This window comes from Desmodus rotundus, chromosome 4 (genome assembly GCF_022682495.2).
Source record: "Desmodus rotundus isolate HL8 chromosome 4, HLdesRot8A.1, whole genome shotgun sequence".
Taxonomy (NCBI): domain Eukaryota; kingdom Metazoa; phylum Chordata; class Mammalia; order Chiroptera; family Phyllostomidae; genus Desmodus; species Desmodus rotundus.
Genome location: NC_071390.1, coordinates 104,807,333 through 104,951,511, shown reverse-complemented (window position 1 = coordinate 104,951,511; position 144,179 = coordinate 104,807,333). Strand labels below are relative to the sequence as shown.

The 144,179-nt window shown below is 42.1% G+C and overlaps 1 protein-coding gene, 1 non-coding gene and 2 pseudogenes across 9 annotated transcripts; 3 read left to right on the top strand and 1 right to left on the bottom strand.

Moving 5' to 3' along the window:
* Window positions 1–45,463: 45,463 nt before the first annotated feature.
* Window positions 45,464–127,296, top strand: LARP4B (La ribonucleoprotein 4B). 8 transcript variants are annotated; one of them, XM_053922042.2, is made up of 19 exons: window positions 45,559–45,849; window positions 61,054–61,183; window positions 80,189–80,323; window positions 81,182–81,241; window positions 92,989–93,139; window positions 93,385–93,525; window positions 100,300–100,378; window positions 101,559–101,695; window positions 103,488–103,591; window positions 105,108–105,218; window positions 106,211–106,264; window positions 106,348–106,557; window positions 109,048–109,154; window positions 109,843–110,094; window positions 114,402–114,447; window positions 119,253–119,414; window positions 122,450–122,574; window positions 122,657–122,756; window positions 123,888–127,296. In XM_053922042.2, exons 2-19 carry the CDS (start codon window positions 61,106–61,108, stop codon window positions 124,158–124,160), a joined length of 2,325 nt encoding a protein of 774 aa, XP_053778017.1. In that variant the 5' UTR covers window positions 45,559–45,849; window positions 61,054–61,105; the 3' UTR covers window positions 124,161–127,296. The 8 variants fall into 8 exon arrangements, with proteins under 8 accessions (XP_053778012.1, XP_053778011.1, XP_053778014.1 ...); XM_053922043.2 differs by lacking the exon at window positions 109,843–110,094 and having other exon boundaries at window positions 45,558–45,849; XM_053922037.1 differs by lacking the exons at window positions 45,559–45,849; window positions 92,989–93,139; window positions 93,385–93,525; ... (11 more) ...; window positions 122,657–122,756; window positions 123,888–127,296 and adding exons at window positions 45,464–45,542; window positions 84,396–84,475; window positions 85,300–92,980.
* LOC112323152 (dynein light chain Tctex-type 1 pseudogene) lies at window positions 54,425–61,041 on the top strand (annotated as a pseudogene).
* Window positions 70,509–74,057, bottom strand: LOC112323163 (COMM domain-containing protein 6 pseudogene; annotated as a pseudogene).
* LOC112296481 (small nucleolar RNA SNORA21) lies at window positions 93,856–93,991 on the top strand. Its single transcript, XR_002973922.2, has one exon. It is a non-coding gene; the product is annotated as a small nucleolar RNA SNORA21 (small nucleolar RNA).
* Window positions 127,297–144,179: the final 16,883 nt, after the last annotated feature.

Below are 144,179 nucleotides of genomic sequence, written 5' to 3'. Positions count from 1 at the left end.
CTGCTCACAGCCTGTATCACGTAGCTCTTTCTCTAGGTGTTGTCATTGTGATTTGAGCATCCACAGTGCCCTGGAATGACAGCAGGGGGTTCACCTGCATCACTGCATTGTCTCCTCATCGGCGAGGTCCACAGGTGGGAGGAGGATGACCACAGGGATGACCCTGGAGGAACCAATAAGCATTTCTAGCCATTCTGGCCATTCTTTTTTTTTTTTTTTAACCCTCACCCAAGCATATGTTTATTGATTTTAGAAAGAGAGGAAGGGAGAATGGGGAGGGGCGGGGAGAGAGAGAGACATCGATCTGAGAGAGAAACAGAGATCCATTGCCTCTTTTACATGTCCTGACCAGGGATTGAACCTGCAACCTAGGTTTGTATCCTGACTGGGGATTAAACCGACAGCCTTTTTGGTGTATGGGATGATGCTCCAACCAACTGAGCCACCCAGCCAGGGTTATCCATTCTTATTTTGCCTGCCTCCTGGAGCAGGGAACTGACTCACTGTCCCGGGCAGACTCCTGCTTTCCACATTTCTGGGGCACTAACACAGTGTGGGGTGTGAGATTAGAGAGACGGGTGGCTCTTAAACCAGGTCCACGCCATCGGCATGCCCTGGCAAACACTGCAAATGAATATTCTCAGACCCACCCAGACACATTGCTTTACTTGGCCTATGAAGGCCAAAGGTAACCCTTTACCTGGTGTTTACAGTTCCTTTCCCCGAGTCAACTGCCAGCTCTGCCTGACCAGGGGCGATGGCTACGGCTGCTCGCCCTCAGCAGTCCTGCTCTTCCCTAGGTTTTGCTTCACCTCTGTTCTCAGGTGCCTGACAGAACAGGAAATATTCTCGAGGGGGGAAAGTCAGATGGATGTGGGTAAAGTACACTTCCTAGTTCGCTTACCTTATCTTCAGAACTGTGTTATCAGTTTCCATCTGCTTTTGTTCATCTCTGATGCCTTCAGACTATTGTTCTTAATATGTGATACAGAGTTTATGATTGTTACCAGCAGGGAAGTTGGTCCGATAAGGGCAATGCTGCCTGGCGTACCACAGATTTTCCCAAGTGTTTTCCTGTGTGTTCAGATTGTCAGATAAAGTGGGATAGAGATCAGAAATCCTTATAAACTGAGACAAAGTTATTTTCCCACTGTTGTTACAAAATAACTTTGGTCACTTCCACTTTTTAGTATCCCTAAATTGTGCAATAGAACAGTTGTAGTTTAGTTGACACATTCTATATTTAAAGAGCAATAAATCAGGGTAATTTCTTCCTCATTTACAGTCTCCCTTTGCCCTTATTTAATACATATGGCATTATATACAACTTGTTGATAGTTCACTTGAGAGGGACAAAAATAATTTTCATAAGCTTATGAAAAAAAGAAGAAAAAGGTACTTTTCCACACTTTGTTATTTGAACCAATATTTGAACTAATAGGATTCTTGAAATTTTCAATAAAATGAAAAGTAATTAAAATTGGAGAATGAATTTGTGTTCCAAAAGTTTACCCGAATAACTTTTCTAAAACAATATCTGGGCTTGAACAACTGCCACGGAGCCAGGCATGAACGCTGCGCGGGCAGCTTAGTGTGTGTGTGCGCGCACGTGCGCACTAATGCCACTTTAATTGGTTTGTAAACGCTGACAACTTCATCCGACACGTGGCACAGCGATCACCAGGGGACAGCTGAGCCAAGCCCAACACTGGCAGCGCCAGCACATCCTGTAATAAACCTTCGGTGTGACTTGGGAATGGCATTTGCAAGGTCTCCATTCTTCCTTCTCAATTTGTCTTTTTTTGTTTTGTCTATAATTCTTTCAGTTGTGCTTTCAGTCTTTACTTAACTCTCTTCTCTCTGGATGCTCAATGCAATCCTATAGTAACCACAATAGAAAACAAGGAAGAAAAAATGCATCCCCAACTTTGAGGACAGTCAAAGCTGGTACAGCTGTCTTTTCTCTCTTTGAAAACAAGTTCCATCAGTTATTCTAGGAGCCAGGGTAAAATGAACATTTCAGTTGTTTTCAGTGCAAAGTTCCCGATCACGACACAGAAGCTGTGATCATTGTTTTTAAAGGACCCCTGTGTGAACATGTAGAAGCCACTTAGACTCTCAGTCCTACGTCCACTTGTGAGCCAGGGGTTCCAACGATTCACAAAACCATGAAATCCGAGATGTGGAAGGGATGGAAGAGACACCTAGCCCAATTCATACCACCTGTCATGAGATTTTCCTGTAGAACACCCCAGAAGGATAGGTGCCAGCTCTCACCTGTGGCCAGAGCTCACAGTTTCTCATGTGAGTCCGTCCCATTGCTGGGCAGTGCCAATGCATACAAAGTGCTTTCTTGTGTTAACTAAAATACTCCTTCCAGAACCTTCTACCCATTGGTCCTTGCTTTGTCATTGAGCTATGCAAATATATAGTTATCAACCCATAAATAGAGATGTGCAAGAAATCGCCATTTCTGTAAGGCAGGCTTCTGGCAGTGGTGGTGGTGGTATTCCATCTCAGTGACGACGACGTTCCCAGTCATTAGCCAACAACCAGGGCCTCTGCAGAGCCAAACGTCAGGGCCATTCCTCCTTTAATCAGTCCGTGCTCATTACCACTGGAATGCCCATGGCCACTTAACTTCCTGTCCTACTGGGGCTGTTGTGGGGCATGCAGCCCCCGACCCACCTTCCAGGGGCAGCTTCACAGAAGGGGAGTCAGGTTGCCCAGTTCCATTCCCTAACTCCCAGAATATCTCTTTTTGTCCTAATAAAAGTATCACTCCTGTCTCTACCCTACCACTTGAAACCTTTAACTTCTCACAAGCTTTTGTAAAAGTCAGGAGGAACCCTTGCCATCAAACTTCCCTGCAAAGACCCCAGGCAATACAATTTAGGCTGGACCCTTACCTGCAATGGGGCGGGCTGGCAGGAAAGACAAATAGGGAAGGTGAATATGGGAAGACCAAATGCAAGTTTTAACAGCCACACCTAGTAAAAATGAATCATTTTCTTAATTTCCTTCCAAATATTTGAAAATATCTATGATGTTTGTTCAAAATCTTATCCAGTTCAGAAACTATCTCCATTTCAATTATTCACCATAAAACATAGTTTCCAGGTTTTTTATTTTTTTAATCCCCAGCCCACCCCATTATTGTTTGTCCAAATCTTCCTTAAAATATGGAGCTGAGACCTAAACACAGTGCCTGGGTGTGGTCTGACCTCAGCGGAGGATCACAGTGCCAGGACTGTCCTTGGTGTGGATAATGCACAAAGAGCTGAAGGTGACATCAGTTTTCTCCCCAGACACCATACTGTGGACCCATACTGAATTTGCAGTCAACACAGAATCGCATTCTCTTTAGCACCTTTCCCAGAGCATACTGCTGACTCAGGACCAGCTGTGTGTGTGTGTGGGGGGGGACTCGCCTCCTCTGCTGCCACAGTTTTTGAGGGAAGATGTCTCTTCCCCCCAATGCTTTTTCATCACTTCGGTTCATCAGCCACACTCTTCATGTGGTTCAGAGGAACTTCAGCTTGTTGAGAGAGCACCAACAAAGCCAATGTAACTCAAGTGCTGAGCTTTCAGGGGTGTCCCTTGACACCAGCCAGCCAGGAAGTGGAGGTCTCCGTCCCAAGTGTCTTCTCTCTATGTTTCCTTGATTAGAGGAACCTCATTAAAACCTTCTTTCTGCATCTGTAGTTAAGATGCCCACGTGGAGCAAAACCTTATCAGTGTAGGCTAATTGGAGGAAAGGCCAATGGAATTAGTGAAAAGTCAAGTACATTTGCTAACCAAAAATATGCTAATAAAGGGTTGCTGAGTAGAAAAAAATTCTTTGGAAACTATCTCGAGGCATTTCCTTCATTAGCATACAAATTGTATATCATGTCTGTAATGTTTAACCTCAACATGCTCTCAAGTAGAATGACTTGCTTTGGACAGCCCTTTTATTAACTTAAAGGTATACTATAGCTTGAGCTCTGGATGGTTATTGCAAATTATCAGGTTCCAATTTAATGAGGTTTTCATGCCATAAGGATTATAGGGTCTTGGAGACAGAACCTTAGTGGATATTGCCTGTAAATTTCCATCCATTGCTAAAAAGCCTCTGCTTGAATATTTCTCCTGAGCACAAGATATGAAATATATACACACACACACACACACACACACACACACACACACTACTACAGAATATCTGGACAGATAGAGACAGAGAAAGAGAGAGAGAAGTTGTTTTAATTGGGCCAAAATCCTCTGGTTAATTTCCAACTCCCTGTTTTAGATTTGCTTTCTGAAACAAATCATCTCTTGTGATAATTTTTTGTCACTGGCTAAATTCCGGTAACACTAGCCACCTGGATAGGGATAGGTAACTATCCTCCTGCCCCCTCCCACTCCCTAGCCCACTATACAATGGCCCCCCACCCATGCAGCACACAGCGCTCACAGAGCACGGCGGCAAGGTGAGCACCACTGAGCAACAGCTGACTACAGTTTTGATTCCCTGGCCTTGACCTAGTCTCTAGGCAGCCCTATTCCTTACTTTCCTTATCTGTATGACTCCTAAGTGTAGTACTGTATGCAAAATACCTAACACAGTCCTTGACAGATAGAGGAGATTGATAACTATTGGTTTTTTCTGCCTCATCCCTTTCCCAAACAACACAAAGGACAGAGGGACACCATCAGCCAAGATCCTGACATTCTGCTTCTCTATGAAAGAGCTTAAGGGAGAAGCAGTTGCAACCCAGAAATGATGACCCTGACTGACTGCGACCATCTTCATGGACATCATGGGCCCCCAGAGATCTCTGTTCACAGAATCTTAATCTTGGCTATACACTAAATCATGTGATGCCCAGGTCACACCTGGACCAATAAGTCCAGCTCACAAATATATCTCTGACTGTGTTCATAACGTTGCCTCCTTCTCCTTTTGTTCTAGGGTCTAGGAGCATCCATTGACTCCCGTCTTCTGTGCCAGATGTTAGCTATTTGCAGCTGGCTGCTGCTCACCACCAAACACAAACAAGCACTCACATTCACACCTCTCCCCCTCCCCCCAGCCATCGTCTTCTCAACGACTTGTATCCATGTAAACACTGTTCAGAAAAAAACCTGTGATTCCATTTCTTTTCTTCTACACTTTTCCTCCCTAAAGTGAACAACTGCCTCAGTCATGCTACTGTTTACCTTTCTATGCACTTATAATAAATCCACCCCACACTCTTGGCCCTGGACATATGAGCGGGGACACAAAAAACACCCTGAATTTATTTATAAAAAATTGTGTATTTATTCTTACATGTTTAAACTTCAGTCACCTTCAAAGTGCTCTCCATTGGATGCAATACACCTATCAAGACTTTTTCCACTGCTCAAACCAGTTTTTGAACTCGTCAATTTTGATGCCTTTTAGTGCTTCTGCAGTTTTTTGTCTCATCTCTTCTACCTTGGCAAAATGTTTCCCTTTGAGGACATTTTTTTTCAACCTGGGAAACAAAAATGTTGCATGGGATGAGATCAGGTGAATAGAGAGGGTGGGGCACAGGGGTCATGCTGTTTTTGGTCAAAAACTACTGAATACTCAGTGTGGTGTGGACAGGTATCCTTGTAAATCACCCATCATGAAATGAGCAAACATGTTGAGTCTTTAAAAAAAATTCACTGAAGCTGAACACAGCCTCACAACAACACCAGCTGGTACACTGATTCAGTGGGGCTCCTAGACCACTCACCTAGCAGAGGAAGCCTGTACTACAAGGGGCCTGCCTTCCAGAAAATAATTCCGTTTTTGGGGGGTCCCCTCATAAACCTCTCCCAGACATGCACATCATATCTGTACCGTTTGTCCCATCTCCTGGTGCTGAGCTCCCAAGGCTGTGGTCTTCCTCTCCAGTCTCTGCTGGGTTTGCTCAGGGTCCACCAAGGGACTCTGAGGACTTTTCCCCTCTTTCTTGTGTTGGATTTTCTCTCTGGACCCAGTGCCCTTTTGTTTCTTGTCTATCTATTCCCTCATTCAATAGGAACACATCTCTACTCGCTTCCCGAGAAAGGGACCCTGAATTTATGAGAGTCTAAGCTCTCCCTGTGACCAGGTCCAGTAAGTGGGCTGGATAAGGATTCTAGCGGGAGGTCGCTAAGGATAGGGGTCCTTGCTCCATCACCTCCCATAGTCCAGCATTATCTTCCCATTGTAGGTGGCATTTGTTCCCAATCCTACACGTGGCCACACTCTCCCCCTGTGACTGCGGCTCTCAGGACCATCCCTTACCCCCAAGTTCAGGAATGCTGTGACGGCATGCCTTGTGGAAGGTCTGGGTCATCCCTCAGTCCACAACTGTTCCCTCAAATGTTTTACCTACTCTCCAAACCACAAATATATCTTTGTTCTTGTGTCCTGCCTGCAGTATCTCCTCTCCTCTCTCTAGGATGCAAATCCCTAGTGTTTTTATGTTTCCCTGCATTGTGTCCCTTTCCTCTGAATGGCTTTCTGTTTATCCTGGTGTGAGTTCAACACTGGCCACTTTTCTCCAGAGTCGGGTGGGTGGGGCCCGTCCACACAGAGGAGTGATGGGGTGATGGTCATTGTGTATGTGTCCGCATGGCGTGGTGTAGTGGGAGGGTGTCACTGGGGTGCTTATATTAGAACCTACGGGGCTTGTCTCGAGGATTAATGAGACTCTAAAAAAGTGTGTCCACATCTTGTCTGGAAGGTGCTGTCCTGCAGCCACCAGTGTTACAAGACTCACATGAGGAAAGAAAAGGGGTGTGGGGTGGCCTCACCCCTCAATGTGTGGTCGCTCACTTAACCCATTCAGCAGAGACCTTCTCTTTGACCCCAGCAGGGACCAAGTCTTCTCCAGGCTGCAGTTGCCTTATAGTGAGTGATGGAGGGAGGGGCTTCTTTTCAAGTTTCCTATAAGCCTTTCATTTTTGGGCCCACCTTCTCCCCATTCACAGGTCCCTGCTACTTCCTATCTCTGACCCCAGGGGTAATTCAGGCACACAGGACCCTATTGGCTTCACTCTGTCCTCAGTGTGATGATTCACCCACTTTTCATATCCCACAGTCTTCCCACCCCTCCCTCCCCTTCCCGCTCCTTGTCCTTTCCCCTTTTTCTTCTTCCCTTCTTTCTCTGCCTCTATGAGCGTTTCAGGGAGATTTCAGGTGGGAACAAAGGAAAGCCCACACATTCAATTCACTAAGGCCCCCAAGCTCCTTTCTACTTTCTAAACAACAACACACCCCAAACACAGGGACAAATGAAAATAACAAATGCATCCACCAGGAAGCCTTTCTCCTTTACAGATGGAAGGGGCTGGAGTTTTTGCATTAATTCCTTCTGTTGGTCATTTTGTATAAGTCAATGGGCAGTTCTGAAAGACAGAGCTAGAATTTCATCTGTCACACTTCTGTAACATTTTATTACGTTAATAGTGGACATAACTGTCTCTTCCAAAAGAGTCATCCCTCAACACAGTAATGCTTCCTTATTTCCTTTTTACCTTTAGGATTCAGCCTCTTGTGGGTGCTTTACAAACGTGTACTGAACAGCCTGATGAATATACAGTGGCCTTATTGATTATTTGAATATTAAATAACTGATTTGTGTAGAAATGACACGTGTCTTCCTTTTTATTCTTTAGTTTGCTTTGCTTACATACAAATACCTGTACTTTGCTCGTTTCCTATCACCCGCTGCATTTTTGGTCTCTGTGGCTGGATTATCAGATATGCGAAGATGTGGACTATCTCGCAATTACAGAACCTGAAAAGGGAGGAGCATGCAGAGCATCTTTGATGTCATCGTTGAAGGCCTTGTGGCATGAGTCACGTGAAGAAGATGGAGGTATGAGGGAAAAAAGTCAGAGAGAAGACAGAGCCCAGACTGTGTCAGGCTCAGAATCAAGATGAGACCCGGCCTTTGACCTGCCACAGAAATCACTTGGCATCACTGTCTTCTGTCCCTACAAGACTCCCACTGAGTCAGAGAGAGAGTGAGCCTAGGTCTCCCACACTCCTTGGTCACAGCGTCTATGCAGCCCTGGCACTCCCACCAAGGCAAAACCAAGGAGGGGATGGTTCTCCCAAGGAGGCCAGCGGGTGTAGAACAAGGGCAATGGGTGATACTCAGTCACACAAAAGTCCACTCCACGTGCCTGGTGCCCTCCTCACTCCTGACCCCCCAGTAGTGTCTGTCTCAAAGGTTCAGTGCAGAAGGCAGGGACCAGGGAGGAAGGTCAGCTTGGCGTCCTTTTCTGGTGAGGACATCCACACCAAGTGCATGTTGGTCTTTCACAACCCTCATTTCCAGAGCTTCCTGTGCTCCTTCTCCCATCCTAGTTATTTATGCTTTCCACTCCTCTTCAAGATCTGAACTTTCTCAGGTTTTACTCTGACTGAGAGAAGCTGCTCTCTCCCCAGCTGTTGAGCTTTGGTCAGCATGGCCCAAATCACCTGTGCAGGAAATGCCATTGTTACCCAGTACTGCCTCCACTGGGCCTGGATACTGGAGTCACCTGGACTTGGACCTAGATCCCTGCATTTTGTGGCCCGTGACCTTTCACCTTGACTTGGCTTTTGACTTCTGTCACATCTGCTGAGCCAAGCCTCTGGTTCACTTCAGTGACAGTCAGTTTTTATTTAGCCCAAATCGATGATTTGCTGCAAAAATATTTGACATCCTGTTTTCTGGTTATTTCATAGTCCTTGGCTTGAATCCACAGATTTTGGGGCCTTGTGCCTTAGTCCATGACAAAAACACAGAATGTCATGAATGTTACTGAACTCGTATTTTAAAGAGCTAACCGAGTCCCTCTTGGCTTGCGGACAAGTTTATAAATGTGGGCACCCACATTTTTGTTTCCTTAGAGCTCCTTTTATGGGACATTCCATGTCCTCCCTACATTGCAGAAGGACGGAGACCATGATTCATCATTTTTATGTTTCCCATATTTTGTTCACATACCAGAGAACTACTGAATTCTCATACATCCAAGGGGCACCTGGAGAACCTATAAAACATGCAACCCTCAGGCCCCTTTGCAGGTAATTCTGCCCGTATGTCTGAGGCAGTCCTAGGGAATGTGCATTTTTATCAAACGCATGGTTGGGGGTTTTTTATGCATCACTTATCTGACATCACTCCACCAATCAATCAACAACATATCAAGAACCACTGGTTGCTAAATTCAGAATGTATTTCCTGTCTCTGTCTGCCTCGCTGATGTGCACACAACACCTCAGACCATACCCTCCTTATTGAATCTCACCAGCCACAATATTTGGCACATTGTAGATGCTCAAAAAGTACTTTCTGAATGACTGAAGTTTGAAGATTAAGGCTAAGGCATGTGGAAGAATCAGAGAACAAAGACTATAAATTAGGGCTGTATTTTCTGGTTTGTAGCACAAGTGCTGTTTCCTGCAGGGGGAAGATTAATGTGGAAAAACGCAGTCAGTATCACTTAGGGCACAGACAGAGAGACAACGTGGAGGCAGGTTCAACAGGAAAGACAGCTTGCCAGACAGCGCTCACTGCTTCTTGGAAGGAGTCTACCTTCTAGCCAGAGCGATCAGGCTGTTTCCTGGTGTTATCTCTACTCTCTTTCACATTTGCCAGCCCCTCCCCCCTACATCCCTAATGGCAAATGAATGCCCTTCTTTCTAATGTCCACCTCCCAAGACCAATTCTTAGCACAGATTCTTATCTGATCTATTCATGATACTGTTCTGGTTCTCCTCTGAGCAGCCTTATGCCTTCCCAGAAGCCCTCAGCAATGCAACTCTGTTCTTTCCTCTCCACCTCACTCATTGCTGGGTCAGCCCTGGAAGGCTCTGATTGGCCCTATTGGTTTCTGTCTGAGCTACAGGTGTAAAAATGCACTATTCGTGAAAGAAAAGTACTTGTGAAAGTCTGAAGTTGAGCTATGGTGTGACCACTTAGGAAATGGTTAACATCCAGTATGGATGGAGTGTGACATTTGAGGAGGGGAATGGGAATGGGTGAGTGTCAGAAAGAAAAGAAGCCAGATAAGAAAGGGCTTTGGGTGCCTGGACAGGACTTAGACATCACCCCCAACAGAGCAGAAGTGGTAAGCAGATTTGTGTGTTAACCTTGTCCCGCTCTGCTGAGGGACACTGCACTGGGGTACGGCAAGAATGAACACTGTCGTGACCAGGTAGGGGAGGAAAGTGGACTACTAACTAGTACAGTGTCCCGTGGAGATACACGGAGGGATTGAGTGGTCATCAGGAGCAGAACTGGTCACTAGCATCTCTCACAGACGCTGGTTACAAAAAAGGGGCAAATGGTTTGGGCACAAGGCAGTAGGGGAGAGGTGACAGGTAGTAAGGGAGAGGCAGAAACCAGTTCTGTTAACTTGAATGTGAACTTTTCTTCAGCCCTCTGGGATGTGCTGGGTAGGTAGTTGGGGACACAAAATTTAAGTTCAGGGCATATATACGTGAAGATTGGTTTGGGAATAATTGAAACACATGAAGATGGAAAGTCACCAAGTGAGAGCAGGCGGAGTGAGGGTGCACAGCTGCAGAAATCCGAGGCACATCAGGAGTTAGAAAAGGGAGGAAGAGGCCCCTACAACAGAAACAAAGAAGAGCTCCAGAGAAAGAAAAGGAGACCAGAAGCCCAGAGAAGACACTGCTCAGAAACGAGGCTGTGGCCCACTGAGGCAAAGGGTCAATCACTTAAGGCTGTTCTTTGGGAGGCTGTCAGTGACTCAGCAGGTGTAGTCTGTATAGACAGAGAGAGGCGTAGGCTAGCTGATGTTGGGCTAAGAGGATGACTAGGAGGAGGGGAGATGGGAGTGACAAGTATAGAAAATTCTTTCCCCAGTGTGATCAGCCTGACCCAGGAAGACCTTGCTTATTTCTAGGAAAGAAGAGGCACAGATGTAGAGTCTGTGTCAGGGAACAAAGGGAATTGTTGTGTGACGGCTTTTATTTTCTTTGTGCAGTTGAAGGCTGGTGGAGTTGGGGGAGCTCAGTGGTTCGAGGAAGAGGGAGGATGGCCTGAACCAGGATCATGGAGAATGGGGCAGGCGGGGAGTGACAGGCTGCAGAGCATGTTTGAGTGGACCCTAGAGTCTCTGAGGCTACCCGCTTCCATCAGCAAAACCCTCAGTAGCCCTGGAATGGGGCAGGGGTAGGAGATAGTGGGATTAGTCCTAGGCTGAGTTCTTCCCAAGCAGGGGCGATACAGAGCTTCAAGGGCAGGGGAGTAGAATACTCTGTAAGAAGAGCTAAAATAATGTAGCTTGCTATATGGCTTTGGTAGAGAGGGCATATGTTAGTTTTCTATCACTGCATAACAATTTACCTCTAACTTAGTGTTGAAAACAAAATCCATTCATTATCTCAGCTTTGGTAGGTCAGAATTCTAAGATTGGCTTAGCTGGGTCCTTCCCTCAGAGTCTCATAAAGCTGTAATCAAGCTGTTGGCAGAGCCTGTGGTCTCACCTAGAGCTCCGGATCCTCTTCTGAGCTCATTCAGGTTGTATGACTGAGGTCCCTGAGTTTTGCTGGCTGTTGGACCACTCTCGGCTCCTAGGAAAAACCTCTCTCCATAGGCATACACCTCTCTCCACTGGTTTGTGCTTTCTTTTTCTGAGGCCAGCCAGACAAAAAAAAACCAAAAAACCTCAGCTCTTAAAGAGCTCACCCAACAAGGTCGTGACCACCCAAGGTAGTCTTTCTTTTGATTAACTTGAAGACAACTGCTTTGGGGCCTTGATTACATCTATGAAATTGCTTTTACCATATGATGATATAGTATATATCACATTATATTCACAGGTTCCACCTACATGCAGTGGGAGAGGATTCTACAGGAGGAGGGTAAAGTCATCTATGTGTAAAGGAAGTCCAGATTTACATCTCAAGTTCTGACCTCTCACTGGGCTCTCTTATGGGCTGAATTGTGTCTGCTCAAATTCATCTGTTGAAGTCCTTACTCCCAATGTGACTGTGTCTGGAAACAGGGCATCTAAAAGAGGTACTTAAGGTTAAAGGAGGTCATAAGGGTAGGCCCTAGACACACCAGAAATCTCTCTCTCCGCTCACACAGAGGAAGCACCATATGAAGACGTAGTGAGTAGGTGATGTCTACAAGCCAGGAGAGAGGCCAGAAACCAGAAACCAGCCTTGGAAGCTTGGTCATGGACTTCCAGCTTCCAGAGCTAAGAAAATACATGCCTGGTGTCTAAGCTGCCATTCTGTGGCATCTTATGGCAGCTTGAGTACATTTACACAGACCAAACACACAAATCCCATAACCTCGGTGAGAACTGTGCTAGACACCGCACATTTCACACAACCAGAGCAGAATTCTTTATTTCTACTTCAAATCCATTCTTTCACCTGCTTTCCTGCTTTTCAGTAAATGCTATCATCAGCCAACCAGTTTCTCAAGCCAAAATTCCGAGCTTCATACTTGATTCTCCTCTTTCCTTTTGCCCTACAGTGAACCCATTAGCACATTCAGCGGCCTCTATCTTCAAAATATATCCTGAATCCATTCTCATTACACAAAATCCAATGGTGCCACCCTAAATTAATTTTATTTAACCAAGTTGCTGCAACAACCTCTTAAGGGCTATCCTGACTTACTCTATTGCCATCTACACACAATTCTCTACACAGCAACAAAGTGATCTTTACACAGCACATAAAATGACATCACCTTGCTGTTCAAAGTCTCTAGTAAGTTTCCACTCCACAGAGAATAAACACGAGCTCCCTGGACCCTCTTCCCATCTCCCACATCACCCTGTATGCTCCCTGGACCCACGAGCTCCATTCTGTTCTTCAACACAAGAGGATATCATACCATCCTCAGCAGTTCTGTTTTTGTTTTGTTCCCTGTACCTAGAATGCTCTGCCTCCAGAAATCTGCAACTCCTGCTCACTCTTATCAAGCAGGATGCAGCTCCTCAGAGAGTCCTCTCTTCATCAAGCCACCATATGGATATGCTACATCTCTTCATCACTTATCTAGAGCTGGCAGAATGATTATCCCCAGAGATGTCTGCCTCCTAATTCCTGCAACTCCTGAATATGTTATTGTACATTATTGTGAAGGGTAATTTAGGGAGCAAATGGATTAAGTTTGCTAACTAGCTGTTGTTAAAATAGATTATTCTGGATTACCTGGGTGGGCCCAATATGATCACAAGTGTCCTTAAAAGTGGAAGAGAGAGACAGGAGAGTCGGTCTCAGAGGGTTGGGACATGAGCAAGACTAAACCTGTCACTGCTGGTTGTGAAGAAGGAGGAAGGGGCCAGGAGTCAATGAATGTAACACAGCGGCCTCTATTAGCAGGAAAAAGTAAGAAAAGGAATTGTCCCCTAGGATCCTCTAGGAAGGACACCTTGATTTTAGCCCAGTGAGACTCATTTTGGGCTTCTGACCTCCAGAATTGTGAGACAATAAATTTGTGTTGTCTAAACCCCTAAGTTTGCAAGAATTTGTGACAGCAGTAATAGGAAAATAACACACACCCCACTTGGTTACCTCACAGCACTTATCAGTACCAAATAATTTTATTTATTCACCTGTATCATGTCTCTTGCTCTAGATATAAATCTGTGAGGATGAGGACCACACTACAGTGTCCCCAGGGCCTTGAACAGCAGTGAACAAAAGTGGGTGCTAAATAAAGTTCTCCTGGATAAGTAAAAACAAGAAGAGGCCAACAGAAATTTGAGGAGTTGGGGACAGGAGTTCCTGAGCATAAGTGAGAGTTAGGACTAGGTGTGACATAAGAAATGCAGAACAATGATCTAAATTATGGAGAGTGTTTCTCTCTCCTGGAGAAGCAGGAAGGTGGGCAGTTCAGGCTGCTGGGGCTGCCGTTCCAGGAAATCCTCAGGGACTCAGGTTGCCTTGATGGTCCTTCCATCACTACAGGGTGGCTTCATCCTCCTGGTCCAAGGTGGACTTCTAAAACAAGCTCTGGAAACCACCACAGAGCATGCCTCATTTTTGTGCCTTTGGTTACAACTGCGGGAAAGCCACTTTACAAGCGTTATACATGCAGTAAGTGCCACTTTTACAAACATACACATCATTAAAAGGTCTTTTATCCATGACTAAAGAGTGCTTAATTTTTGGTGGTAGGGATATAAGTTTTTATTTTTTCTGTTGGATTTTCTATATTTTCCATTTGAATGGTAATAAATGTATTGCTTTTGTAATAAGAAAAATCCAATAAAAATCATTTCAAGAAAAGAGAGGAAATGTGTTGATGTATGCCAGGGATCAAGAGGATTGATTTGTGGCTGAGAGAGGAAAGAGGGTAGGAGTATGTTACAGTTTGGAAAAGAAACATTTTTAGATTCACCAGAAGGACCAACTTCTACTTTTCCTGTGTCAAAATGTTTACAAACAGTCTGAAGGGTTTTTGGACTTGGGATTTTAGGCTTAATTGTGTTTTGATTTGGAATTTATTCTCTTCACTACATGAGACTCTCAAGAAGCAAAATGTGGACGACAGCTCAGGCTACTGATGAGGCAGAAGTAAATACCAGGATCTTGAAAATGTCAAGCTCTTCTGTCAATATTTGTCTACATCACAGGTGGCAAACACAAGGCCCGCGGGCTGAATCCAGCCCTCTACCTGGCAGCAGTGCTGAGCTCTCTCTTAACCGTGAAGGAGTAGTTATGTTTATACAGTCCTAAAGTTACATTCGGCCCTTGGAAGGCAACTGCGAGGCTGATGTGGCCCCCGGGGAAAATGAGTTTGACACCCCTGGTCTACATGGCGGTCTCGTTCTATCACCTTCCTTGATCCCTGTCCCCTGTAAAGAGCATTTTAAAGTTTTCTATTTACCCTCAATGTCTAACTCCAAGACATACACCCTAGGCCTGGAAGGAACTTTCCTGTTGGTTACAAGAGGTCACGGTTCTACCAGCAGCTCCAGAAGGCAGCATGGCTGCCTGCAGCCCACAGCCCACTATCAGTAGGAAAGCAGTCCAGTTGGAACCTGATTGATTCTTGTCATTTTAGGCTGAACAAAATGATATGTTAAAGATTTTCTGCTTTAGTCTATGCTCCTTAATGCCTCCTGGATGTAGGTATAGCCTTGAGCATGTAGACAGGAGCCCTGTCAGTACTACCTTGTAATGTAACTACATGGTTTGTAGTTTGTGATGCAAATCAAGTTCCTAGCTGCCATGGCACTTTGTTGTAGGGACTGGCTGGTGCATATGCAATTTCATTCATCTGTCAGGGCTCATGCGACCAGAAGTTTGGGAGAAGACAGTTGGTCTGAGTCAGCTCCTAGGGCAGCTATACCAAAAAGGATCTGGCTTGGTGGGTAGACCAGAAACATAACTTGGGCATCTTCTGCTGCAGAGCAGTTGTGTGACCCCCTTCTCTGTAGGGCTGCTGGCAGGCACCATATGTATGCAAAGCCTGAGAGGCATACTGTGGGGACCAGACTATGGAGGGAGAGATTTCTCAGGCAGCCAGAAACACACTGAGTCAGGCAGGATTAAGAGGGAGAAGTTAAGACCCGAGGTTCCAAACACCCTCACATATTTTCTTTCTTGCCAGGGTTTTCAAAGGATTATATTAAAAAAAAAAAAAACAGTGCAGTTTCAGTTATTTCAGTTAACAAGATAGTGTTTACTTTGCTTATTTCCTGCTACAACTTAAAGTAGAAAGAGTATTAAGCTCTTCAGGTTTTGCAGCACATCAGGCGGACTAGAAAAGCTCTCTTAAATCCATGGAGTAGGAAACATAAGCTGCATATCCTAGGCAACAGGTAAAGACACATGCTGCTTAGGCAGTAAAATATTTTATTGAAAAGGCAATGACCTAAGCCAAAGCTCTTATTTAATCATAAGAGTGGTATGCTCGGCACCTGCCTAATCTTCGATCACGTAGCCTGTGGTGTGGGACTCCCCAGCTGGCTACTCTACTGGCAGGCTGACCTAAGAGTAGAGATGTAGGTGATGCCAGCAAGATGGTGGACTAGGTGGTCTCATCCCTGGTAGATCTCTGCCCCTCTCCAAACCCCAATAATTTAACAACTACCCACAGATGATATTAGCTCTGAGAATGCTCTGGGGTACAACTAAGAAACTGCAGCAAAAACTGAGGATGACCACATAGAAAAGGCACAGAATCGCCCTGGCTGCTATGGCTCAGTGGATTGAGTGCTGGCCTGAGAACCAAAAGGGCCCAGTTTGGGGGGCAATGTGCAAGAGGCAACCAATAGATGTTTCTCTCCTTCTTTTGCCCTCCATTCTCCTCTCTTTAAAAATAAATAAAAATTTTTTTAAAAATTATTTTAAAAAAGAAAGAAAGGCACAGAAGCATTTTACCTATGTCACCAACCCCTAGACTGACACATCTCAGTGCCAAAAGGAAACCCCTCCACTGTGAGTTCCCCACATGGAAAAGGAGAGGAGGAAGACCACAGCAGCCTTTGCTACTGAGGACTCTACAGCCCTTGCACTGCCAAGGACCCCCCCAGTCTTGGTCGACATGAACTCCAGCTGTCAGAGATAACCAGAGCCCACACCACAGCTAACATCATAACTAGTGAAAAATAAACAAAGGTTTTCTTCTAAGATTCGATAAAAGACAAGGATGCCCACTCTTGCTACTTCTACTCAACACAGTACCAAAAATTTTAGCCAAAGCAATCAGACAAGAAAAAGGAATAAAAGGCATCCAACTAGAAAGGAAGAAGTAAAGTGGTCTGTATATAGGTGATATGATTATATAGGTAGAAAACCCTAAGACTTCATCAAAAAATTGTAAGAACCAATAAATGAATTTAGTAAAATGCATAATATAAAGTTAACAAACCCCACAAATAATCTGACTTTAAAATGGGCAAAGGATATGAATAGACATTTCACAAAAGTTGATAAACAAATGTCAACAGGTACATGAAAAAATGTTCAACATCAGTAATCATGAAGGAAATGAAAATCCACATCACAGTGAGATATCACCTCATACCTTCTAGGATGGCTTTTATCAAAAATACAAAAGAGAACAAGTGTTGGTGAGGATGTGAAGAAAAGGGAACACTTGTGCACTGTTGGTAGGAATGTAAATTGGTACAACATTATGGAAAAGAGTATGGAGGTTCCTAAAAAAATTAAAAGAAATACATTATAATCCAGCAATCCCATTTCTGGGTATATATCCAATGGAAAGAAAATCAATATGTTAGAGAGATATCCACACTTCCATGTTCACAATGGCCAAGATATGGAAATAACCTAAATGGCCTTTGATAAATAAATGGATAAAGAAAATGTAGTATGGTATATACATATGATAGAATGTTATTCGGCCTTAAAAAAGAAGGAATCTTCACATTTGCAACAATATGATGGACCCGGAGGAGATTATGCTGAGTGAAATAAGTCAGACAGAGAAAGACACATACAGCATGATCTCACTTACATATAGAATCTAAAAAAGTAGAACTTACAGTATCAGAGAATAGAATGGTGGTTGCCAGCAGCTAGAGGGGAGAGGAAATGGAGAGATGTTGGTTAAAGGGTACGAAGTTCCAGTTATGCAGGATGAATAAGTCCTGGAGATCCAATATACTGCAATGTAACTATAGTTAACAATACTGTATTGTGTACTTGAAATTTGCCCTAAGGGTGAATTTTAAATGTTTTCAACACACACACAAAATGGTAATTATGCGAGGTGATGGAGGTATTAATTAGGTTGACATGTGATCATTTTACAGTGTGTACACATATCAAACCATCACATTGTACACCTTAATACATATGTGTATAACTTTTATTTGAACAAAATAGGAGTGATTTAGGTAGGGGCAGGCATACTCTGCAGGGGTCTGCTAGACTGAAGTGGGATGTTCTTCTTCAGCTTCTGACATGCTGGGTTAGCAGTTATTTGCTGCCCTTTCGATTTCTGGCACATAGTAAATATTTAACTCACTCTGATAGCACTAAAACCACCATGACAATCAGTAGTGAACTTGTTCATATCCCACCAAAGTATTCTGGGAGCAGTTTCTTTAGCAGCTGAATTCTTCATCTTTGTTCTACTTTCACTTTGAACAGGTATAATCAATCCTTCACATATGAAAAACCAAAGGTAAAGGACTATTTCTCAATATGCAAAGTGACCGCAGATGACACCCATCAAATGAGCTGTCTGTGTTCTGGAGGGCAACAGCCCCTGAAACCAGTCATCTAGCCTCCGGGTTCCCCAAGGCCACAAGACCAGGATGCAGTCTCTGTAGGGCAGAGTGCTCCCGGCTCACCAGGACTTTGGGGTTCAGCAATGGGCAGTGAGCAGCTTCCCCTTGCAGGCTCCTTGGTCAAAGCCCATTTCATCTTCTCAGCCCCTGTCTCTCCTTTGCAAATACCTCCTGAGCTCTATAAAGCAGATTCCCATCCTTCCCTGGATCTTCTTGTTCAGTCCTTGCATGTTTTCCATGAGCTTTCAATATCCTGCCTCTTTAGGTGTTTCTGGTTAGCACTTTAGAAGCAGAAACCCCCTGTGCTGCCCCTGCGCTCTCACTGTATGTTCAGATTTCCTCAGATACATCCTGTGGATTATACGCTTGAGTCCATCCTGTTACTCAGCTGAGCCTTTGAATTTTGTAATTCATTTTAGTAAAAACAAACAATCATATTTTAAGCTTCCTACAACCTTTTCTTATACCGGTGTTCCCACTGGCAGTCTAGTCTTATTTTGTGGATATAATATTGTCCTGAATGTCTCTGAAGGCTCTATTAGGTTCACTTTTCTTACCGTTCTTGCCTATTTGTGAATTATCACCATCATATCTGGGCTGATTGTTCTAGTTCTACCTGTGGTCCTTCTGTCCTGATCTGCCTGGGGAGCCCCAGAGGTACCTGGAGGTCCATCCAGGTTTGCAAATGAAGAGTGAAGTTTATGAGTGTCTGGAGCTGGTGTGGGAGTTTCCTCAGTTGTGTGACTCTGTCGTATGTGCTATTTCCATTTTTCCTCATTACAGTCTCAAAGGGTAGTCTCATCTTTAGTCTTGAGGGTCACTTTACATTGATCTTTCAGATCAATAAAATGCAGAGAAAAACTATAAATAGACCAAAAAAAGTCCAAAGATAAAACAGGAGTTCAGTGTACTAATGAAGTACGTGTTTTTGGATCACAGGTGAGTCAGTGTTTACGTTTCAGTTCTGTATTCTTTCTGTCTGGGCTAACTCCATCTCTCTTTAGATGGAAATCTACCAAAAAAAAAAAAAGTCACAGCTTTATAGGTTGCTAAGTGTGAAGAAGGAAGAGACTCTTAATCACAATTTATGTAGCCTGTTCTGACTGCACTGCAAACTGGGCACCCTTGTGTCCTGGGGAGAGGGGAATGTGCTAACTGGAGTACTTGGCAGAAGAAAGACGGAAGGTTGTCCCGAAGGAGCTAACATTGGGGCCTTTAAATAGCAGTGTTGTTTGTCTACAGCTGCAAGAACACTAGAAGCAAATACCATGTGTTTTCTTCAAGAAGCTCCCACCGACAACAGACATATAAATGCATCTTCTCCATGTGGATATGCTGAAATGCTGCAGTTTACTATCATGCTATAATTAAGTGAAATGGCACTGCAGGAAGGGAAACCTAGAGTAGCTGTCACAAAAATCCCAGTAGCAATACTTTCAGCATTTGGTGAGTCATTATTCTCCCGAAATAAACACAGCCCAAGCTGAAAGACAGCTTGGTCATTTCATATAGAGCGCTTTTCAGTGGTGCTGAATACAGTCTCTGATAAACACAAGGGACCTACATTAGCCTTTGAGGCTTTCTACCTCTGAAGGTGGCTCAGGGGGTCCCCAGGTTACAAATAAGTCATAGTCCCAAAGCTAATCCATGTATGACATTTGGAATAAAGTCACCCATGGTATTTCGATTCCCAGCTGACTCATCAAACAAAACTGAGGGTGAACCCTATGTCTTTTGAAAGTATCACATATGCATAAATCATACCAAGCAGCTAACGAATAGTGATAATGAATTAGGACCAGTGAATTTGATAATAGTGGCTTTTGGGGCAAATAAACAAGAGTTCTTCTTTACTGAGTGATCTACGTCTGAGCAGCCCCCTGAGGCAGATGTCCTGATCCCCATGTTACAGATAAGTAAACTGAGGTTTGAAAGGGATAAGCAACCCAATCACAGTGGAGGTCACAGTGGAGGTAAATAACCAAGGCAGGAGAGGGTGACTGCCAAAACAGGCCCTCCTTATCACCCTTGCCACACGGCTGCATGTGAGAGTCTGTGGCGAGTCCCAGCCTGGCATTGGGGTCCTGCAGATGGGCTGTACTGCTCCAGAAATACAAGGGGCCATGGGAGAGAAGTTCCTGTCCTCCCTTGGGCAGAGCTGGGTTTTGTCACAGGATCTGACCCTGACCCTTCTTCTGTGCTTTTCTTTCACAGGACACTCATGGCCACTGTGCCAACTCCCTTCCACATTGGCCACACTTGTCCCCACCCCACAGTGGTCCGTTTCCCTCTCAATAACCATCTCCTTCCCCCAGCAGGAGTGGATTAAACCTTCCTAGAAGTGTGGCCATGTGTTAACCAGGTCTCTGGGCCTTTACAATTGCTGGCAGTGCACCCAGGTGAAGTGGAACAGGTACCAGGGGAGGAAGAGTTACTTAGAGTTATTTTGTTTGTGTTTTCTCAGAAACTACAGGTCCTTTGAACATTCCACATTGGTCCACAATGGGGCTGGATATGAAGCAGTGCAGGCACTACTCTTTAAGTTGGCTCTCAAGCCAGGGGCTGCCTATCAATGATCACAGAAGAGAGTGGATCCTGCCCTGTCCAGGAGCCGGACCAACAGGGCCACCTTGGAGGACACTGATTCCTCTCAGAGTCTAGTGAAATGTTGTTGTAGAGACCCCAGAATTTTTAAACCAAGCTGTGTGATATTGTTGTGAGCATCCCAATTCAAGGCAAATGTCTCCATTTTCTACTCATGGGTCTCAGCTCCACTTGGTGCTGCTGCTTCTTTGTTATCATCTACCCTCATCTCTGTAGATGCTGTAGATCTCTTAGTGGGTACATTGTGCTATGATGAAACAGTTTGCTTTCACTACCATGCAAACCTGTATGTGCCTTTTAGGCATAAAGTAAGAGTTTGAGGCATTTCAGAGCTAGGATATTCAGACCAACAAAGTAAATGACACATTCACATGGGATGTTTGCATACATGACTATTCAGAACCAATACCTGTGTGTCTCAATACACGGCAGCAGTAAGCCCACTGTGCACTAGATTCAGCGGAGTGCCATATGCATACAGATGGTGCCAATGGCCGCAGCAGCAGCAGAGCCCTTTTGTGACTCTAGTTGCTCTGCTGAGGGCCTGGAGCATCAGAGCCTGCCTCCAGCCCGTGTGTTGACTCAGAAACTTTCCACCAACCCTGCCAACCCCACCTCAGCCTTGTCCACATTCCACCGGGGCCGTGTATCCTACAGGCTATGGAGTGAGTGTCCCTAGTTATTCTGATAATAAATAAATGTCAGCATTTTGAAGATTAGAAATTTGGTGAAGAAGAGCATAGTACAGCTTTGAAAAAGGAGGATAATATTTTAAAATAAAAATGAAATGTACATTGTAATATAGTAAATATCAGGTTTTTTCAACTTTGAGGATTTCAGCATATGGAGAATTTTTCTGGTTAGGGCAAATGCACAAAGGAACATCTAGTGGTCATCAGTGAACCCCAGGGCTTTACCCTGTGCCTCCAGTTCTGTCTTGTTCCTAAGCAATCACATCAGTTTCAAAGGTTCCAAGACCCATATATTGAAAACTCCAACAGTTTTACATCAGTCTTCACTTTTCTTTTGACCTTCAGACCAACTTGACATCTGCACTTGGATGTCTCATACTTACTTATCTCCAACCAATGACATCCAAACAAAAATCTTGGTTTTGCTTCCCCCACCCCCTATAGTCTAGTTTCCTCTGGCTGAGTAAAACTAGTATCAGCGTGGTTACTCAGAAACCTGGGACTCTTGCTTGACTTCTGCCTCCTGTCCCATTCTTGCAATCCATCAGCAAGCCCTGCTTTCCACCTTTGTGATATAGTTAAAGCCATCCACCACTCTGGCTCTGTGGCCGCCGGCTTGGCTCAAGTCCATCTGGCCAGCTGCCACCTGCCTCCGGTTCTCAGCAGCAACAGTGTTGACATTTGGGGCTGGATGACACTTTGTCGTGGGGGCAGGGTGTGGGGAGAGCTGCCCTGTGCATTGTAGGGTGTTGAGCAGCATTCCTGGCCTCCACCCATTCAACGCCTGCAGCTCCCGCTCCACACGCTCCTTACCAATTGTGATGTACAAAACATCTCCAGGCATTGCCAAACATCTCCTGGGGCCCAACTCTTCACGGGTTGAAAACCAATGCTCTCTTCCAATGCATTTTCCTCCCAGAATAAATATGAAACAATGATATTTTAAAATACTAAGCAGATAACTTCACAGTCTTGATGTAAAATGCTCAATGATCCTTTATATAAATGGAATAAACTCCAAAATCTTTACCATGAGATGTTGAACGCCTTGTATGACCAGACACATCATACAGCCCCAATCTCCCCCTTCACTTACACCTTCCTGCCAAGGGATGAATATCTGTTTCCTCAAAATTCATGTGCTGAATCCTAACCCCCAAGGTAACGGTATTATGGGGTGGGGTTTTGGGGAGGTAACTAGGTCACAAGGGTGGAACTCTTATAATAAGATTAGTGTCCTTATAAAAGAGACTCTAGTGAGCTCCACTGCCCTTCCCTCCATGTGAGGGGACAGAGAGAAGATGCCATCTGTGAGCCAGGAACTGGGTTCTAAACGGATACCAAATCTGCTATTGCCTTGACCCTGGACTTTCACTCTCCAGACTGAGAAATGAATGTCTGTTGTCTAAGCCCCTAGTCTGTGTATTCTGTTGGGCAGCTTGGGCTGACTATGACCACTAGTGTAGCCTTCTTTCTCTCTTGGGACCCCACCCAGCCCTTTATCACTCAGGGCCTTTGAGCATGCTGCACCCTCTGCCTGGAACCCTTCAAGTCTCAGCCTGAATGTCACCACCTCAGGGAAGTCCATCCCTGGCCACCCAACCTGCACCCTATTGTTATTCTCCCCCAGTCCTTGTTTATTTCCTCCATCTGGACAAGCCCAAGCTCCCTGGCTTTCTCTGGGTGAAAAATGACAGGAAAGTCTATTTCAGAAGAGATGGCAACATACACAGAAGCCCTGAGGACCGGAGAAGATCTGCGGGTAGCAAGGAGTCAGTGAGGACACGAATGGAGGCAGGGGCAGTTCAGACTCTGCTGTGCACAAAGACTCAGAATGCAGTGCCAGAACCAATCACCTCCCCAAGCAGGACCAAGGGGCCCCATGTCCCCCTGCTCTGGTGTGGAAAATACACCTGTCCCCTTGAACTAAAATCAAAATATGACAAAATAAACCAGAATAAAGGAAATATTCCTGGGACAAGACAATGACTAAAGCTCCTTGTTTGCTCTGCTTTTGCTGAGTGGGTGTCATATGTTCACTGGGTCATGGGCCCCTTTGTGGTGGGGTCAAGGGAGGCCACAGACTAAGCCTTAACACAGGATTCACAATGTAGTTCCACGGAAGGACCAGTGGTTTGTCTGTGCAGCCCTGAATGACAAAAACTCATGGGCATCTTTGTAGGGAAAGTGTCCACCACTTCCCTCAGATTCTGAAAGAAGTCTGAGCCCCCATGGGCATGCTGGGACCCACCAAGGCAGGCACATCCTTGAGCATGAACATTCCCTGACCTCTAAATGTCACTCATGTGACAGGAGGATGAGGTCCCTCTGTGTTAAAGTGTATTCTTCAGATTCACACTCACTGAAACTGCAACCCAACAGACCAAAGAACTGCCAGTGGCAGCCATGTGCCCCCCAACGCAGCAGACCACGGAGGTCACAGTCACGGAGCCTGCATGTTGGTGTCACAGGCTCTGGGATAACTGTGGAGTTTACACCCTGTAGTTTCTGAAAGTCCCTTATGTCAACTTGCCAGAAGAACCAAATTCAAGTATTTTCTCTGAAGGTTAGAGAAGAAGTTAGAGAATATGAAACTGAAGATTATCCTGGACTTCAAGCAGTAGTATAGGAAGAGAGATGTCTTCAAGTCAAGAAGTGTAAGGGGTTTTAAGAAGGGAGGGACAGGAAATAAGGGTGTTTATTGCCCTCAGTATCCAGAATAGCAAGAATACTGAAGCAATCTAGCGGAACAGGGGAGAAGGCTTTACCCTGGGCTCCTGCAAAAAGCACACACTAAGAAAAACCCTGGAAATTATTCAGGCCGTGTATTTGCTGTCAGGTTTCCCAGTGATTTTCTGAGTAAAAACACTGTTAAACATTCTGGAATGTGGAAAGAATGGTGGCAGCAGCCCATTCATCTATCTTGCTGGAAAAATTTGACTTCCAGGAAGGAATCTCATAATAAACCTTCCTAATCGGATGTTCTGTTTTTACTTCTTTCCCAATTACCTTTAGAAGAGTTTGTGAAAACATTTACCACATACCAAACTTCTGATTTAAAAAGCTGGCTTCTCTTTGCAAAACTAAAAGTTGAAATCTGCCACCTTCCAAGCCGATGTGAGGGGAGGATGTCCCCTTTGCCCAAAGGAACAAATAGAGTCCAAGATAAGATACTATTTGTTATAAATCCTTGTCCTTCCTTACTTTGGTCTCCTTACCTATCTACATCCTGCATGTTGTTATCTAGAGAAGCAGTCCTCGTGCCATGCTCACCTGCAGCTCAAAGCCCTTCCTGAAATGCCCACTTATCTGCCACGTCCACGTGCTCCATTACCTATTCTAACACTTCTACCTTTCCTAGCTGACTTTCTGATGCATCAGGCACTGCCCTGGTCCCCACCATGCACACCCATATTCACTTGAGTGTAGACGTGCGCCTTCCTCTGTTTGCAGGAGGTACCTCACTTCTGGCACTTTGTCTTAGAACTTCCCACCTTCCTCCTTATTAGGCCCATCCCTTACTTTAAATCCAGATCACCACAATGACTTCAAATCTTTCTAAGTCCACTCTATGACAGTTATTCCCTTCTTTCCTCTTGTCAGTAAATTCATTGAATACATTTAGGAAACAAACACTTTTTTTATATGGGGACACTATTGGTGGTATAAAGCATGTAAGAAACTGTTTACGCCACTTAGAGATTAAAATTTGGTAAGGAAAATCAGACATTTTTGGATGACTACAATTCAAGGAGACAGAGATGAGCTTATTAATGATGCTTACAGACACTTAGAGGAATAAGGTGATTTCACCCATCACAACCCACACTAAGAGCACAGGGTCATGGGCCCTGGGGAAGGTAGGAGAGGGGAGGAAACCAGGGTCGAGAAGGAGGGTGCTGACCCTGAGGATCAGGCTGGCCCTGAATTCCAATAGGCAGTATTCAGACTTGAACTGGAGAGAAACTCACTTCCTGGAAAAATGCAGCAAGAAGATGGGTCACGGCAGCAAAAATAAACAGTGGATGATACTCAGAGTTGCAGGGAGGAACAAGCATAGTTCCAGGAATAGAAAGAAGGGAGAGAAAAGACTAGGGGGAAGGAAAGGAAGACTGGCAAAGGGTGTCAGGCCTTTAGCCAAATAGGCTAGGTTTCTGGGTAAGACTGATTTCAGCAGGAAGCTATGAGAGAAGCTGGCCCCAAGGCAAGTGAACGTGCAGGGGTGGAAGGCTGCAGCCCAGGAGCCCCTCACCCAGCCACTGAAAGATGCCAGTCCTGGGTCCAAACCTTGGACCTAATGGCTTTTTCTACAAGTACTTTCATTTGTGCTACTTTATTCACCGAAAAAGAATTGTAAGGTAAAGTAAGTACAACCCATTCAAAATTATATGCAATAGAAACAGCTGAATGTGAATGGTTGCTATATGGATGTCACTGATAGGATTCTTTCAGTATTTCAGCTTGTTTGAAATGTTCACATGAAGTGGTGGGGAGGCAACAAATCCCACCCCCTTTTTAAAGCACAACCATTCCTACTCCCTAACAGATTTGACCATATTAGAATAACTCAGGGACAAAGTTCCTGGAATTGGGGAGAAGAACATTCTAGTCAGAGGGAAGAGCCAGGTGAGGAATGAATGAGGAAAGCACTCTGCATGCTCAGGGTGTGGCAAGTAGACCAGGTGGCCTAATGATGGCCTGTGCACTACCTGTGTCTCATACACTCAACTGGGCAGTGAATAAACTCATGCAGAATCAGATGCCAGAAACCAAGAGTTTACTATCTATTCAGAGAGTGACCATGCACCCAATACTGTAAAGAAATGTGTAAAAAAAAATGCTAATAATGGTAGGAGGAGCTCCATGTGTACAAGACCCTTCATAAAGAGATGATAAGTGAGGAACACGTGAAGGATGTACAAGATTTGGATAATCTGAAAGGAGAAAGCAGAACTTTCTGAATATGTGTGTGGTCGTTTTGGAAGCATAAGTACAACTACTGACTATTTGCCTTTCTTCTTAATTATCTCCTCTTCTCTGAGCATTGGCAAGGGAGGTAGATATCAGGGTGAAGAAAAGCTGTCTGGAAGAACAAGTGGAAAGCTTACTGCTCTGTCCTCTTATTTCCGGTCCACCTCCAACTGCCCTCTCTGCTTATTAGACATGATAGGATGCCATAGTTACAGGCAGAGTTAACCTACTGAAATACTTCTTGGAAATACTACTGAAATACTGCTTGGTCTGGACCTTTGGTCTCAAAAAGGTGATATGTAAACAATAAGACCATAGTACAGACTGCTGCCTTTAAAAGTATCTCTTCTGATGGGCTTTAAAAATCCTCCAGAACTCCTTTCACAATATATGTTTTTAAGTGCTTGTTGAAGTAATAAACAAGCATTTGAGAACACATGTTTCTATGAAGAAACAACTAGGGACAATCACCCTAGTTTTTACAATCACCCTTTCTTACTTTCACCTACCTTTTCTGAGATAGCCTAATTTTTTTAACTCCACACTAATATAACCTCATATTTCCTATCATGGAAAAAAAATGTGAATCAGAAAATGTGAGTGTCAAGATTATTTTTGCTCCTTCCTAAATTATTAAGTGAACTTAGCTGAGTTCAACATTTGAGCCCATTTCTTTAACAGAAATAAAATTAAAAGATGAGACTAATCCTGCACCATTGATTTTACAACATTGATATGATGATCAAAGGAAATATGTATGCATAAACACTACGTCACTGTATGAAATGCAAAAATTTATTAAAGTTTCAGCATGTTAATATGCACCAACTTACATAATACCTTTTCTTTGAGTTTCTTTCACTGACATACCATCAAATCATGTATAGAAAACAGGTACTGAACTTCTGGCCAAGATGAAGGCGTAGGTAGACATACTGTGCCTTATCGCACAACCAAAAGAAGGACAACAAAAATTTAAAAACAAAAAACAACCAGATCTGACAGAAAATCAAACTGTATGGAAGTCCAACAACCAAGGAGTTAAGAAAGAAACATTCATCCAGACTGGTAGGAGGGGAGGAGATGGGCAGTCGGGCAGAGAGGACTCACAGCAAGGCAGCGGCTGGAGGACTGGGGTGGGTGAGGCGGCAGCTGGCAGACCCAGTGAGGCAGCAGCTGGTAGAGTGGGCAGTCCCACATTCGAATGTGGATAAACCAGGAGCAACAACTGGGGAGAGAGACAGACTGTGCAACCCAGGGCTCCAGTTCAGGGAAATAAAGCCACAAAGCTTCTGATTGAAAACACTGGTGGGGGTTGAGGTGGCAGCAGGAGAGACTCCCAGCCTCACAGGAGAGTTCGTTGGAGAGACCCACAGGGTCCTAGAACAGGCATAGGCCCACCCACTTGGGAATCAATACCAGAAGGGCCCAATTTGATTATGGGTAGGGGGAAAGTGACTGAAAACCGGCAGAGGCCAGAGCAAGTGCCATCGTTCCCTTTTGGACCCCTCCCCTACATACAGCTCACAATGCAGCGACACGGATTGCCCTGCCCTTCTGAACACCTAAGGCTCCGCCCCTTATACCTAATAGGCACACCAAAACAAACACAAAGGCCCAAATGAAAGAATGGATCAAAGCTCCAGAAAAATACAACTAAGTGACGAAGAGATAGCCAACCTATCAGATGCACAGTTCCAAACACTGGTAATCAGGATGCTCACAGAATTGGTTGAAAATGGTCACAAATTAAATGAACAAATGAAGGCTATGCTAAGTGAAATAAAGGAAAATGTACAGGGAATCAACAATGAAGGGAAGGAAACTGGGATTGAAACCAATGGTGTGGACCAGAAGGAAGAAAGAAACATTCAACCAGAAAAGAATGAAGAAAAAGAATTTTTTAAAATGAGGAGAGGCTTAGGAACCTCTGGGACATCTCCAAACGTTCCAACATCCGAATCATAGGGGGTAACAGAAAGAGAAGAGGAAGAGCAAGAAATTGAAAACTTAGAAAAAATAATGAAGGAGAACTTCTCCAATCTGGCTAAGGAAATAGGCTTCCAGGAAGTGAGGGAACTCAGGGAGTCCCAAAGAAGTTGAACCCAAGGAGGAACACACCAAAACACATCATAATTACATTACCCAAGATTAAACAGAAGGAGAGAATCTTAAAAGTAGCAAGAGAAAAGGAGACAATTACCTACAGAGGAGTTCCCATTAGACTGTCAGCTGATTTCTCAAAAGAGACTTTGCAGGCAAGAAGGGGCTGAAAAGAAATATTTGCAGTCATGAAAGGCAAGGACCTACAACCAAGATTACTCTATGCAGCAAAGCTCTCATTTAGAATGGAAGGGCAGATGAAGTGCTTCCCAGATAAGGTCAAGTTAAAGAAGTTCATCATCACCAAGCCCTTATTACATGAAATGTTAAAAGGCTTTATCTAAAAAAAAAGAAGATAAAAAATATGTACAGTAAAGTGACAACAAATTCACAGTTATTAACAACCACATCTAAAACAAAAACAAAAACAAAAATAAACTAAGCAAACAACTAGAATGGGAACAGAATCACAGAAATGGAGATCACATGGAGGGTTATCCGTAGGGAAGTGGGAGGGGGAGAGAGGGAGAAAAGGTACAGAGAATAAGTAGCATAAATGGTAGGTAGAAAATAGACAGGGGGAGGTTTAGAATAGTATAGGAAATGTAGAAGCCAAAGAACTTATATGTATGACCCATGGACATGAACGAAAGGGGAGGGGAATGTGGGTGGGAGGGGGTGTGCAGGGTGGAGGGGAATAAAGGGGGGGAAATGGGACAACTGTAATAGCATAATCAATAAAATATATTTTAAGCAGAACCAAGATGGCGGCATAGGTAGACACACTGCACCTCCTCGCACAACCAGAACTGACAGAAAATCGAATGGCAAGGAAGTCCGACACCAAGGAAATAAAAAATAAACATTCATCCAGACTGGTAGGAGGGGCAGAGAAGGGCAGCGGGGGTGGAGAGGACTGGAGTTGCCGTGGCGGGACCGAGACTGGTGGAGTGTGGATGAATGGGGCAGGCAGTCCCACCACTAGCAGACCCTGTGGCCCCACACTCGCACAGATAAACCGGGACAAATGGTGGGGAACGAAGCAGACCACGCAACCCCGGGCTCCAGCTAGGGGAAATAAAGCCTCAAACCTCTGATTGAAAACGCCCATGGGGGTTGGGGCGGCAGCAGGAGAGACTCTCAGCCTCACAGGAGAGGTCGTTGGAGAGACCCACAGGAGCCTAGAGTGTGCACAAGCCCACCCACTCGGGATCCAGCACCAGAGGGGCCCAGTTTGATTGTGGGTAGCGGAGTGAAAGATTGAGATCAGGTGGAGAGTGGAGTGGGCGCCATTGCTCCCTCTCGGCCCCTCCCCCACATCCAGTGTCACAGCACAGCGACCAGCATTACCCCGCCCTGGTGAACACCTAAGGCTCCGCCCCTTTAAGTAACAGACGCGACAAGACCAAAAAAAAAAAAAAAAAAAATGGCCCAAATGACAGAACACTTCAAAGCTCCAGAAAAAATACAACTAAGCGAGGAAGAGATAGCCAACCTATCGGATGCACAGTTCAAAACACTGGTTATCAAGACGCTCACAGAATTGGTTGAATTTGTTCGAAAACGAGATGAAACAATGAAGCCTATGCTAAGAGAAACAAAGGAAAATGTACAGGGAACCAATAGTGATGCGAAGGAAACTGGGACTCAAATCAACGGTGTGGACCAGAAGGAAGAAAGAAACATTCAACCAGAAAAGAATGAAGAAACGAGAATTCGGAAAAATGAGGAGAGGCTTGGGAACCTCCAGGACATCTTGAAACGTTCCAACATCCAAATTATAGGGGTGCCAAAAGGAGAAGAGGAAGAACAACAAATTGAAAACTTAATTGAACAAATAATGAAAGAGAATTTCCCTAATCTGGCAAAGGAAATAGACTTCCAGGAAGTCCAGGAAGCTCAGAGAGTCCCAAAGAAGCTGTACTCAAAGAGGAACACACCAAGGCACATCATAATTACATTACCTAAGATTAAAGAGAAGGAGAGAATCTTAGAAGCAGCAAGAGAAAAGGAGACAGTTACCTACAAAGGACTTCCCATTAGACTGTCAGCTGATTTCTCCAAAGAGACCTTACAGGCAAGAAGGGGCTGGCAAGAAGTATTTCAAGTCATGAAAGGCAAGGACCTACAACCAAGATTACTCTATGCAGCAAAGCTATCATTTAGAATGGAAGGGAAGAGAAAGTGCTTCTAAGATAAGGTCAAGTTAAAGAAGTTCATCATCACCAAGTCCTTATTATATGAAATGTTAAAGGGAGTTACCTAAGAAAAAGAAGATCAAAAATAGGAACAGTAAAAATGACAGCAAACTCACAGTTATTAATGACCACACCTAAAACAAAAACAAGAGCAAACTAGAACAGGAACAGAACCATAGAGATGGAGATCACATGGAGGGTTGTCAATAGGGGAGGGGGGGGGAAGGTACAGAGAATAAGTAGCATAGATGATAGGTGGAAAATAGACAGGGGGAGGGTAAGAATAGTGTAGGAAATGTAGAAGCCAAAGATCTTATAAGTATGACCCATGGACATGAACTATAGGGGGGGAATGTGGGAGGGAGGGGGTGGCAGGATGGAGTGGAGTGAGAGGGGGAATGGGACAACTGTAATAGCATAATCAATAAATATATTAAAATATATTTTTTAAAAAAAGAAAGCAAGTACTTGCCCCAAAATATTAAAATCTCCAGGCCCAGATGATTTCACTGCAGTATGCTATGAAACATTTAAAGAATTAACTACAATTCTACATAATCTCTTCTATGAAACAGAACAGGAGAAAACACTTCTTCATTTATTTCATGAAGCTAGTATGACTCTGATACTAAAACCAAACATAGTACCCAAAAAGAAACCTACAGATCAACATCCTCATAAATGTAGATATACAACTTTGGAACAAAATAGCAAATAGAATTCAGCATATATAAAAAGAATTCTATTCCATGGCCATGTTTATTCCACGGGTAGAAGGCTGACTTACTATTCAACTATTAATTAATGTAATCTACCACATTAACAGGTTAAAGAAGAAAAAGCATATCAACTGATGCAGGAAAAGCATTTAATAAAATTAACACACATCCATGATAAAAAGAAAACAGAGAACTCTCAGAAAAATAGGAATAAAGTGGATCTTTCTCAACATAATTAAACACATGGACCTATAGCTAACAGTGTATTTACTGGTAAAGATAGTGCTTTCCCCCTTAGACCAGGAACAAGGCAAGGAGGTCTGCTTTCACTATTCTTTTCAACATGGTGCTGGAAGTGCTATCCAGTGCAATAAACAAAGAAAAGGAAATAGTAAATAAAAGAAAGAAAACTGTCATTTGCAGATGACACAATTCTCTACATAGAAAATCCCAAGTCATCAACAAAAAAACTTCTAGAATGAGTTCAGCAGGATCACAGGATACACAGTAAACATACAAAATTAACTTTACAGTATTTGTATATAGACACCAAATTTAAAAATACAATGTAATTTACAATCCCTGAAGAAATAAAATACTTAGGTGTAAATAAAATACATCATGTTTACAAAATGCCAATGAGAGATATCAAAAGGATTGAAATACCTGGCTGGTGTAGTTCAGTGGATTGAGCATAAGCCTGCGAACCGAACGTTTGCTGGTTCGATTCCCAGTCAGGGCACATGCCTGGGTTGTGGGCCAGGTCCCCAGGAGGGGGTGTGTAAGAGGCAACCACACATTGATGTTTCTCTCCCTCTCTTTCTCCTTCCCTTCCCCCTCTCTAAAAAATGAATAAATAAAATCTTTTTTTAAGAAAAAGATAAAAATAAATGGAGAAATGTAGGGAGTTCATGGATTGGAAGGCTAAACATAGTAAAGATCCAATTCTCTCCACATCGATATAATACAGATATACAGATTCAATATAGTTCTTGTTGAAATGCTAGGAAGATATTTTATAGACATAGAAAATCTTAGGATATATACAGAAAGAGAAAAGATCTAGAATAGCTAAACCAATTTTGAAAAAGAAGAATAAAGTGAAGAAATCAGTCTACCTCATTTCAAGATGGATCACAGACTTAAATGTAAAACAGAAAGCCATAAAACTTTTAGAAAAAACCCAGAAAATATTTGAGTCTATGGCTAAACAAAGATTTCTTAGATATCACACTATCAATATGACACATAAAAGAATAAACTAATACATTGGTTTTCATCAAAATAAAACCTTTTGTATGGTTTTATAAAAAAATATGTTTGGAAGATGGAAAGACAAACTACAAAATGGGAGAAAATGTTAAAAAACACATTTCCAACAAAGGACTAGTATCTCAACTATATTAAGAACTTTCAAAATTCAACTCAACAATAAAAAACAAACAATCCAAGTAGAAAATGGATAAAATATCTGAAAAGACATTTCACCAAAGAGGATATACAGATAGCAAATAAGCACATGAAAATATGTTCAGCATAATGACACTCCACATAATGAGCCATCAGGGAAATGCAAATTAAAACAACAGTGAGCTGGCAGAGATGGAGGCATAGGTAGATATGCTTTGTTGCTTCCTCACACAACCAAAAGAAGGACAACAACAAATTTAAAAACAAAAAACAACCATAACTACCACAAAATTGAACTGTATGGAAGTCCAACAACCAAGAAGGTAAAGAAGAAACATACATCCACACTGGTAGGAGGGGCAGACATGAGTAGCCGGGTTGGACAAGTGCACTGCAAGGCTTTGGCTGGTGGACCAGGCACTCGAGGCAGTGGCTGGTGGACCAGATGGTCCCACCAGCATTCAGATAAGCCGGGAGGAACAACTGGGGAGCAAGATAGACCAGGCAACCCAGGGTTCCAGCATGGGGAAATAAAGCCTCAAAACCTCTGACTGTAAAAATCTGTGGGGGTTACAGTGGCAGGAGAAATTCCCAGCCTCACAAGGGAGTTTGTTGCAGATGCACAGGGTCCTAGAACATACATAAACTCACCCCTCTGGGGATCAGCACCAAAGGGCCCAATTTGCCTGTGGGTAGCATGAGAAATGACTGAAAGCAGGGTGAGAGCCAGGCAAGTGGCATTGTTCCCTCTCTGTCGTCCCCCCCTCCCCCATAGCACCATAACACAGTGAAGTGGGTTGTCCCACCCTGGTGAATACCTAAGGCACCTGATAATGTAACAGGCACACTAAGACAAAGAAATATGGCCCAAATGAGAGAACAGATCAAAACTCCAGAAAAAAATACTAAATCTTGAGGAGAGAGCCAACCTATTAGATGCAGAGTTCAAAACACTGGTAATCAGGATGCTCACAGAAATGATTGAACACACATGCAAAATAGAGGAAGCAGTTGAAGACTATGCAAAGTGAAATAAAGAAAAATATACAGGGAATCAACAGTGAAAGGAAGGAAACCTGGACTCAAATACATGATTTGGAACAGAAGGAAGAAATAAAGTCAACTAGAACAAAATGAAGAAATAAGAATTCAAAGTAAGAGGAGACGCTTAGGAAACTCCAGGACAATTTTAAACATTCCAACATCCAAATCATAGGGGTGCCAAAAGGAGAAGAGGAAGAGGAAGAAATTGAAAACTTATTTGAAAAAATAATGAAAGAAAACTTCCCCAATCTGGCAAGGAAATAGACTTCCAGGAAATTCAGGAAGCTGAGAGAGTCCCCAAAAAATTAGACCCAAGGAGGAACACACCAAGACACATCATAACAACATTAACCAAGATGAAAGATAAGGAGAGAATCTTAAAAGCAGCAAGAGAAAAGGAGACAGTTACCTACAAAGGAGTTCCCATTAGACTATCAGCTGATTTCTCAAAAGAAACCTTACAGGCAAGAAGGGGCTGGAAAGAAGTATTCAAAGTCATGAAAAGCAAGGACCTACATCCCAGGTTACTCTATCCAGCAAAGCTTTCATTAAGAATGGAAGGGCAGATGAAGTGCTTCCCAGATAAGGTAAAGCTAAAGGAGTTCATCATAACCAAGCCCGTATTATGAAATGTTAAAGGGAGTTATCTAAGAAAAAGAAGATAAAAATTATGAACAGTAAGATGACAACAAACTCACTACTATCAACAACTGAACCTGAAAAAAAAAACCCAAAACCCCCAAAACAAACTAAGGAAACAACTAGAAGATGAACAGAATCACAGAAATGGAGATCACATGGAGGGTTATCAGTAGGTAGGGGGGTGGGGAGGGAGAGAATGGGGGGAAATATACAGAGAATAAGAAGCATAATTGGTAGGCACAATATAGACAGGAGGAAGTTAAGAATAGTATAGGAAATGGAGAATCCAAAGAAATTATATGTACAATCCAGGGACATGAAGTAAATGAGGGTGGGGGGAATACTGGAGGGTGGGGGGATGCAGGGCAGAAGGGGATAGAGAGGAGAAAAAAATTAGGATAACTATAATAGCATAATGAATAAAATATACTTTAAAAAACAAAAACAAAAAGATTATTTCAACCTTTTTCTGCACAAAATATCTCTTGTGCACAATTACTTTTTTTGTATAACGTTGATTATTTGAAATAAATTAAAAAGCTGAAAAAGGGGAACAAACTATGGATACACACGCACAACCTGAGTGACTCTCAAGAGAATTGTGCTGAAGAAGCCACAAGGTTACAGACTCTATGACTTTGCTTATAGAACATTCCTGAAAAGACGAACTTCTGGAAATGGTGAAGAGATCAGTGGTTACCAGGACTAAGGCAGAAGCAGGTGTTCTACACCTTCAGTGGGTTGTCAGTGTCAGAGAGATGGTTGTGGTGTTGCACTTCCACTCTGCACTATGCCACCAGCATGGGAAACTGGGAGATGTAACCTGTGAGCCTCTGTATTATTTCTTACAAATGTACAGGAAGCTACAATTACTTCAAAATTAAAAGTTTAATTTAAAAACGCAGAAGGTTGCCTTCTGTATTCGGAGTTGTGTTTTCCACACTGGGTTATTGCGCACAGTGTGTGCAGAGGAGAAAAGTGCCTGTTGAAGCCACGTGCTGGCTGGCCCCTGCCCTCGTGATGTCTTCTTGTCCCACTCAAGTCCACTATCGTGTCAACTTTTAAACCACTTGGTTTGGTTTACTAATTTTTAAAAATCGTGTAATTAACTTCATCATTGGGAGAGTCTAAAATTTAAAGAAGAAACCGCTATTCATCAGTTGGTCGAGAAATCTGAGACTTCTTAACTTCCTCTTCCAGGACCAGAGAATGTGTCCTTCTCGGCTCTGAGAAGTTCGAAACCCCCTTCCCTCATTCCACTGTCACACTGTGCATCACTGACCGTGGCAGAGGTCGGTGGCCTCTGAGCTGAAACGTGTGGGTCACTCACTGCCCAGAAAGTCCACAACACCTCTGCCATTCGGGCTACTGGACAGAACTGAGTCATATTTTTTCCACGCCTGAAAGAAGCAGAACAAACCATTTTTTGTTTGTTTGTTTGTTTGTTGGTTGGTTGGTTGGTTGGTTGGTTGGCAAGGTCTGCTGGTTTTGTGGTGAAATGCTGGCCCTTGCTTCCCTTTCACCCCGGAGTAGGCTCACTTCTAGAGCTCAAAAAATGAAGTATCTGAGTCAAAGTGATGGCAGTTCTTATTCCCAGTTCGCTTCGACCCAGGTCCTCATCCCCAAACGTTTTCAAAAAAAGAAAAAGAATATCTTTTAGGGTTTTTGGTGGTCTAATACATCTGCTCTGTTAGGTCATAGTATAATTTCTAGTTCAATCATCTGATTCAACAAATTGAGGAGATTTTACCCGCTGCTCCTATAGTAAAGCAGCATCCAACCTACTGCTTTACCATAGGAGTAATCTATCTTTCCCCGCTCTTCCCCAGAGGGCTCAAAATGGTGAGAAGCAGCTAAGAATGACCTGTGTCACTGCATTTCCAAGCCACTTGAACCACAGAGACCCAACTGTGCAGCATTCGCCGGGGGCACTACACAAACTGCTTAGCTACTCAGAAGCTCAAGGCAGCCAGATCTCCCGTCAAGATGGGCAGAGATGGTCCTGGACATGAAGGCCTTTGAGCCTAAGGCTAGGGAGGAGCAAAGTGGGCACAGTCATTCAGATGCAGACAACTAGGAAAGGCCATGTGACGACAAAGTGAGAAGGCAGCTGTCCGAGCCGAATCTGCTGGAACCTTCATCTTGGACTTCTAGTGTCTAGAACTGTGAGAAAATAATTCTGTTATCTAAACTATCCTTTCTGTGGTATTAGTTATGGTAGCCAGATATACTGGTAAATTATATTACTTAGAAAATTAGACACATTTTAACCTACTTTGCATTCCTTGGATAACTTCAATGTAGTCATGAGATATTTATCTTTTTTATATATTGCTTATGTGTTCAGTAGAAACCTGGGAAACATTTGTGGAATTGTGTTAGAAGGAATATCATTTGCGAATCAGGCAAATTTAATGACATGGGCTGATCTTGCTACAGAAGATGGAAGTATATACTATTATAAGGTCCTGTTACTATACATAAAGAGGTATACTAACACTTGAACTTATGCTGATGAGTTAATGATGCATGCTATAAACTCAAGGGAACCATTTAAATAACAAAGTTACAACTAATAAGCCAACAAAGGAGATAAATTATCATAAAACATACTCAGTTACTCCAAAAGAAGGTAGAAAAAGAGGAAAAGGGTAGCAAAGACAAATGGGATAAACAGGGCATTCCATGTTATTATTTTAAACCTAAACATGTTAATTCTCACATTAAATATAAGTGAACTAAACACAATAAAAAGGCCCAACTATATGGTGCCTACTAGAAACCCACTTAAATATAAAGTCACAAATAGGTTAAAAGTAAAGCTTGTTCATAGAGGTTAACAAATGAAAAATGAAAAGAAAGGCCCAAGTCAAATTTCTAGAGAGAAAAAAATTCAGTTTCTGAGGTAAAACATACACTGGATGGGATTAATGGCAGGTTAGACAGTGCAGAAGAAAAGGTAAATGAAGTTAAAGACACACCAATGATCCAAAATGACACTCAGGGAGAAAAAAGGACCAAAATAGTATGAACAATGTTTTAATCTATTTTTGTATGCAAAAGGTCAGTGAACTTTATGACAAGGCAAAAGAAAGTATACAAACTCAAGTACAAAGAGAACAAAAGCTAATAAAAGCTTTTATTAAGAGGGGGGGGGAAATCCCAAATTGAGGAAATGAGGCCCAAAGAACTTGAATAATTTGCTAAAAATTAGAGAGAGAAATGAGGCCCCCAGGCCCTAGACCCTGCATGGACTCCCATCAGTTTCCATAATGAATTAGAGGACAGATGTTAGAGGAAATGTTTATTTTCCTAACCTTTTAAGATTATTCTAATAACTGAAGAAACTACCATATTAATTGCCCTAAAAATTATAAGAAAAGTAATTTGCTCACCTTAATACATCCTTCTGGACAAATGTGTATTTATTTGTAAAGATAACAATTATAAATACAGCCACACTGGGCATTAGGGCTTTAATGTATAAATGTGGGGTGGACACAAACACTCAGTCCATAACAGACAGCAATGCTAAAGTTTCTTTAAATTATGTTCATAATATAATAATATAAAACATAAATTATAACCATAATTCATAATCTATGCTTACTAATATAGCACATGAAAAATTGGAAACATTTAAAAATCCATAAACATAAGATCAACCAATATTTACTGAGTTTCAAATTTTGTTCAATATTGTCAACAATTTGCTGCCCACGAACCATGCATACAACTAGGACTATCATGTGTTCACTGAGGCTTAAAAGCATCTAATTCTCTAACCAACCTTCAGACACTAGCTTTTAACAAATTGTTTATGGGCTGATTTTAATCAGAAGTCAAAGATAAGCACCAGAAGCAGAAACTGGAACAGAACGAAGCACTTTGAGATAAGACGCAGGGACTGAGTCAGGTGCAGGTCAGCCCAGAAGGTGGACTGTGGAGGCGGGGCAGGGCGGAGTCAGCACCACTCGAGAGGCCAGGAATAAAAATCCAAAGCACAGGGCTCGGCAGGAAGAGAAACTCATTTTCCTCTGAATAAAAATGATAGGTACCTGTCCATCGAACTGGGAAGGGGCCAGAGTGGAAGTTGAGATTCAAATCCACTTCTGCTCAATCTAAGACCCACGCTCCCCTCCCCACATTTTCTAAGGGTCTTAAAATCAGGCCCGTGATGCCGAACAAGATTTCCACCTTCTCCTTGTTGTGAAAACTAACCAACTACCTACCAAAGCAGTATGATGGGACAAGCTGATATAATCGTATTAATTAGATTATTTAGATTTCCCTACTGACAGTGAGGCAAACGTCGATCACTACATATTCCCATCTTGGGGTGAGTTTGGAAGTTTTAGTCTTTAGTGACATGGTGTTAAGTGAGTAAATAACTAGCGCCTCCAATGTGCAGAAGCTTCCTGAGAATCCTAAAGCAAGACAGCTGTGTCAGTGGAGAAGTCGGACTTCAGAATTCCTGTCCTTTGGTTCATTTTTTTCTAATTCACATTTGTTACATACCAGAAGGACTGATTTTGGGTCATGCTATTAACATTCTTCCTTGTTTTCTGAGGCCTTGGAGACAGATGAGCTTATGTTCTCACCCTCACCCCACATTTCCTCTCTCCTCCCTGCCCCATTCTCCTACTCGGGATACCCTCTTCCTTCATCAGAAATGTTGAGGGGCCATCTTCTTCTAGGACGCCAGCCACACACAGCCCCATGACACTGGGTGCCAGGCATTTGCAGGTGTTAGGGACAACAGTGCCCCTGGTATCCCAGGGCTTACAAGTAGGCAAGAAGATCAGAAAAAACTACAATTACTATTCAAATGGTGTTGCCCTCCCATTGCTCTCCTGGTCTCCTGCAGCATCTTATGTACTGATTCTCAAAGCCCATTACCCTCACTGCCCACTTCTCCTGCATAACTTTGTTAGTAAAAGGAAAAAAAAAGAGAGACTTTATAATGTCAATCTTAGCTCAACAAATCAACTCTCATTAAAAAGAAAATCTGACAGAAATCATTCCTGTTCAGAATTAAGGCTAAAAACTGGCTTCTGATACACACTTATGTACATTCAATATGCTCTCCTGGGAAAGGCACCAACGTATGTCTCACCATTAGACAAGAGTTACAGCATGAGGGAGGCTGGCTGAGCCCAACCTTCAGAATAATACACAACAAGCAAAGCTCCAGTTTACCATTTCAAAAAGGAATTAAGTACTCGAATGGCTCAGCTGGTTAGTTCCCGTGCAAGAGTATCACACAAGGCTCAGTTGAGAAGCAGCTTGGGCTGCATGTGATCTCACCTGAAGGTTGTGCTAGAGCTGGAAGACCCACTTCCTAGGGGCCCCCATGCCTTTGGTAGGAGCCTGGACCCATCTAGAGCTGCTGGGGTGTCCTTATGACATGTCAGCAGGCTTCCCTCAACGTGATCACCCAAGAGAGGGGACCATGGTTCCAAAAATATCATTAGATCATGAAATTAAAATAACTTCCCGTATTTATGATGATCATAGGGGTTCCCTAGTCATTCAAAGCTGAATATCAGTAATACTCCCACTATTAGATATGGTAGCCCCCTGCCTTCTACACTTTGCAGAGGCTGTTCCACCTGAAGCAGAACCAACTTCCAGGCAAAGTCTCTTTTGACCTCTGGTTTGAGTGTGTGCAAATATGATATTTGCAAAAGAGGATCTTGTTAAAATAAATTATTTGGGAGAAACTGGGACCTAGGAAAATGGATCTGACCCAGAGAGAATAAAAGGGTGTAGGCAGAAGCATGTGGAAATCTGGTCCTGGGAAAAATGAGGGGGTCAGGCTCCTAGGAGGGTCGAGAAGTCTGATCCAAGTAGTCCCCTCCCTTTCTGTACCTTTATCTTTCTGTTTCCCCTACTATGCTCTCCTATTTTCCTTAACATAATTATGCTCCCCCAGTCCATTTCTAAGCTGTTTCCATCAGATGCTTCTCATAATAAACCTGAATCTAAACTGGCCAAGAGAAAATAGATATGACTAACACACATACCTGAATGTTCTCAAGCACACTAATTAACACAAGAAATATAAATTAAGGCAAAATATATATTATGCAATACTGGATTACTATAACACCAGCTGAAACTGCAATCACTTGGAAGGAATAGCAATGTCATGGGGTATTGGGACTCTCCACATTCATCCATTCTCAGATGGAGGCCGGAGAAGGACTTCCATCAACAAGATATGTGACAACCTTAGTTGGGAGAGAAAAGTGGGCTGAGACCCTTAAAATCTGTAAAAGCAACTTAGCAGTAAAGGGGCCATCTCCAACATTCATTTTCTCCCAAGCACATTCCTCACAGCCACTTTTACAGACCTGTCACTTCTCCAACCTGCTAGGCAACCTCATTTTCAGCAAAAGACCTGACCTGAAAGTCCAGGGTCTGAGCTCCCTTCACCTTAGAGGAATAGGTTTCTGCTACTTTGCCACAACTAACCTGACTACCTGAGCCACTGATTTTGTCTATTTAAGATCTTAAGGCCCAACTTTCTGCCCAACATTCAATACTTGTAGTACTTAGATCAACCTCTAGTTTCACCTGAACTAAACAACTTCTAAGTGCAATTTTATCTTTTCAAAGTCTTCTAATTGCCTACAGGATGCAGTCAAATCTCCTTGATTTGGTGCTGACAGTCACAACCTGGGGCTAGCCTGCACTTCTTGTTTCTCATATTGCCTCTCGCTACCTCCCATCGTGCATTCTCTGATATTACTCCAGTTTTCTCACTGTTCACCATAAAAGCCAAGCTCACACTGTCTTCTTAGTCCAGAAACTGATCGGTCATTGAAGTTGCTACACTGCAAGCTAAGAGCCCTCCCTACCCCTGGCGACCAGAGAACTTAGTTTCAGAGTAACACATTTGTCTTCTTATTTAGTATTTTGTTATACATTGTCTCATTCACAGTATCTCATCTCCCCCCAAACATTGTAATATCTTTGAGAACACAGCCTACATCATATGTAGCATTTTTTTTGTACACTTACAAAAATAAGCATTTTGTTGCATACCCCTTAGCAAATAATTTCATGCTCAAAATCAAAACAGGGACTTTACAGTGGTTCGCTGAATAGTCCTGTTTTGGGGGGTGTTAGAGGAGTATACCGAGAAGAGCCACATCCACCTACATTGCAGCAAACACACTAGGATGTGGTAACAGGATCAAGACCTCAAGACGGAAAGAATTCTAATTTCAAGTAGACTTAAAATAACTCCTATCTTCATTCAGAAACATTACATAACCAGAGCTGAACCCATAGAACACACTAATGTCTTCAAGGATAATTGAAGCTGTTCTTTTCTGAGCACAAATGTCACAGTCTGACTGGATTTTATCAGAGAGCAATAGATTAAGTCTGGTTAAGGCTTTATATAGAAAGCTATTTGTTTTCCACTTTGCTATGTTGAGCAATGTATAGCAAAAAAAATTTCCACTGAGTGAAATGTGAGGTTTCCACAAAGGGACTTCCATTCTGCTGACAGAAAATGGAAAACATTATGGTATAGTGGGAAATGCACCCTATCTGGGGTTCTAGCCTGGCTTTCTACTCACTGGCTTGGGAATCTTGGGCAGATTGTTTTATATCTCTGAGGTTCACTTTCCTAATATATAAAATGGAAATGATGATAACTTATATGTGTCATTTACCCATATTTATATTTATATTTCTTAGTATGAACTCATGTACTCTTTTTAAAATAGTGTTCCAATATTTACTGTCATTATCCATTTCAATATTTTCACCTAATTTTGACTAAGCCCATTCCTTATTGTATTTCTATTTGGGTGGCTTTTGAAGGCCAGAGATCCTCCAGATTACAAGTCCCCTCTTACGTCATCATGAAGTCTTGAATCACTATCAAGTTCAAACATTTGAAGTGGCTCACAAGACCCTTGGGGTTCTTTCCTTGCTTACCCCTCTGAGCTGTGCTGTGCCCACCCCCCTTCTCATCAACTTCACTTTATGCTTTGCCATGTTCAAACCCTTCCGTTCTCTGGCCAGGACTGGCCTCTCCCTCCCTGCTGGGAGGTTTGCTGGCATTCCCTCCACTCCTGTCTCTCTGGCCTTGGCTTAGTTACCACTTTCCCTAATTCCTTGCCAAGCTGGCTTCAGCACCTGCCATGTGTTGGCTACCTGGGCACTCTGTGCACACTCCATAGTCATCCTCATTCTTCATTATCCCTCACTGCTCCCCTTCCTTCTGGTCTGTGCTGCTGTGTGTCTCCCCAGCACTTAGCACAGCTCCCTGCTGTGCTTGGGACTTGCTGAGTGTTGAATTCATGGGGAAATGGATAGTTCTAGATCATTAGGAATATAGTTTGAGTGCTACATATGAGTTTGCTAACATATAGGTAAACTAATTTCTAATGATGATACACACACGGACAAAAGGTGTTTTTTTTTTTAACAGGAAATGAAAGAATGTTCTTATATTAGCTGAAATTTAGGCTTTTACTAAGAGAATAATATTTTGCTTTTTTCATTGGTCAAGTCAACAGACATTTTTAAGGAGGTCCTATACTCTCACCTTCCAGATGGTGCTAGATATCACACTTACTGGTTGGTCTCTTCCCTTGTTCTGCAAACAGTCATGTAAATACTGTTATAACAGTTTTAAAAGAGCTATGAACAGACTACTAAGAGTGCCCAGAAGGGAAACGGACGGACGATGTAAAAGGAAAAGATTTATGGTTGACATTTGAGCTGAAGCTTCAGAAATTAGCCAGATTTTACCAGAAGTGGAAGTAGAGGAAGGACGCTTCCAGCAGAGGGGAAAGCACCGATGAAGGACTCTAAAGGATCACAGGAATGCTCAGGAATTTTCGAAAAGACACCCTATGGTCAACTTCAGGAGCAGCAAACATCTGGGAACCCATGATCCTGTTTTGCTCTGGTCTTCAACAGGACTCGCCACACACTATGGCTATTGTCAGTTGATATGCCTTTCAGTAACCGGTAAGGTCCCATAGTGTAAATCCTCTGTGTTATTCCCATTTGCACCCAGTAACTACAGCACTTACTTTGAAATGCTTGTTACTTGAGTGTGATCGAAAGGTTAGGGTGTCTGACCCTAGGACTGAAAAGGAGATGGACAGGACAGGCCAAAGCAGGCTAGAGCCTTCTCGTCCACGGAACACAATGTGGACTTTGCCTTTCGGGGCACACAACAGGTCTCGACTCACGGGTGGATGGTGAGGAAGCTTTGAAAGGAAATCTCTGTTGGCATGATGAGTGATGGGGTGAGGAGACCTGGAAGCAGAAACCAGCCTCCATGCTATGAAAACAATTGGGAGAGAAGGAGATCCACCCTTAGGGGGAGAAATAAAGACGTTTTAGATAGGATAGATGGGTAGGAGTTGTAACTGCTTGATGTAGTTTGATCAGTTTATGTTAAAATGGTTTTTTAAACTTGATCTTATCTTTTAAAGTAGAAATGCCATAAAAGTGTGTTTTATGTTATAACCGCACATCTCAAGGTGAAAACGGATGTTTCATTTGAAACACAGGTCAAAAAAAAAAAATCATAGGGGAACATAGGCTGACACTGTGTCAGCCCAGTGTCAATTGTTCAGGAAGGATCACATGACATGGACAGAAAGTAAGAGATACCATTAAATCTAATGCATACGCCGATCATTTAGGTTTTTAGTCTTTTTCGTAATTGAGAAACTTGTCCATATAGCAAAATGGCAAAAGTCTAATTTACCACCTTTGGGGAATTCCTGATATTTCACAGGTAGACCATATATATCACTGGGCCCAGGGATGATGTCAACGGCCCAGAGTAGAGGCCTTGGTTTGAAAGGTTACAAGCAGTCGTAAGTATAAATGAGGCACCTGAGAAGAGCTATGCAACATATCCAGCAGGTAGGTTCTCTTGAAAAGTGAGTTTCAACGCTGTTTTTTTTTTATCTCTCCCTCTAAAATACGTACATGATTTCAGTACGTACCTTAGTTAGATACAAAGTTAGAAGAAATCTTAGTCTTACGTGATTATTCTCCTTAAGGACAGTGTTATGAATGTCATTATTTAACTTACACGTTAAGTCTTAGAGACACGATGTGACAACATTATCACAAAGCAGGAGGCACCCACATTGAGGGCAATACTGTGACCCTCCCGATAGGTACATGTAAGTCTGGAATGCAGAATACAATAGGAGGAACACATAAGAAGTACAGGTGCACCGTAAGTCTGGACAGAGTGACCCAGAAAACCTTTATAACAGGGGCTAAATCCTGCAATTTGGCCTGATTCATATATATGTCTATACCATCAATAATCAACAAGGGCAGGTGTACAGGGAGTCGGGCCCCAAGCTTAAGGAGGTGTACGTGCTTTCCTTTTGTTTCTTTCTCCCCACAAAATGAGTCAGAGGTGGGTGACATATTGTCGCGTTTGGGAAGATACCCGAATCTTCAGCACTCTCCCTGAAATCTTTTGAGAAAGTTGCTGTCCGGCCGAGGAGCGAGAGAGTGAAGGTACCTACGGCCCGACCGCCTTCCCCTCAGCACGCTCACGGGGCTCCCAGACCTCCACCGACTCGCAGACCGCCAGGGCAAGTCTAGGGGAGGAGGGGCGCGGGGGCGCGGTCCCGCGGCGATAAGGCCAAGGTTTGCGGTCTCCCCGACCACAACTACTCAGCTGGGGACCGCGGGGCGGGGTCGGGAAATGTGCAAGGGGCGGGGCCCGGCTGCGTGCGCACCCGTGCCTATCACAGGCGCCGGGGCAAGTGGGGTGCGTGCGCGGAGTGGCCGGGAGGAGGGGCGGGTTGAACCACGCGCGCGGCCAATTGGACCGCCGCGCTTCCCTGACGAGAGGCTCTCCTGGGTTCGAAGCACCAGTCGGGGGCCCAGCGGGAGAGTTCGCGAGCGCGCGGGTGCGCGGGAGCGCGGGCGCGCGGGGCGGGATTTCCGCTGAGTCCCGGAAGCGGGAGCTGTGTGTTCTCATGCGAACGGGAAGGAGCGTTGGGGCGCCGGAGTCGCGAGGTTGAGGCATTTTTGGGCCCGAAACGGGAAGTAGCTGCCGCCGCCCGCCGCCAGCCCGCGCCGCGCCGTCCCCCGCCGCTCGCCCGGGCCGGCCGCGCCCCTGCTCCCGCCCCTCCCTCACGGCCCGTCCGCGTGTGGCGCGGTCACCGGGCACCGGGGCTGCGGCGGTCGGCGGCCGGGCGGCGGCGGCGCTGACAGGTGAGCGCGGCGGCCGTGCAGGTCCCGGGCCCCATCTCTTCCTCCGCTCCACCTCTCCGCGACCCGCCGTCTCGGACCCGCGCCGCGCCCGCCTGTCACGGGCCGCCATCTTCCCGGAGGACGCGGCTGGCAGGGCGGCGGGCAGGACCGGGCCGGACAGAGCTGGGTGGCGGGCAGGGCGGCGGCGGCTTGCAGGGCCAGAGTCCAGGCTGGGGTCGGCGTCTGTGCAGGGTCCGGCAGGGCAGGGGTCTGGGTAGGGCTGGGGTCCAGGTAGACCAGGGCCGGGGGCCGTCAGGGCTAGGGCTGGGCAGGGGCAGGGCCGGGGTCGCGGCTCAGGGGCCCGGCAAGTACGGAGTCACAGCCCACGGTCCGGGCAGGGCTGAGGCCCCAGCAGGAGCAGGGTACGGAGTCCGAGCAGGAGAGGGCAGGGTCCGGGCCCTGCTGCGGGTCTGACCCGCACTGCGACGGCCTCGCCCTGCCCTCCGCCCCGGAGCCCGGGGCCGCCGGCCTGCTGGGCCGGGAGGGGACGGGGTCATTCGGACCAGGAAGTGGGGATCCTGTTGCTTGGTGTGTGTTTGGGAAGCTTCCATTCTCTTGATAGGCCTGAGCAGAGGCAGACTCTGAAAGAATTACCAGAAAAAAAAAAAAATTCAAATCTGAGTATGTCCCGTGTTGGATGTAGGGCCAGGAGACGGTCGAGAGAAAAGGACAGGCCAGGAATCTCTTACCCACCTGCTTCTCGGTCATGTCCAATCAGAACGTAAACTTAAGAGTTAAGACTTCAATGTAACTTTGTATTGCAATCCTTCGTGCACTTAATATTACTCCCCCCCTTTTCTTTTGTAAAATGGTGTTTAATTTGGGCTGACCTGAAACTTGAAATTATCTGTAGGGTGGGTCTTATGCTTTAGGGAGCCCCTCCCTGCAATGTCCTAATCTTAAGTGAAGTTTGAAGTTTCACCTAACTGAAGGAACGGAAGGATTTCCCTGGACTGTGCAGGGAATTTAGTTTTTAAATGTGAGGGTTTGTAGAAAAGAATGCCAACTTGAAGGCGAATGTGGTAAAGTAAGCCTACAAGTTATTTTCCCTTTTAAAGGTTTTTAAAAATCTTTTGATATTTAGCTGGTCTCCTAAGTTGTATTAAGTATTTAAAACGCACTTGAAATAGGTGCTAAGTTGTAGTTTGCAAAGACCAAGAGGTGGGGTGGGGTAAGAGTGATGTTCACTTCTCTGTGGTGGTCAGATAGTATGTGCAATCTGCAATTTCCACGCTTCCCCACCTGCCTGGCTCCCTCTAATTTACAGCCCGGGTAATTTACAGAAGTTGAAATGGTTGTGACTCTTCCACTTCTCTCTGTGTTTAATATACTGAAAGGCAGTTTTATAATCAAGCTGTAAGAAATCGCTTGACTGAAGTTTGCTTGAGTTGCTTAAAGTGAAATAATTTCTGGAAGGTAAATTATTTTACCTTCCAGATTAGCAGTTTATTCAACCATAAATTTGATTTGTGTACTTCCTTTGAAACTTAGTTTGGTTAGGAATAAGTTTCATCCTGTATTTTGAAAAGTTAATGTGAGATGACTTATTTACATGAAATAATGGCATGGCTTCTTATTTATTAGAAATTATCCTCTTGGTGCTTCACTTTCTTCATCTCTAAAAGGGAGATGGATAATATCAGCCTCATATGGCTGTTGTAATGTGTTGATGTTGGCTGTTTTTACTATTTTTTAAAATTACTGAGATCCTTATTAAGACTTTCTTAAGTGGTGCTTATTATTATTGTCAATATTCTTTCTGTGATTGTCAGTTTTAAGTTATTAACAGAGTTTTTTTTTTTTCATCACATGTATCTGGGCAGAGAAATCAGGTTCTGAGGATAGAATGTATATTTGGAGAAAGTCATACTATGTTTGAGTAGGAGCCAGAGAGAAAATAGATAATATAGGTACAAAAGTTTCTAGCACTCACTTTAACATGTTTTATAGAAGCATAGCTGAAATTAAATGGCAGTGCATTAAGGGAAAAATTTGATTTTGTGTATTGTTCCTAGGGATTGCGTTTTTTAAGCTAAATTGAGATTTGCGATTTTATTGAACTTAATATGAATTCCACAAATGAGCACAAATCTTGACAAATACATAGTTAAACTCTGTGGAAACAAAAAGTTTACTTTGTAACTTGTTTTTATGAAGCAATTGAAACATTCTAAAATATTTAACTGCAAATTGGCAACATCAAGTTGTTAACGGTAGTAACATTGTCTGCAAGTAGCCCTGCTAGTCTATATGGATTTGCAACAATATTTACAATTTTTTGTAGTGATAAACCCTGGTTGATGTTACTAACCAAGAAGTGGCTGAGAAACTCCTTTCACTCTTATTTTGGTGTCATGCTGGAGTTGATACTTTTTGTATAATAACTAGGATTATAATCTGGGCCTAATTTTAGTGACATGTTATCTTTATGATGCTCCCTTGAGATTGCAGAAAGTGTATAGATAAGTTAGTTTAAATCCATTTGCTGTTGTCCTAATGTTTAAGGCACAAGTTTTAAATATACTTTCATTAACACATGCTTGTACTCTTGCAGAGTTCTCCTGTTTAAGTACTTCTTTTTTTCAGCTTGGTAATGCAAGAAAATCTCGAGTATATTCTTGTAATTCTTCCTGTAAGGGTATCGACTTAACCTTTTGCTAATAGATAGAAGAAAACAAACAGTGATGTTGTGTTTATGAAAAATACATTCTTAAAAAACACACTGCTGCAGGGGTTTTGTTGGTTGTGCTCTTTTGTAAAACTATTCCTGTAAAGAGTTCTCCTTTTTCTGTAAAAGCTAATTTTAGACTATGCAGTGAATGAGGCATGGCCTTCTGAAAGGGTTAAACTCAACAGAGCTGATGTTAGTTTAGTTTAATTCAGTTAAAACTTTTTGCTCCTAATTGTTGCTCTGGCCGATGTCTTTGGAGCTACTCTACTTCTAAGTTACTGTGATTAGAAAATGAATTTCTTTATTGGCATCTGGAATTGTAAGGTAAAAAGCCATTAGGCTCTCTCATTAAAAGAAAGATGATAATTCCAACTTGGACATTTTTTTTCCCCTAGCGTTCTCATGATTTATTTTTCCTGAGTGTAACATGTCTTCCTTAGGAACAGGGAAAATTAACTTAAGTTTCCTTCCCTCTTCAACTCTTCAAGCCCCTATACCTTTTATCCCTTCAGTGTCTTTATAAACACTGTCTTTTCATAATTTTTATGGTGAAGCTATTGGGGCTCCTGTTTAATCATGACGGGTTACAGGTGAACAAAACCACCACTTTAGTTTTTCTGTCAGGGTCTGGTTCCTTCTTTCGTATCAGCCCTACATCCCTGGTAGTGAGACCCGGGCCACAGAGTGCATTGTGTAAAATGGAGGACATTTGATATTTACTTGAATTTGAAAGCATGCTACTTAATTTTGGGAGGGGGGGATTGATAATCAAGACAGACAATCTTCAATGAAAATGTTCTTTATGAAATCTGATATGCAAAAGTTTTGGATTGTAAACTGATGAATTATGATGGTGTTTATTTGCATGATAAAGATAAAATGCTCTCTTTTATTTACATACACCATATTACTCGACTACAGCCAGAGGTTCCTTTAAAAGGTATATCCTGTTAGGTTAAAAACTCCTTAGTGACTGTCCCCTGCCTAAATAAGAATTGCCCAGGCCCCTTAGCACAGCAGGCCTGGCCCCATGGGGCCTTTCATCTCTGCGTTGCTGGTAGGGCCACCTTGGTCAACATACGCTGACCACTGCCTCCTGCCCACCCCCCACACCTCCAAAACCCATCACGGTGTTGCCTTTGGTCTCCATAGTTTCTTTGCCTGAAACTGAATATCTTCCTTTAACCTATCTTTATAAAGGTATTTCAGGAGTCCTCTAGGAATCCTTTTCTTCATTTCTAAGGTGGTGCTGAGTGCTTCCCCACTTCTATAGTATCCTAGGCATGGCACCTAATTAATTAATGGAAGTTCCTTGTGGGTAAGATCCTATTATGTATGTAATCGCTTTGCTCGGCCCAGAGCCAGGTACACTCTGTTTAGTAAACTTTGTTCAACTAGAGGGAATAAGGCATATCTGAAGATACCTCCCACCTCAGTTTTAGAGAAATTATTTGCAGATCATGCATTTGCATACTTTAGTAAACAAACATGAAGATCTTCACTAGACAAGGGTGCTGTAGAAGATGCATAAAAATCATATTTATAAAATGTAACTGACTTGATAGCTGCATGTAGTGCATACAGTACTGTTTCAGGTAGAGTAATTTATGTGATCTAGATTACACTTTTTCAGTCTTTAAAAATGTGCCCCCTTTTAATAAATATTTCTTTAAGATTAAAACAAATTTTATTAACCAAAAACAAAGCAATTACAATAGTGAAAATGTAGTTTTAAACTTAAGTGGATCCCCTCTTGAGAAGCATTGCCCCAGGGCTTTATAGGAGGAGGGCCACTGACAAAAGAAAGGATTCATTCCTTCCTTGGGCAGATATTTTTTATCCTACACTAGCAATGCAGTAATGAATGGTACCAGAACTTTTTCCCTAAGGCTGTGGTCTAGAAGTAATTAGTAAAGTGAATTGTTTTACTTAAAGGAAGGTAAACTGGCATGTGGATTCTCAGAGCTTCTGTACATGAAACTTCTTGTTCACTTTCAACTCCACACTTCCTTGAGCCAGCCCTATTGTATGACAGGCACATTTATTGTAGCATATCCTGTGGCAGGCACCCCTCATCTCCCTTCCCTGTTTTATTTTTCTGTGTAGCACTTGTTACATTATAACATGCCATGTAATTTCCGTATTTTATGTATAATCTGTCTTCTCATACTTAATTGTAAATTTTGAGGGCAGGGGTTTCTGTCTTATTTAGTGATAGGAAACCAGATCTTAGAATGGTACATAATATGAACTAAATAATTTACGGATAAATCTCCGGGTTATAATGATGAACAAAAGGGATATATTGCCCACCTTTTAGGAGCATGCTGTCCACTGAGGCAGGTAGATAGTGAAACAATTGGATACCAGAGTAGACTGTGTTGAGATCATCCAGTAAGGCCTTTAGGGATCTGGAGCCTTCTTTCCCCAAGGAAGGGTGGGGTAAGGGAGAAGAGAGAGCCTTCTAAGCAAAGAGGATAAGTGTGCAAACACTCAGAGCTGAGGAGGGGCAGAGCAATTTGGAGGAACTAATTTGAGTGATGCCGAGCCAGGGGGAAGGTAGCTAGGAGAGGTGGCAGCTACATCCTGCTGGGTCTGGGAGGTCCTGGCATAGGCCAGAATTTTGCTCTCTCTATATCTCAAGAACAGTTGGAGGGTTTTAAACCAGAATTGCTTTTTCAAAGTGATCATTCTGCATACTCTGGTTTCTCTTCAGACCGTATAAATCTTTCGCCTTTTAAAGTGATCATTCTGCTTTGTGGAGAGTGGCATGGAGGGGGAAGAATGGGCACACGCAGGCAAGTATTACCTGGCCCCAAGGTGGAGAGCCCTCTTGTTTCCACTGTGTTTATTATCACAGTGGAAAAGGCCAAGCGCTGCTTGGTTTGGGGAATAGCTTGCTCAGAACCCCTTTCGTTTGTATTACATGTAATAATGTATGTTAAAAAAATACTTTAAAATTATGCCTTAAATTTGCTAGCATTTTTCAGTTTTTTAAAGTATATTGTTATTTCACCTTTTATTAAGGCAGACTAATTAACAAGATTCCTTTTTTGGAAACATCTTTGAAAAATGAGAACATTCTGTTTTCGGGATTCAGAAAGCTTTGTTTTATTGTCAAAACTCAGGATACAGAGATAAAAACTCAGTGACCAATTTGATATAGGTTTACAAGTTGCATTAAACATTTCCTTGTAAAATATTTGTTTTCTGAAATTATCAAGTCCTTTAAAATCTGTTCTTTAAAGACTATACTTTCTGAACACGATTTTTCTTTCTCTTTGTTGATTACATTATAGTATCTCTTTCGTTGTTGAGATTTTACCATCTGTATAATTTCTGCCTTATCATACACACATAATCTCCACACAAACCCTATATAGTACTGTAATCCATTACTGCATAGCTTATCACAATTTTGTGTAGTCAGAGGATACCTAGAACCTTTAAAAGTAGACTTGAAGTCCCAGTGGAAAGTTACCTTTTAAAAATCCAGATATTGGGAAGTCAAAAGCATTTTCTCGAGTTTTTAGTAAGTACATAAAAACATTCAAACCATTGATGGTATATACTGGCTGTCACTTAGTGCGGAAGCTTAATTTGAAAACCATTTTGGATGAAACTTTCCCTGCCATTATTGTAAGGTCCATGTTCCTTTTTTATTAATATCTTTAACAAAGATACTAATTTTTATGATACTTGTTATCAGACTAGAATCTGTTTCTGGTTTCCTTTCAGCGTGTCATTTGGAGTATAGACCATTGTACCAATGAGTAACTGATGAATCAGCAATATTTGCTTCTTCACACCTTAGGTATGTAGGAAGGGGAAGGGTGATCAGTGAAGACCAAACATGAACAAGGCGGTTGACAAGTTGCTCTCTGTACCTTCGTCTTTTGTGGCTCCTCCTGTTTCTTTTATGCTTTGGAAGGAGAAAACAGTTGGCCAAGTAAAACTGCAGGGCATTCAGGCACATAGTATTTAAGTCTCTGTGACTTGCGGAATTCCAGTCACAGAGTGAAATGGTTGCTGGCAGAGAGTGCTTTGAAACCCTAAATGACCATCAGTTTTAGTATTGAAGTCATGCACGCAACACTCTGGGCATACTGTTCCTTCAAGTCCCGAATGTTGAGAGTGCATTTGCTTGTCATTGTAGAGGTTTTTAATTGTAACTAGGTATAAGTTTTTATGAAATCACAATATTACAGCTCAAGATAAAAACATAGACGAGGTGTATTCCAAAAGTCATTGTATTGCCACAAATTGTATTTATTATTAGATAATTTTATGAGCAGGCAAATAAAAGCTGGATTATCAACTCCCACTTTGCATTTTGCTGTGTGGAGGTGAGATTAGGGAAGTTTATTGGTAATTTGTAAAGAGTATGTTTATCAAATGTTTAATAATAATTAACAGTACTTTTAATCAGTTTTAATCCAGTAGCGTGGAGTATTTTGTTTTTATCAGTATCATTGTCCTCTGCCTGGAATTATAGGACTGAGAGGGAAATCTTTAATTCTTTTTGACTAGTCATGTAGTGTTTAGTGTGAATAAAAAAAACATGTTGAAGTAGGACAGTCATTTTCTGAGACTTTGTGTTTTGGTCTATATTATTTTAATTTTTTTAAGACTTTATTTATTTTTAGAGAGAGGAGAAGGGAGGGAGAAAGAGGGAGAGAAACATTAATGTGTGGGTGCCACTCAACATACCTCCAACTGGAGACCTGGCCTACAACCCAGGCATGTGCCCTGACTGGGAATCGAACCAGTGACCTTTGGATTTGCAAACCGGTGCTCAATCCACTGAGCCACACCAGCCAGGGCTGGTCTGTATTTTTTTTATAACTGAGATTTGATAACTAGTTTCTGAAAATAACAGCCAGAAAATACTGTAACATTGCAGTAACAGTCTTAAGATTTTAGAACTCTAAAGACTCAGAAACTAAAGCCCACAGAGGTAAAATTAATTAGAAATACAGCTAGTTAGTTGGTGGCAGAGTAAAGATTATAATGGTGTCTTCTCTAAGTTCAGTTTTCCATTGCACTATAATTATGGATACTTCTCCAGGTACAGTCCTAACAATGATATTTCAAAATAAAAATTGAAATTGGAGAAAGCGTTAACTTTACATATATGCTGTAGGTTTTAGGTAGGCATTATTTTAAAGCAAATTCTTAAAGCAACTCTTAAACTGTGCTTTTTAAAACATTGAAATAAAGTATTTACTTCAGGAAAATTAAGGGTTTTGTTTGTCATTTTAGATAACTTAACCTATTAGCTTTAGTCCAATTAGGAAGGTGCTAATAGGTCTTCCAGTTTGTCTCATATATTCAGACTGTAGTTTACATGTTTTCTTTGACAAATAGTCTAAGACATTTATATAAATTCAGTGGTTTCCTTCCTGAAGCATTCAGACAGTTGTAGACCTTCATGTCCATGCTGCTGGCTCAGGGCTCAGTGTTGAGGCCATGGCGATGTTAGCACCTCTATCCTTACCATACCTGTTACCTTCCTGTAAAGAGAGAAGTGACTTGCTGTGAGCACTGTGTCACCTCCCTTAGTAAAGTTTGCTATCCTCAACAGTCATTACTTAATAGCTGCTGATTTCAGATTTAACAGCCTGCAGTTCTACAGAATTGAGGAATGAGTAAAGATTGCCGTAGTTTCCCCCCCCAAAAAACTATATTTGGTGATAATTCAGAGGATCCAAAGCCCTTGTTTTTTTAAATTCTCAACCAAGGATATGTTTTTATTGACTTTAGAAAGAGAGAGAAAGACAGAAACATCACTGTGAGAAAGAAACATCCGTTGGTTGCCTCCTGCACGCATCCTGACCGGGATCGAACCTGCAATCTAGGTATGTGCCCTGACTGGGAATCAAACCAGCAACCATTTCATATATGGAACAATGCTCCAACAAACTGAGCCACCCAGCCAGGGCCAAAGCCCTTGCTTTTTTCCCCCGCATTTGTTTTTCAGAACATCTATTTTGCTATTTGGGAAATAGACTTGGAGACAGTTCGCCACATGAGGAAAGAGCAGAAAATGGCATCTGTCTAGCTTCTTGCTTTTAAATCCACTACAGATTGCAGCATTGAAAATGCGTATGTGTCCTGTATAGTACTTTAGGTCCAAATAACTTAATAGAGGTGAGGGCTAGCCACACAGCATAGCTACGCATCAGATATGCTGGCTTTGACTAGAAAGTTTTTTTTATTTAAGAATATATTTTTTAGAGAGAGGTGAAGGAAGACAGAAAGAGGGAGAGAAACATTGATATGCAAGAGAAATATGATCAGTTGCCTCTCACATGCCCCCTACTGGGGACCTGGCCCACAACCCTGGCGTGTGCCGTGATTGGGAATCGAACTGGCGACCTTTTGGTTTGCAGGCCGGCGCTCCATCCACTGAGCCACACCAGTCAGGGTTAGAAGTTTTAATAATAGTTTTTATAGTTAAAATGTTGAAGTCAGGGGTATCCTACACCTTAAGGCTGAACAGTAATTCAGGGTTATTGGACCTGATTCTGATAGTTTGCTCAGAACTTGTATTGTGATGTTATTTGGTACATAGTTTGGTGAACTATAATCCTAATTGGTGTAGGAGTTGTGATCCAGTTATTTATAAAGTGGACATGAATTATGCCCTTAAAATATCAAGCTGAGATTTTCAAAAGTTGTATATATTTTTGAATTTATTATTCTAGAACTTAAATTCATTTTTTAAATGTAGTATCACTTTTGTAAGGAACACTTCATGTTAGGGAGTGTTCATTGTATTTTGATAGTAACTGTTTTGCACTGTCATCTTGGACAAGTGAAAGCATATTCAGAATGTTGTCACTTCCAATATTTAAGGATTGGGGTTGGATTCGGTGCTTGGACACAGTGGCTTCCTGAGTACAGTGTGGTATTGTCCAGGTCTGACATCTGGCTCTCTAGTAACAGTAATAACTTCATTTTTAATTTTGTTTTTATATTTAATTAATTAATTTGTTAAAGATTTTATTTATATACTTATTTAGAAAGGGGAAGGGAGGGAGAGAGAAACATCAGTGTGTGGTTGCCTCTCGTGTGCCCCCTACTGGGGACCTGACCTGCAATCCAGGCTTGTGCTTTGACTGGGAATCGAAACTTCGACCCTTTGGTTCACAGGCCTGTGCTCAATCCACTGAGCCACACCAGCCAGGGCTATAATTTTAATTTTTTAAAATGATTTTAGAGGAGGTGTGGGGAGAGAGAGAGAAAGAGAAACATTGATGTAAGAAAAACATCGCTCGACTACCACTTTTATGTCCCCCAACTGGGCATCGAACCCACCAACCTAAGGTATGTGCTGTGACCGGGAATTGAACCCTCATCCTTCTGGTGTACGGGACGATGTTCCAACCAACTGAACCATCTGGCTAGGATGTGAATGCATTTTTTAAAAAGCACATGCTCTGTGCTATACATGCCCTAAAAATGTTTACAGTAGGTAAAATGGGCGTACCTAGCATCACCACCTGAAAAGTGGGGAGTTTGGGTTAACTTCCTCCTGACTCTCAGCCTGTTGTTCATAGGTGGAGAGGGGGAATGTCCTTATGCTTCTGAGTCTGTTTTTAACATTTCTGTATGTGTCTTTTTCTAGTGGAAGGGCTCATAGTTTTCAGCAGATTTCAAAAGGATCTTTGACCTCTTCCTTCGATACAAATAACAATTTTAGTGTGTTTGCCACTTAGAAACCTCTTCAGTGATTTGTTATTTTGGTAATGTAATCTTTTTTTGTAACTCTTACTTTGTATTTAATTGTTGTGTGTTTAGATCCCAAGTGCACAATTACACATTCATACATGTACACATATACAAAATCTAGAGAATATCTAAAATAAGATGAAAATGAATTCAAGTAATTTTAATTTTACCTGAGCCTAAAAATACTGCCTTTTCCCCTATTACCACATCATTTGGAATATGTAGCAAAAGAGGCTTTCACCTGGATTTATCTCATTCTCTGAGCTTTATATTTTAAATACCAGGAATTTCTTCCCACAGGTTTATTATACAAAAGATGAAACTACTGAATATGTATTTCCTGAGATTCTGTTCTCTTAGGTGCATGTCAGGAATACAGCGGTTGAGAAGGTAGACATAGTCCTACCCTCCAGTACTGGAACAACATGACTCATTTGATATGCTGTGTCACTGGGTATAAAGGGTTTTCGACTCAGGCTCTGTGATGATGGGCGGACATGTCAGCTGGCCTTGCTTCTTTTCAGTGTAAGCTGAGAAGTGGGAGAGGAGTCTTATGCTCAGGAGGGTGGTTACATAGAAGAATTGGGGTTAGGGAAGACTTGAAAAGTTGGGGTAGTAATTCAGAGATAATAGTTATTGGAACTGCTTAGACAATACAGATAGGGAGATAACAAGCTTATCTGACAGGAATAGATTAGAAATGTATTTGTAGGTTTCTGTTTTGGGGCAGCTGGGTACACGATAATCTGTCTTTCCTTGAGATCAAGGGATCAATACTCAGTTTTTGCTTGTTTGTTTTAAATGGGTGGGAGTGGGTGATTTGTGGAGTCTGTAGGTCAAAATAATTTTTGCAAGAATTTTGCTTATTTGCACTGAAATCGAGTATATTGTATTAACTGAAGCCCTGGAAAGCTGAGAGTAGAAGAGCTGAACCTGAGGCATAGTAAGGAAGGTAGGAGCTCCAGGTGTGATGCTTTTTCTGGTGAGACTTTATCTGTGGGCAGTGAAGTGCTGGGGCTAGCTGACCACTCTCTACTTTGTCTCTTTCTCTCTTCCTACCAGTTGAATTGTGCTTACAAAGTCAGTTCTGCCTGTCCCTAAACTTGTGTAGGGCTGTTGTACTCATTAGTACAATTATGTGATTAAATTAATATAAACTGATTAAAATAGTGCAAAAACAGTTACTCATAGGAAGAGTAATTTGATAACTTTGGAGTGTCTCGATAACAAGAAAATCACTAAGAAGACTGTAATTAAATTAGGTGTATGGATAAGACAACTATGAAAAATTGGGGAATGAGGGTGACAGAGGCTATATGCAGGAGGAAAGATGGAAGACCACTGGGGGGCCCAAGAGACTTTTTTTTTGTTAATGAAGGGATCACACTGTAAAAGAGGCCACAGAAACTGCAACTGGTGGTAACGCCTTGTCAGCACAGCAAAGTGAATCAGTGGTCACAAACTGTCACAAATGCAGTAGAGCATACTTTAGGCCAACTCACCAACCTGGGAAAAACGTTTAAATATACTGACCTTTGTAATTATGCAGAAGAATGGAGTGGGATTACACCCAGGAAATTCTTGCTTCTAGGACAAGTCTGCTAATAGGGAGCAAGACCACGTACTGCATTAGCAGTTCCTGTGGCCTAGGTATGTGACCTCTTTTTACAGCCTGCCGTCTTTCTCCTTTTGTCTCAACATTTCTTTTCTACCTTCTAGCTACCAGTTGTGAATTCAGTGCACACCTTTCTCATTCTCTTTGTGGTCTTTTTAGTATATTTTATTGATTGTGCCATTACAGTTGTCCCACTTTTTGCCCTCCTCTGTCCCCCTCTACCTTGCACCCTCTTCCATCCAGCATTCCCCCACCTTAGTTCATGTCCATGGGTCATACATATAAGTTCTTTGGCTTCTACATTTCCTATACTATTCTTACCCTCCCCCTGTCTGTTTTGTACCTACCATTTGTGCTTCTTATTCCCTGTACCTTTTACCCTGTTCTGCCCCCTCCCCACTGATAACCCTCCATGTGATCTCCATTTCTGTGATTCTGTTCCTCTTCTAGTTGTTTCCTTAGTTTTTGTTTTTGTTTTTTTAGGTTTGGTTGTTGATAGCTGTGAGTTTGTTGTCATTTTACTTTTCATAGTTTTTATCTTTTTCTTAGATAAGTCCCTTTAACATTTCATATAATAAGAGCTTGGTGATGATGAACTCCTTGAACTTGACCTTATCTGGGAAGCACTTCATCTGCCCTTCCATTCTTAATGAAAGCTTTGCTGAATAGAGTAATCTGGGATGTAGGTCCTTGCTTTTCATGACTTTGAATACTTCTTTCCAGCCCCTTCTTGCCTGTGAGGTTTCTTTTGAGAAATCAGCTGATAGTCTAATGGGAACTCCTTTGTAGGTAACTGTCTCCTTTTCTCTTGCTGCTTTTAAGATTCTCTCCTCTTTAATCTTGGGTAATATTGTTACTATGTGCCTTGGTGTACGCTTCCTTGGGTCCAACTTCTTTGGGCCTCTCTGAGCTTCCTGGAAGTGTATTTCCTTAGCCAGATTGGAGAAGTTCTCCTTTATTATTTTTTTCAATTAGGTTTTCAGTTTCTTTCTCTTCCTCTTCTCCTTCTGGCACCTCTGTGATTCAGATGTTGGAATGTTTAAAGTTGTCCCAGAGGTTCCTAAGCCTCTCCTCATTCTTTTCAATTCTTATTTCTGCATTCTGTTCTGGTTGAATGTTTATTTCTTCCTTGTGTTCCAAACTGTTGATATGAGTCCCAGTTTCCTTCCTGTCACTGTTGGTTCCCTGTATATTTTCCTTTAATTCACTTTTCGTAGCCTTTACTCTTTCCTCTATTTTGTGACCATACTTAACCATTTTTGTAAGCAGCCTGATTACCACTGTTTTGAACTATGCATGTAATAGATTGGCTATCTCTTAATTGCTTAGTTGTATTTTTTCTGGAGCTTTGATCTGTTCTTCCCTTTGGGCCATAGTTTTTTGTCTCAGTGTACCTGTTATGTAGAAAGGGGCAGAGTCTTAGGTATTCACCAGGGTTGGCAACCAGGATAGGGCAACCCAGGTCACTGCATTATGGCGCTATATGTGGGAGAGGGGTCGGAGAGGGGCTTGCTCTGCTCTTGGCTGGCTTTCAGTCACTTCCTCCCCTATAAACAAGCAAATTGGACCCTTCTGGTACTGATTGGTGGGTGGATGGTTTTGTGTACATTCTAGGACCCTGTGGGTCTCTCCAATGAACTCTTCTTGTGAGCCTGGGAATTTTTTGGTTTTAGAGAGAAAGGAAAGGAGGAGAAAGGGAGAGAAACAGTGATCGGTTTCATCTCTCAAGCATGGGAACCTGGCATACAACCCATGCATGTACCCTGGCTGGGAATTGAACTGGCAGCCTTTCAGTCTACAGGCTGGTGGAGCTCAGTCCACTGAGCCACACCAGCCAGGGCATGAGGCATATTTTATCATCACTTATAAAGCTGTTCAATGGCTTTGGATTTTTAAGGAAGGTGGTTTACATGTTGATTAATAAGATCTTAGGAGCTCTGTGGGCTTTGGTCAGTACAGGAGGAAGACAGGTTGGGCATTTCACAACCATGTGTTGCTTCAAACAGCAGTTTACTTTGTTAGAACTCTGCAGACCCTTTGCAATTTCTCCATGACTTGCTGAATTTCATTGTCCTTTATTTGAGGGAACATTACACATTCTTGCTGTTTGATTAACATAGATCAGAAGTACTTTTTCCCAACAGCAAAGTTCTTACTTCAATTTACTTGAAAACTTTATCTTGGTAGTACTTTAAGAAATTGCTTTGTTATAGGATGCGGTAAAATATTCTATCAGTATCAATTGTGCTGTTATCTGTCTGTCTGTTGATCTATCTAATCTATCTATGTATTTAGAGGGAAAAGGAGGAAGAAAGAGAGGGAGAGAAATATCAATGTGGGAGAGAAACATCAATTGGTTGCCTCTTGTATGTGCCCCGACCAGGGACCGAACCCGCAACCCTGGCATGTGCCTTGACTGGGAATTGAACTACTGACCTTTTGCCTTGCAGGATAATGCCCAACCAACTGAGCCACACCAGTCAGGGTGGATTTTTGGTTTTTTGTTTTTTACTAAATTAATTTATGTATACTTCTGGGACTTCACAGTTTTACCACCTCTACTTCTGGTTCTTCAGTGCCCTCTCAGGGATAAGCATGTCCCAATCTCAGCAGCACAGGGTTAAAGCAGCTCTAAGTTGCTTTCCAGCTCTGACATTGTCATTCTTTAAACTGTTGAGGTCTAAGTAGGTTTGCCACTGCCCTATCTTATTCTTTAAGTATTAGGTACTTTCAGTTGAAAATCTGTAGTTATGTGGCAATAAATTGTAAAGTGTAGTAGAATGTGACCAGCAGTCCTTGAAGAAAAGAGGAATTCCTTAGAAGGTTGACGTACATGAGACTGAGACGTTCCATTGAAGAGCTGAACAAGACACTATCCAGAATTCGTTTTTTTTTTTTAATTCCTCACTTGGGGACATTTTTTTCACTGTTCTTAGAGGCAACAGGGAGGTGGGGAGAGAAACATCAATTAGTTGCCCTCATATGCACCCCAAGTGGGGATTGAACCTGTAATCTTTTGGTCTACATATAGGACGATGCTCCGACCCACTGAGCCACATTGGCCAGAGCCAGAGCTCATTTTTGAAGAGGATTTCAGGTCTCTTAAGACTTTTGTGGTACTGATTCTGACTTTTCCTTGATACAGGTGAATATTAATGGTAGATTTGGCCATCAGCATTTTTTGTTTTCAAACGTGAATGAGAGAAAGTGAAGCCCCTGAACGAGGCAGTTTTGCTCTTTGTCTAAAAGGTGATACTACTTCTGAGATATCAGCAGTAAGTTGTTTTTTTCCCTACTCTGGACTCTAGATACATTTTGTTCGCCATTGAGGGAGGTTAGTGTGTGAGGCTAATGAAAGAGAACCAGAGAAGTTCAGTGGAAAGTGTCTACAGCAAACGAGAATACTTGGAGGTGGGAGTGAGGGGACCTGAATAAGGCAAGAAAAATGGGACTCTCAGCACAGTATGCTGCAAATCTGGCGTGGCAGGTGTTATTATTTTCAAATGGGAAGTAGTTTTAAATGAACAGAGTGTTGATAGATGAATGGGTATTAGAATGTATCCTAAACAGACTGGACAGAAGACACTTAGCTTTTCACCTATGGAATTGAAAATTTTTGTTAAAATTATTTCTTACATTTTACTCCTCCCATTTTAGGTTAAATGAATTAGATGTGCTACATTGTATCCCTCATAAAGAGCAAGAAATTATACTTTGAGGGCAGAAAGGCTGTGTCTCTAAGGATGTGATTCCCTACATCAACTTTACACTTAGTTTTACAGAATAACCATTACAACCACAAGCAACATAAGAGATAGGATTTTTAATCTTCATGTTGTTACACATAACATTTTATTTAGGCTTCTTTATAACCAAGTATTGGAGTGGTTGTTTGGAGTTCTCAGAGATTTAATAGATGAAATACTTCTTTCCTAGCAGAGGGTTAATGAGATGATCTAAACTCTTGGTTTTGTTTGGGATTTTAATAAGAATCCTAACTAAAATGATCTTTCTAAATAATTGTCTTCTCTGAGGCAAGATAACACATCATAAACCAATTATAAGGCTTAAAGCTGGAAAACACCTTTTTCTTTCTTTTTTTTTGAGTAGAATTTCTAGGTAAGTTCTGAATTAAAAGTGATTAGTGGAAAATCATATTTGGCCAACAAGTAAGTTTTTCATCTTGTGTCTGATTTATACCCTCTCTAGGAGCAGAACCAGATCAAGGTGTAAAAATAAATCCCCTTTACCCACTACTATCTTTTTCAATAGAAGCACAGGTGAACATCTATAAAAGGCATTTTAAAAAAGATAATCTTGAAGTTCATTGGCAGCATCTGCTTAGGAGTATTTCCATACTGGGTGCCAGTTAAATGTGTAATTAAACAACTACTCTACTGAGATTGAATTCCTTTCTTCCATTTGTCAGTGTCTTTGAGTGACACATTTACTGTGGAACGAGTCAATAGAAAGAAAGGACTATCGTAAAGATACTGAATCTTAAAAAAAAACAAAACACAAAGAGCTAGATGATATCTATTAGAAACAGCCATCTGTTGCTGTATAAATAAACCCCCAGTTGTAGCTTACAAATTCAGTTGAGTATACAGGTGACTCTTGAACAAGGTTTGAACTATATGAGTCTACTTATGTGTAGAATTTTTCAATAAATACAGTCAGCCCTTTACATCATCAGGTTTAAACATCCTTGGATCGAAAATAGTATTTTCACATTCCCAACAGCCACAGCCACTGATGGAAAATACTGTTTTTAATTCGTGGTTGAGTTTGCAGGTGTGAAGGGCTGACTGTACAGTTAAGAATTACACTTCAGTTTAAGAACCCAAGTGTCTGTGCTCCTCACCCCAGCATTGTTCAAGGCTCAGCTTGTGTAATCTGTGGAAGGTACAACACCTAAGATACAAATTATTCTGCTGTAATACAGGAACATGTAGTTTAGATATCTTACTAATGCCAACAGCTGTGAGATACACAGTATAATCCAACCAGCAGCACAAGGCATATGAACAAGGAACTATAATTCCTATTATGGTATTTTATTTTCTTATGCTCCTTTAGCGATGGGCATATGGTGTTCAGTAAAGAAAGTTAACAAATATCCTTCCAATCCCAAAATACTATCATTGTGCTTTAATGATTTGATTTTGCTTCTTTGATCATTTTTGTTTTTTCTAATGGGTTTATTTTGTTTCAAAGGTTTGGAAGGTAAATTGCTTTTTACCAAGTTATCTTTAGACATTGAAAGTAACAAATTTTGACTTTTCTAATTGATTCTCAAAGTGGATCATGCAGTACTTAGTTAGGGCAGTCTATAAAGTTTCTAAGCTCATTTTCCATCTTTAGTCAAATTGTGTTTACTTATCTAGTTGACTGTTCATTTACTGTCTTTTTTGTTTGTTTGTTTTTATTTTTCTAAAATGATCCTAGTAGTTATACTGGAGTTCTTATACTGTGTAGTGGTGTCTTATACTATCCATCTCTTCCATTTCTTTTGCTCATGCTCTCTTCTGTAACTCAGAAATCTAATTGTGATCTTTTCTCATTCAGAGACAAATTGTGTTTCCACATCACCCTTACGTACAAAGAGAAAGAATTTTATGCTCTTTAGTGATATCTTTTCAAATTCTCAAACTATGAGTCTATCACTGTTATTTGAAAATCCACTGAAGTACATACTAGGTATATATATGAAAATAAAGCTCCTAAACTCTAATAACCTCTAATAGTTTATAGTCCTGTATTACAGGGATACATTGTTCTGAGCAGTGCAGTGATTTTGTTGTGCAAACATGGAGTACAATGTATAGCCTACTACATACCTAAACTGTATGACATAGCTTATTATACTATACTGAAAAAGGTAGGCAATTGTAACCCAATGATAAGTGTGTCTATATAAAATAGAAAAGGTTCAGTGAAAAATACAGCATAAAATATAACAGTGTGCGTGTGCTTGAGTTAGACTGAGGGACAAGCTGTGGAGGTAAGCACCCTTGGAAGGAGAATAGATGTCAGGAGGAGTGAGGGAAGGAAGAGAAGGGGAGAAAAAGGAGCTCAAAGACCAGAAGAGACCTAGAGGGATAAAGCTTGGGATGAGAAATAATAAAAGGGAGAGGGAGAGGGGTAGAAAGTGTGTTGGAGGGAGAGGGGAGAGAAGGAGCGGGAGAGAGAAAGGAGAGTTGGACTGGGAGGAAAGGGAATAACTGAGGGAAGGGAAGTGAGCATGTGCACCGCAGTGTGTATGTTCAGGAGCGAGTGTGGGAGGGCTCCTGGGTTCCTCTTCTCCCCACTCCTCTCCCCTCACTCCCTTGACACCTCTGGGCCCCAGCCAGTGGGTGGGCACGGGATGAGTAGGCACTATGCTGAGCTTCCTTGTCTAGATAAACATTTTGAAACTTTACCAAAGTGGCTGTGCCACTTTACATTCCCACCAGCAATGTAAGAAGGTTCCAATTTCTGTACATTGTTGCCAATACTTGTTACTATTGTGTTTTTGATTGTAGCAATCCCAATGACTGTGAAGTGGTGTCTTGTGTTTTGATTTACATTTCCCCTATGACAATGAGCATCTTTTCATGTGCTTATCTACCATTTTTAACTTGTCTCTTATACTGAGTTTGAGGAATTCTTTATTCTAGATAAAGGATCTGTCACAAATAACATCCCTTTTTTGTTATAAAGTCATAAGCATGTATATTCTGTAACTTAACAATATCACACTCAAGTATACTATATGACATTTTAGGTGAAATGTTCAAACTAAAACTATAAATTACTCTACCCATGTTATTACTCTACCAAGCACACTCAAGCAGACCTTACTTCTGCTGGACTCTGTATGCTCCTTATCAGATATATAATTTGTAGATATTTTCTCTCTATTGCTTATTTTTTCACTTTCTTGATGGTGTACTTTGAAGCACAAAAGTTACTAATTTTGATGAAGACCAATTTATTTTTTTTCTTTTGCTACTTGAGTTTTTGGAGTCCCAAGAAACAGTTGCTTGATTTAAGCTCTTGAAGATTAACTCCAATGTTTTGAGCTTTGTAGTTTTAGCTTATATATATATATATATATATATATATATATATATATATATATATATATAATTTTTATATGTATATAAAAATTATTTTTATTGGTTTTGCTATTACATTTGTCCTAGTATTTCCCCCTTTGTCCCCATGCACCCAGTATCCCCCACTCCCTCAAGCCATCCCCACACCATTGTTCATGTCCATGGGTCATGTATGTTAAGTTCTTTGGCTACTCCATTTCTTATACTGTACTTTACATCCCCATGGCTATTCTGTAACTACCTATTTGTGCTTCTTAATCACCTCATGTCTTCACCCATTACCCCCCACCCCCTCCCATCTGGCAATCATCAAAACACTCCATATCCATGATTCTGTCTCTGTTCTTCTTGTTGCTTACTTTGTTTTTTTAGATTCAATTGTTGATAGAGATGTATTCATTGCCATTTTATTGTTCATAGTTGTAACTTTCTTCTTTTTCTTAAATAAGTCCCTTTAACATTTCGTATAACAATGGTTTGTGGTGATGAAGGAAGCACTTTATCTGCCCTTCAATTCTAAATGACAGCTTTGCTAGGTAGAGCAATCTTGGCTGTAGGTCCCTGCTTTTCATGACTTTGAATATTTCTTGTCAATCCCTTCTAGCCTGCAAAGTTTCTTTTGAGAAATCAGCTGACAGTCTTCTGGGACTTCCCTTGTAGGTAAGGGAAGTAACCCTTGCAGTGACTTTTCTCTTACTGCATTTAATATTCTCTCTTTATCTTACCTATGGCATTTTGATTATGATGTGTCTTGGAGAGGGCCTCTTTGCACCCATCTTGTTTGGGATGCTCTGTGCTTCCTGGACTTGTAAGTATGTTTCCTTCACCAAATTGGGGACGTTTTCTTTCACCTTTTTTCAGATAGATTTACAATTTCTTGGTCTTTTCTCTTCTTCTGGCATCCCTATCATGTGAATGTTGGACCTTTTGAAGTTGTCCCAAAGGCTGCTTATATTATACTTATTTTTTTGGATTCTTTTTTCTTCTTGTTCTGATTGGTTGTTCTTTGGTTTTGGGGTTTTTTTTGTTTGTTTGTTTTTGGGGGGGGGTTCTCTTCCTTATGTTCCAAATCATTGATGTGATTCTTGGTTTCATCCACTCTACTGTTGTTTCCCTATAAATTGTTTTTTATTTCGATTAGTGAATCCTTTGTTTCTGACTGGATATTTTTTATAATGTTGAGGTCCTCACTAAGTTCCATGAGCATCCTTATAACCAGTGTTTTGAACTCTGCATCTGATAGATTGCTTATCTCCCTTTTGTTTAGTTCTTTTCCTGGAGCTTTGATCTGTTCCTTCTTTTGGGCCATGTATCTTTGTCTCCTCATTTTGGCAGCCTCCCTGTGTTTGTTTCTATGTGTTAGGTAGAGCTGCTATGACTCCCTGTCTTGGCGTAGTCTGGCCTAACATGGTAGATGTCCTGTAGCGTCCAGTGGCACAACCTCCCCTATCACCCAAGCTGGGTACTTGAGGTACGCCTTCTGTGTGGTCTGACTATACCCTCCTTTTGTAGTTGAGCCTTGATTACTTTTGGCAGGTCGATGAGAGGGATTTACCCAGGCCAGTCAGCTACAAGAACTGGTTGTGACCACTGACCACCAGGCTCCACCCTCTGTGGAGGATCAGCCATGGAGGGGCAGGGGGTTGGTGCTCTGATGTAGTCTGTAGTTGTCCACTGGGTGTGCAGGCTCTGGGATATCCTGAGTGGTGCAGGCCAAGGTCAGCCCCAACTTGTGTTCTGCCTGGGGCCACCTTGCATGAGCCATAAAGCAATCTGAGATGATTGCTCCTTATGCTGGGTTTGGAGATTCCCAGGCAAAGCCAAACTGTGAATCTAGGCTGGCTACTGCTAGTGCCGGGCCTGGGGCCACTTAGCAAGAGTTATGGGGGCTGGGGGGCTCACTGAGGCCAGCTGTTGCTTTTTTGATAGGGTTTAGGAAGCTGTGAAGCAAAAGTCAAGACCAGCCATTCATATGGACAAGGTAACAGTTTGGGTGGCCCGGTAACATGGGTGGGACAGAATCTCAGGCGATCTGCAGGGTGGGACAAACAGTGTTAGCCAGATTGATGGAGTCTCAGATATGGCACCAGCCGGTGGCTCTGTTGATCTATGGCTCTGTGTGGAGAGAGCCCAGAAAGGGACAATGGCCTCTGTTCACCTCTCTGAGAGAAAACTGTCACCCAGCTTTTACATTGATGCCAGACACTTCAGTTTCTCCCTGTATGCCACTGGTGCCTTTCAAGCTGCTACCCCAGTGCTGGCACTCAGAGGGAGTGAATCTGAGTAAGTCCATGTGTGGGTTCTCTAAGTGGAACTGCTTGGGACTCCACCATTTTTCTGCACTGACTCATCCCTGCCGGTTTTGCAGCCAGAAGTTATGGGGACTTACCTTCCTGGCACTGGAACCCTAGGCTGGGGAGCCTGGTGTGTGGCTGGGACTCCTCGCTACTGAAATATCTCTCCTGAATTTTTATCCACTACATTTGGATGTGGGACCAGCCCGTTCTCCATCTGCGCCCCTCCTATCAGTCTGGATGGATGTGGTTTCTTTAATTCCGTAGTTGTCAGACTTCCATTCAACTTGATTTTTGATGAGTGATGGTTGTTGTGTATTTCAGTTGTAATTTTGATGTGAGCGTGTGATGAGGCAAGTCATGTTCACCTTAAGCCGCTATCTAGACTGGAAGATCTACTCTATTTTGGTGTTTGGATCCATTTTGAGTTAATTTTTCTATGATGTGAGTGCAGCCTCATTCTTTTGCATGTTGTGGCACCATTTGTTTGAAAAGAGTATTCTTCCCCCATCAAATGGTCTTGGCAGCTTTTGAAAATTAATTGACCATAAAGGTGAGGGTTTATTTCTGGATTCTCAGTTCTATTCCATTGATCTGTGTGTTTGTGCCATTACCACACCATTGATTGCTGTAGTTTTGTGGTGGTTTTGAAATTAGAAGCTAGACTCTTCCAACTTTGTTCTTTCAATACTGTTTTAGCTATTCTGGGTACCCTGTGCGTCCATGAGTCTTTTGGATTAATTTCCATCAGTTTTTGCAAAGAGGGCAGGTGGGATTTTTCTAGGGATTGCGTTGACTCTGTAGATTGCTTTGGGGAGGGAGTGTTGCCGTTACAAGAGCAGCATGTTTTCCCATATGTGAACATGAGACGTCTTCTGTCCATGAACACCAGGTTTCTGTCCAACAGAACCACTTTTCTTACAGCAGTGGTTCTCAAATATTTTGATTTCAGGACCTCTTACACTTTTCATCATTGAAGATCTCTATCTCTAAAAGTTAAGGCTAACAAATTTTAAAAATATCTTTTTCTTTTATTATAATAAAAAACCCATTACATATAAATGGCATTGCTTATGAAAAGATAGCAATCCTTTCCAAAACAAACAGTAATTTAATGGGGAGAGTGGCATTGTTTTATATTTTTGTAAATCTCCTTAATGTCTGATTTAATAGAATCTCAGCTGGATTCTCATCTGCCTCTGCATTTGTTCTCTTACAGTGTGCTATTTTGATTGAAATATGAGAAGGAAATCTGGCTTCACACAAATGCATAGTTGGGAAAGTGAGGAGAATTTTAAATGTCTTTTTATATAACTTTGAATATTGTTTGATACTACACTAAAACTCTACCGCACTTTTGTGAGGAGACAATGAGAATGAAATAGGCAAGTGAAAGTCATTTTAACTCTGTGGGCCCACAGAAACAGTCTCTGGGATCCCCAACAGCCCAAGCCACACTTTGAGGTCCACTGTCTTAAAGAACAAAACGGAATAGTGCAGTTTCACAACAAATGGCATGATGACTGAATAACAGGTTGTTGTTGTTTTTCTTAAGATTTATTTATTTATTTTTAGAGAGGGGAAGGGATTGAGAAAAAGAGGGAGAGAAACATCAATGTGTGATTGCCTCTTGTCTGCCCCTACTGGGGCCTGCCTGCAACTCAGGCGTGTGCCCTGACTGGGAATCGAACCAGTGATCCTTTCTTTGGTTCGGAGGCTGATACTCAGTCCACTGAGCCACATCAGCCAGGGCTGAATGACAGGTTTATTATGTGTATTGACAAACAGTTAGGAAGGGATTTGGATGCATTTCCTCCTGGGTTAGTACTTGCTCTTTTCTATGAAAGACACCGCTAGACCTAGAGGGTAAACGGAATCAACAAGCTGGATGAGTTTTATTAACTATTTGTGATTGTAAAAATAGTACGTTATTTTAAAAATCGAGACTACAGGAATGCAACCAAGTAAAACACTGTTTTTTGAGTTTTCACACTTACACATTGTTAGTTATCTGGTGTATTTCCTTCAAGTTTCATTTTTTTTCTTTTTCTTTTTTTTAATATATTTATTGATTATGCTATTACAGTTGTCCCATTCCCCCCCCCACTCCACTCCATCCTGCCCAGCCCCTCCCTCCCACATTCCCCCCTATAGTTCATGTCCATGGGTCATACTTATAAGTTCTTTGGCTTCTACATTTCCTACACTATTCTTACCCTCCCCCTGTCTATTTTCCACCTATCATCTATGCTACTTATTCTCTGTACCTTTCCCTCCCTCTCCCTCTCCCACTCCCCTATTGACACCCCTCCATGTGATCTCCATCTCTATGGTTCTGTTCCTGTTCTAGTTGTTTGCCTAGTTTGCTCTTGTTTTTGTTTTAGGTGTGGTCGTTAATAACTGTGAGTTTGCTGTCATTTTTACTGTTCCTATTTTTGATCTTCTTTTTCTTAGGTAACTCCCTTTAACATTTCATATAATAAGGGCTTGGTGATGATGAACTTCTTTAACTTGACCTTATCTGAGAAGCACTTTCTCTTCCCTTCCATTCTAAATGATAGCTTTGCTGGATACAGTAATCTTGGATGTAGGTCCTTGCGTTTAATCTTGGGTGGTAATGTAATTATGATGTGCTTTGGTGTGTTCCTCCTTGGGTCCAGCTTCTTTGGGACTCTCTGAGCTTCCTGGACTTCCTGGAAGTCTATTTCCTTTGCCAGATTAGGGAAGTTCTCCTTCATTATTTGTTCAAATAAGTTTTCAATTTTTTGTTCTTCCTCTTCTCCTTCTGGCACCCCTATAATTTGGATGTTGGAACGTTTCGAGATGTCCTGGAGGTTTCTGTGCCTCTCCTCATTTTTCCAAGTTCTTGTTTCTTCATTCTTTTCTGATTGGATGTTTGTTTCTTCCTTCTGGTCCACACCATTGATTTGAGTCCCAGTTTCCTTCGCATCACTATTGGTTCCCTGTACATTTTCCTTTGTTTCTATTTGCATAGGCTTCATTTTTTCATCTACTTTTCGAACAGATTCAACCAATTCTGTGAGCATATTGATAACCAGTGCTTTGAACTGTGCATCCGATAGGTTGGCTATCTCTTTGTCGCTTAGTTGTATTTTTTCTGGAGCTTTGAAGTGTTCTGTCATTTGGGCCTTTTTTTTTTTTTTTTGTCTTGGCTTGTCTGTTACTTTAAGGGGCGGAGCCTTAGGTGTTCACCGGGGCGGGGTAACGCTGGTCGCTGTGCAGTGACGCTATACGTGGGGGAGGGGCTGAGAGGGAGCAATGGCGCCCGCCTTACTCCCCTCCGGATTTCAGTCTTTCACTCCGCTACCTACAATCAAACTGGGCCCCTCTGGTGCTGGTTCCCCAGTGGGTGGGCTTGTGCACACTCTAGCGGTGTGCACAAAAACTGAAGGTCTCTCCAACGACCTCTCCCGTGAGACTGGGAGTCTCTCCTGCTGCTGCCCCAACCCCCATGGGCGCTTACAATCAGAGGTTTGAGGCTTTATTTCCCGGAGCTGGAGCCCTGGGTTGCGTGGTCTGTTTCGCTCCCTGCCGTTCGCCTGGTTTATCTGTGTGCGAATGTGGGGCCCCGGGGTGCTACCCACTGCTCTGCCTGCCCCGCTCTCCTCCACTCTGAGTCTGGCCCTCTCGGTTTATCTGCACAAATGTAGGGTTGCAGGGTCTGCTAGTGCTCGGATTGCCTGCCCCGTTTGTCCCACACTCCGCCAGTCTCAGTCCCGCCATGGCCACGTGAGTCCTCTCCACCCCGGTGCCCGTCTCCGCCCCTCCTACCGGTCTGGATGAATGTTTATTTTGTATTTCCTTGGTGTTGGACCCCCTTGCCGTTCGATTTTCTGTCAGTTCTGGTTGTGCGAGGAGGCGCAGTGTGTCTACCTGCGCCGCCATCTTGGTTCTCCTCATTTTTTTTTTAATATTCAGTTTTAGTTATGTGAATTTTTAAAACAGTTGTAATTATATTGTCTACCATTTTATATCCAGCTTTTAAAATTTTATATTATTTTTGTGAATATTTTAAATAATTTAATGTAAATGCATTAGTTTCTGCTTTTTTGTAGTTTTTCTTTTTGTGTGTGCTAGAGCTGCTGTGAACATTGTTTATAAAATGGTTTACATAGTTTTGTATTATTTCATTGGTAGAGATTTCAAATAGATGTAAATGTACAAAATTTTAGATGTATATTGATACCATATCCTAGTGAGATTTAATTTTTTATTATGGAAGATTTTAACAAAAAAAAGGAGAGAAACTAGTACAGGAATCCTCAACGTACCCATCATTTAATTTCAGCTATTGTCAACTTGCTGCATTCTTGTATTTTTGTTTTTTCTCTTTCCTTAAATTTACAAAGAATTATTAGCATATTTTAAAGCAAATTCCAGATGTATAATTTTATCTGTAGTCTTTTAGTTTGTATCTCTTGGAGGTAATACCATTTAAAACAAACAGCCATAGCATCTTGATTGCACTCAATGAAATTGATAATCATTCCATATAATATCCTTTATTACCTAGGCAACATTCCATTTTTCTAGTCAAAGACTTCATTTTAATTTATTTGATTTTGAATGCAGATACAGTTCTCATTACATAAGGTTATTTTGATTAAATCTTGTATTTTGTAGCAATACAAATATCCCATTTTTTCATGTCTTACATTTGCTATAGAAATGAGGTCATCTGACTTGTAGCACGCCCTACATTTTGGATTTAGCTAATGTCTTTCTGTTGGTATTATTTAACATGATTTGTCCCAGAATTTCCTTTAAGTCGGGAGTCAGATCTAGAGGTTTGATTAAGTAAGGCTTTGTTGTCGTTGTTGTTGTTGTTGTTGTCGTTGGAAGAATACTTGATAGATGGTGCTCTTTCACAACATCAAGAAGAATGTAATACTTCATTTGACTTTTAGTGAAAAGATTGAAAAGTAGCTTCAGTCAATGTCCATCTGATCCAACCGTTATAAAGTTCCTTGTCAGCTCCTCACTTAATTTTAGCAGATGTTAATGATCACTGTCTTGGTTATTTCATTAGATGTTGCAATGTTTTGATTTTCTAATTCTCTCATTCACTCTCTCCTTATTAATTGTGGTTCCTGTATAGGGAGCAACTTGCCCTGATCAGCTATTTGGTTATGCTGAAATAGTCATCCAGGAAAGGCAGGCCAATCATTGTTTCCCTTTAGTAATTGTTAGAAAAATGATTTGGTATGCATAACAGCCTCCAGAGGTGACCAGTGTGGTGGTGGTGCTTTGAACCATCATGGATTTTTATGTTTGTCCATTGATGCTTTCTCATCCCCGTATTGTCCATCTATTATTATCAGGAGTCCTCCTTCCTTTATTGTTGCTCCTGTGACATGACCACAGGAGTCTTTCTTTGATAGCTTCCTTGCTTTCATAGTAAGGTGTCCCAAGCGTTCATCTCAAATCGAGCAACATTCTACAAAATAATTAACCAGAACTCTTGTAAAGTGTAAAGTGTAGAGGAAAGATGAGGGAATATGGAGGAGCTGTCACAATATGCAGTGTGGGAGGCCAAATTGGATCCTGGAGTACAAAGAGGACATTAGTAAAAAAAAATGGTGAAAGCCAAAGAAAGACAAATCTGTAGCTTAGTTAAAAAGTTATATATCCTGTTGCCAAACACCCCCCAAAAAAACAGATTACATGTATTCTACTCAGCTTATTTAAGTTTGTATCTCTTACCCTGATAATCTGAGTACTTAAAATTAATGTAATTTGTACTTTATCCTATGATACTACGTATAATATATAAAATAAATTAGTTTCAAGATAATACCAATATTTACCCCAAGGAACAAGCCAGTTGAGTGCTTTTTAAAATTTCTTGGTGAATTTTTAGGCTCTTGTGTTCAAATACCATCTTTTTTTCCCAGCTGTTTGTCTGACTTATGTTTTTATTGAGATGTAATTCACATACCACTGAGTTCACCGTTTGAAGTGTCAAATCAGTGGCTTTTAGTATATTCACAAACTTGTGCTTTGATTACCACTTATCTAATTCCTGTTTGTTTGATTCTTTTATTATTTAATAATGGAAAAGCAAAAATGTTATTTTGTTGCAGAAAGTGGAGTCCTTGATTTTCAGAAGGATGGTGGTATTTTCTTAACCAAGTAATCAGTTTTCACACAGTTTCAGTAATAGCAGCAATTTCCTTGAACTGTCTGTGGAAATTCTGAAACTGTGGAATTGTCATTTCAAAAGACTTGTTCTTTATGTGGCCTGAATGATCTGCCACTTTTTGCATTACTGCAACATAAGGTTACTTAAGTGACCTGCAACTGTCTGACTTCACAGCTATATCCAGTTTCTATTGAATATCTAGAAGCTCGTTGGTGACCTTGGCCTTAGCTTCCCATAGTGACTCCATAGACCTCTCCATAGCAAGTGTCCAGGTCTTGTACCACTGACTCAGGTGGATGCTTCCTGGGCCACCTTGCAAATATTGTCTTAAAATCACTTAGAATAATTCTCTAAATAGTTATACCACTAACTTGATATTTGGTAAAATTTGAGATTGATTTATTGCTTTGAGTGTTTTATGAAACAGATATTTCTGGTATATGTGAAAGGAATTATTTAGAAACAGAGCTAAGAGAACTATACTCTCCCAAGAATTTAATAGGGTTGATAAAACTTTTTCAGTGTAGCTTTGACACTGAGATGAAGAATGTACTGCTAGGATAGAGTCCACCAAATGGGAGGAGGGCCCTTTGCTTTGTCTCTGCTTTTTCTTGTAAAGAGCGGTGAAATAAAGTCAGCGAAATAACCCCTCTTCTATTCATTAAGGCCATGTTGAGGCTGTCTCTGAACACTCATGGTTCCAGACTACTGGGTCTTAGGCCAGAAAGTACTTTGGTTTGGCGGTAGGTTTTCCCTCTTGCGTGTCTCTCTTTACAACCTAGAGACCTGCTTTTTAGCCATATCAGGAGCAATAAATTATAGTTTGTCTTAAAATAGTTTTGGTTTCTTGAACAAGTTATTGTTACTTATTGGAGGGGTTCTCAGTACTTGCATCATCATCATATTTTAAATCTTATTCTAGATTCAGACATTTGATAGGAAGGTCTGATTTTAATGCTTTGTATCTGTTGTACTGCTTAAAGGATGTGCCTATTAATAACCCCTTCTATTGGCAAACTTGGTAGTGTAGTAGTTGGACTTTTGAAAACCTGTGTGCATGTCAGGTCAGCAGTTAACAGCCATAGTGGCATGATGTGAAGATTATTTGTTTATGGATAGCATGCATGGGTCAGGTCAGGACCACTGCTTTTGTTGGGCCGAGATGCTACCTTGCTTACCTTGTATTAAAGAACAAACATACCAAAGTAGACAGTCCCATATCATGAATCCCATACCCTTCTCCAGGAGGAACAATGGTGAATCCCCACATCTCTGCCACACATACTACTTTGAGGAAAAATCTAGACATTAGGTTATTCCCCAGTAAATATTTCAACACACTTCTCTAAAAGACAGGGTCTCTTTATTTTTTTTCAAATTTTTTTTAGATTTTATTTATTTACTTTTAGAGAGAAGGAAAGGGAGTGAGGAAGACAATGAGAGAAACATGCGAGAGATATATCGACCGGTTGCCTCTCACATGCCCTTAACTGGGGACCTGGCCCACAACCAGGCATGTGCCCTGAATGAAATTCAAACCAACAACCTTTCGATTTGCAGGCTGGTGCTCAATCCACTAAACCACACCAGCCAGAGCAGGGTCTCTTCATTAAACATAATCATAACATCATAATCAAATCTAAGAAAATACAGTAATTCTTGTAATAACAGAAAATATCCCATCAGGATTATATCCCTGATTGTTTTTTTAAGTATATTTTATTGATTATACTATTACAGTGGCTCCATTCCTTTTTCTTCCCTTTATCCTCCTCCACCCAGTACCCCCATTCCCTCCAGCACTATTCCCCCTTAGTTCATGTCCATGGGTCATATATATAAGGTCTTTAGTTTCTCCATTCCTATACTATTCTTACCCTCCCTGTCTATTTTATACCTACTAATTGTGCTTTTTTCTTTTTTAAAATAATTTATTGATTATACTATTACAGGTGTCCCACTTTTTTTCTCCCCTCTATTACCCTCTACCCTGCAACCCTCCTCCCACCAGCATTCCTCCCTTTAGTTCATGACCATGGGTTGTACATATAAGTTCTTTGGCTTGTCCATTTCCTATACTTTTCTGACTTCCCCCTTTCTATTAGTACCTACCATTTTTGCTTCTTATTTCCTGTACCTATTCCCCCATTCACTCCACTCCTCCTCCCCGATGATAACCCCCCATGTGATCTCCATTTCTGTGATTCTGTTCTTCTTCTAGTTGTTTCCTTAGTTTGTTTTTGATATTGTTTTTTGGTTCAGTTGTTGATAGTTGTGAGTTTGTTGTCATTTTACTGTTCATAGTTTTGATCGTCTTCTTTTTCTTAGATAAGTCCCTTAAACAATTCATATAATAAGGGCTTGGTGATGATAAACTCCTTCAACTTGACCTTATCTGGGAAGCACTTCGTCTGCCCTTCCATTGTAAATGATAGCTTTGCTGGAGAGAGTACTCTTGAATGGAAGTCCTTGCCTTTCATGACTTGGAATACTTCTTTCCAGTCCCTTCTTGCCTGCAAGGTTTCTTTTGAGAAATCAACTGATTGTCTTAGGGCAACTCTTTTCTAGGTAACTGTCTCCTTTTTCTTGCTGCTTTTAAGATTCTATCCTTCTCTTAATCTTGGGTGGTGATGTTATGATGTGCTTTGATGTACGCTTCCTTGGGTCCAACTTCTTTGGCACTCTGAGCTTCCTGTACTTCCTGGAAGTGTATTTCCTTAGCCAGATTGGGGAAGTTCTCCTTCATTATTTTTTCAAATAGGTTTTCAATTTCTTGCTCTTCCTCTTCTTCTGGCACCTCTATGATTCAGATGTTGGAATGTTTAAAGTTGTCCCAGAGGTTCCTAAGCCTCTCCTCATTTTTTTGAATTCTTGTTTCTTCATTCTGTTCTGGTTGAATGTTTATTTCTTCCTTGTGTTCCAAATCGTTGATCTGAGTCCCGGTTTCCTTCCTGTCACTGTTGATTCCTTGTATATTTTTCTTTATTTCACTTTGCACAGCCTTCACTTTTTCCTCTGTTTTGTGACCATGCTCAACCATTTTTGTGAGTATCCTGATTTACCAGTGTTTTGAACTCTGCATCTATTAGATTGATTGCCTATCTCTTCATCACTTATTTCTATATTTGGAGCTTTGATCTGTTCTTTCATTTGAGAGATATATTTTCGTGCACCTGTTACATAGTAAGGGGCGGAGCCTTAGGTATTCACCAGTGGGGTGCGACCCTGGTCACTGCTTTGTGGTGCTGTATGTAGGGGAGGGGTCTAAGAGGGAACAGTGCCACTTACTCTGCTTTTGGCCAGCTCTCAGTTACTTCCCCTGATACCCACAAGCAAATTGATTTCTGGGTGGGTGGGCTTGTGTATGTTCTAAGACCCTGTGGGTCTCTAACAAACTCTCCTGTGAGGCTGGAGGTTTCTCCTGCCTCCATAACCCCCACAAGTTTTTACAGCCAGAAGTTTTGAGGCTTTAGTTTCCCATGCTGGAACCCTGGGTTGCGCAGTCTGTCTTGCTCCCCAGTTGTTCCTCCCAGTTTTTTCTCATGCAAATGTGGGACTGCACGGTCCACTGGCTACCGACATGCCTGCCCAGTCTGTCAGCCACCATCTTGCCATGTGTCCTCTCTGCTGCAGCTGCTAGTCTCTGCCCCTCTTACCAGTCTGGGTGTATGTTTCTTCTTTAACTCCTTGGTTGTTGGACTTCAATACAGTTCAATTTTCTGGCAGTTCTGGTTATTTTTTGTTTTTGAATTTGCTGTTGTTCTTTTGGTTGTGCAAGGTGGCAAAGTATATCTCACCTCTACCTCCATCTTGGCTTGAAGTCCCAATTATGCTTCACTTTTCCCCCATTCTCTCTGTTCCTCCTCCCCGCTGATAACTTTCCATGTTATCTCCATTTCTGTGATTTTGTTCCTGTTCTGATTGTTTGCTTAGTTTGTTTTGGTTTTGTTTCTAAGTTGTTGATGGTTGTGAGTTTGTTTTCATTTTACTGTTCATAGTTTTGATCATCTTCTTTTTCTTAGATAAGTCCCATTAACATTTCATATAATAAGGGCTTGGTGATGATGAACTCCCTTAATTTGACCTTATCTGGAAAGTACTTTAGCTGCCCTTCCATTCTAAATGAAAGCTTTGCTGGATAGAGAAATCTTGGATGTAGGTCCTTGCTTTTGATGACTTGGAATACTTCTTTCCAGCCCCTTCTTGTCTGCAAGGTTTCTTTTGAGAATTCAGCTGATAGTCTAATGGGAACTCCTTTGTAGGTAACTGTCTCCTTTTTCTTGCTACTTTTAAGATTCTCTCCTTCTCTTTAGTCTTGGGTAATGTTGTTATGATGTTCCTTGGTGTGCTCCTCCTTGGGTCTAACTTCTTTGGGCCTCTCTGAGCCTCCTGGACTTGCATGTCTCTTTCCTTAGCCAGTTTGAGGAAGTTCTCCTTCTCTATGTTTTCAAATAAGTTTTCAACTTCTTACTCTTCCTCTTAGTCTTCTGACATCCCTATGATTCAGATGTTGGAACATTTAAAGTTGTCCTGGAGGTTCCTAAGCCTCTCCTCATTTTTTTGAATTCTTGTTTCTTCATTCTGTTCTGGTTGAATGTTTATTTCTTCCTTCTGTCCAAATCATTGGCTCATGTCCCATTTTCCTTCCCTTCACTGTTGGTTCCCTGTATACTTTTCTTTATTTCACTTTATATAGACTTCATTTCTGCCTTTATTTTTTGGCCATACTCATTCCTGTGAGCATCCTTATTACCAGTGTTTTGAACTCTGCATCTGATAGGTTGGCTATCCCCTTGTCACTTAGTTCTTTTTCTGGAGTTTTGTTCTGTTCTTTCATGTTCTTTGGGCCATGTTTCTTTGTTTCGCTCACCTAATAAGTTGTGAGGGGTGGAGCCTTTGTATTCACTAGATCGGGGCAACCCACTTCACTTGTGTGGAGCTGTATGTGGGGGAGGGGTTAGAGGGGGAACAGTGCCAGGTGGTTTCTCCTGTTGCCACAACCCCCACAGATTTTTACAGCCAGAGGTTCTGAGTCTTTCTTTTGTCCACACTGGAATCTTGGGTTGTGAGGTCTGTCTCATTCTCCAGTTGTTTCTCTTGGTTTATCCTCATTGCAAATGTGGGACCGCCTGGTCTACCAGCTGCTGCCTTGCCGCACATCCTCTCCACCCTAGCTGCCCACCTCCACTCTTCCTACCAGTCTGCCTGAATGTTTCTTTAACTCCTTGGTTGTCGGGCTTCCATACAGTTCGATTTTCTGGCAGTTCTGGTTGTTTTTTGTTTTTCACTTGGTTGTTGTCCTTGTTTTGGCTGTGTGAGGAGATGATGCATATTTACTTGTGCCTCCATCTTGGCCAGAACTTTTCATCCCCTCTTGCTTTTTGTTTTAATAAATAAATCCATAGTTTGGTTAATGTCATCCTTGTCTCCTTTTATGTGGAAGAAAGCAGGCTGCTTGTCCAGTAATAGTCGACTTTGCAAGGACTTTTCTAGTTCTTTTTTTCCCTTTCTGCTATGATGTATTGTGTTCAAGCAAATACTTTTTTCCTTCGAGAATCTTAAAAGTGTAGAAGTTAATAGTAGTAAAAGCATCTACAGTACCACCTTCTGTGACTTGTCATTCTGGGTGCCAATCTACATCTTTATTTGTGAGAATTGATGCCAGTTTCTAGTTTGACATAGTAGTCATTTATCCTACATTTTAGGATGAAAGTGACCTCTTGTAACTGATTTAATATGTCTTCTGCATTTCATCTGTATGCATAAGAAGAATGGTTTACATTTCCAAATCTATCTTCCAGCATTTAAGGGATTTTTTTTGTATGTGTGATTGATGATACTCATCGCAACTGGATGAGATTGCCTTTGATCATCAGATTATTTCATTAACCAGAGTTTTGAGCAGTAATCATAAGCAGGTTATTGAGAATAAGGAACACCATCACAGAAACAAAAGGCTACATCATTAACCAGGGATATAAAAGTTAGCTTTTGAATTTCTTTATCAAGTACTCAGAACAGCCTAAAAAGATAACATGTGTTAAGTCAAGGTCTTTATCTTGTGAAGCCGTGTAGCCTGAAGTCAGACCTGGGTGTCCAGGAATCCTGGTTCTGACATTCATAATGGGAAGTCATGAAAACTCTTCATCCTTTTGGAACCAGAGTTGTTTTGTAAGCCATGTGGGAAAATCAGAGGAGGTATTATGTGTGAAGTTAAGCAAATACTTTGTAGCAAAGGCCCCTTTGCAGTCCTGTGGTTCAGAATTATGAAGGGGTTCTTTTTAACTCACTATTGTTTATTTCTTCTGACAACTTGTCTTGGAACAAAGGAAATTAATGACGCTGTTCAAAAACACTATATATATGTTTGGGGTGGGGGGAATTCAACGAATTCCAAGTTGGAGTTCTATTAATTTTGTAATTTTCTGTTTTTAAAATAAAAGTTACAGGCGTGCATGAGTTTAGTTGCTAAGTCTTAGAACATTATCATGGTCACCAAATTATTGTGAAGAAGAAACTTATATTTTAAAAAAGCCAAGTTATTTCTTAGGTAAGTAAGGTGCAACTTAATGGGCAGATTTCTCCAAACTACTTAAACTCCAGAGGGATAAACATATGTACTGGACAACTTTAGGATTTTAAGACCTCTTAGTAATTTCATTTTAAGAATCAATTCTGTTCTGCACTTCAAGTTAGAATTTACTGTTCTTTTTAACTTTACAGCATCCTACAGTTAACGTTAAACTTCTCCTAGTGGAGCCACAAAGTAAACAGCTCATGACTTCTGATCAGGACGCTAAGGTCGTGGCTGAACCGCAGGGCCAGCGAGTCCAGGAAGGGAAAGACAGCGATCATCTGGTGAGTGCATGCCCCAGGCCAGGATGGCCATGTGTGTCTCCCTTTTCTCCAATAACAGATTTTACATGGATTTAATATGTAAATCAAAACAGTAACACCAGCATGTCTTATGACCTAAATATAGGTGTTACATTCTGAATAAATGTATGAGTAACTTAGTAAAGGCAACTTAAGCACTAGGAAATAGAGAAAACAAATAGCAATTAATAGGTCTAGATACTTAAATCTTTGGGTTTTTAAAAATTTATTTATTGATTTTAGAGGAGAGGAAGGGAGAGAAAGAGAGAAAGAGAAATATCAATTTGTTGTTCCACTTATTTATGTGTTTATCAGTTGCTTCTTGTATGTGCCCTTACCTGGAATCGAACCTGCAATCTTGGCATATCGGGATGTTGCTCTAACCAAATGAGCTATCCAGCCAGGGCAAAGCCTTAGATTTTAAATCACCAGGAAAACAGTGATTTAGAAATACTTTTATAACATAGCCATTACAATGGTATATTGTGAAAGAATTAATTAGGATTGTAATATAAACTTTTTTTGACGGCCTTCATTTATTGTAAGATTTTATCATGTCAAGTAGTAATATTTAAAGTTTCTGAATGGCTTTGGGAAAAGTAGAATTTAGAAATTTTTCCCCATTGAAACTACGAGGAATTTTACTTACTGTGTTCAGTCAGAATTTCAACATACTTTAAATTTTAAGGCTCCTATATTGCTCTGAATATCTCAGTGAATTTCCTTTGTTATATAAAAATGTGCTTTATCAGTGGGTTTTGTTGTGCTCAGTTACTGTGGTTTGAAAATATATTTCTTTACATTGTAGTGTTGGTATATTTGATGTTTTTAATTTTACAGATGAATGGTCCCATACCTCAAACCACTTCTCAGACAAGCTCCATCCCAGCTTTGAGTCAGGTAATTCAGTCCTGAGATATGAGGGGAATCAAAAAAACCCCAGGAATTTATTTATGAAAAATTGTGTATTTATTCTTACATGTTTAATCTGCAGTCACCTTCAAAGTACTCTCAATTTGATGTAATACACCTATCAAGATTTTTTTTTATGCTGCTCAAAAGAGATTTTTGAACTCGTTGATTTTGATGCCTTTTAGTGCTCCTGCCGTTTTTTGTTTCACCTCTTCCATCTTGGCAAAATGTTTCCCTTTGAGGACTTTCTCCATTGGGGAAACAAAAAATGTCACGCAGGGCAAGATCAGATGAATGGGGAGGGTGAGGCACATGGTAATGCCACTTTTGGTCAAAAACTGCTGAGTACTCAGGTGTGGGGCAGGCAGGTGTGCTCATAAATCACCCATCATGAAATGGGCAAATGCACTGAAAGTCTTCCAAAAAAATTCACTGAAGTCGAACACAACCTCTCACAACAATGCCAGCTGGTACACTAATAGAGGTGGGTTTCTAAAACACTCACCCAGTGGGGGAAGTCTATGCTACAAGGGGCCTGTCCTCCAGAAGATAATTCCATGTTTTGGGGGTCCTCCCTCATATTTCACACTGGAGGCTCACAGATATTTCCTTATAACAAATATTTATTGTGAAATAACTAGCAAATGTTGATGTTTCCCAAAAGGGGTAGCGAAGACCCAGCTGGGTACAGTAGATGTCAGTACTGTATATTCTCTTCTGGCTGCTGTGTGCATTATGTGTATGGGTCTACTGTGCCTTGTGTATTAATTTGATGTCATGATATTCATTATAATGTTTTTAATAGTTCACTGATAATCTATTGTATAGATGTGATTAGCTTTACATATTGATGTCCTGTGTTTTTTTAAAACATAAAAGTCATAGTAAGGTTGTACTATAAGAAAAGTAGTTCACATTGTAGCTGTGATTAATGAAAGATTGTGGAAATGGACATCTATTGTTTTTTAAATCCTGCTTTGCACCATTTGCATCTGCATAGATCAGGTACATTTGGACCAATTCCAGATTTAGCTTGGTAATCTTGTAAATGATCTTAATACATCTTATACAGAATTGAACAAATAATTCTTTTATTAAAAGTAAAAAATTTAAAAGTAATCTCACAGAATTTATAGTAAACCTCCTCTATTTCTCCAAATTATAAGTAGTTTGTGTAGAAATTAGAGATTAGATTGTTTATCTTCTTTTAATACGGAAAACTTAAAAAATAGAGGACCAACCCCATCTAAACTATTGTATTTCATTGTTGTTATTCTATGATGTGTGTGGGATTGTTTTTGCATGTTATATTTTGCATTGATTTTTTAAAAAGTGAATTTTGTAATATTTTAAGTAATTGAAAATCCAAATGTAAGTTTTCTAGTGGTGTAAGAGGGAAATTATACAGAAATCATTGAGGGATTTAAAATTTTTTTTCTTCCTTTTTTTTTTTAAGAACAAATCTCCTTCCTCCCCATGGTTGATTTGAAGTATAACATAATATTCAGATGTCTTTAAAACCTGTCACTGGACATAAAACCAGATTTTGGATTCTGTGGGGGGGGGGGGGTTTGCTTATTTTTTTTTTTAAATTACTTCGTGGGTGAGAATTGTTGAAATAAGACCTATCTAGAAGAGAATTCAATATTTCATTCCTGTGGTGAAATAATTTGCAACTAGTACTAATTACACTGCTTTCTTTGTTATTTTTAAGAGTTAATGGCCATAACAGAATATCATGTGGTGAGTTCTTTGTCGAGCCCTGCTACTCAGCACCCCTGTCATTCCTTGTGCAGATCACATCTGTGACACCAGGTCTTATAAATTGGGCGTATACTATTTACCAGTTTTGCAGTGTGGTACACACTTTAGTTTTTCATAGGATCATTAAATACTTAAGTTGGAAGGTATCATAAGAGACCATCTTGGCTCCCAACATGTGTGTCCTTTAAAACATTATAACAAACTTAAGCATCTTTACAGAAAATAAAAGTCCTATTAAAGAGTACACCCATTTTTAAAGAGTTGTGATTAGTAGATACATATTTCACCTCATTTTTTCCCACATAGCATGAGTTCATTTACGTATCTCTGTGTACTTGGCCTGCAGTTCTTTCTTTATGTCAATAAGCCTTCATTTCTTTAGCCATTTGTATTTTGGGGGCGTTTACATTTTTTTTTCTTGCTATTATCAATGGCATTGCTCTGACCATTTTTCTAAATGGCATTACTTATGGCACACTAAATGTGCAGACCTCTTACTTTGTGTTGTGTCTCTGAGTATTGACGCTCAGTAGTCTGCAGTTATGATCAGCAATGAGTATGCTTAGCAGTCTGATTTAGGAACCAGTCTTCTTATTTAGTTTTACCCCCAGAGTTGGACGCAGTATGAGTCAGAGGAGAATCACCATAGTGGTGGCCAAATAAATGTGTAATTCAGGAGCAGATTTGCATTTATTTGGTGGTAATATCAATCATATTGATCATACTGCCCTCTGTTCTCTTCCCCCCTCCCAAAATTTTTGAGTAGTAACTACAATCCTAGCCAATTAGTGAGCATCAAAAAGTGATCCTTACTAGGGGAACTGAGACCTGAGGATGCTTAAGTAATTTCCTCAATATTACTCAACTAGAACTTGGCAGAACCAGGGTCTGAACCTAGGCAACCTGGCTTCAAAATCCAAAACTTAAGATAAGATACTTCCTCTTTGGCATCTGATATTTCATTTAAAAGCAGAAACAAGTAGAAAGAAATACCAAAAACAAAACCCAGCTCTTGTCAGCCATTTGGCAACTATTTGCAATATCTAAGTGGTTGAAATTAATGTGGGGTAAAGCTGGAGGATTTTAGGCGGGGAATAGTATGAGATATTGTAGGAAAATTATTTTGACCTCATAATATTAAGAAAATGGATTATAGTGAGTCAAGAATGGAAGCAAAGAAACCAAATTTAAAAACTATTATGTTGTGAGGGTGAGAAATGGTGGTGGCTTAGACTAAGAATGAATGGCCTTCAAATTTATTTTGGAGGTAGATTCAACCAAACTACTCTATGGATTGGATATTGGAGATGTTGGGTGGGGTAAAGATAAATAAGGTTAGTTGAGCAATTTGATGGATAATGGTTTCGTTTATTTTAAGATGGAAAAAACTGGAGAAGTAAAGGTGTGTGGAGGGAAAATCTACCTGGCAGAAATTCAAGCGAACAATGAAGTGGGCAGGTGAGGCCAGTTGGACTGCAGTAGAGAAGTTGGAGCCTGAGATGTAAATTTGAAATAAACAAATAGATGTTTCACTATTTTTTATATGGAAAAGATTATTAAAACTATTTTATATATATGTTTTGCTATTTTGTTACATCTTTTTCTCCTCTCTACAAACATACTTCAAAAAAAGTTATGTATTTACTTCTTCAAATAAAGTAAATCCTAGACAACATGCCATTCATAAACATTTCAACATCCATCTCTGACAGACACCATTACAATTCTGTACCTAGCACTTTTATTTCTGAATACCCACAGTTGTTATTTCTTACAGAAATTTAGTTATAAGTACCTCTAGCTTTTAAAGAGCAAATTTTTATTTTTGTTTTCCTTTGTGTACTAAACAAGCTACCTTCTTTGGTTGCCTTCATCTTATGAAATGCAGTTCAGAGAATGCTGAAACACTAGAAAAAGCAGAGGTCTGAACTCCCTTTTTCAGGCTGGGATAATTTAATTATTTTTTAATTGAGTTTATGAGAGTAAGAAGAATAATTTGAAAATTTTTGTTGCTTTTAAGAGTCTTTGGGTTACAAATGTTGTTTGGGTTTTAGTGTGTGGAGTAAGTAGGATTGTATTAGGCAGGGGCTGTTGTAATTAGGATTTTGGATTTGAGTGGCAGGGACATGTGACTGCTGTGCAAGGGGCTATTTTTGGTGTCTGGGTGTTGGCATCTCATCAGAAACCATGGAGAGTTAGTGTGAGGCACACTTGTGGAGTTAGACAGCAACAGGCATTGTGATGTGAGTGTTTGAACTTTTGAACATGGGCTGTTGTTTCAGCAAAGAATTAAGTGGTGACAATGACAATGAGAAAACTGGCCTGTTACAAAAATCTGTGGAGGAGAAGGAACCGGAGAACAAGATAAGTAATACTTTATCTGCATTATTTGATACGTTGGAAGGTGAGGAGCTGTACAATGTTGAACATGGAGCCAGCAGGGCAGCTGCTCAGACTGATATGTGGCCAAGGGTATTTGTGAGATCTGGGCACAAACGGGCTCACAGGCCGAGACAGTTGATCAATTCTATTTCTTCTTTAATGTGTAAGTTTCTAGCTAGGTATGAAAATTTGGATAAGACTGACAAGAATTCAGGTACTGCTGCAATTGAGCAGGCCTGTGAGACTGTCTGCAAGGCTGTGTGTGTGGACACCGATAGCACCTGGGGTTTCTCTGCAGGTGTTGGCTCTGAAGAGGACGAGTGTCTTTCACATGTCCCGGGGCCTTCTGACCAGGGCGTTCAGGAAGGAGCCCTTGTAAATAACCGTCTGTGCCACCACTTCGTCACTTGTAAAAGCTCTGTTTTAGAGAAAGAAATTGCAGTAAATGTTCACATGAGTTGTGATAGTGAGAATAATGCTTTAGGTGCGTTTGATAGGGAGATGAAAGGTGCAAACCCCATTTGTGTGGATCACAAACAATGCTGGAATTCAAGAGAGAACGAGTTTTACAGTGTCTCTGTTGTAGATCCTGGCAGCCTGGACAGTAAGGACAAGCTGTGTGCACGCAGCTGTGGAGCAGCTGCAACAGAAGAGTGCCACTCAGCTGTCACTTTTGAGGAGGTTTGCAGAAGGGCCTGCCCTCCAGATAATGCTGCCCAAGGTCTGGGGGACTTAGAGGCATCACAGGAGGAGCTGTCCTCTCATGGCCTGCCGGGTTCTACTGAAGTGAAGGAAGTCTCTAATGAGAAAACTAAGCCTAGTTCTGAACTTTTGACTAACAGTGACCCATCATGTAAAGTAAGCACTGGTGACATGCAGGCTAAATCTTTAAGGGCAAACACTTACACTGGCTTCTCTAAAGATTACACAGAAAGTGGTGCCTCACTTAATGTTGGCCGAATACCTGAATCAAGTACTAACATAGACACTGACTCACTAGAATGCACGTGTGCCATCCCTGAAGAAGGAAAGAGCCATCGCTCAGCATTAGTCAGTCCAATGGGTGACTCACATGTTAATCTAATTAGTGACACTTCCAGTGTTGAACAAAATGGTGAATCTGGGGCTGGAAAAGCTAGTGTGGATCAGAGTTTAACCTCTGAAAAAGTAAGAGAAAAGAACTTTATAAAATCTGTGAAAGACAGTGATTGTTCCAATTTAGATATTAACAGATCGGACAACTCAAAAAGATGTATCACTTTAGTGAACTTTGGAAATGAGTGTCTTCCTGTTCACCCTAATTTCCAAGAAGCAGCTCCTAACAGATGTGATGATCCCAGACCTGAACACCTGGGGCCAGCGACGATGGAGAGGCAGTACAGTGGTGATCGCAACCTAAGAACTAGGAGCACCCAGCTTGTGAGTGAAGGAGAATTGGCTTTGCAGCCTGAAAATAGTTCATCTTATCAAGATGAGGATCATGGTACAAGGGTTTTTGAAAGGAGATCTTCAAGTCAAGAAGATGTGTGTGCAGATACTGGGGCCAGCATAGCCCAGGCTCAGATCTGTGATTTAACTTGTGCAGTGCGAACAACAAACGTGGAGGGCTTATATCAAAGAACAAACACCTCAGACCTCAGGAGTTCGCAGGAAATGCCCCTGAATGGTGAGACTCCTGATGGCCCCAGATGTGTTCAGAGTAACTTTATGTCTTCTGCATTTGTTTTCACCTGCAATGAAGAAGAGAGTGAAACAGGCCTGAATCATAAAACAGAAGATGAACTGTGTGTGAAGAGTTCAGGGAGTGGCCCTCACAAACTAGAAAATGATGAAAAACAACCACCAAATGCTAATCAGGGAGACACAAGTACAAATGATACAGAAAATATCAAGTTAGACTCTAAAACAATGTTTCACTGGGAAACAAATACACTAAAATGCAAGGTAGTGCCCGGTCAGGATGTACTGGCTTGCATTAGTTCTAGTATAGCAACCCCCCCTGATTTTGAAACAAATCAAATAGAAAACCTTGAAACTTGCAGAGTAAATAACTGCAGACATGAAGATCTTCATCTTGTACCATCTGCAAGTTCAGGTACGCAGATATCAGGAGCAGAGGAGACCAGCTCTTTAAACTGTGGTGAAGGTCCAGGACAGGAGCAGCTTTCCTGCACATCCACTGAAGTCTCTGATGCCTTGGGTACTAGTGCAGTGACAGGGCACAAACCAAAACTCATAGGGGAAAAGGTGGAAGAGGGACTTTACAGGGAGAGAGGCAACAGTGACTCCAGCAGCAGCTACTGCAGAAGTCCATGTGGGACAAGCACACGTGCACAAAGAAATGCCACAGCTGCAGTTAATAGACCTGCATTAAACAGTGAAGTGGTTTTTGTGGGAAGTTCAAGGGCAAATTTTGGACAAATGGAGTTATGTGACATTCTTGCTGGTTATTCTTGCTTGACTGGTGTGGATCCTACCCAAGTGGACATACATACAGCTATTCCTAATGATGTACTGCAGGCAGTTCCTGTCAACCCAGGTGACAGCAAAGAAATAATAGTACCAAGTAGTGAGGACCATGTTTTATCATTCTCAGAAGACACTGTAAATATATTTGAAAATCCCTTAAAGGGGGATTTGCAGAGCTTCCCAGAGGAAGTGTACTCCCAGTTTTTGAGTGAACTTTCCTATTACCCTGTAGGAGGGTTGGCAAATCAAATGTTTTCTGAAAGCCTGGCAGATGGTTGTAGATATCCAGTGGGCTGTCTGTGGACTAACACAGTTGTGAAAGGTGCACTAGAAGATGAACAAATACTTAGTGGGGACCTGCACAGTCAGCCACAAGACTTGGAGATCTCTTCCTTTTGGATGGAAAAGCTCCCTTATCAGCTACCAGTGGCAGAAGATGGTATTATTTGGGGATGGCAAAATAGAGGTGCACAGTTAGTAAGTATGTTTTATCAGTTTTTATTATTGTGCTGTGATATACTGATCTTTCATTTTGATTGCTTTTAACTTAAAATTAACAAAGATTTATTCTAAACAATGGGCAGTTGTTTGAATCTTTATGTTAAGCTGTTGGTTATATTTTTGTATTGGAGACTATGAATTCAATTCAGTGTTTGGTGTGTTATAGTCAGACTTTGTGTCAACTCTTGCTAGCACTAAACCTGTACTGCTGGTGGTCAGATGCAGCTTTGTGCAGATCATCGTTTGTTTGTGGACTTTGCATGTATGTACTTGGGAAGGCTGACATGCCCAGTCCTGTCCTTCCTCATCACCAACCTCTTGCTGGAACAAGCATTTGACTAATTGGATGTTTAAAGTTGTTTCTAAAAGGTTACACTTGCAGTGTGTACATGAATTAAATCTGTGCTTTCTGCTACTTTGTATGGTAACTGTTTAAGTCAGGTAAAATTTGCTACTTTTAATTTGCTCTGGAATCTTGCTCTGTCTCCTTTCTGTCAGAAACATCTGCAGAGCTCTTCAGACCACGGTGCTCAGGCTCTGCTCATTTGGAAGAACCTTCATAGATGATTCTGCAATGGGTAGCTAATTTGGGCACCTTTCTAGAAATTCTGTACTAATGCAAAATCAATAAATGGAAAGTTAGTCTTGCTTTTAAAGCAGTCCTTTTGGTCATGTATGATTGAAAGGGCGTACTTGTAACAAAATCTCATTTATGTAAACAATAGTTTATTATTAGTGATTTTTGTTGCATTAGGCAATAAAAATGTTTGGTAATAGTAAGGCAGTGTAATGTTAAGGAGTGTAAATGTTAATTAATGCCTATTATATGGAAATAAACAAGCAGAAATTAAGTCCTATAATTTAGGTAATTATCCATTAACCTTTTTTTTCCTTTTCATGCCCACATTTGGGAGTTTTACCAGAGTTACATTCCAGTTAGTTTTGTTTCTTAAAGAATTATCGAGGCAAACACTATAAAACTAGGCCTTTAAATCATATGCATGTAATCATTTACATAAATGGGCATAATTAACAATTGGCTGCTAATTTCAGTGTTGGAACATTAATGTAGAGGGCACGTGGGTCCTGTTGCTCTCCTGCTCTTCTGCCTCTGAGGCACACGTGCACCATTCCGAATCAGCTTTTCCATTATGAGGTACACCCAAAGAGCACTCTCATTTAACATACTACATTTAAGGATAGTTAATTGTTTTTCAGAACTACAGTTGTCACAGTGTTTGTACAGACATTTTTTAAATAGTGATCTTACATATAGCAGTTGTTACTCCATTTTACAAATCAAGAACCAGAGGTACAGAGACTGCGTGACTCTAATGCCAGTGAATTGCTTTGAATTATTAAGCTTACTTAGTGTCAAATCCAGGAAATCTGAGCTAATTTGAAATAAATGTGCACGTTTTTCTTTCCCCTTATTTTCTTACCTATTTTATGTTCTCCACCTGCCTTTCCCTTCCTCTGATAACTAGTTTCTCTGGTTTCTACTTGGTAACTTGTCAATGGGACCATTCTGTCTCATGTTGAGAAAAAAACAAATGTATGAACTGCTAGGTTATTTTTTTAATGGAGCATTGTGTTTAGTGGGTAGAAGAATTTTTTTAGTGTCAGTTTTGGGGATGCTGTACTCTCCAAGGAGTAACATTGGTCATTTCTGTGAAATTGCTTCAAAACATGGTTTTTAAGGTCACCTCACTTCTGGTTCTAGTGATCATTGCTTAGCCATGATTTTCAGTGGAAAAATAAGACTCAGGTGGCTAAGACTTAGTTGGCCAAGCAGGTGAAACTTAAGTTGTTGGTAGTGACTTGGCGTTGCATATAATTGTAAGAGAATAACTACATTTCAAAGAAATAAGTTCAATAAGTTATTTCTTATGTGAATTACAAAAAGTTAATGAATTCTTGATAGATGTTTTCTTTTTTTGCTAATATTACACCACTGTTTTCTGATTACCATCATTTTTGGGGTCAGATTACTTAACCTGTCTCTTCCTTGGTTTTCTTATTTGTGAAATGGAGGCAGTGGTTACTACTACCTGATAGGATTGTCATGATTAAATACAGGTAAATACATAGAATATCTTGACACCTAGCACACTCTCCAGTGTTAGTTGTCATGTCATTAGGTCTTAATTATAAGTCTTCCTCTTTTCTTTGTCACATCTTTGTGACATCTTTGTCACATCTCAGAGTATCTTTTTGAATACTGACTAATTGCTTAAAATTGTGAAGTCCCTAATAGTTGGTTTGAATTTGCATATCTACTACCTATGAAGTAGTCAAGTATATGAGGGTATATGGTTCTATTTGGATGTGGCAAAAAACCTTGCACAGATTGTCAGATAGTGGAAAATACAATCTTGTGTATTATTACTTTATTAAACATTCAGCATATTTCTCAAGCACCTGTGTACTGAATTCAGAACTGCTTATTAGCAATGCATTGGTGAACCAAATGGACATCTAAGAATTCGTGGGCTTGTGGGAAAGACAGACCAGGCACATTCTAGCAGTGTGAGCTCTGTGGGAGACAAGCCTGCTGCAGGTTTGAGGCTCTCAGAGTGTTGTTTACCTCTAGGATAGAGTGTGATCTGTACTAGGGAACTGCAAAATGTACATTGGTGATGTAGTACGGGCAGCTGCAAAAGATGCTAAAAACGGAAAAGACTGATGTTGGTTGGTATTAGGAGTTAAGAGAACGTGTAGTACATACATGAGGTCAGGGGACTCAGTTCCTTGGATGGAATAGCACTAACCTAGGAGAGCTTGGTGTGTGTTGTTGCATGGTGGAAAGAGAGCAGTTGTAATTAGAAAGAGTGGTGTACACAAGTGCTAGAAAAGGAAAAAGCATAGAGGAATGAGTTAAGAAAAAAGCAAATGGTAAAGGTGTGAATGCTGAGGCAGGTAGTAGTGGTGTCTTAGATGCAGAATACCTGCTACATTGCTCTTTGCTTATGAAGGCTGTGTCTGCTTTGTTCTATCCTGTTGGCTTCCTGCTGTGCCTGGCACTTACTGAGCATTTGGGAGTGTTTATTGGAGACACAGGGGGTTGAGAGAGACAAATAGAGAAACACCCTGTGCAGAAGCAGAGGCCAAAATGAACTGGAAGTTGTAGGTGCCATGTAAGAAAGGGGAGACTTAGTGCTTCTTGAGTATAGTATTCTTAAAGGAAAGGGGGAACCCAGTTCTTTGCCCTTTCACCAATACCTAAAAATGAAAAGTGTTCCAGGTAGGCACTCACTGAGGCATCTTGTTCTGTGGGCATGATGTTCATTGTCATTGCTTCCTACATATGAATAAAGTAGATACCGTGGTTTTAACCACATCAGTCTCTGCTATCAATTTCAGAAATAGTTGTTTTTCACAGCAAACTTTAATCACCTTAGCCAGAGTAAATTTATTTTGTCCTTTTAAGATTGTTAATTCAGCCCTGGCTGGTGTGGCTCAGTGGATTGAGTGCCTGCCTGTGAACCAAAGAATCATTGGTTCGATTCCCAGTCCGGGCACATGCCTGAGTTGCAGGCCAGGTCCCCAGTAGGGGGTGCTTGAGAGGCAACCACACATTGATGTTTCCCTTTCTCTCTCCCTCCCTACCCCTCTCTAAAAATTAATTTTAAAAATCTTAAAAAAAAAAGATTGTTAATTCACATGTGGTTTCTGTGATGGCTTATCTTGACCCTGTGCATACTAGGAGAACTCATTAGGTAATATGTGCACCTCTCTGATCCTGTGCAGTGAGGCTATACCCAGCTCAGAGCTCCTACTAGGCACTGCGAGGGCTTCTAGGACCAGGACTCTGGTCCCTCCCTTTAGAAGCTCTGACCCCTATACAGTGGGGGTCAACTCCGGTAGCTGGGAGGAGGTGTATAATTTGGCTGGGATTGCTGAATGATTGTGGCAGCAGAACTGGAGTTAGTTTGGGGAACAGCTGTCCTTGGGATGACATTAACTGTTCCTTAGACTTGTGGAGGTGCTCAAGGTTTATGGGCAGGAGAAGAAAAATTGGGGTGGTTATAGGTTTGATAAGGTGCCCTGGAAAAAGGTCTCACCAGTCTCTAAAGGAGGTGAAAGTGGGAGCCATGTGAGTATCAGGGAGAGTGTTCTGGACAAATGGAGTGGAAGTGTCTGATATGTCTGGACAGTAGGAGGCCAGTGATCCTGGAAATGTGCAGGGTCCCAGAAGTGCCCCATTAGGCACCCCTCTGACCTTTGTTTATGGAGGAACTTTCATTTTCTACATCCTTTGCTTATGTGAGCTTTATTTTCAAATTTTATGCATCTATGTTCCATTTAGATTTGCAATTCTGGAAATCGTTGGGTAGTCTAGGGCAGAGATGATAACTGGATCAGTGGTTATTTTTCTGTTACACGTCTCTAGAGAGCCTTGCACAGTAGGAACTTAGACTCTAATGATAAATTGAGTTGAGCTCCGAATGCATCCACTTTTGTTACTGTTAACCCTGATTTCATTCCCAAAGTATGTGTAGATAGGCTCAGCCTTTTTAGCATAAATTCCCTTACATAGATGCGTTTTAATTCTGAATAAGTACAATTGCATTTGATTGGAATTTGGATAGAAATGTATGTATCAAATTTTTTCTTAGGTACCAACAGCCAAGGTTTCGGAACTAAACCCCAATGCAAAAGTATGGGGGACACCGGTGTTACATTTGGAGGCAGGTAGTTCAGCGGATGCTAGTGTGAGTGCAGCCTGGGAGGACACACCTGACCAGTGCCCCAGCTATGGCCAGGAGGGTGAGTGGTGAGCCCAATGCCATGAGAAGCAGCTTTGCTCTCCAGGCTTGGTCTTTGTTTTCCTTTTAATCCATCTTTAAGAAATTGTTAATTGAAATTTGTATCCTGGTTTGTGACACTATATAAGAGTCATGTGATCTTTTGCCACCAACTTAAAAAATTAAAGTAACTGCAAATATAAACTGTTGTTTTAAGAGAAAGTTACTCTTTTAACCTTTGCTTTTGGGTAAAATTCCGAATTACAGAATTGGATGTCAACGGTGATGGTGACAAAAGTCATGAGAATGCAGCACTGTCAGAATTACAGGAGCCGGATCAAACAGCCATGAACACTTTGGCTTTGGATCACTCAGAATATGAATCTCTGCCTGAAAACAGCGAAACAGGTAAAGGTACTTTATGGAATCATTGTCACATAGAGTAAGGGCTTATTTTATGTTGCTTTTATTTTTTTAATCCTCACCGGAGGTCTTTTTTTTTTTTTCCCATTGTGTTTTTCGAGAGAGGAATGGGGGGGAAGAGAGGGACATCGATGTGAGTGAGAAACATTGATTGGCTGCCTCTTGAACACTCCCCAGACAGGGATTGAACCCATGACCTGGGCATGTGCCCTAACCAGGAGTCACACCCACGACCTTTTGGTCTGTAGGACAATGCTCCAACCAACTGAGCCTCCAGCCAGGGCTTTTATGTTGCTTTTAAAAATTCAGCTTGTACCCCTTTGAAAAGCACTCATTGGGCCTTTCGCTAATGGCCCACTGAGCCGTCCAGAAAGGGCAGAGTAAAAACACCGCTTTTGGGTGAAGTGGCAGCATGTCATGTTGTTTCTCTTCAATAGGTGGTGTGACAAGGGGTTCAAAAAAAAAAAATTCAGCTTGTAAAATATTTCCTGGCACAATGTGCCTGTCATCTCTTCCTTTGATTCTACAGTAAACTCACTTCTGTGTGGACAGAGATGAGGCGTTTTGGTCAGGGAAGGCATCACGGAAAGAGTGTGAGACCTGAGCGCTTCCTGTAACACAAGTCCGTTGAACTGAGAGAAGCAGTAGATCTGCCATGGGGCAAAATGTGAGAGCACACACAGGGAATGTTAATGTGAAATTGAGAGTCAAGCCCAAAAAAGTTGGGTTTTTTTTTTAAAGGGCTATTTAAAGCTATTTTTAGAAGAAGAGAAGAACAAAGAGAAGAGAGCAATTCTTTTTGGGGTGCCTATGTGGGGAAGGTGTAGAAATGCCTATAGGTTATGGGACACGGAAGTTCACCCCCAGGTTTGTCTCTGACATAATCTAAACCCCCACAGATCTAAGAGGTAGGCTGCATTCTCATTGACAATTGAATGGGGCAGCTTGAGTAGAAGGAATGACTCCCTTAAGTTGGCTAGCCAGAGCTGATGCAGGTGAAGGAAGTGTGCTTAGTCTTTCAGGTGATTCTGTCTAAAGATACACTTGATTTAGAAATGGTATGGAAATAGAAAGCACCCTCCCTTTCTGTGTGTTACGTTTTCACTACCAAACGTTATGTTACAAACAAGAGGTACACAGTAAGCACCATGTAAGTATTTGGCATCACATCTTTGTTTATTTTTCCCCTTAAAGGGTGACATTCATGAAGGCTTTGTCTGCACTGTTGCTAATTTGGCTAGCACTGGCTGAATGCCTCCACTGACCTCTGTAATCTCCCATGGCCCGCCTTGTGCCTCATTTCCCTCCTCACCAATTCCTGATCACCCCAATGATAATTTCATTACGTCCTTCATAGTTGCTTAGCAAATGCTTCGAACTTATTTAAATATAATTCTCTACTTAGTGTGTGCCTATTCCTGAGTGGATAGATATGTGTGGCTGAACAAAACTACATAGCAGTATGCAGTGGTGTCGCTTTAAGTTATAATCACAAACTTCTACTGGGTCTTAGCATGGCCCACAGTGGCCCAGGGAAGTCACCCTTCTGGACACGTTTCACAACTTCTGGTCTCACCTCAGACCAAGTGCTCTCTTCTTTGTTATTTTTGGGAATAGAGCCTCTTGGAACATAATTGTTATAAAATAAACATTATATATTTAAAGTGTATCCCAGCTTTTATATAAGTTTTATTTTCCCTAGATTAAAGTAAAATATTCATTGCATTATAAAAAATTGATTTGTTAACTTCTATTCCTCATTGATTTCTCTATCAATTTGATATGATGTGTGCATATACCTGTAGGACAATCACCACAATCAAGATCAATGCTTCTTTTATTCGGCTTACTAATTTTAAGGTTCATGTTGCAATACTCACAAACTGTTCATTTTTTGTTGCTGAGGAGTATTCCATTATTAACCAATATGTTTTTCCATTTATCTGTTGATGAATATTTGGATTTGTTTCCAGGTTGTGGCTATTGCAAATAAAGCTACTATGCCCATTTATAAGTAAGACTTTGTATGGACACATGTTTCTGTTTCTCTTGGGTAGATATGTACACATGGAATAGATGGTCATCTAGTAGGCATATATTTATCTGCTTAGGAAATGGTGAAGCTGCCCTGGGCAGGTGGCTCAGTAGTTGGGGCATTGTCCCGCACACAAGTGGTCCCCAATCCTTTTGTCACCAGGGACTGATTCCGTGGAAGCCAATTTTTCCACACACCAGTTTGGGAGGGGTGGGATGGTTTTGGAGTGGTTCAAGTGCATTACATTCAAGCTCACCTCCTGCTGTATGGCCCAGTTCCTAACAGGCCACAGACCTGTACTGGTCCACGGCCTGAGGTTAGGGACCTCTGCCAAAGAAATGGTGAAGCTGTGTCCCGTAGTAGCTCCCTTTGTGTTCCCACCAGCAATGGATCAGAGATCCAGCTGCCCTATACCCTCACCAACACTGATATAGTCATTCTTTTTAATTTTAGCCATTCTAAAAGGTAGGTAATAGAGTCTCACTGTGTTCTTAATTTGTATTTTCCTAATGCCCAATGGTGTCAAGCACGTTTTCATAAGTATCTGTCTTTAAGTGAAGGGCCCATTCAAGTCTTGCCCATTCTCTTGTCGGGCTGCTTTATTATTGCATTTTGAGAATTCTTTATATGTTTTGGACACAAGTCCTTATCAGATATATGATTTGCAAATACAGTCTCCTAGTCTGTTGCTTGTCTTTCTGTTTTCCTAATAGTTTCAGCTTTTGAAAAGCAGAAGTTTACAATTTTTTTATATAGTCCAGTTTATCAGTTTTTTTCTTTTATGGAACTTGCTTTTGGTGTTGTACCTAAGAAATCTTTGCTTAATGCTTAGTCACAAAGGTTTTCTCCTAGAAGTTGTATGACTTTAAGTTTTATATTTTTTAGGCCTATGGACAATTTCACGTTAATTTTTGTATATATTATGAAGTATGGAGCAAAGTTATTATTTTCCCCACATGCGGAAATGCACCATTTGCCAGAAAGGTTTTCCTTTCTCCACTGCACGCCTCTGTACCATTGTCAGAACCATCTGTCCATACGTATATGGGTTTATCTCTAGCCTGTCTCTTCTGTTCCATTGATCTGTTAGTCTGTTTTGACAGCAGTGCCACAGTGTTTTGATTACTGTAAGTAACTCTTAAAAACAGGTAGTGTTAGCCTTCTCATTTTGTTCATTTTCAGAGTTATTTTGGCTTTTCTAGTTCCTTTCCATTTTTATACAAATTAGAATAAGCTGGTAACTGTCTATAAAATGCTTTTTATTGACATTGCATTAAATTTGTAGCACAATTGCAGAAAATCAACATCTTAACATAGTACTCATGAGCAAGGTATATGTTTCCAGTTGTTTAGGTCTTCTTTGATTTCTCTTGGCTGTGTTTTTTTGTTTATATGTTTTTTAGTTTTCAGTGTATTAGTCTTTCACATCTTTTGTCCAATTTATTCTTAAGTATTTATATTTTTTTGTGTTATGATTTTTGAAAATTTAATTTGCAATTGTTTGTCATCAGTAGATAGACATATAGTTAATTTTTATAAATTGATATTATACCCTGCAAACTTGCTAAGTTGACTTCTTTGTTTTAGGAACTTTCTGTAGATTATACTGGATTTTCAACATAGATGTGAATTTATCTGTGAATAAATTCAGTGTTATTTCCTAGCCAGTCTGGTATCTTTTATTCTTTATCTTGCGTGATGCACTGGATAGATCCTCCATTAAAAGGGGAGCAAATGTAGTGAGTGCAAACATCTGACTGATCTTAGTGGGAAAACAGTCTTCATATTGAGTGTAATGTTAGTGGGGGGTTTTTAAAAGATTTTATTTATTTATTTTAGACAGAGGGGAAGGGCGGAAGAAAGGGAAAGAAACATCAATGTGTGGTTGCCTCTCACATGCCCCCACTGGGGACCTGACCTGGCCCACAACCCAGGCATGTGCCTGTACAGGGAATCAAACCAGTGACCCTTGGTTCACAGGCCATTGCTTAGCCCACTGAGCCACACCAGCTAGGGCAATGTTAGTTATTTTTACGTACATGTTAATGAGGTATCTTTTGTTACTATTTTCTGGGAACTTTTATGAGGAATGGTTCTTGCAATGTGTCTTGTTTCTCCTCCGTCTGTGGTGATGGTCATGTATATTTTCTTTCTTAGTGTGTTAAAGGTGAATTATACTCATTGGTTTTTCAAACATTTAAGCAAACTTAAATTCCTGGGATAAGCCTCACTAGGTCATGATGTAATATGCTTGATAGATTGTTGGATTAGATTGCAAAATTATGCTTAGAATTTTTACATCTGTGTTCATGAATAATATTCATCTGTAGTTTTCATTTGGAGATATTCTTTCCTGTTCAGTTTTTGGATGAGTTTATTATTTCTTCCATAAATTAAAAATGAAGCCATGTGGGCCTAGAGGTTTGTTGGTGGGAAAGTTTTAAGCTACAAGTTTTGGGGGTTTAATTATCTTTTTACATAGGGCTTCTCGGGTTATCTATCTCTTTTTCAGAGAGATTTGGTTACTTGTATCTACCAAAGATTTGGACCAGTTCATTTAATTGTCCAAGTTATTGCATATGAGCTGCTCATGTTATTCTATTTATCTTTTTAATCTGTAGAATCTATCACATCACTCATTTCTGTTACTGGTAATTTATGTCTTCTCTTTTTTCCCCTTAATCAAACTGGTAGAGGTTTGTCAATTTTGTTGATCTTCCCAAAAAATCAGTTTGGTTTCATTGATTTTTCTCAACTGTTTTTTTTTCTCTTCATTTCATTGATTTTTTCCCCCTAATCTTTATAATATACTTTCTTCTGGTAACTTTGGGTTTAATTTGTTCTCTTTTTTTAGTATCTGATAAGACAAAAGCCATTCCTTCTTTTGTAATATAGCCATCTAGTTCTATAAATTTCCTCTTCAGTAGTACTTTAGCACAATCTTACAGATTGTGATGTGTCTTTCTTTTAAAATTCAGTTCCAAATTCTTAATTTTTTATCCATTCTGGAGGTACTTCAGAAGTATTTTGTTTAGTTTCTAAATATTTGGGGATTTTCCAGTGAACTTTCTTTTCTTGATTTCTAATTTAATCTCATTGTGCTCAAAGGACATACTTTGTATGACTTGACTCTCTTTGAATTTAGTTAAATGTACTGTGGCCCAAAGTATAGGCAATCTAAATGTTCCTTTTGCACTAAAGAAAAATGTATTTTGCTGTTGTTATGGGGGTGTTCTGTAAATATCAGTCAAGTCTAATTAGGTGATAGTGTTGTTCAAGTCTACTATATTCTTGGTTTCTGTCTACTTGTTGTATCCGTTATTAAGAGAGTTAGGTATTCTATTAGTTCTTAGATTTGTCTGTTTCTCCTTGTAGTTCTCCCAGTTTTTCTTCATTTATCTTAGAGCCCTGTTTTAAGATTACTATGGTCCCTTGATAAATTGACTCTTTTATCATGATGAAACAAACTTCTTTATTCCTGGTAGTAGTATATCATCTTCCATCCTTTTACTTTTAACCTATTTGGGTATTTATATTTAATAAAGTACATTTCTTAAAGGTAAAGTAACAGTTGATACTGTGTTTTCCTTTTTAATAAAAAGTCAAATATAATGATCTCTGCCTTTAATTCCAGTGTTTAGAACATTAACATTTACTGTGGTGATTGATATAGTTTGGTTTGAGTCTCTCATCTTGCTATTTGTTTTAAAACAGTTTTAAACTCATAGAAAAATTGAGAAAATTGAGTAGAGAGTTCCCGTAGACCAGGCATCCAGTCCCTTATATTCTTGACATCTTACATTATTAGTATGATACATTTGCCACAGCATTGGTATATATTACCTATTCCAGGATACCACATTACATTTAGTTTTCATGTCTTCTTAGGTTCCTCTTGGCTGTAACAATTTCTTAGACTTTGCTTGTTTTAGATGACCTTGATAGTCTAGAGGAGGACTGGTCAATTATTGTGTATGCTACTCTTCTGTTTCTATTGGAATCTGTTTAATGTTTTTTCATGATCATACCAGTGGTACGGGTTTGGGGGCAGGAAGACCACTGAGGTCTTGTGGTCTTTATCCTATCGTGTTAAGGGTACATAGTATCAGCATGATTTATCACTGTGATGTTGACCATGACCACCTGGCTGAAGTAGGTTTATTAGGTTTCTCAACTGTAAAGTTTCCTCTTGAAGATCTGTTTATTTAGTGTTCTCAGTAGCATTCCTGTGACTCCGCAATTTCTCACTTGTGACTTTAACTGTCTGGAACTTTAAAGGCTTGTTTATAAGGCTCTTGTGTAGAAATTGTGGTCCTTACAGCCTGTGTGTTTATTATCCCCATCCTTGATTTTTTGGCCTTTGTTTATCTTTTCCTTATTTTGATTCTTTCCTTTATATTTTATCATTGCTTTAGTATCTGTGTTCTTGTAGGCTACCTGAAATTCTTTTTGGAATTGAGACAAAGCATTAAATAAACTTGTACATATTATGTGTTAAAAAGCACCCGCTAATCTTATACTCTGATTAATTTTCAAAACTGTGTTTCTGTTTGGGGGAGAAGGGGTTGTTTTTTTTTTTTTTTGGTAGGTAGAATAGCATTGTTCTTATGTTCTATACACTAGATGAATTAATATATACTGAAAACATTAAAATTGTTTTACTGAATTATCTACCTGGTAAATTTTAAGACATTTTTCCTGAGTTGATTATTACTTTTATGTAGGAGGAAATGATTCTCAACCAGAAAGCCAGGAAGACCCCCGAGAAGTACTCAAAAAAACATTGGAATTCTGCTTATCCAGGTAAGGACGGTGGTGGTTTTTCTAGTACCTAATACCTGTGATGTTGTCCATTGGTTTTTATATACAGATATGAATTTTACATAGAAGGAGTATGTATCTGTTACTGTCTATGTCTGTGTAATAGGAAATCTAGAATAGTGAGTAAGTAACCTTTGACATGTTGGAGAACTGAACATAATCCTCTATGTCAGAGTTCCCCAGAATTGTCCACAAATTCATCTTGATGATCATTATCCTAGTTGCTTTTTGAAATTTGGATTCCTGGGCCCCACTCCATGCCTTAGGTTTTCAGCACACTAAAGTCTGAGAACAAATTCCTTATACTAGTTCTCAAAATATGCCAAACATAGCTATAGTAAATTGTTTTATTTATACAGCACTCATATTTTTAGGTGTATTTTTTCTCCCCTGGATAATACCTTTTCTATTCGAAAGTAGAATAGAACCTTTAAAGTTCAAGTGGGAGAACTGGACAAACAAGAAGATGGGATTAACTGTATTTTTTTTTTTTTTTTTTTGAGTGAGAAGATAACCGGTTGGCACATGTAAAATTTTCTATCAGTATTGGTGATTTTTCAGGTTTTTCTCTGGGCCTGCTTTAATACTTGAAAGTGTTCATCATAGACCAAAATACCAGGAAGTAGCTCATCTTCACCCAAATTTACTGGTAATCTGTGACTTACCTTGTGATCTGTAGGTCATGTTATGACAAAGTTTCCTTCTTTTTAATCCTGGTTGCTAGAAAGTGCTGGGAAGCCAGAGTTGGATCTGCTGCTTTTCTGGCAAGTGTTTCTGGCAAGACTGAACAGCAAACACTTTGGGCACCCACCTTTCCTGCTGGTCTTTTCATATTTTTCTTATTTTATTGTCCTTTCAGGTAGATTTCCTTACTTTAAAAAATTGTATTTTGAATAAGCTACTTAAAACTCTTTAGAACAGATAAAGTGTAAATACATTTTGTGAAGATTTACTTTCTCGTTAGCTTTGATTGTATAAAGTGCAGTATACTTTCAGTTTTGCTGTTTCTGCCTCCCCAAATACCTTTGACCCAAGGCAAATAAGAGGTGGGATTAGAACTCAGATTTAACTAGCTCTGAAGCAACATCATGTTACAATCATATTCTTGCAAGGCTTTCACTTAAAGAGGTGTTAATTAAGAGAGATTGTCTTTTTTCTGCAGGGAGAACCTTGCTAGTGACATGTACCTTATATCACAGATGGACAGTGATCAGTATGTGCCAATCACCACAGTGGCTAATCTGGACCACATCAAGAAGCTCAGCACTGACTTGGACTTGATTGTCGAAGTGCTGAGATGTAAGTGAAAAACAATCTAGGCTGCATTGTACCTGGTCTTCGCAGCATTTTTCTCACTGGTGTGACGGTTAGATCTACAGCCATTCAGTGCTAAGGTCTTTCATGGCAAGTGAAGTCTTCCCTGCCATCTGGGCCTTTCTGACCAGCCCCCAGGTTTGGTGGTGTGCCCATGGCACTGGGTGTTGATAGGCTCCATAACTGATCATAGGTCCAGGGTGTGGAAAAGGCCAGGGGAGAGATGACAGAAGCTGTGACTTGAATGAAAAGTTAAATAGTGGTATTTAGGATAAAGGAATACCACTAAAGTAGTTACTCCCAAATTTTACCTTCCTGCTTAAGTTTTGTTGAAATTGTGTTTTTTTCTTAAAAGGATTTTGTGAGTGAGGTTGTTACCTAGACATTTGGCAACATCAAAGGAGGGTTTAAACAGGTACATCAGAGACCCACAGTGATTCAGGAAATGTGGATATTTAAAGAGTCATATGCCGTGTCACAGATGTAGTTTGCTGGTGACCTGGTTTGCTTTGCAGATCGAATTTTGTACAACCTAACCATTTTATTTTATTTCTAAAAACCATTTTGCTGAAGTATTGACATAGTGAACTGTGCATATTTAAATTGTGCAGTTGGATCAGTTTGGACATATGTATGCATCAGTGAAACCTTTACTGTGGTCAAGATTACAAACACGTCCACCACTATCCAAAGTTTCCTTTTGCCCTTTGTAACATTTTCGTCCCTCCCCTCCTACTCAGCGTGGCTTCAGTGGGAATTAGTTTTATGTTAAATGTATGATATTTTAGATTTTTTTAACGGGATTATTTTTAGTTATAAGAATTTACTTTTTATAATATGGTTTACAAGTACCAGATGAATAATTTCTGTAGCCTCCCTTCTGAGGACTGCACTACTGAGCAGTTCCGATGGCTGTTCTTCACAAAGAACACAGTGTGATGTGTGCCCCCTGCCCTACCTAAATATTTCTAAATGATAGGACATTGCCGTGCCCCTTTCTCTAAGTTACTGCCATGACTTTTCATCTGAATCTTCTGCAAAAACGTTTTCATATTCTCCCTGAATTAGTTATACTGCAGACAATCAGTGAAGATGTTTTTCCTTGTATTTGACTAATAGTAGAAAAAGATGAACATCTTACCTTGCAAACAGAGTTGGGTTCTCTGTTCCCAAATTGAAAGTTTTCCTCTTATTTTTCTGTTCCTAGGCAAATGTTGTAAGGTCATTAAATTATTGAAACACATAATAAAGAAACTGGCAGACATAATCCATGAAGTTTGAATTCTAAAAACTATACCACTCTTTCTTGAGTTGTGCTTTTTTTTGCGGTGGGGGGTTGTAGTTCACTTACAACAGAAACCTATTTTATGTGTCAGTTGAGTTTGGTTCCATCTGACCTACTTGCAACTTAATCTAAAACCACTTTACTTCTTTTGAATTCAAGATGAAAAGTCATAATAAGAAAATTATTTTATTTTGGGGGCTTGTAGAAAGGACTTGTAGAAAAGCCATTAACCCTGAATTGTAAAATTGTAATTGTTAGTCGCTCTTTAGAACCTTATATGACTTTTAAAATTCTCATCTTCTGTAGTTTTGAGAAATGTAACATGCAAGATTAGCTTAAAACCTTTTACTAGTTTACAGTTGTATACAGGTTTCTTTAATGTGTTTAGTTACATAGTATAACATCTCATTGGAGTATTTATATTATAATAGAATGTAAATGATTGGTTTGTTTTAATAATTTTTTTACTATTCATTTTTCTTCTCTTTATAGCTTTACCTTTAGTACAAGTGGATGAGAAGGGAGAAAAAGTAAGGCCAAATCAAAATCGTTGCATAGTAATATTACGTGAAATCTCTGAATCCACTCCTGTAGAAGTAAGTCATTTCTCCTCAGAAGGCTACTTGGATTTCTGTTGTGGGTTTTTTGCTTACTTCTGTGCTTTTTGGAGAGTTTATTATAAAGAACACATATATGCAGTAACACTTTTTTTCCCATGATTTACATACTGATAGTTACAATGTGATTCATATGTGAGAGTGGTTCTCAAATTTTTTGGTCTCAGGACTCTACTACACACTTCATATACCTTTTAAGAAATAATGGTGATTTTAGTATTTAGAAATAAAAAGAAAAGATTTACATATTTATTTATTAATAATAATAATAAACCACAGTAAAGATAAAGAGCATAACTTTTTAAAGCAAGTATTTTCATGACAGGAGGGACACTGCAAAGAGTGCATGGAGTACTAGAGTAGCTTGTTCTTCATCTGAGCTGATGGGACTGCATCATTGCAGATGTCGTCACAGTAACAAGGCAAAGGCATCTTTTTTATATAAATGGAGTCTGGGGATCATAATTTGAGAACTATTGATTTAGGCAATAATTTTAGGAAACCACAGTATTTGATAGTTTGAGTCATGACAAGTAACCTACTCTTACAGAATTGCTCTAAAATCTGTGACTTGTCCAATTGTTTAAACCAAGTTGCATTGTGTAGTAAAACACACTGATGGTTGTGCCTTGAGAGAATGAAGAAAAGTCTTCCTATAGGAGCATTGTAAGAATCTTTTTTTATTTGATCGTTTGAGTTTTCTCATTATGGGGCATACCTGGTAAACTTTGAATGGATGCCAGGCATTTTGGACTTTATTGGGTGCTGAATATTTTGTAGTCCTTCCTCTGAATATTCTTGAGCTTTGTTCTGAGGTTCAGTTGATGGACTTGGAAGCAGTTTGATCCTTAGGAGTGTTTGTTAGCCGGGAGCAAAGCTGCTTTTTTGCTAGAGCTGATTTCCCTATGCAAACTGAGGCAGTGCCCTCTGCTTGCCTTGCAGAAGGCCCTGGAGGGGCTGGCCTGGGCTGGTCTGGTCTTGTCTTGGCTCTTGGCTCTGCTCGCCCTCCCAGCACTGCAGCCTAGAAACTCCAGGCGTGGGCTGTGTTCTCCCAAGCTCACCTGTGCTGCACAGCCTGAGGTCCACTGTCTGAAAACTGTTATTCCATGTATTTTATCTTTTGTTTTTAATTGTTTATGTTGGAAGATAAATCTGGCTAATCCTGGCCAGAAGCAAAAGTCCAGCTAATTTTTAAATTTCTTAAATTACAACCCATCCCCACCCCCGCTGGCTATCAGACTACTGTTAAAATAACATGGTATTTTCACATTAATTTAGCTTAATGGTATCTTGGTAGTAGAGAAAGCTGTCAGTAAGTTGTTGGACTTATTTTCCTGGAAGCCACATTGAGCCATTTTCAAGGAAAGATTTACTGGATATCAGTATGTTACACGCTGTCTAAGAATCTATCTTAAAAGTATGCAACATATTCATTTGGTGAGGACAAAGGGTGGCATGGTTGAGAATTAATTTCTAACCTTTCTATTTCCTGTAGGAAGTAGAAGCACTATTTAAAGGAGATAATTTACCAAAATTTATAAACTGTGAATTTGCCTATAATGATAATTGGTTTATAACATTTGAAACTGAAGCTGATGCGCAGCAGGTAAGCTCCTCTCCTCCAAGAAGTACAGAGTTTGCCAGTACTTAACAATTAGTACACAGAGGGACTAAATTTGGGCATTGAGATTACTATTACATCGCAGGATTAAGTTTGAGTATGAAGTGCAGAGGAAATCAAGCTGTAGAAACTTAAGTAGGTATGTGTGTGTGGACAGTTTTTCTAGCAATATTAAAAGGCTGTGACACGATAGTCTAAGGACATGTAAGACAAGCAGCCCAGGACAGTTAGTTCTGTTCTTACATCGGGGCAGAGAAGGGTTGTACCCTGAATTTAATTTTCACTTGGCATCACATGTGTTACAAGATACTTGAGAGGGCACCAATACTCTGGGGGGAGACACAGGAGTTAGGATCATCTCCCTACCCTTAAAGGAAGGTTTTTCTCTGGAGAAACAGTAGCGTGTATAAAGGAAACCTGCAGATTGTTCAGTGTTAAATGGTGTGGAGGCCGGGGAAAAAAGAGAATCTGAAAGATGGGTTTTAATTGGATGGGGTGACGACTCACCAGGAAGTTAGGTGGGTCTTAGCCTTTAGTGTTATGGAGGGGGGTGCGGAGAACAATAAGGACTTTGGAACATTGAGATTCTGGTCTTTTCCTTTCCCAAACTGTAATCTGAGTTTCAAATTAGAGTTAACACTAGGAACTCAACACCTGTTTTTTCTCCCTATGTCAAAATTCTTAGCCTGTGGTCTCTGGTAGGCTTTCATGGTTACCTATTAGTACTTACAAAATATATACACAGATTGTCTATGAGAATTTTGGGTAGAGAGTCTGTACCTTTTAGCAGGTTTTTTTTCTTTTTTTTTAAGGAATCTGTAACCCAGAGAAGGTTAAGAATCATAGTTCTAGGTCTTGTCCACTTAAAATACAAGTATAGTATTTTAACTATATAATTCCTTATTTGACATATTAACTGTCAGTTCATCTTGTTTATAAGATTAACACAATGATACTTTGGATGATTTTATCCTTAGGCTTACAAATATCTACGTGAAGAAGTCAAAACTTTTCAAGGAAAACCAATTAAGGTAAGCAAGACCACTGGTAATACTTTATTTGTATATCAGTATTCTAAAGTATTCTAATAGATACTTACTATATTTTCACACAGGCACGGATAAAAGCAAAGGCAATAGCTATAAACACATTTTTGCCAAAGAATGGATTCAGGCCCCTGGACATGAGCCTTTACACACAGCACCGTTACACAGCATCCTTTTACTTACCTCCCATCTATAGCCCCCAGCAGCAGTTCCCTCTGTACAGCCTGATTGCTCCCCAGACATGGTCAGCAACACACGGCTATCTCGATCCACCCTTGGTGAGTCCTGTCTTGTCTTGTTGCTTTTGTAACAATTGTGTTATGGATACTGCACTAGATGCTTTGAAGGACAGAGATCTTCGTCTGATACGTGAACCAGATAGGTCTACAGTTTACTGTAGAAAAACAGACCTTCCAGTTCTTTGGTAGGTTTTTTATTTAATTGAGAGATAAATAAGAAGCCATGTTCATTAAAAAACCTTCAAGCACTGTACTATCAGTCCTTTGCCCAGTTGGCCTGCCCTCCTGTCTAACATTTTCTTTTCTAAATGTAAGGATATGTATTCCTGGCAAAACAAAGTGTGATACAAGCTCTGGGGTGGGTAGCAGGGACCTGTGAGCACAGGGTAGGGTGGGGGCGATGCCTTTAAGGAAAACATTGTTCTAATAGGCTTCTAACAGTCAAGAACAAGTAAAAGACATGCCATCTTATAAACTTTATTTCTCACACCAGCCTTATGGTTGGTTGGCATGAGTAATTGTTGCATATTTTGGCCTCAGTTAATGCCTGGGGTTGGAATCCATAGATTTGTAATGGATCCAGTCCTTTTTCTCCAACTCTGCTGGTACAGATGTTAGAAAGATTGGGTGGGCCCGGGCACCAGTTTGATGCAGTGGATGTATCAGGGCTGATCAATGGCAGGAAAAGAAGTGGTCATTTGGCTCCTGGCTGGGAAGTGGGGTGGGAAGTGAGGTTTATACTGGGTTGCCAGCAGGGTTAGTTAGAACCATAGCAATGGAAGGGTAGAGTATGCAGAAGGCTGTGGTTAGAAAATGGATCGAGCTAGAAATTTTGAGGATATGGCTGTGGACCACATCAGGGAAAGTTGGGGTGGTCCATCAGCTGTGTGAGAAATGAGAGACATGAGCTGAGCCCCATCATTAGGGCTCACCGAAGGCTCTTGTTACCCCTGAGGAGTGTAGAGAAGATGGTAACTAAAGAGGGTGAGCCTGAGAGAAGGAGTGTTGCCTCAGCTGGATGGTGGATGCCTGTTACCTACCAGAATGTAAAGATGTCCATGAAAAAATGATGGAAAAAACAAAGGTGACAAGTAGGTGGTTATTGCAAAAATGGGACACAGAATTACTTAGAATTTATCAGGTAATGTATCACCTTATAAGTGGAGCGTATCAGAAATGCTGTAAGGGGAGGAAGCTATATGAGAGTAGCATGCACAGAAGCACCTGGGGTGGTGGTGGTTGTGTGGCCAGTGTTTCTGAGCAAAGGCACAGCTGAGATGGGGACTGTACAGGTTCTTAAATGTGTGTTGAGATGTATGGGCTTCATCTGTGGTGTATGGGATGTGAGAAGGACAGATGGGGAGAGAAATGCATCAGGAGAGGTCCTCATGGGCACAGAGCCCCTCGGGTCTAGAGACACTCAGTGAAAGATGGTAGCAGACAAATGCTCACATGCAGAGTTGTGTCTCTCTCTTTTGAGTGAATCCTAATGGTTCACTCAAAGTGTATTACTTTTTTGACATATGTGCTACGTTCTGTAAAATGTACTGATAGCCATATAGTTAATATAGCACAGGAGAAATGTAAAAGGAAAAAGAGTCCATAAACTCCTGTGTTGAATAATTTCTCCAAAGGAGGCCACTGCCATGCTTGTGCTGTCCTTGAATTAGTTTGCTCTTCTAATTTCTCTAATCATGCATATCCCTTTCCAGAATGGGGTATGTCGGGACCCTGAATCAGTTGACTGGCCATTTGGGATGGTCCCTGGTCTGGTTTGTGAGGCTCTTTGCTTGCCCTAAAACACTGCATTTTTGAGCAAAAGTGAAGAGATGGTGCCTATTAATTCTCAGCAAGTTATATTATTATGTTAGTTAACTAATTTATTTTTAAACTCTTGGGCAAAATTATTCAAATATCAGAGTTTTATACATGTGAAAGTGCATACATGAAACTATGCCTCTTGATGGATCTTCCCATGATAAACAGTCATCAGAATCTAGTTCTGGGGTGATTGACATAATTTTAAATATTCTGACTCTTTCAGACTGTGGAGTTTCTCATTAGTGCATTGGGGTTTCTAACAAAATTTCAAGTCCGTCTTTCTCCCCCAGCATTTCAAGGAATTCCATTACAGTCATCAGGAATAAGAAGGAATTGCTGACTTATTACCAGTCTGGAGGTTGCTGTACAGTACATTAGGTTGAGCATTGGGACTTTCTAGACAAGCATGTGGGGTCTTGGAGGCACTTCCCTCTCTGTCAATTTCTGCCTGTGGGAATCCTTATCCTCATGGGTTTGCTGGGAGGATCATCTGAAACAGCCCAGGAATAAGCTTAGCCACAGCTTAACTTTTGGCCATTAGCAATATCTTGTACAATGCTCTTCCTAAACCCATGAATATTTTAAGTATGAAATGGAACATAGCCTCCTTGACACATCGAGAAATGACTCAGGTTACATAAGAGGCAGTGTTAGCCAAGTTGAAGTCTGGTTATGGTTTGTTGACTTGTTTGTTTTTAATGAATCTAGGTAACTCCATTTCCAAATACTGGATTTATAAATGGGTTTACGTCTCCAACCTTCAAACCCGCAGCATCTCCTCTGACTTCACTTAGACAGTACCCTCCAAGAAGCAGGCAAGTTCCGTGAGTGAATAAAATGGTGTTTTGCCATGATTTGTAATAAGAGGTCACTGCTACATTGTATGCTTTAAAACCAAAGCGGAAAAAAAAAAGTGTTAAACCTTGGTCATTCTCACTGTGTGCGTGAATTGTTTACTAAGAGGCTATTTGTGACAATTGCTGATGATGTACTTGACTGCTAGTAATGTTCATCCGAGATAAAACTACTTGAAGCATAGAATTACTGAAAGTGCTGCTAGTGGTGCCTACGTACAGGGGTGATCTCTTTAGAAAATGTCTTCTGGGACAGCTTACAGCCATGTGTGCCTGTTTTTCATTTGAAAATTGGTACTGTAGTTATAGGTTTGCACTGTCAACACTATCAGACATACACATTAACTATTCCTACCATTTCTATATTTTTTCTGAATTGTGAGCACATTTTACCTTCCAGGGGTGTCCAATCTTTTGGCATCTCTGGGCCACACTGGAAGAAGAAGAGTTGTCTTGGGCCACACATTAAATACACAAACGCTAATGAAAACTGATGAGCAAAAAAGAGGTTTTAAGTAAATTTATGATTTTGTTTTGGGCCATATGTGGCCCATGGGCTGCAGGTTGCACACCCCTAGTCATTGCTTTGTGAGCATGCTCATTTCATCATGTGATCATTCATAACTGAGCCTTTACATTTTATTTGCAGGAATCCTAGTAAATCCCATCTGCGCCACACCATTCCTACTGCAGAGAGAGGGCCTGGGCTGTTAGAAAGTCCATCGATATTTAACTTCACTGCGGATCGATTAATTAATGGTGTGCGGAGCCCACAAGCAAGGCAGACAGGCCAACCTAGAACCCGCATACAGAACCCTCCAGCTTATGCCAAGAGAGATGCTGGGACCGGGCGGGTGGAGCAGAGTAGTCTTGAATCCTCTCCTGGCCTAGGTAGAGGCAGGTGAGTTATTCAGAACAGTTGTTGGATGGGTACTGTGTACTTATAAAACTATTAATATTTTCAAATTCCATTAATTGAGATATGTTTTTTATAATCACTATTTTCAGATATATCACAGAACATCAAATTGAAGGCTAAACCGTCGCAGGTTTTATATAATGACACAGAGGGGTTACTTTTAGAGCAGGGATCTAACTAGTGTCATGGGTGGAATGGAACCATATTAGGTCACAGTTATTATTTATGGAGATGGGCAAGCGGAGGAGATACCAGACTCCACAATCTGTGAGCCTCTGGTCTCCTCCCACTCCTGCCCGTACAGAGAGCCTATGTTTTCTCTTCCCAGCCTTGCTTCTTTTCTAGCCAGCAGGGTCATAGAATAGACAGATACTGAGTTGTGTAGCCAGACAGACTACACAAGAGTTTAAACCAGCCAAGAATTTAAATTCCATAAGTACTACATTTATTTATAAACAGAAGCTGTTACAGTTAAGTAGGTTGCTGGTTGGTCACATTTAGGGGAAGATTTATATCACTGGGTGTTCAGTCTAATACAGTTGGTTTTGCAATGCCTGTGGTCATTACCTGGGTCATTACTGTATCCTAACAATGGGCTGCATCCACTGTCTTTTTCCTTTGACGCAGTTTGCTGTTGCTTGCTGCCTTGCCTTCTGCCACTTACACTTGATTAGAGAGGTGAAATTAAGAAGGTGGAAGTGAGTCCCAGATTTGCATTTAGTCACTGCTCTCCTGTCTGGGGTTGACAGATTGAAGCTGGCTTTATTCAGTTTGTTCTCTTAGTGGCTCATTCGATATGCCCTGTCATGAAGGAAGTTCCCTCTGATGGAGAACTAGTTCAAGCTGCATAAGCTTTTTTTGTTTGTTTTTTTAAACCTACTTTGAAAACTGTAGATGAACATATTTCTAAGTGTTTCATAGAGGGTACAGCACAGTGTCTGACATGCAAACTCCAGTAACATTGTTTTTTCTTCTTCCTGGCTCAGTATGTGCCTCCAGTGCAGATTGGGGGTGTGGAGGGCCAGAGGCAGGCCATTGTACTCATGGTGGTTAATCCGCACGGCCAGGCCTTGGAGGGGTTGTAAAATAGAGTTAGAATGACTGAAGACAGCAGCATGCTGCAGGTGAACTGGCACAGAACTGAGTATTAGAAATTTGATTTAAAAAGTTGGTTCAGCAGATGCTGGAAGGCTGAAAGGCAAAGGGGGACACTGAGGAAATGCAGAGGCAGTTACTTCAGGAAGGAGCTGCTACCGATGGGGTGGGAACATTGGGAGCATTTGGGCTTTATCAGAGTGGTAGGTTTGGAGCCAGGCTTATGGAATTGAGGCCAGACCTAAGGAAGGGCCATGCCTGCTATGCTGCTAGAGGGACAGTGCAGAAAAAGTACCACCAGGAAGACAGGTTCCTATATCCTTCCCTCACTTCTCCATCTCCCGCTAGCACTTCCTATTGGGAAAAGCTTAATAAGATGTGTCATGATCATGGAAAGACAGGGCCTGAGGAACACCTGTCCATTGTCACACAGGAAGGTAAGGGTCCACATGAAGCTGAGAAGCATCTGGTTGACCAACCTCTGGCCACATGGATACAGTCTTCCCACAGCACTTGAACTTCCGAGCTACAGCAGTGATGAGTTAATGCCTTTGCCCCCAAAATGGAGACCCCCACATAGTCTTACCCTGAGGACTGAAACCACCACTAGCAAGAGTTGAGATGACATGCAGCAGTGTACATGACACATATGGAAAAGCTGTTCAGGAAGCCCTGGTTGATATTGATGGGTGATTCCTTCCCTCTTCCTCACATTTCCTTTGTTTTTAGACAAGGTATCGGGCTGTCAGGGCTGTGCAGCCAGAGGGTGACCCTGCAGGACCTGAGCCACAGTGGCTGTACCCACTGCCAGTACTCCTTTTTTTCTGGGTTTTGTTTTGTTTTCCATTAACTTTCTGTGTTGTGCATAAGGAGCAGTATGAGGCACCCCAGAGAATCCCCTTGGACACACATGGTTCTCCAGCCCCTCTGTAGCAGCAGCCTGCGTAGCAGTCACCTTAGTCAGGTTCAGTGGCAGGAGGAACTTCAGCTGAGCAGATGCTTAGTTATGTCGCCTGGTGAGTGCGTTCTGCTCTAGGGACCAAGACAGCCAAACCCCTAGAATTCAAAGCTGTGGGCACAGGAAGCAGAAATTGTGCTGGTAAAATATTGGGTGTATCCTAATAGTCTACTGGCACCATGGAGCACACGATCTCCTGTGCTCATGGTGCCTGGACCTCTGCACTGCCATGGCCCGAGCTATGGCCATGTGCAGAGCATATGCTGCGTCTCCTGAGTTAGGGCCATCCTTTGAGGGTACTGCTGGCCCTAGCTTTGCATCTCTCTTCACTCAGCCAGTCTGCTCACCACTTCTGCTGCCGTGGGATGGGCCTCTGGGTCTCACCTGCTCTGCACAGGCACCATGGGGTCAAGGTGGCTTCTCCTTAGGTCTGCTGAATGGAGCTGATGGAGTTCTGCCTCCTCCAGGATGGGACAAGGCTCCTTCAGAATGGGCCAAGGCTGGCACCCCTAGGGTGGTGGTCAATAGGCTAGCCTTGGCACTAGAGGTTCAAGTGTGACTACTGCATACCTGGGGTGACCAGGAAGAGGCTAACTGGTCACCACATCTTTTCTCCCTGCTGTCAGGGGTCTCTTCTGAAGTGAATGACTTCAACACAGATGCCTTCGCACTGTTCTTTCCACAAGACTTCCAAAGTCTTCTGTCACCACACTTGGGTCCTAGTCTTTGTGAGTCTCTCATTCAGCCAGATCCTTAGCTCCCCTGCTTGAGAACCAGTGTAAATCTGTACTTTCAGCCATTTCAGCCTCCAGGCACAGTGGATAACAAGTATGTTGCTTGAAGTTCTGCCACCTGGGGTGATCCTCCTGCCCCCTAGCTTTTGGAGGCGCTCCTAAATAGGGTTTGAACTAAGGTGGTCTTGATACTGCATGGCCATCGGTAATCCAGGTCTGGAACTTCCCCCTTGTCCCTGTGCTGAGAGACTTTCCACGAGACTGTAGATGTAGATTGAGAGCAAGGGGTAATACACAGGACTGGAGCCCTGGCTCTATTGTGCCACTTCTGCTGCTGGTGGGTGCTAGTGTTTGTGCCCGCCTCCATGGTTTAGTGCCCCATTTATGATGGGCAGCTCAAGTCCGTGGTCACTGATGTTTACAGTGAAGCCTTTAGGCTATACTAAGAGCCATTTGAAAGCAAGGAACTGTTTCTGGAATTGATTTTGCAGCAGAGGGTGTGGCTTTGGTCCAAAATCCTAGGGGTTTGCACTGTGTTTCTGGAGGGGTGAACGAGAGGCTCCATACGTATCCTACTTGGCATAGTTGAGGGCTCTAAGCTCATTATTTTAATTAGTTAGGCTACTTTGGGCAAGGCTGCTTGTAGATGTCCTGTAAAATAAAGGAATTAGTCAAGACTATTTCTAACCTCCTCCCCCGCTTATATAATACAAATGTCCCCACAGAGTCTTCGCATTTACATGAGGTGACAAAGGGTTAAATAAATAGAAATGAAATAATAAATTGGAATAATATGTGAATTCTTAGGCCACATAGCCCATTAGGGCAGTGGTGGAAGTGTCTTAGTATCCTCAGGGCGGGCTGTGGTCACTTAGGTTATGCATTGTGGTGTATGGCCCAGTTCTGCTGCCTCCAGGGTCTGGCTGGGTCTGAATTGTAGACTATAGAACACTTCATGCAGCCAGCAGCTGGGTAGAGATGGTACTTGAGGTTTAGAAATGCTTGTGTGTTTGGTGTTAAAGGGTAGGCCGTTCACTTGGCAGTCTGAGGGTTGAGGGGACAGCGAGAGCTGATCAGGCTATTGGAGTTTTTGCATGTCAATGATAATCTGATACATTTCATCACCATTCTCTAACAGTTCACCTGTGTGGTTTAGTGTTAGATTTTATACATCCTGGTCCAACTGAATGGATGTTCAAATATTTATATCATGATAAGAATTCTGAATAGCTACTAGGAATATTCTTTGAATATTTTGATTTACCTATCTAGACATCAGTTTTAGTCTTTTACTATACAATTTATGTTTTTCATGGGTTTTTTTTTTCTTGTTTTTTTGGTTTTTTGCTTACACTTCTTAAGTGTAAGCTAGGATTTCAACCCAAAAGTCGTTATGAAAGATTACAAAGTCATAAAGATTGAATGTGTTGCTCTTATATATGCCCAATGAAATATGTTCCAAGTGGGAAAAAATTAAGTCTTCTGCTTTTTCTCTCCTCTAGGAAGAATTCCTTTGGTTACCGGAAGAAAAGGGAGGAGAAGTTTACAGTGAGTACATGAAGCTTGTGTCATTTCTGCAAGACATTTAAATCTAATTTATATGAAGAAAGGATGAGATATAATTGAGTAAAAGTTAAGGTGTAATAAGGAGCATTTCAAAAGAAGTTTTCTTTTAATGTGATATCCATTAAGTGATAGCTGATATTTTTGATTCTCTAATGGGGAGAAAAGGTGGTGGCTAGTTTTCTGAGTTACTACATGGTGCACATGTGTGCCTGTGTTACAGCCAGAAGCATACTATACACGTGATGTGGTTGATCTGCAGGTGTCCACGCGAGTCCTTGCTGTGTAGTTAACTTTATAATATAATTTAAAATAACTGGGCTCATTAGGTTTGGCAAGCAGAATAAACTTCTCCCATATAGGAAATATTTCATCAGTCTTTTTCCTTCAAAACATTGTGCCCACTATGCAGAAAGCATTGTTGCCTCTGCAGTAACTTATGGTGGTGGATTTATGTGAGTGGTAGGCACATGAGGCAGGGTCCCGTCTTCCTGAGTGATGACAGTTCAGCCAGTACTCTGCTGAGCTTTGATGAGTGCTGATAAGGTACATTTCCACAGAAAGTGGTGGAGAACATCCTGGCAGTACACAGAATGATATGAAGGAAAGAAGGATGTTTACTGGCCTTGTCGGTATAGAATTAACTCCACACTTGGAGGGTTGGCAAGGACAGAACATTTTTGGTCCAGCCGCCTGAGCTATCAAGTATGCATTTTCTCATTACAGAGAACGTGTTTTCTTTGGAACTTAGCAAGTACCAATTAGATGTAACACCAATAATTCTATGTTATTGGCCAGTTTAGTCTAGTTTTTGGTGAACCCCTTGGTAAGGCAATTTATATCGACTGATTTCAGTTAGAATTAATGATTGCTGTGATAGTTGGACTAACAAGACTACCATCTGAATCTCTTCAGAGCCTAGTTATCTGACATGAGTTACTCCCATTGCTCACTCACTACATCACCTAAAGAGGTGAAATTTTCTCTCATAGCCATGTTTGTTTCATTTTGTTTCATATACCTGATTCATGTGCTAATCCCTGGGAACTATTTAGAAGCCCAGGCACATGACACATTTATACTTATTACAGAGTATACCTATTGTTGCATTGGGACATTCTGATGACTTCAGAAACCTCGAGTCATCAGACTTCTGGCCAAGATGGAGGCGTGGGTAGATATACTTTGCCTCCTCACACAACCAAAAGAAGGACAACAACAAATTTAAAAACAAAAAAACAGTGAGAACTGCCAGAAAATCGAACTGTATGGAAGTCTGACACCCAAGGAGTTAAAGAAGAAACGTTCATCCAGACTGATAGGAGGGGCAGAGATGGGCAGCCAGGGTGGAAAGGACTCGTGGCAAGGCGGTGACTAGAGGACCAGGCGGTCCCACATTTGCGTGCAGATAAACCGGAAGGAACAACTGGGGAGTGAGACAGACCACACAGCCCAGGGCTCCAGCATGGGGAAATAAAGCCTCAAACCTCTGAATGAAAAAACTGGGGGTTGTGGCAGTGGGAGAAACTCCCAGCCTTACAGGAAAGTCCGTTGGAGAGACCCACAGGGTCCTGGAAGGTACACAAACCCACCCACCTGGGAATTAGCACCAGAAGTGCCCAATTTACTTGTGGGTAGCATAAGAAGTGACTGAAAGCCAGCAGAGAGCTGAACAAGTGGCATTATTCCCTCTTGGACCCCTCCCCCACACTCAGCATTACAACACAGCAAAGTGGGTTGCCCTGTCCTGGCAAATACCTAAGGCTCTGCCCCTTGCTACATAACAGGTGCGCCAAGACAAAATATATATATATATGGTCCAAATGAAAGGACAGATCTAAGCTCCAGAAAAAAATAAAACTAAGCAATGAAGAGATAGTCAACCTATCAGATGCACAGTTCAAAACAGTGGTAATCAGGATGCTTACAGAAATGGTTGAGTATGGTCGCAAAATAGAGGAAGAAGTGAAGGCTATGAAAAGTGAAATAAAGGAAAATGTATAGGGAATCAACAATGAAGGGAAGGAAACTGGGACTCAAATCAACGGTTTGGACCAGAAGGAAGAAATAAACATTTAACCAGAACAGAGTGAAGAAACAAGAATTCAAAAGAATGAGGAGAGGCTTAGGAACCTCTGGGGCACTTTATTTAAACATTCAACATCTGAATCATAGGGGTGCCAGAGGAAAAGAGGAAGAGCAAGAAATTGAAAACTTATTTGAAAACATAATGAAGGAGAACTTCCCCAATCTGGCTAAGGAAATGGACTTCCAGGAAGTCCAGGAAGCTCAGAGAGGCCCAAAGAAGTTGGATCCAAGGAAGTACACACCAAGGCACACCATAATTACATTACCCAAGGTTAAAGATAAGGAGAGAATCCTAAAAGCAGCAAGGGAAAAGGAGACAGTTACCTACAAAGGAGTTCCCATTAGACTATCAGCTGAATTCTCAAAAAAGACCTTATAGGCAAGATGGGGCTGAAAACAAATATTCAAAGTAATGAAAGGCAAGGACCTACATCCAAGAATACTCTATGCAGCAAAGCTCTCATTTAGAATGGAAGGGCAGATAAAGTGCTTCCCAGATAAGGTCAACTTAAAGGAATTCATCACCACCAAGCCCTTACTACATGAAATGTTAAAGGAATTTATCTAAGAAAAAGAAGATCAGAACTATGAACAGTAAATTGACAACAAACTCACTAGTATCAACAACCGAACCTAAAAAAAGAAAAACAAACTAAGCAAACAACTAGAACAGGAACAGATTCACAGAAATGGAGATCACATGGAGTGTTATCAGTGGGGAAGGGGAGGGGCAATGGGGGAAAAGGTACAAGGAATAAGAAGCATAAATGGTAGGTACAAAATAGACAGGGAGAAGTTAAGAATAGTGTGGGAAATGGAGAAGCCAAAGAACTTAATATGTGTGACCCACGGACATGAACTAAGGTGGGGGAATGATAGTGGAGGGGTACAGGGTGGAAAGGAATAAAGGGGAGAAAAAGAACGGGACAATTGTAATAGCATAATCAATGAAATTATTTTAAAAAAATTTTTATAAAGAAGTACCAATAGGTAGTTACAGAATACTCATGGGGATATAAAGTACAGTATAGGAAATGGAGTAGCCAAAGAACTTATACTCATGTCCCATGGACATGAACAGTGGTGGGGGAAGTGCCTGAGGGAGTGTGTGTTGCTGGATGGAGGGGGACTAAGGGGAAAATCAGGATAACTAATAGCTTAGGCCATAAAATATAATTTAAAAAAGGGGAAAAAAATAAAGAAACCTAGAGACATCAAAGCGTGTGAGTGTTGGCCCAACCAATTCCATAGGACCAACGTAACATTCATACCTCACCCAAAGCCCATCAGTTCTAAAAAACGTTAAACACTGCCTTCAAGATCAAACTTCATCTGTAAGTGCTGTCATTTTGTATCTCCTGTGTCTGGGCAGTTGTTACTTGACTCTTTTGTCCCTGAAAATGGAGAGTAAGTTTTTGTGAAGTCTTTCTCCTTGGAATTGCTTATCTTCTGAAAATATGCAGGTGTCTAAAATAAAACTTGAAAATTGATTTGAGTTCATGATGTCTATGCATAACCTCTAGGTTTGCTGAGTTACAGAGACTGCTGTGGCTGCAGTTAGTAAGTATAAGCTTTGCTCCGAGGGTTCGACTTAGCACCTACCCCATAATAAAGGAAGAGAGGCTGGCAGGCTGCCATCTCAGGTCCATGTCATTCTTCCCCTGCTCTCACTTGAGTTCTAACAGATTTTCTCTAGATTCTACTTCTGGAGTAGAATCTTCCTACTGTATAAGTTTCTGGGAAGTATCGGCCCTTCCAAGTTAAATGAGCCCCACAACAGGATTGTGTCTACTCAGAGTGGCCGACATTTAGCACAGATACAACCTAGACTCATCTCCCTTTCTGTTCCTTGTACCCTTCAGCCAAGGACCTGGACACCTACAAAATGATATCTAGCATGTGAAAACAGATTGATTATAGTTTTTCAGTAAAATTATATCACTGGCTTTCTCCTGAGATCTTGGGTTTATGATTTACACTTGGATATCATTCTGCTGAATTTACTTTCTTAAAGTCAGGAATGTGATAATATCTAATACCATGTTTTTACATAGTGATTTAAAAATATAAAGTGTTTCCATAAGTTAGTTTTAGATAATGGAAGCGTCCCCTTTTTTTGTGTAATTGTTTTTCCCTCCCCTTGGTAGGTAACCTGTAAAATTTCTTACTTAAGTTGTAGAGAGTTCAAAGAGTGGCCTTTTTTGTTTTGTTTTCTTTACTATCTCCTTTATGACTTGGATTGCACATTATTTCATAAAACTTGTCTGGAGATGAATAGGTTAATGTCTAGACCCAGGCTACTCTCATTTTTGACAGTGGGGTCCAGTTGTTCTACAGTGTATTCTTGGTTCATAGCTATCACTTTGCTGCCTACCTGTGTCCTGCACGGTCTGTGTCAGCCAACTGTACCAGGAACCAGAGGGTCTTGGTCATAGGGAAGCAGCCCCACACAACTTGCGCAATCATGCCCAGTAGCAGCCTTGAGGACTAAGCTTTACAGCTCTGCTCTCAGAGGGGAAGTTGCCTATTAAGTGACCTTTGATTAGGTGACAAAGTGTTGTTATGGTCAGATTATCTCTATGTTTTTTCAGACAGATACAGAAATCAGATTAGAGAAAGGATTATTGCCTTACTGGTTTGCTGCGTTTCTTAGCACTGTACCATCTTCATTTGTGCGACTTTGTGGTGTTGTTCTCTTTCAGAGGAGTCAGACTCAATCTCCAACGCCACCAAAACCTCCATCCCCGAGCTTCGAATTGGGGCTGTCTAACTTCCCCCCGCTGCCCGGAGCGGCAGGCCACTTGAAGACTGAGGACTTGTTTGAAAACAGGCTGTCTAGCTTGTTATTAGGATCAAAAGAAAGGGTAAGATACATGTCACAAGCCTAGTGTTTGGTAACATTTACTGTGCACTGATTTCCTGCCAGGCACTTGGCTGAGCTCCTTTTCATGTAGATTCGGAGAGTAAATGGCAGAGGTCACACAGATTTTCAGTAGAATCCAGGACTGAAGCCTTTTAGTTCCCAATTTGCCGAGATCAAGGGAGAAACCTGTGCCACAGTGTACAGTACAGATGCTTTCACTCATCTAGAAACTCAGATTACATTTTTATTGTTGATATTCAGGACCTGCCTTTATTTTACAAGTCAGAAGAATAAAACAGAAAAACCTGAATTATACCAGAAGTAATATAGTTTTTAGTAAACTACGTGGATAAGAATAAGCCCAGAATAATTTTAATTCTAGTGGCTTTTGGTGAGCTCTGTAGGCTCCAGACTAGCTGCTTTCACTCCTCTGGGTGATTAGATACCAGCAACCAGATTAAGCTACTGAAGTCATGGGAAATTCATCTCCAGCACTCCTTCTGGGCCTGCTGTTACTTAACAAGGTACAGAGAGATTTCTGCTGCTACCAGGTGTAATCTCCCTGTGTATTTTTTTCCTTCCTTCCTTCCTTCCTTCCTTCCTTCCTTCCTTCCTTCCTTCCTTCCTTCCTTCCTTCCTTCCTTCCTTCCTTCCTTCCTTCCTTCCTTCCTTCCTTCCTTCCTTCCTTCCTTCCTTCCTTCCTTCCTTCCTTCCTTCCTTCCTTCCTTCCTTCCTTCCTTCCTTCCTTCCTTCCTTCCTTCCTTCCTTCCTTCCTTCCTTCCTTCCTTCCTTCCTTCCTTCCTTCCTTCCTTCCTTCCTTCCTTCCTTCCTTCCTTCCTTCCTTCCTTCCTTCCTTCCTTCCTTCCTTCCTTCCTTCCTTCCTTCCTTCCTTCCTTCCTTCCTTCCTTCCTTCCTTCCTTCCTTCCTTCCTTCCTTCCTTCCTTCCTTCCTTCCTTCCTTCCTTCCTTCCTTCCTTCCTTCCTTCCTTCCTTCCTTCCTTCCTTCCTTCCTTCCTTCCTTCCTTCCTTCCTTCCTTCCTTCCTTCCTTCCTTCCTTCCTTCCTTCCTTCCTTCCTTCCTTCCTTCCTTCCTTCCTTCCTTCCTTCCTTCCTTCCTTCCTTCCTTCCTTCCTTCCTTCCTTCCTTCCTTCCTTCCTTCCTTCCTTCCTTCCTTCCTTCCTTCCTTCCTTCCTTCCTTCCTTCCTTCGATTTTATTTATTTATTTTTACACAAAGGAGAAGGGAAGGAGAAAGAGAGGGAGAGAAACATCACTGTGGTTGCCTTTTGCGTGCCCCCTCCTGGGGAACTGGCCCACAACCCAGGCATGTGCCCTGACTGGGAGTCGAGCCAGAGACCCTTTGGTTCGTAGGCTGACGCTCAACCCCTTGAGCCACACTAGTCAGGGCCCCCGCCCTCCCACCATGTCTTTTTCCGAAGGAAATCCACTCCCTACCACCCCCAAATGTCAGGAATCAGAACCCCTGGCTTTTCGGTGGGGAAAGACTACATCCAGGTTGTCAGTAGTCAGGGCCACCATGAAGCCCCTCAGTCACCAAGCCAGGGCTTACATGGGATTTATAACCAGTTTTCAGTCCTTTTCATGCTGGTATGTGGTTACTGTTCCTGTTTTTAACCATCAAGGTTATAATAACAATCATATATTAAACTTGGAATGTCTTCTGCATTATTCTAAACTTCTAAACAGTAATTTCTAAGTTATAGTGTCTCATAGAGGAAAGTGCATTTTAAAAATAATGAATTCTAGTTTTCAGACTGACTTTACTCCCCCCAGTGGTGGGCAGAGCAAGCTGGCGTTCATCCACTTCAAAAATATCAATACTTTGTCTTACATTTTGAGTTGTTATGTAAAATTTCTTTGGAAGAAAGAATTGCTACTTTTAAAGTCAGAGCCTGATTCCATGGCCAGGTGAGAGAGCCTGCATCCCTGCTTCTTGGGGTTGCACTACAGTAGCTTTTTCTATCTCTACGACACTCGAGTTTCAGAGCTGGGGGAGGCTTCAGAGATTTAAGGTGCTGGTCATGTCCTGAGTCCTCACATTCCAGCATGTCAGGACTGAACAGGTCCTGGGTAACTGAGCTTTTACAGAATGGAGGCATTTCCCCTTCCCACATTTCCACCAACCTTGAGCCCAAAGCTGTAAAAGATGATGATTCTTAGGGAGGCTGCATGTCGCTGGTCACCCTGCTGGGATCAGGGGTGTAGATGGTGCCATTCCATTCATCTCCCTCAGCACCTCTCCGTTCAGTTCACTTCTGAACCTTTTGTCTGCTTTGAAAGGTTAAATCTTAAGAAAATGTTCTTTTGACACTTAATCTCACTTTCAATTATTTATTTGCTCCCCTCCCTTTCTTGTTAATTGTACGTCATGAAGAAGATCCCTGTGTGTATGAGCTGTCACTGCACGAGGCGGGGAAGGGGGGTCAATAGCTTGACTAAGAACATCGAAGTCAAGTCTTTCACTCACGACTGTGAATGGTTGACTTAAAAGTTTTGAGTTCAGTTTCTTCCTGTGTTAAATTGGGAGAGTTAACACATCACTCCCCCTGGGGTTCTTCATGAATTCAGGTGGGGACAACTGTCAACACCTGCCCTCACCTCAGGACACTCCAAATTACATTGGTATGGAGGTGTTGGTGCTTTTGGGTTTTGTTGGTTTTATTTAATTGTGCTAGGAATTCCACATTTTAACAGATATTGCTAGGGTACAGGATTGTTGGAGATCAATAGGTATTTTTGATATTTGTTTATTTGGGAAAACAAGCTTGCAGATAATATGGTGGAAACACAGAACAGGGCCCCGAGACTGTGAATGAGTTGTTAGGAGGACAGGCTTGGGCTCTTTCATTTTCTGATTCTGTGCTCTCAGCATGACAGCAGCTCGCTGGTGCCCCAGGAGGAGGGTGGGCAGCCATATGAGTCGGTAGGGCTGGTACCCCTGTTGGTATGTAGATTGTTATGAGAGATGTGACCCATACTTCTCTACTGACTGTAAACTCTGACTCCCAACGGTTTTCAGAGTCACAGCGCGGATGCAGGCACGAGCACTCTTCCCGCATCGACCCCCAGAGAGCCCCCAGGTCCAGCCCCCTGCACACTGTCCATGGCCCACGAGCGCGCCCCTTCCCCTGCCCACCTGCCCGAGTAAGTACCATCTTGCTGCCTCCTCCTGATCCACTGGGATTGTTGTCATGTGGGACTCACCTGTTGGGTGGCCTTTTCACAGGGACCCCAAGGTGGTGGAGAAGACAAGGGAAGCCCTGAGTGCAGACAGACTTACTTCCACTACCGCCAGTAAATCGGTGCAGGTGAACGGCACCACCACGGTAGGTGCCAGGGGCACACGGCGGGAGGAAAACAGCTCCTTCTCCTCAAATCAGCTCATCGTCAGTACAGTCCGATTTGATGGGCTTTTACTGCTGTGTGTGGTGTGTGCTTCCTGTGCAGGATACCTTGGATATGTGCTAACGATTTCAGCCAACTGCTTATTTCTTGTCACCACTGCCCTGGGCTCTCTATTTCAGTGTCAGCTACGCGAAGTAGTCCTTTTGAGTAATCACAAGACTCCAGCTCCTGTTTCCCATAGGATACATGCTCATCTGAGCGTGGCTGTTGATCGCCGGCACTGTGACCACGGTCTACTGGCTCAGTGGACCGTGGGGGACAATGTGCCCACTGTACCCCTCATTCCCTTTCCTCGAGGGGGACCCCACCTCTTCTGTTCTGATTTGTGTTGTCCTCAGTTCGATTTTGGGTGAGCTTGTGCCATTCAAATTGAGTAGTTAAACCCTTACTGTCCACTAGGTTGACTCTTTAAAGAAAAAAAAAAAATTTAGGTTAAAGTTCTTTTTAAGTTAAAGGATTTATAAAGGTCAGATAGTTTTAAGTGTTCTCATGTCATTTAGCCTTAATGTTCCCACTTACCTGAAAACCCTGCTAACTTTTTTTCGAAGTTGTTTCAACTGTGTTTCTTTCCTGAACCCATACCACAGCCCTCTGAAGTTAGAGATGAGTACACAGTTTTTAAGGACGATTTTGAAGTTCATTCGTAAGCTGGGCTGCACTGTGCTGCGTGGCGCTATGTTTGGAGGAAGCAAGAGCAGAGAAAGCTGGTGCCTGTCTTCTTGGAGCACCTGGTTTTCTTAGGCCTCCTTTTGGGCCTCATGTGGCTCAAGAATGCTTCAAATTGGAAAGATTTCGTTCAACACTTTACACACCAATGCCTTTCCTAGTTTTACCCATTTTTACAAGATATTTCTAGAGTTTCTTAGAGGAAAAGTTGTGCTGCGGGGAAAACTACATTGTGGAAATGTATGGAGTCTTTAAAAATATACTTTGAATGTGGAAATTTGGTTACAGTTGAAAAGTTTTTTTACCTTAAGAGGACAGTATTTTCATCTGTCGCCCCTGCAGATGTCATGTTGTGCATGTAATCCCAGAGTTGTGTCTTTTCTCAGGAACTGCGAAAACCCAGCTACGCCGAGATTTGCCAGAGGACGAGTAGAGAGCCTTCGTCCTCCCCGTTGCCACCCCCAAAAGAACAAAAGCCAAACACTGTTGGTTGTGGGAAGGAAGAAAAGAAGCTCACAGAGAAAGAGCCCTCTGCCCCCAAGTCCAACCCAGGACCACCCAGGGACCAGAGGAGGCCGCTGGGCCGCAGGCCCTCACCTCCCGCTACAGGGAAGCGTCCACACAGAGAACAGAGCACCCCTCCCAGGTCCCCTCAGTGAGCGCCGGGGTCAGGGAGGGCTGTGAGGAGCTGAGGTCGCCACAACTAAGCACTGTCGCACTCGGTACCAAGAATGAGCCACTGGTTAGGAGCTTGCAGTGTAGACGAGGCCCGTGAGATGCCTGCAAGTTATTTTTCTTCTATGAGTCGGATTTTCCCCCCTCTTGAAAAAAATCTATTTTTCAGGATTTAATTAATATAAACCTTATTTTAGGTTGGTGCTTAACTGGAGGTGATGCATAAGTCTGATTTTTTTCAGGATAGAAAATGCATTTATCCTAACAAATTGATATTTTTTATTAAGCCTCCATGTGGCTATGAATGCAGGTTATAAATAGTGAGTTTTTCTAAATTAAGTGGAACTGTGCTACTTCATTTTTTAAAATAACTGGTTAGCAAGTGCATATCGCTAAGGATATCAGACTGACGGGCAAAGCTGAGGACAGTGGTTGGGGGCACAAGGTGAGGCTGTGGGTGTAGCCTGGAGGAGAGATGGGTCAGATGGTGCCACACACTGGCCAGGGCCGAGTACTCTCGTTTAGATCCTAGCTTTTTGTAAAAAGTACAGTCTGGTTTTGATCTACTGGGCAAAATGAACCTGCAGAGAGCCCCCGAGAGCCTAAACCCTTGAGTTTTGATGCACTGCGAAGCGAGTAACCAGCTCCTCACTCCAGTCTCAGTGGCTATTATGTAAGATAAATTCAAAGCACATTGTGAATAGAACTTAAATGAAAACATAAACTTTGTTGCCCACTGACGTGTTACCATGACATTGTACCCTGGTGTTGTTTTGTTCCCATGAGCTGGTGGGAGGCCAAGTCTCCCTCACGTTAGTTGGCTTCTGTGGGCACCTCCTTGTACCTCCCCTATGGCACATGGACCGAATGTTACTTAATCGTGGGAGAATGTGTTTGCGGTGCCCTGTGGTGATGGAGGATGAGAATTCTCACTCTCTTTACCTCCAAGATGAGGGTCTCACTGATTCCCTTCCAAAAGTGCTGCACTCTGAACCCGCATGCACTAAAGCTAGCAGTTTATAATAAAGTTAAATATAAATTATTTTCTTTTAAAATGCCTAAATTTTTTCTTTAAGTATTCTAAGCAGCAGACATTAAAATAAGAGTATTTCCTGCTAAATGTAACCATACAAGTTTATTCCACAAAATGTTATTTAACAAGACTGAGGGTTTTTTTAAAAAAAATTATTTCCATCCAATATTTAAAGACTTGAATTTTATTTAAACTTGAAAATGACTTTGCCTTAACTTTTGTATAAGACAGCGTAAAGTTCCTGGAGACCGGCCCCTGGGTTGGCGTGAGTGGATTGCAGTTACTCAGTGATGTGGGATCTACTGGCGCTAGTTTTACTGAGTAAGCGTACTGGAGTACGAGAACTAGCCGTCGTGTTTGTAATATACCTTGAAGATCTTACACAGTTGATCTTTTTTCAGATTGTTTAAAAATCCTGTAAATGCAAATAGTTGATACTGTATTAAATATGTGCACTTGGGAGTGTGTGCTTTGCTTGTACAGTTGTAAATAATCAGAACATATTAAAAGGGTACCCTTAAGAGAAAAATCTGATAAAAATTATTGATATATTATAAATGTTGCTATTGAGCTGGATGTAGATAAACTAAATGTTGTGGTTTGAATATTATTTTAATTTGTTGAAGTTTTTTTCCCCTCTTAAACTGATGTGTTGAGCTGATTCTCCCTCTTTGCTACTGCAAAGGGAAGTGGACAGTCTCATGAAAGCCTTCGGATGTGTCCATGCTCTTCCTAAAAGTATGTAAATATGTGCTAATCATAGCTGGTGTGAAAGGGTTTTTGAAGTGTAATGTAGAAAGCAGAAACTGGCAGTATCTTCAAGGGAAGTGAAAAATAATCTACTGAAAATCACAAATAGCCCAGCATGATTTACCTTGCCAGAGGAAGGCACCCTCCTCAGAGCAGCCAGCATCATTTACACACCGAAAAGTACATCACAGTGGTATTATTTTGCAAATGCCTATAAAAGGAACATGGGAATTATTTCTTTGTGGTTGTCAGATAGCCAATGAAAAAAATCAGAAATAAGTGCCCAACTAATGAGTCCCATAGAGAGTTGAAAAGGCAAGCACCAGACCTAGGAATTCCTTAGTGTTGTGATCATTGCTGAAAGAGGTAGTCATGGTCATCCTCAAACCCCATAACAAAAAAGCCTTTTTTTCTCTGAGGTGGTGCCTGCAGGAGCCTGCTGGAGCTCTCCACTGTAGCTGGTGAGTGCAGGGCTCAGCGGCTGCCTACAGGGTGGAGGCGGTGGGTGTGGTGAGGTGTGCACTGCAGGGACTGCTCCCATAGCCACGGTGTGCGGCATCCAGAGTTGAAACATTGCTGTGATGAATTTTTATAGCATCCTTTTTAATTAAGCAAAGGTGATATGCCAAATAGCTGTATAATGTCCGAAAAACCACCTTTCTGAAACTACTCTTGAGATTTTCCACTCACAGAAAACAATGGGAGTTGGCACAACTGGAAGCTGTGATGCAAATGACAGCTGTCACATACAGCTAGTAGTATATAGCTTTTGTACATTTTTAAAATGTAACTCTTTGTTTTTCCCCAGCAGTATTTTGAGATATAGAATCAGAGATACAGCAATCACAAATGACATTTTAACTTGTACAATTGTGTGATGATACTTTGGAAATAAAAGAATCCTGCCCCATTTCTTCAGACATGAATTTCAAGTATTGTAGTTGCTTCGTAAAGAGTTAGTGTCACGATGTTTCGCATCAGGCCCTCCTGTAGTCTCACCACTGGCTGCCCCTAGCTGTAGTCAGGAGTGCAGCAGGTTCCATTTTGCCCGATGCCAGCGGGTGAGGAGGGTGTGAGCTGTCGGTAGGGGTTACACAGAAAGCAGCAGACAATCGAAGACTGAAGGACAGCCAACAGCTGCCAGTTCACAAAACAGGAGTGTGATGTGGAAGCTTTCTTGAGGGTTTTTGTTTTTGTTCTATTCTTTTCATTAAGACTGGAATCAAGCTTATGTGTAACTATTGGTAATTTAAGTTTCCTTTTGTGTCATTCAGTGTAAAACTGTCTAATTTGGAAAACTGTAGGTTATGAAAAATAAAGATTTAGGCACTGTTCAATTTTCCTTTTGATTTTTTTAAAATTAAAATATTCTTTAAGAATGTACCTTTTTAAAAATAATTTTTTGTGTATTCCTGTCAGTGTACATGAGAATGAAATTCGCGTTTCCTCCAACTTGTGTTTGGATTATTAAAGACTTCTTAGCACACGTGTAAATTATCTGTAGCATGAGGGTTCTCTCCAGTTGGCTTAATGTTTTAAGATATTCGGACCGACCATTAAAATCAAGTATTCATGAGGAAACTGTTCATTAAACCCAAGATTTACCACAAAAGTAAATAGCCCTGTGTCAGGATCTTTTGTTTCTTGTGTGAAAGGGCCATGTCTCTTGAGATGTCTCCATAAAGTCCCTCAAGGCTGATGTTGGGGTCATGTGGTCTTCAGACCATAAAGAGCCTCAAAAACAAAGTAATCTTTATACAGTGGTGATGCCAGCACTAGTAAAAGGCTGAAGGTGAATGAAACTTCTTAGTGTATTATTAATTTAGTAGACAGGTGGCCCAATTAGATGTTAACTGAACAATTTTCTTTGATGAATTGCCTGTTCATATCATTTTTTATTTTTCTATTAGGTTATCTTTTTCTTATTGACTGGTATTATTTATCAGTTCTGGCTATTATCTGTTACACGTGTTACAAATATTTTCTCAATCTCTACCAGTTGTTTTGACTTTTTTTTCATTACCATTTAGTCCCCTTATACCCACCCCCACCCCACCCCGGCATCACCACACTATTGCCCATGTCCAGGAGCCCTTTCTCCTTTGTGCTCAATCGCTCCACCCCCTCAGTTCAGTTGTCTTAACTTTATTCAGAGTATTTTTTATTTTAAAGTTTTTAATTATGTAAAATTTATCAGTCTTCTCCTTTAGGTTCAAGCATCTCGGTCTTGTTTATGAAGACTTTCCCTACTCCAGAGTCACAATCTGTGTGTGTGTGTGTGTGTACCTTTAGTCCATCTGGAGTTCATTCATCTGTATGTGTGTATTTATGGTCTAAGGTAAAAACCCAGCTTTACTTCTCCATCACATGGAAAGTCTTATTTCCATCACATGGGAAGTTTTTCCTGTACCACTAGTTAGTTTCTTATTTCTAATTAGCTTCTCCACTGATGTGTAATGCCACTCTTGTTGCAGAGCTCCCACATATGCATGCATCTTTATTTGGCTCTCATTCTCCACCACCTACAGTGGTTTCCTGGCTGACACCACAGAATGCCATTCACCCGTCGTTCTGTGTTTCTAAGAATTTCCTTTGTAAAACTCATCACAATGATAACTAAATGTGCTCCGTGAAGGTGGGAATTAAGTCCATCTGGATCACCATTATATCCCCTGTTCTTTGTACACTGTGATGTAGTAGATTCTCAATAAATATTTGTCAAATTAGTGAAATATTTATTGAGTATGTATTCTCCATGTGCAGCACTGACCTAGGAAATCTGGGGAGAAATAGAGTAATGTGTTAACTGGTATTTCTGCATAACCACCCCAAAACTCAGTGGCCTAAAATGACAGTCATACATGGGAATTAGGCTGATGTAGGCTCAGCCGGACTGCACTTGCTCACAGATGTGTGCATCGGTTGGTCTGGGCATTTTGGGGGGGCCCTCTGCCCCCATCCCTAGCATCACCTTGTGCATCTCACTGGGCCAGCAGGCAGGTGTGTCTTGTCTGTATCTGCACCTTCTTACTAGGCAGTATCCTGTAGGTTCATAACTTCAAAATGCAGGTGATTCCGCGGCACCTGAAATCCAAGCCCACCTGGGGCTCAGCACCGACAGATTATGTCACTGAATAGGAAGCTCAAGATGTCCCCAAGGACCTGTGCCCTTTCCATCTCTCCTGCCACCGCAGGGTCACCTTTGTCCCCAGGGAGCAGGATGTTGCAGGAGCCATGTTAATACCCAGGGGAGGAAAGGGAGTTTCTGTATGGCATTTAGGAATTAGGTTAAACCTGCAGTAAGTTTCACATCTCATTGGTCAGAGTGGGGAACCTATGTCTATTGAACCAGTGACCGCTTTCAGACCATTTAGGTCTGAGGTAGGGCCAGGGAGGGCAGGGCCCCAGACCGGCTGGGACTGTTAGGGAAGAGGAGGCAGCCACCAACCTGCCCACTGTGGCTGCTGGGGATGTCCCCACCCAGGCAGCCCCTCAGACTCCCAGCCTGTGTATCTGACTGCCCACCTAACGTGGCCACCTGAATTTAGTCAACATCTCAGACTTAACCACACTCAAGGTCAATCCTTTGTTCCCTACACAAAACACCATCTCAGCTGGTACCAAACCCAACCCACTGACTCAACTCAAAACAGCTCGACCATCCCTGATTCCCCATTTCTTCCTCTCCATATCCAACACGTCAACATTCCTGTCACCTCTACTTTCATAGGAGACTCCTATCACCGTACGGAGCCATGGTCACCTCTTACAAGCCTCCTAAGTGGCCTCCAGTCACCCAACACCCCAGCCCCCTGCATGCCAACAGGAGGGACCCTCAAGTTGTTCCCTGGCTTAAACCCTGCAATCGTTCCTAAGATGTAGAATGAAGTTCAAACAGCACAGCCAGCTGGTCGCTCGCCCGTGAGCTGCCCAGTGTTGTGTCGCCAGTGGCTGGCCCTTGATCCATGCCCTCTCCCTCCATCTGCTCACCACACCCAGCCAGGTGCCCCACCTCGGTGTTTCCTCAGCTTGAAACCCTTCTCCCTCTTGCTTGACGGCTCTTCCTGTCACTCGAGTTTGAGTTCACATGTTGGCCCTTCCCAGAGCCTGCCCATCCCAAGTCACCTCTATCTCATTCCCATCTTAGTTTATCTGTATTTCATCTAATTTGTTTACTTGCTTTTGGCTCAAATTCCCTGTGTCTCCCCAGTGTCCAGAGAGTGGCCCAACCCACCGGGCCTCTCAACCCATTCTCGTGTTGATGTAGCAGCCCGATGATGAGACCTGCATTGTTCCAAACACTGACACCTGCAGTACAGTTTCATCTGCCCCAGACCTTTTCCTTGAACTGTCAGCCCATCATCACTGTGTGGACGTCAAAAAGGCAACACGGCTGAGTTTATGATGCTGCCCCGACAATCTGCTCCCTTCTGGCAGTGACAGCCCCATCAGTCCACACTTCAGGCCCCAGACCTGGCATTTACCCATGACTGCTTTCTCTCCGGTCCCACCTCAGGAAATCTCATTACCCCAAGCTGTCATGGACGTCCTTCTCCAGGACACGGCCCTGCCTCCTCTGGATCAATGCAGTTACTGCGGCTTTTGTGCTCGCCCCTCCTGTCCTTTCTCACATGCCACCGTAGTGATCCTGTTGACCTCAGTCCTGCTCAGAACCACCCAAGGGCCCACCTCCTGGTGTGACCTGGATGACTGACCGGTTCTCAGACTCAGTGGGCCCTGCACCCCCTGAACTGGCCTCCGGTTATCGGCTATAATTGAGGCTCACTTGTGTCCAGCCTCCCTGCCCTCCCTTCCTGCTCTGTATTCCTCACGGTCTCTCCTGCTGTCTAACAGAATTGTCTGTGTGTCTCGTTTGCTGTTTGCTGGCCTCCCCTCGAACGCACATGGGGGGGGTGGGGGTTGTATGTTTTGTTGAGAGCTGTTTCTCCAGGCCTAGCAATGTTTCAAAAGTTCTTAAAAATATTTTTTGAATAAATGTTGAATGAAGCGATTCATTTTTTAAGAAGACCCTATTTGCTGCCTTGTGGGAAATGGAATGGAGGGAGGAGTCAGGAGTGGAGACGCTTGGCCAGACGTGCAGGGTCGCTCAAGGAGAGCCTTTGGTGACAGGTGCCTAGGGAGGAGAGGGAGGGACGTCATCAAAGGGGAATTCAGTTTGTGGATGGAAGAAATGTCCAAACCCGTAAAGAATGTTTCTGCGTATATTTGAGACAATTGCCATGAAGCAAAATCTCGATGGATTCAGAAAATGCTCTAGAGAATGGCAGTTTTGTAGTTTCTTTCATGTATTTAAAATCAAAGGAGAAAATGTGAGGAAGGTGTGTGGAATTCACTCACTGGTGGTAGGTTAAGGAGGTGGGAGAAAGCAAAGCAGGGAAATCTCTGCAATTAGATAAAAAGTAAAATGAAGAGAGATACTTCTTTTACGTTGCTGGGTACAGGACAGCGAACAATTACCATACAGATGGCATGCGGTCAGCAAGACAATGACGAGGGGTTCTGTGGTCTCCCGCCCCAGTGCGGAGAGCAGTCCGAAAAGAAAATGACTGTGACATTTCAAAGTTACGTTATCTTAAGGACAGGGCTCTTTAAAGCAAAGAATGGCCTTTTGCTAAAGAAGCTACAGGCCTGTGAGGTGACTGCTCCCTATGACCTGCCCAGTGAGTCATTTGTGATCAGACCACCTTGTGTGGTTGGTTTTGGTCGCTGAGCTTGCCAGGCCCGGCATGTGGCCCCCGAGCTTGTCAGGTGTATCGCATCGCCCCTTTTTTGTTCACAAGTTCCGGGCTTTAGGACCTTGGTGCTAGACGGTGAAGCCTTCCTGAGATGAGGAAGACGGAAGGATGAAACGGGTTGGAGAGAAGGGGAATCAAGAGTTTTGTTTTGGACATTTTAACTTTGTGAGGCCCCTGAAACCATGGAGTGCAATACGGAGTCCAACAGATGAGTGGTAGGCTGGAGCTCTGAGCAGGGAGGAGTGCGGACAGAGGGAAGATCCAGAGAAAGGCCAGCAGGCCAGGCCAGTGGGGAAGCAAGAGGGAGCAATGTGGCTTCTGAGGCCCTGAGAGGCTGGGGCAGCATGTGTCCCTCTGATTTGGCAGCCTGGAGTGTCAAGGTGTCCTTGACAATGAGGCAGGCCAGTAAGCCAGGATAACTGGAATAGGGAAACACAGCTGAACAAACTGGCTGAGCCACTTATAGCCAGATACAGAAGTTTGCCTCCCTGGAGGTAACAGCTAGGCCTCAGCTGTATTTCAGCTCCAGGCCCAGAAAAGCAGCAAAACCAGGTGGGTGATGCCGGGACCAGCTGCTGTGACTGATCACCCCCTGCCCTGTCACTGACCGGTCAGTGGAGACCATGACTCTAAAAGGGCCCACCTGGAAAACTGATGAATATTCTGCTGAAACCTCCCCTGAGGCCTCCCCTAAGATTCCCGCCTGTAAGAGGGAGCAAAAAGCCTCAAGACAAAGGACCCAGTGCATGCACCCACACTCTTCCTCTGGGGAGCAGTCCCTGCCATTCCCTCCCCGCACTTCTTCCCCCACAGGCACACATCCAAACTCTAAGGGGCCCCAGGAGACTTGCAACTAGGGGAAAAATGGGCAGCGTCAGCCTGTCCCAGGCTCATCCCCTGTACTTGTCCCCAAGGCCTCGCCCCCTTTTCTCTGACTTCCTGGTGAGCTAAGGCAGCGCAGTTTAGGCTCTGTCCTTGCTTCTACTCTAGGCCCATCGTTGTGTCACTGTCCCCAGCTTCAACAAACACATCCTCACAGTCACCTGGACTCCTGTTGTGAAATCTTTCCTACACAAAGTCAAGAACCACACACTATTGGCCAGCCTTAGGCAGACCTGCTCAGGGCCAGGCCTCTGTCTGGTAACAAGATCAATTCTCGATATGCCCAGTATTTCCTCCAAGAAGAGTCATCAGGGTTAGAAAGGAGATTTGCAGGTCCCTGGCTATAGCTCAGTCTTCTGAAATCTGGCACCAGCCCCTGGTGTGTAAAGTCATGAGGCTTCAGCCTGAAAAATGGGGGTTTGCTGTGCCCAGGGCATGACGGAGGGGCTTTTCCTGGGCCTTCTCACTGCCCAGAACTGTTCTGAACTCCTCTTCCTTTTAAAATCAGGCCGGTCAGCCTGTGTCCTTGGGCAAGGTTGAATAGCCACTGAGAACAACCCAGCCAGAGATGGGCACTTGATGGGGTGGTGACTCTGTTTCCCTCACAGTTCCTGCAGCTCGTCCAAGTCCTGGGTGGCATCTGCTGCTGACACAACTCAAGTAGCCACAGAGCAGGTGTGGGCTGTGCTGCGGCTCACATCGTCATTTACACAAAACCACTGGTAGTGAGCAGACGAAGCTGAATTCTCCTGCAACAGGACTTCTGGGTGGAGGGAGCTTCTGCGGGCGCTTCCCTGGAGGGATCTGGCATCAACAGGGATCCGCTGAGTGCCTGCCTGGTCTGCTCATCTCCAACAGTCATTCCTTCATGGAGGTTTCACAAGCTTCTTGCACTTGTTTTTGCTTCAGGATTGCTGCTCTAAATCATAGGGGCTCAGCACCCTTAGTCTCTCTTACCCCTCTAGTCAATTTCACCCCCCAAAGCTTTATGTTGTTCTTGATATGGAAAGATCGTGATCGGCTTGCTCAGAGAGGCCGATGGGCTTGTTTGCAAATAACCCGAGGGCCGTGTTCCCCTGCCTGCCCCCGAGGTCTCGCGCCAAACCGTGTGGTTAACTGGGTCATGGGGCCACTTAAAGCCCAGTTTCGGGCAATCAGCCTCGTGGCTCTCGCCTTACCTCCTTTTTCTCAGCTACTGATGCAGAACAGTTGCAGGTACAGCTTGCCCATTCCAGCTCACACGTGTCCACGTGCTCAAATCCTAGTCACATCTGCACATCTGTTACTTTAAGTTGCATTTACTTAAACCACCTGAAATGGCAATTTTTGGAGGTAAGAAAAATGGTCGAATATCAGTGATTTTATATGGTTCACCTCGTGTCAGGGAGACCTGCTCCTCGAGGCCCATGCCCTCGTGGGCTTGGGGGCTTGTGGCCAGGCCCAAGTGGGCCTGAGCTCATCACCCCCGGGTCCCCCGGCCGCTGGGGGAGAGCTGCGTTGTTTTAGCCTCCTGACCCTTTTCTGAGGCCTTCTTCGTTTCCCTGAGTGAAGTTTTGTAGCTTTAATGCACAGGGCCTGCACATTTCTTGTTAAATTTATCCCTACAATACTTTGATGTTGTTATCAAAGGCATTTTTCAATTTCTTATTGTTCATCACCAGTATATGGAAACACAATCAATTGGCTTTTGTGTCTTGAACTTATTTTGCTTCAGCCATCATTGCTGGTTCCAACTCCAGCCCCACCGCTCACTGTGGCCCATTGCTGATTTGTCCCAACACTTTCGCTGAGTCCTTGTGAATTTGCCTTTAACCTGAACATAAGCAGCTCCCCCTGCCCATTGTACAGGATCAAATAAGCCTGATGGGAAGTGGAAAAGCTCTCCACAGACCAATGCACTAAATTGTCCAGACAGACAGCTGGTGACAGCGCCCAGCCGCGAGCCGCCTGCCCAGCCGTCAGCAGCCCGGCACCTGTTTCCACCCCGTTGTTCCCTGTGTCCTCTCCCTCAGGAGCCTCCCTCTCAACTTTACATATTAAAAGTGTTCACAAACACATTCAAGTGTGAAAAGCGTGGCTTTGCACTGGTTTTTCCATCAGACTCATTTACTTTAAGAGAATGAAGCTATAGAAAGCTAGTGGGGCCAAGCAAAAACACTGGACAGAAAATCGTATTTTTAGCTCGATTTCTAAGTGAGAGTCACGCCATTTCTCTCCTGTTTTCCAGCTCCATCTCCTCCCATTTATGTATTTCTCTGGAGTGTCCGATACACCAGAAATCCATGGAAACATAGGTTGTCATCATGCAGTTACAATCACTTCACTTGACAGAGCGACCTGGAGCTTGGGTCTTTGGTGCAGCTGCATCAGCCATAGCCATAAAAAACCCACAAAGAGGTTTTAAACTTTTAAAAAAAGATTTTACTTATTTGTCTTTAGAGAGAGGGGAATGGAGGGAAAAAGAGAGGGAGAGAAACATCGATGTGCAAGAGATGCATCCATCGGTTGCCTCTCACACGCCGCCTACTGGAGATCTGACCCACAACCCAGGCAGGTGCCCTGCCTGGGAATCGAACTGGCGATCTTTTGGTTGTCAGGCTGACAATCCACTGAGCCACACCAGCCAGGGTGGTTTTAAACTTTTTAAAATTAATGTTTAAATATTTAAAACATACTTTAATTTTTCCTACCTTTGCCAGTGGGTGGGACCATGACCCAAAGTTGCCGCAGCCACAACCGCAGCTGCAGCCACCTGCCAAGGAGTCACTTGCCGTATTCCTGCCCTACCCACCCAAGAACCAGGTGTTTCCATTTTCTCAGCAGGGCTGTGGGGCAGCGCCGGGTGTCAGTGTCTGAAGTTTCCACCCTTTGCTCTGAAACTTCAGCCTTGTGGGAATCACCTGGAGCTCCTGTGGGAGCTCAGGTCCCTAGGCCTCACCTGGTTCTGACAGAGAGAACTCGGTTCCAGTGAAGACAGGCATTCAGGTTCGTCTAGCACGGGGTCATTGATGGCAGGTGTAACCCAACCAAGGCTGCTCAAGATGGCTACGGTGTCTGCACATGTGCACACACATGCACGCACTTTCACATGTGCCCAGGTGCGCACATTCGTGCACGCACACACCCACACACACGGGATTCCTGCCCCCTCCCTCAGCAGCATCACCTAATTCAGAGCAGCTCCACGTTGTTGGAAGCACCGGGATCACTGTACACTGGGCTGCCCAGGAGCCTGGTGCACTCAGTCTCAGGACGCCGGGCCCTGCAGAGGCCCCTCCACTAGGCTGCTCCCCTCTGTGCCTGCACCTCTGCTGACAGAGCTTGGTGTCCTCACCCTTCCCTTCCCTGCATGAAGGCTCATACATCATGTCCAGGCCTTCTCACATCAGGTCCCCAGGCCAGCTCCCCAGGAGCTTGGCGCTTCCAGGCATTCTGGGTAGAACCGTCAATGAGATAAACAGCTCCCCACAGATGGGTGGACCAAGGGCTAATGTTCTCCCTGTCCAGAACAATCCCTGAGCCTGACCAGAAGTGCGTCTGGTGAGACCTGGAATCCTGGCTCCCAGTGCCCTGCCCGCCAAAGCCATGTCCCCTGACAGAAGATGCAGATACCACTGCCAGCAGGTAAGGGGCCATCTTTGGGCAAACTGTACTTCTGATGACTTGGTGAATCGCACCCTGCCTGGCCCACAGCAGTTACCCAGCACCCCCGGGCAGTGGCCTGGCCTCAGGGACAAAAGGTGCAGGGTTTCATGATCCCAGGAGACCTAGGGATGAGGGCAGCTGGAGAAGGTCCAGCCCAGGACCCTCAGAAGTAAGTTAGCCTGAAAAGGAGAGAATTACAAAGTACAGGGAGCTGGCACCATATTTGAGGTGGCCATGTGCCTGTCCACGTCAGGGTATCCCCTGAGACTATGTTTCCTAAGAGGTGGAACTAAAGGGTTCCTTTTTTTATTGAAATTGAGATATAGTTGATATTAACAATGATATTTACATATATTGCGAGACTGTCACCACAGTAAGTCTAGCTAACCTCCCTCACCTCACATAGTTAACAAATTTTGGGGGGTGTGATGATTAAGATTTACTCTCTTAGCAACTTTCAAATACAGCAGAACCTTAAATAACATTGTTTCATTCAACATCATAACATTGTTTCATTAAAGCTTCTTTCAACATCTTTTTGCTATAACCCTGATGAGGAAAAGAGGTTGAATCCTGCCGGGGCCTGTCTGCAGTTATGTCTGTGTGGGTTGTCCGGGGACCCCAGTTTCCTCCCACATCCCAATGATGTGCACATGAGGTGACTGTCGTGTCTACATTGTCCCCATCTAAGTGTGGGTATGGGTGTGAATGGTCATGCAATGCAGGCTTTCCTGACAGGGGCGGTCCAGCCTTGTGCCCTGACCTGTCAGGAGAGGCTCCAGCCACCTGTGACCATGAACTGGGATTGGTGGGGTAGAAAATAATAATCCGATTTGTTTTAATTAATTTCTCTTAAATGTATGTATAGCTCATATTTACTTCAATGTTTAACATTAGAAGTGTTTGGGGTATTTATTCAGAAGTTTGATGATGTTCTTGTGATTAGAAATTTGACATAGGAGCTTAACTTTTGTCTTAAACTCGTCAATTCTCTGAGGGTAGAACTGGTCCTCTGATATGTCATTGCACTTCAGGTCACTGTTTCCAAGAACCTATTGACAATGTCAAGTGAGGACTTACTGTGTACAATACAATTGCGCCCCCTACCCCCACAAGACACTTCAGTTTCTGTGGTTTCAGTTATCCGTGGTTTACTACAGTCCAAAAATATTCAATGGAAAATTCTAGAAATAACCAATGTGTAAGTTTTAAATTGTCCACCATTTTGAGCAGTGTGATGAACTTTTGCACCTTCCTGCTCTGCCCCCCACAGGACATGAATTGTTCGTGTGTCCAGTGTACCCACGCTGTACATGAGGGGGGACTAAAAAAAAAAAACTGGAATTAACTTCTGGAGGTCGGGCCCTTGTAGTACAGGCTTCCCCTGCTACGTGAGTGGTCTAGGAACCCACCTGTACCAGTGTACCAGCTGGTGTTGTTGTGAGAGGCTGTGTTCAGCTTCAGTGAATATTTTTCTGAAGACTCTTTCAAGGTGTTTGCCCGTTTCATGATGGGTGATTTATGAGCACACCTGCCCACACAGCGCTGGGTGTTCAGCAGAGTTTGACCCACAACAGCATGACCTTGGAGCCCCGCCCTCCCTATTCTCCCAATCTCAACCCGAGTGACTTTTTTTTGGTTTCCCCCGGATAAAAATTGTCCTCAAAGGAAAATGTTTTTGCCAATGTGGAAGAAGTAAAACAAAAAAAAGGCAGAAGCTCTAAAAGGCATTAAAATTGAAGAGTTTGAAACTGTTCTGAGCAGTGGCAAAAAGTCTTGATAGGTGTAGTGCATCAAATAGAGAGCACTTTGAAGGAGACTGAAGTTTAAGCATGTAGGAATAAATACACAATTTTTTATAAATAAATTCCATTTTTGGGTCCCCTCGTGTGCATTCCCTTGCGTGTAGTCACTTAGTAGCCATCATCATCCTGAAATCAACTGCCATGGTGTCCCGGTGCTTGCGTTCGAGTCATCCTGATTTGGCCCCGAAGTGCAACAGTAGTGATGGGGGCGGCTCGGGTGTGCATGTGCAGGAAAAGCCAGCGTACGTGAGCCTAGTACTGTTGTGGTTTCAGACACCCACTGGGGGTCTTGGAACATGGGTGAGGGGCTGCTGTACAGTACTGTTGGCTGTAGCCCCATGTTCGACGTCACGTCTCCAGGGCCTGTTTTACCTTCACCATTTGCCTACCCCGTACCCTGCCTGCCTCTGGCAGCCACCGATCTGTCCTCTACATCTCTGAGTTTAGTTCTGTTTTTTAAGAGTCCACTTACAAGTGAGATCACACGTTATCTCTGTCTTTTTCTGTCTGACCTATTTCACTTAGCGTAATGCCCTTGAGGTCCATTCATGGGCCTGCTTACTGCTAAATAATATTTCATTATGTTTGTATATCACAAATTCTTTATCCGTTGATAGAAACCTACGTTACTTCCATATCTTGGCTATTGTAATAATGCTGCAGTGAACATAGGAATGCACGTGTCTTTTCAAATTAGTGTTTTGCATTTCTTCAGATAAACACCCAGAAGTGGAACTGATGGGTCATAAGATAGTTCTGTTCTAACCTTTCGAGGAACCTCCACACTGTCTTCCACAGTGGCTGCACCAATTTGCGATTCCACCAGCAGTGAACTAGGGCTTCTTTTTCTCTACATTCTCACCAGAATTTGTCATTTCTTGTCTTTTTTATATCAGCCATTCTGAGAGTGCGAGGTGATATCTCACTGTGGTATGAATTTGCATTTCCCTGGTGAGTAGATTAGCGATGTTGACCATCTTTTCATGTACCTGTTAACCACATTCTTCCTCTTTGGAAAAAATGTCTGTTCAGTTCCTCTGTCCATTTAAAATAATTTTTTCTTGTTATTGAGTTGTATGAGTTCTTCCTATATTTTTTACATTAAGCCCTTATCAGATACATAATTTGCAAATATTTTCTCCTGTTCCATAGGCTGCCTTTTCGTTTGGTTGGTGGTTTCCTCGGCTGTGCAGGAGCTCCTTAGTTTGGTGCAGTCAATACCCACTAGAAGTCAATAGCGGGAGATAGCCAATATACTCAAAATATTCAAGTCCTAAAGTTATTGGTGAAAATGAAAAATGTGTCTCTTATTTTACAGAAAAAAACTAAATGGACTTTTGGGCAACCCCATATATGCTTGGCTCTGGGCTCTCTCTTCTGTTGCACTGCTCTGTGTGTGTTTTACGTCCATGCCATATCGTTTTGATTACTATAGCTTTGTAATAAAGTTTTAAATTAGGGAGTATGATGCCTACTCTTTTGTTCTTCTTTCTCAACATTGTTTTTGCTATTTGGGGTCTTCGTGGTGCAATACAAATTATTTCTATGAAAAATTCCATTGGAATTTTAATAGGGATTGCATTGAATTGTGGATTGCTTTGAGTAGTATGGACATTTAAACAATATTAATTATTCCAATAATGAGCATGAGATGTCTTCACTTATTTGTTTCTTCAGTTTTTTTCATCAATGTCATATAACTTTCAGTGTACAGGTCTTTCACCTCCTTGGTTAAATTTGTTCCTAGGTATTCTTTTTGATGCATTTATAAATGAGATTCTTTTCTTAATTTCTATTTATGATAGCTTTTTGTTAGTATATAGAAGCAAAACTGGTATTTGTGTTTTGATTCTGTGTCCTGTAACTTTACTAAATTCATTTATTAGTTCTAACAGTTTTTTGGTGGAGTCTTTATCAGGTTATCTATCTGTACACACACACACACAGATAACCTGATACTATATATATATATAGTATCAGGTTATCTGTAAATAAAAAGTTTTGCCCCTTTTCATTCCAATTTGGATGACTTTTCATTCTTTTGGTTAGGACTTCCAGTACTATGTTTTCACTGCATAAAAGCAGTGCAAGTGGAAATTCTTGTCTTTTTCCAGCTTTTAGAAGAAAAGCTTTCAGTTTTTCAATGCTGAGTACGATGTTAGCTGTGGGCTTGTCATATACGGCCTTCATTGTGTTGAAGTACATTCCCTGTGTGCCCACTTTGTTTAGAATTTTTATCGTGAATGGACGCTGGATTTTGTCAAATGCTTCTTGTGCATCTATTGCGATGATCATATGATTTTTAATCCTCCATCCTGTTAATGTGGTGTATCAAATTTATTGATTTGCATATGTTGAAATATTCTTGCACCCCGGAAATAAATCCCACTTGATCATGGTGCATGATCTTTTTAGTGCATTGCTGGATTCCATTGGCTGGTATTTTGTTGAGAATTTTGCATGTGTAATATTAGGGAAATCGGCTGTGATTGTCCAGTATCGTTCCCGTCCGGTTTGGGACAGGGGAGTGCTGGCCTTGTCAGTGTGTTTTTAAGTGCTCCCTCCTCTGCTATTTTTGGGGGGAGTTTGAAAAGGATTAGTGTTATTTCTTCTTTAAATATTTTTTATTTTTTATAAATGTGTACTTGTCATGCAAAGTTCTTCTTTAAATGTTTGGTAGGATTTACCAGTGAAGCCATCTTGTCCTGGATTTTTGTTTGTTGGGCGGTTTTTGATGACTGGTTCAATCTCCTTTCTACTAATTGGTCTGTTCGGAATTTTCATTTATTCATGTGTCAGTCTTCTAATTGATTTTTAAGGTACACACACACTGACAGTCTGAGATTATCTGGATTTCCCAGAGCCATTGGCTCTAACTGCTCCAGACTCTGAGCCGGGTCCCTCTAGCGACCGGGTCTGTGGCCGTGGGAAAGGTTTGGAGGCGGGTGTAATCTTCTCTTGAGGACTGAGCAGCGTGCTGGGGAGAAGGACCCGAGAGAGGTGTAGGGTGGGCAGGCAGCCCCAATTTAGTCTCTGCAAAGGGCAGGGGAACGTCAGATGGAAGGGAAGTCCGTAAAAGAAGGAACAGCAGGACTCACCGCCTTCGGGTCGGTTTACCTAAACAGTCCCTAATTTTAGACTCAAGTTGACATTCATCCCCGGCACATGGACTAATTAATATTTGCTCCTGTGCTGGCCTGGATGAAGGGAAGTGGTCACACTTCTGCGCCCACACTTGTCCTCCTGGGCTCAGTCCATCGTGCCCTTACCCCTTCTGTGAAGGCGGCACCTGCGGGACCCAGTCGAGCCGATCAGTCTCCACCCCATAAAAGGGAAAGTGTTTGCCCCGAGTCCTTACCCCAGTTCTGCCACCAGAGGGCAGCAGAGAGACTCCGAAGAATGCAGCCGACTGTTCCCAAGGCGACAAAATCCAGTCTCAGCTCTGTCCTTAAGGGACCCGGGGCACCGGTTCCGCCAGTGCTCAGGTCGCGACGCGGAAGGCTCCTCCGCGCTTCTGTGTCCTGGCTCAGGCGCTCCTTATCTTGTTTTGAGGCCAATTTCTGGGATGTACGTGGTTTCTAACCAGGACTGGTCTGGCTACCCCAGGTCCTGAGGTGGCCCCAGGGGAGCACCTATGGTCAGCGCTGGGTCTGGGGACATCCTGGAGGGCTGGGCTTGTAGGCATTCAGACTCTTCCTGTCTCCTTAGCTCGCCAAACCTGAAGAGTTTGCCTGGAAATGCAGACGACACGTTTTTGTTTATACCTTTATCCCTACGTTTTCCTCTCCTAAAACAAATGCTTCTTTTCTTATAACCAGTAGGGGTCAGACCAGCCCAGACTTCCTCTCGTTGCCCTTTCAGAGCACACTTAAGGTCTTCCTCCCCAGGGCCAGCGGCTCAGTCTGTGGGTCTGCGACCCGCAGCCACAGTGGAACAAGGAAGCTGCGTGCTGGTTCTGGGCCTGCGGCGGTGGAGGTGGTGGTAGGGGGGATGGAGCCACGCGTGGGAATGTACGTGGCTTTGGGAAGGATAGGTGAGGGCACGTGGAGACTGCCCAGAGCCGCAGCATATGCCAACTGAGTTAGCAGAGCCACCTGCCTTCCTTGCTCCCCTTCGCTCTTTCCCTGGTACATGCCATTCCAGGTCAGCACCCACATTTCCCAGAACACACACCCACAGTCCAGCCACCGAGGTGCTGAGGCCCAGGGTGCTCACTACTCTCTGCTGTGTTTTGTTCTCCATTTGTTAACATTTCAGAGCTCACACATAAATTCAATTCCAATGCATGTGGGAGGGGGCAGGAGAAGGGGAACGAGCAACCCTATCAGCTGGGTCACCTGCTCCAGCGTTGTGGTTCTGTCACCAGCCTCAGCAGAGACCAGGACAGCAGGTGCAGGCTCGTTTTATGTGGGAAGGAAGAAGGGAAAAGTTCAGCATCAGAGAGCCCACTCTGACAACACACAGTGGTTTTTGCCTCTGAGACTTATCAGAGACTCAGGTGCTCGGGCTTCCTTACCACGAGAGCTCACTCAGGCATGATGCTCCTGGTGGGGAAGGAGAGAGGGCCAGGGGGTGGAAATGACTGCGCTCCCCCTCTCAGTATGGAACCTGCTGTGGCTAGACTGGGGCTGGGGCTGGGCCTGGGGTCGGGGCTATGACAGCTGTTGTAAATTTTGCTCTTGAGAGCCTACAGAAACACTCTTCAGTTAGGCTCCGGAGACTATACAATTTTTTTATTTACTGATTTTAGAGAGAGGAAGGGAGAGAGAGAGAGAGAGAGACTGATTTGTTGCTCCACTTATTTATGCACTCATTGGTTGATTCTTGTCTGTGTCCTGAACGGGGAACAAACCCACAACCTTGGTTTATTAGGACGAGGCTCTAACCAACTGAGCTCCCCAGCCAGGGCTCTGAAGGACACTCTAGGTGGCAGAAATGATGGCCCAGGCAGGTGCTACAGTGATGAGAGCAAATGAATGCCTCACTCTGCAGCAGCTTCCTCATGGATTTCTGTAATTGGAAGAAAGCAGACGCTGGAAGGAAACGCACCCACTGTTAGAGTGACAGGTGTGCGCATTCCATCCGGTCTGGTCGGGCGGGCGCACTGTGAGCTCCGAGCATCAGGTGCGTTTCCTGGAGGAATGCTTTCAAGCATAACAGTACCTTTTTCCTATTTATTGGACTATGGATTCCTCTAGTGTTTTGCCAGCTACTCTCCAGGGGCTCATTAAAGCTAATCATCTGAGTGAATGATATAGAACGAGGAGAAAAGGGATCAGAGATGAAATACTAAGAAATAAAACTGCCTTGGTGCCCTGTTAGAATCTGGTTCTTCTTTGCTCTTCACGTGTGAGCTGTGGGGGAAGAAAACACCCTCCTTCTTAAGTCAAGCAATTGCAACTGAAAAGATTCAGGATTAAAATCTAAAAGATTAAAAGAAACACACTGTATACGATGTTGTGCCTAAATGCCAGTGATTTCCCGCAGCCCCTCACCCTGCAGCAGTGACTAGCAAATGAAACTCAGAAACGTACTCCCGAGATCCGGAAGCTGCAGCACGCAGTCAGGAACACAGGGCAGAGGAAGGAGGCACAGTGCGGACCTCACATGGAGCTGGGGGACACAAGGGCTGAATTCTCCCTCACTGCAGGAGCTGTGGCAGACAGGGGCAGGCGCTTCTGACACTGTGGCTGCTTCTGGCTTCCCCGTGTTCCAGCCCTTTCTCTGCAGCGTGGGTTGCGGGCATGAGTGACTAATGCGGGTGACGCTGAGCCACGGAAGTCGGCGGGGAGCCGGGATGACTCAGCTCCTTCCCTTAGGCATTGGGCCCAGGAGGCGGTTTGCCGCTGGGCACAGCATCCTTGTGTGACACACACCTGTGCGCACAGGGCTCTGCTCAGGCGCCTGGTGATGGACGAGAGACATCGTGGGCTGGCTCTTGGAGGTGGTGGGGGCCGCAGCAGCCGCCTCCCCTCCCCGCTTGCTCAGGGACACCTCCGCCAGACTCCTGGTGTTTCTGCATAAAGTGGGGTGGGCCCCACTGGCCTGGCCCCACCATCAACAATAATCCTGTGAGTCTAGTCTGAGAATCAGGGATGGGCTAACCCAATGTGGAGCCTGCCACCTCCCCTA

Coding starts and splice junctions, on each gene's coding strand:
- LARP4B (XM_053922037.1), top strand. CDS start 61,106: ATGAGAGAAAGTGAAGCCCCTGAACGAGGCAGTTTTGCTCTTTGTCTA. Junction 81,242..84,395: donor CCATCCCAGCTTTGAGTCAG/GTAATTCAGTCC, acceptor GTTTATTTTAAG/ATGGAAAAAACTGGAGAAGT. Junction 84,476..85,299: donor GCGAACAATGAAGTGGGCAG/GTGAGGCCAGTT, acceptor CTGTTGTTTCAG/CAAAGAATTAAGTGGTGACA.